The following is a 144179-nucleotide window of genomic DNA, read 5'->3' as shown; positions in this document are numbered from 1 at the left end:
AACAAAACATGCAATTCGTTACTAGATCAGCACATTTACAATTCGAGTATGACATTTCGCCGGTAATTACAACAAACCTCATGAGGCGACAGCCGTAGTTGTGGAGAAACGCTCCTGTTAAAAAAAAACCTCAAATGGATAATATTGGTTGTGAAATACTACGTGTTAAACTGAAATGCGTGAATATGCACGATGAAAACGAACCAGTGGTCAATGAGAATGGTGCACGTTGGGGCCGTGCGCTCTCCGGAGTGAGCCCCGTGCTCGGCACGCGCGCTCAGTGGACCTGAGCGCCCGCCCGTGTGATACGGCACCGGTACGTGGCTCCCTCGCTGTGGCGAACGGTAGCACAGTGTTTAGCGCGCACTCCTATGCACCAGGAGACCCGAGCTCGAATTGGACATCCCCTCAGTCCACTCGGCCTTAAATGAGTACCAGGTGCAGTGTATGAATATCAGCACCGGGGAGACAAAGGCGGCCAGGTGTGGTGCTGGCTACCCAACACCTCGTGTACCGTGCTGGCCTTCATAGGTGATCACGAATAGCACTTGCCGAAGCAGTCTCTTAAGAGTATATGTGGGAACTTTGTCGCTGCCCGGAGTCTTGTCTCTGTTGCACTCATGCTGATTGCCTTGTTCGTGCTATGCGGCTCCAGGGCTGCTCACGAGACCTGGTCAGGCTCCATTGGGGATCACTACTGCGTGGACGTGTCGCCCGCCATGAACAAGCTCGCCGACATGCTGCTCCGGGGTACGCCTGGAGCTCGCCAAGCCTCGCCAGCCTTGCTCCTGGCTGAGCTTGTGTCGCTCATCATTGCGACAGATCCATGAAACCCCAAACCTGAATTCAAAATTGGCCCAGCGGTAGCATTGTTCACCGCTTGTTGCAGAGGTTCGCTGTTCGAATCCGGCAGGCCACCCTGGTTACTACTGCGGGTGTAATAACCATAAGTACGGCCGCCTGCTTTACAGTCGACGTTAAAGAGCCCCCTGGTGTAATTGGAAACAAGTAAGCCATTGTTTATCCATCCAAATTTTCCCAAATAAAAAAATTACCCACAGATTACTCAATTGGCATGACACAGCAATCAACGCCCTCTACTGGCAGACACATGCCGACTTGCAGGCTGGGTGCTGAGTCACCTTGTACCATTCAGGGGTGCCTTTAACATTTTAAAAATGAGATGTGGTATAATTCAAAAAATGCGTGTAAAGCGCTCTGAGAAGTCCAGATGTAATGGACGCTTTATCAAAAACATGTCTTCATCATTATTAATGTGATCCTTCACATCCAAATTCTAATCTGACAAGATGTTAAGATGCCAATTTTAGTGCGTGGCCGAGTTTAAATGTCATGGGATTTATTTTGTATAACCTTTGGTGACCTTGCTGAGACCATCCACTCACTGCACACGAGAAGGCGGTTTGAAATGAGATGTGGTATAACTCAACAATCGCGTGTAAAGCGCTCTGAGAAGTCCCGATGTAATGGACGCTTTATCATGTCTTCATCATTATTGATGTGATCTTTCACATCCAAATTGTAATCTGACAAGATGTTAAGATGTATGTATTGGGATTTCTTTTGTGTAACCTTTGTTGACCGTGCTGAATCCATCCACTCGCTGCACACGAGAAGCCGGTTTAATCTCAGGCAGCAGATGCTGACACCTGGGTTCGAACGCGGGATTTCAGCGCTGCCCGCTGAGCGCTCCGACCTCTGCATGATCCGGCCGCCACTTGTTTGCTCAAAACTTAATCTGTTGCTTTTCCACGTCTCTGCTGATCAGAAGGACAAGAAAATGCGACGTCAGTTATTGAGAGGGTCTACTTTCGCCAATTTCTACCTCCATCAAAGGTGATTTGTTACAGTTCAATACAACATCAGTCTCAGGTTTCACTAATAAGTTATCTGTTGCTTTTTAATTGTATTTTAATGTGTTTAGTTATTGGCCAAGCGTGGTGGTAAACACTTGAAATCAAGCTCCACGGGAGCTGAATCTGACTCCGCTCAACCGTGCGAGCTTTATTTTATAAATGGACCACATTTGTTTCTGAGTGTCAACCATTACATATAATTGCACAGCATTTAAAGAATATAAATATATATACAGTTCTTGTTGTGCCCACTGCAGTACGAAACGTACCATTGTGCTATCTGCAGGTACGATACGACGTTGTTGTGGCGGCGTTTTCGCTGAGCGAGCTGGGAAGCGCCACCGATCGTCTCAGCACCGTGCTGTCTCTGTGGCAGAGAACAAACTCTTTTCTGGTAAAAGGTTACATTCATTTCCAATATTTTAGATCGAAAAAAAATAATGTTTGGACACCTGCCGTTACGCGTTTTTTGCTATGTCAATTGACACCCTGGATCCCCCTTGCGCACGAGATGTTCCATCTGGAGGGATTTTGCAGGAGAAATATTTTTAAAATACATTTTTTAAAAAATAATACACGACACCCATGAAGGCAGTCTGCCGCCCCCCCATTGACATGACATTCTGCTCATACAGCATTGGAGCAAATATAAATCGGGAGCAAAAGCAATCAAAATATAAAGCGGGCCAAACACAACCACGTTACATCTGAAAAATATGAAACGGTGCCCAAACATCAACAATATTCAGTACAATTAATTGCGAGTAACAAAATTTGGCTCGACCAAATTACTATGAAAAACACTTTCTCGTCAAGTCAAGGTACAGAAACATTCATGTAGTGTTGAGTGACTATTGCACGGGTGTGTAAAAGAGGGGTGGTGTTTGGTGTCGATGTCCTATTTCTGTCGTTCGTTGCCTGTGGTCAGGTACTGATTGAGAATGGAACTCTCAGTGGATATACCATTCTGATGCAGGCAAGGGATGCACTTCTGCAGGTAAAGGGCTGCGCCTAGCATACCATCACTGTCTCCATACATTTTTCTACTCGCCCATACCGGCCAGCAGAGAAAGCGCATCGCAATAATATTGCGAGTTCAAATCCTGGTTTGGGGTTGACAGGCCATCGTCTCACCGAGGTCGATAAAATAAGTACCACTTTGTGGGGAAATCAACAGTGCTTGCCCAGTGGATAGACTCGCCCGTGCCATATGAATGTGCAATTGACAAAACTGACAAGATAAGCACCACCTCCACGCTCACTTGAGAATTGAGGTGTTGGATGGTGGAGGGAGACTGGAGGGAAGTGAATCCACGTGGCTGACAATTCACGAAGTCTTCTTACGTACGGTCATTTCAGAACTCATAACAACAGCCAAGCAAATTGGCAGCGTTCTTCAAAATGATCTTATTCCAGTCTCCATAGTTTCAGCTTCATCAGCTATGGGCTATCCTTTGCTGAATGAAGGCCTCCCATCCGTCATGTTGCTGTGATGCCACAAAAATCCATCTTGTGCCTGCTCATGCATGGATCTCATCACTCCATCTATTTGATGGCCATCCTCTCAAGCACGTTCTCTCCTGTCTCTGATAAATATTGACAAATACACGTAGAACTGAACTCATGACAATCTTAAAAATGGCCCTGTATCATGGCTAAAACTCAGGTATGTTGATTTAAACCCCACCACTGAATGGCAGATGAAATACCCCTGATTTTTGGTGTGTGTAAACAGGAAACTGATGAGCAGAATAAAGAAAATCAAGGGCATGTCTTTGCACCTGTAAGTATGGCAGCCACCGTGTCCTGCGGGCGTGGCTGCCGACCTCGCCATTTTGATGAGCATCGAGATTTATTTTTTCATTGCCTGCCTGACGGTCGCTGGGAAATTCCTAGTGAGCAATGCACAAGCAGCTCGTGATGCGGTAGTGGGTGGGGGGGGGGTTCACTTTAGCTCCACTGAAGATTATCTTTGCATCCAAGTCTTATAAGACAAATCCACTGGCGTCCTCACAGGACAGAGAATCCCGGACCCCCACTATCCCAGAGATAGCAGGAGTTGAGGATGAAGGGGATATGGATAGAGGAGGCGTTGTGCTTGATGTCCATGCCAAGGAAATAGTGATGTCCCAATGTAGAAGCGCCAGCCGGAGAGAACGTCTTCCCGCTGTGTAGATTGGCAGTCTTGTAGGTCAGATCCAGTCGTTGGTGATCACCTCAGAGATCTTAGAAGTCCCAACCTTGACAGTGGCCTTAAACAATTACATCAAGGCCTTGTGCAGCAAGATCACGAGAATATCACGGCCACCGTCCTTGATGCCATCGTGCCCCCCCATCACTCTCCACCACGGTTGCAGACCGGCATAGCGAGAGGTCGGCTATAGGGACCCCGCTGGCTCTGAGCCACCACCATGGAGCTCACAAAACCAGAAACCCACCCCATCACGTGTGGTGGAGATGAGTTTCGTGATTGGTTTTCACAAAATAACCATTGGGGTACGTTTGGCGTTGCGGCAGGTGACGCAGCGTGGAGCCACGTCCCGTAGACCTATTACGCACAGTGAAGCTTCTCTTATCTGAAACTCCCCATATTCGTGGCCTCATTCTTCATTGCAGATAACAAGTGTAGCATTACATTGCTGGATTGATTCATGTTGATTTTTTTGGGTTGGACTACTTAATGGTCCAGCCACTGTTTGGTTGTGAAAGGCTACACTACCTGACATAGCCAAACAAATGATATTGTCTCGTGTATAGGCATTGAATGCGCTAGTTTTATTGTTTCAGCTCACCAGTAAGAAACAAAAATAATTGGTGGATGTTCTCGCAACGGACATTTGACCAGGTCGTGATGTGGCCTAACCCAATTGCATCACCTTAACAATGAACATTGTCAAAGCTTAAATTATCACGGGAAGCAATTGCAGCTGACTGAATGTGCTCCCTCAGTGTTCACATGGTCTGCAGTGCCCACGGACGCTGGCGAGGAAGCTCATTCCATGCAACTTCACTCAGAACTACCAGCCGTTTGACTTTGAATCCGTAAGTGATTGCAAAATGTGACAAATCACTTCATTTAAATGTCTTCACCTGTCAGCGTTAGGTTGATTGACGATCCGGCACTCACCGATTAATTACAGTTACTCGCTCACCAGCGGTCAGTCACATTTGTATCACTCTTCTCTGGCTACCACCATGGATACGGTTCCTGTGAACTTCACTCATTGATTCCTCCCTCCACGTCGAAAACTTGGTTCTATCGGACCGTTTCATCCCAACCACTTATTGTTCAACCACTACACCAGCCAGGTGCAGAGTGTAGACTCCTCAATGCTGATACTAATATGAACACCCTTGAAAATGAGATGTTTCAGCTCAAGGGATTTTCCTGGAAAAATATTTTAATCATCAGCCATAATCCACCGCTGAATGAAGGCCTTCCCAAGCCACGCTACCTCTTCTGATCCTACTATGCAACGATCCATCCAGCACCTGTACATGAATCGAACGCATCGCTCCATCTCCTTGGTGGAAATCATCTTAGACGCATTCTATTCCTTGACTGCCAATTTATCATTTTTTTTACAATTCATCGTAGCCATGATTTGTCCCACCCAACCCTTTTTTCTTCATAGTTTGGACAGTCATTAACCTGTGTATCTTCTTTAGTCCATGTGTTCCTTTGTCTTTCAATGTAATTCCAAGAATGCATAAAAATCAAAGATATCTTCAAATACAGTATTACATTCACTGATAAGTAACGATCGGTAACAGCAAAATAATTAGTACTTCAGCGAGAGGTTGCATATTGACGTTTGCCGTTGCTCTTGCGTTACAGAAACTACATCCTTCCAGAACAGAGAAGTTCTCGTACCTGATTTTTCGCCGCGGTGAGGAAAACGCTGAGCAGGTGTGGCCGAGGATCTTGCAGCCGGTGAAGTGCAGGACGCGCCATGCGCACTGCCACATGTGCTGCTCCAACGGAGCCATCGAGCACATCGTGTTTACACGCCAGAGGCACGGCAGGTAAACACCGCAGCCCAGACACCATTAATCCATCATTGATTTCTGGGTTGGGCCGTGTAATCTGGTCAAATATGTGTTGCAAAACCCTCCACCAACTGACAGTCAAATAAAATTGTCACGTGGTATTCAAACATACCAATTATATGAATTCAGTGGTAAGTTTAATAGCAATAAAATCTTGAATTAAAGCTTTCGTGACTGCAGGAATTCATATTCTTTGGGTCTTTCGGTAAAGCCATGTAGATAGAAGAAATAATCAAGTGTTTTTATTTTTATTATATTACTTTATTATTTGTTCTATCTACATGGCTTTACCGAAAGACCTAATTAATAGCAATTCTCAAACAAATGTAGTGATCAGATATGACGTTTTGATGGAAACTGCAAGCATCCTCAGGACAGAACCAGGAAAGCAGAATAATTATCACCCAACACTGCCTAAGAAGAATAGGGAAGTCAGCTTTAGGTTGTTGGAATTATTGTTATTGTATAGCTCACACAGATTAACTTAAACAAATTGATGGATGTGGATGCTCGGGATTGTATGAAATATGTTCAGCAACTTGGATCATGGCAGGAAAGAAAGTAGGCACAATCAGAAGGGTGTGGTTGTGTGGTATGTGTGCAGGAAAACAATTGTCAGTGAGTCCACCCACACAAGATATTCACCACCCAAGTGCATCTGGAATCCCTTCAATGAGATGTTTTTTTCTATAAACAATGGGTAGTGCTTGTTTATACTCTATAAAGACTATCCTGCCAGTCAAGTGCAATGTTTAGTACTCAACTGGAATATGATGAAGTTACAACCTACTAAAGCAATTTTATATCATTAGATTGTCATTCGGACAAGCAGCTGTTGCAAATGCCTGTGTTTGTTGTGTGTCCTAGAGATCTGTACAGGAGCATTCGTCACTGCAAGGTGGGAGATAGGGTGCCTACAGACCAGCTGGACTTTAAGGAGAAGTCCAACCATGAATCATATGATGAGTCACAATGATGTGTGTTTTTTACGCTGACTGTTAAAAAATACAAGTTTAAACTATTAACTTTGACAGTCTTATTGTCCTGCGAACATTTTGGATTATGTGAAGACCACTGCATAATTCAAGGCCTCTGGAAAGGGAATTACTGTACATATGTTCAACAAATAATTATGAAATGAGATTCACTTTTCAAAATGTTGTTTTTTGAGAAAAAACATACGAACCAGAATACATGTTTTGCAAATAAATGTACGTCCAGACTGAAAATATCTTGGCACATCCTGCGTTTAAGCATGTTTGAACAAGATCCAGCAGGTGGCATCTCTCTCCTTCAAAAAGGATTTAAAATTAAATGGTCGCCCTGTGGTGACTGTGAAGTGCAATCTGTTCATCTCGTAAGCGACGACTGCTCACTACCGCGCTTACACCGACGCACGGAAGCAATACAACCCAACAACTCCTGATGCCCATGGATGGATTACTACACTCGCAGTTATGTTTTGCCAGTTGCTTTTCAAATGCTGTACGAAAGGGGGAGCGTATCCTTCACCGGCTCATGTAACCGAATCTGCCATTGGCACATGGCAGATGACTTTGAATGACCATGAGTATCATGTATCGTTTTCAAGAGGGTCCTGGCAAGTTTTTGTAGCAGGTGATGATTGGTGTTTATTCCAAATGAGTCATTTGCGGGCAATTTGTAATGTCGACTACGACCCGGGCACGCAATGGCCTACCCTTGCAAATAACTTCACAGAATCTTTAATACTCTTTGGTTCTTTCGGTAAAGTCACGTAGATATAAAATAAATAACGACGTTTCGGGCGCAACACAAGCATCCATCATCAGATGGTAAAGCGTGGTCTGCTGCTGAGGCAGACATCATGCTAATCTCTCACATTAACAGCCACTTCCGTGCCCTCGTCTAAGAGGCCGCTCTCCTAGCTTTTACATGCTAATTTCTCACATTAACATCATGCTAATCCCTCACATTAACATCATGCTAATCCCTCACATTAACATAGCCACTTCCGTGCCCTCGTTTAGGCCGCTCTCCTATCTTACAGTTACATGCTAATCTCTCACATAAACATCACTAGCCCCGGTCACTTCTTTATAACCCTTGAGCAACGCCCATTTCAAACCTTTTAAAACAGTCTGCCTCAGCAGCAGACCATGCTTTCTCACCTGATGGACGCTTGTGTTGCACCCGAAACGTGAATTATTTTATACCTACATGACTTATCGAAAGAACCAAAGAGTATGGATTCCTACAGTCACGAAAGCTTCAAATCAAGATAGAATCTTTAATGTCCAGTCAGGCAGATGGTGAATCTTTTTCCAGTTACTACACCCGCAGTATTAATCAGGGCAGCTGCTGGATTCCAACTGTGAACCTCTGCAATAAGCAGATAACACGCTACAGCTGGGTCATGTGATTGCCCCCCTAAATACCATCGTACCATAATCCATAACAGTGCGGTATATACGGTACACTAAACAAATGGCAATGCTTTAATAAAAAATTTAATGATTTAATACTGTAAAACTTAAACCAAAAACATAATTTGAATAAAACAATACATGTAAATGTATAGCGGACAGATGCGTAAACATGTTCAAACAGTAAATTCAACTGTGAATTCAGCTTATTAATATTTTTAAGACATTATTGCAACCTGTTTATTCACTAAATATGGAACATCAGGTACAAATCACACAAGCATTACAGTCGACTGTGTGCGGTGTATCCGATTTGCGGTTTAACCACGCACCTTAGAATTTGACAAATTAACAACTCATGGATTTTCCCTCAAACCCAAATTAATAATCTAAACACAGTTATACATTGTTATTCTTGGAAATGTTTACTACAAGTCACGTGCTTAAACCGAACAAATATGTGCTCTGGTTAATCCGAAATCCACGTGAACACCTACAGTACAGTAGCATACCTTTACGACAGTGGGAAGAGTTTGATTTTGATTGGTGTGGTCCTGCTACCCACTTGGTGAACTAACTCTTACTCGTTGGTTCTTTTTAAAATAAAGTACATTTATTTTATTTTGTATACCCACGTGACTTTACCGAAAGAACCAAAGAGTATGAATCCCTGCAGTCAAATCTAGATTGAGATAACTCTTCTGCGCGGGAGCAGGAGAGAGTTATCCACGGAGCACCCGCATTGATCGTTAGTTTTCGTTCCAAATCGAAAGAGTTAACAATCAAAATCGTCAGTTGTCTCATTTTGAGTGATCTATCCGATCAATAATTTTTTTAGTTTTAATCCATGAAACTGCCACTTAAACATAATTTATGCCTATAGTGTTTTTGGGCATAGAGATCCACAGAAAATAGATATTTTTGGATTATCCGGAGCCATCATCCCTGTCATTAGCGCGGAAAATCGAGTCTACTGTATGTACATCACACAAACGCTGTACGTCGTCATGTCGACATTCCCACGTGGGTGTCTTCCACGGTGGTTGTCGCTGTGTCTGTCTGGTTCTGTGTGTGGCCTTCTCCAACAACATCTTTATCTCCAGCTTCTCCAGGAAAATTGTCAAACCTATCGCTCTGTTTTTGGGGAAAATAACACGTAGATTATTATTACATTTAACAAGAGGTAAAATGGCGACAAATGAAAATATTTTAAAATAAACAAATGAAACAAACAATTTAAACTGAAAAACAAAAATGACTGTGTCCAAAACAAAATGACCATTTCTGTCAGCCTCGGGTTGTAAATCTAGTTCTGTAGTAAGATTCTGATCTTATAACCATATGGAATTCCCTCTAGATAGTTCTAACAATGTGGTGCTTTATTGACTTGGTTCCACACAAGGAGACAATCACGCGTAAATATTTTGTAAACTTGCTCTATCGACTGCAAGAGCTGGAGCATTGCTTCTGTAAGACAATGCCCCCAGCTCACACGGCAGAGGGAGATGCCCAGGCCGGTGCTGTCAAGGATTTCCATTTGGAGGAGCTCCTGCATCTTCTCCAGGCCTGGCACCCAGATTGAAGGAGCATCTAAAAACTTAACTTGATAAGGGAAGCAACACCAACGTGCCTAAGGAAGAACGTAATTTATGCAGATTTATCATGGGCAAACCAAAGCTAACAATGTAGTGCTTTGCTACGATGGCCAATGCCATTAAATATACTTACTCGAGAGAGAATTAATTTGGGGAGGCACTCTTGAGGAAGAGGATAGTCTGAAAACAATACACAAACCTATTTATGTTTGCATGTTAATGAATTTAAACATCCCAATGATGAAAACATACATGCAAATTGCTCCATTGGAATTCCACACAGCAACGTGACCCCTTACTGCGAAAACTTTACAGTACCCTCTAGAAATTTGAGACTTATTCTAGGGTAAGCAAGCGTAATAACAAAAATAATTTTAGGATTTCTTGACTCCGTAGCCATGTTATTCAATAATTCTAATTGGCTTCATAAATCAGCTGCAATGATACTTAAGTCTTCAAGGGTTATACAATCTCACCTACAATACCCAGTTTGCCTTTGCATACTATTATTAACATGCTTCCTGCTAAAAGGGGAAAAGTATTGTACTGCTAAAGTTAGGTAATAGTACAAATGATAATTATCCATTAAAATGGTAATTTAAGAAGCAGTAACAGGTGATGACAACACTGCATTGTTAGTGTCGGTTATGAATTCAAACATTTATTAACAGTGCAGGCCTTAAAGGCCCTAAATGTCACAACCACCAATAAACGTCGCTATCCAATTTCGTAATAGATTCTTGGGGACAATGTGTTACAAAAACCTAAGTGTTAAATTCACTTTCAAAGTTGCACTGGATAACATGTTTATAATTAATTGAGCAAGGTTATTATAGGAGCTTGGGGAAAATGAACGATGGGAGGGAAAAAGCACAAAGAGACCGAGTCCTCAACGTGGGTGAAAGAAGTGAGGTTCAGGGGGAACAGTAATCATGGGAGTAGCCATATAGCAGTGATAAGGCACAGACACATCAACTATACAACGCAATGAGTTGAAAACATTTACAACTTCTTACAATAAAGTTACATTTTATATTTGAATGTCATCACAAGGAGATACACTTCATGTCTACTTAGGATAAAAAAAACTCACTTTGAGAGCGGAAATGTATTGCTTTGCATTCCTGGTCGTGGCACTTCTGGTAGAAAATCCCCTGATGTAGGTCCACAAAGTAGCTGCATGAGCAGAGAATTCGGTAACATTTAATTTTACTTGTCTGAATTTATGAAATTAAAATCTTGGCTCATTACCCTAACAGAGGACCATGTTGCCAATCGTGTCAAACAAGCCAGGTGGTGGTGGCTATACACGTGGGCTGTAATCCAGCAGTGCGGAGGCGAGGGTTTGCGGATAGCACAAATCTGAAACTTCCTTCCCGTGGGTGTGAAGGTGCCAATACCCTGGCTCCTCAGAAGGCAGTACAGCAAGTGGCCTAATCTCCATCTGTTTCCATCTGTACGTGGATAAAGTGTTGCTTCCTCACGTGTGTGGGATTTCTCTGGGTGCCAGGGTTTCCTCCTACTTGTATACTCATTAATTGGCTGAATGCACCTTAAAATAAAAACCCAATGTAGGACTCAACTGAAAGAGTCCAACGACTCAGTGTGGCTTTCCTGAATAAGCAAATTATTATCAACAGTATTTCGTTTTAACTGGTGTCCACATGTTGTGATGCGGTTCGTTTCCATCAATCAATGTGGCTGAGGGATTGGAGGAGGGCAATTGACCTCTACCAGTGACGGTGAACACTGGTATCACAACATGTGTGGTAATGGTTGACCATACACCATGACATGCCTAATGTGCAGTAGAATATACTTGTGTACACAATATGGAATGGAATAAGCAAGCAGACAATATGCCTCCTTCCAATATCTGTCCTTACATGTAAAAAGTAAAAGTTTATTTAAGATGCCCCACAGCCACACAGCCTCCTGGCAGTACATAATTTCAGCAGCATTGGTTCAACACAAGCAAATGCTGGATTGGTTATCTATTTCGTATCTCATCAGCAGAGTTAGGTTTTCCTGAACCAATGCTGTATGTTGAAATTCTTTTGCACCGTACATGGATTTTCTGTTTGCAGTCACATAGTCACTTTAAGATGTTTTCTTGTTCGTGTTTTTGTTTGTTGTGGTTGCACCTGATTCAAGAGCCGAATGGCTCACAGGGCTATACCAAAAAAAAATAAAGAAACTGAAACATAGCCAACCGTGCTAATCGTAGGTGCAGGGGAAGGACAATAAATTAAACACAAAGTAGTTGTAAAGAAATTTGTTTTAGATTTAAAATGGTTGTGAAATGCAAGATGTTAGATATGGATCCGAGTTCGACACGAAACTATATACCACGTAATTATAATAATAGCGTCATTGTGCAGAATATAAGTAACAATATAAATATGCAGACAATACACCTGCTTCACATTTGGAATGGGCTTGGTGGCTAGCAATGCTTACCAGGTGTTATTGCTGCGGTGAGCTCGTCCCACATTCTCACACCACCGGTTCTTGGTTGCCTCGTAAACAAGCAGTCCGGTGCCTTCATAAAACTTCCAGCAACGTATATCTGGTAACAGCCAGAAGGCAATATCCAAAAAATAGCGATTGCAGAGCACCAGGGTTACCGTTTGGTGGATCCACCCAAGATGAGCTCTTGTGTTTTGCATACAAATCTCACGCATGACATAGCTCTGAGTGTTTCAAGCATTCCCACCTCCTTGGACTCCTCCCTTGTTGAGCTGTGACCGTATGTACGCATCAATTTCTGGGAATGGAGACGCCTGGTATCCAGTAACCACTGAGCAAAAAAAAATGTCAGCGAAATATGGGACGCATTAAAAACAATCATGGAAAACAATGACATTGTAAATGTACAATGTTTTTTTCTTGAGATTGTTTTAATTCATAAACCAACTGCATTTACATTGTGCTGTTGCCATTGTAATATTCATAATTTAAATGTGAAACTCTAAGCTATCGCATCACCAAACTGAGAAAAAACCCCACAATAAAACGCAGCTCATTACACCGCAGATTCAGATATACAGCATGCAAGTCTTGTCCCTCGAAAATATCTCCTGCCTCCCCTCTCCATTGGTCATGAAGCAGACAGCCATCGACACCCACCCCCTGGCCCTCTTAAGTCCCTTGGTTGCGTGCGCCGTTGGGTAAACAGACGCGGAGGCACACAACAACAACAACACAACAACCGCCATTCGCCACTAAGTGGCGGTGATGTCACCACGACGCTTGTGCCAGGCTATGTGCACCTTGAGGCCACGTGAAGTGTCGAACGCCCACTGGCAGGTCACGGGGCAGACCCAGATGCCACGGGTTCACTAACTGAGACAAGTGGCTGATGCACCACTTGTGCCCCCTGTGCCAACTTGCTGTGCTTTAGCCACCCGGCGCTCCGCTCGTTGTGAGCGTCGCTCCTCCGCCCTCCGTTGTTGTTGGAGGGCGACTGCCTCCAACTTCCCAGTAGCGTCCTTCACGAGCATCCTCCACAAAGGCCGTTCTTGACACCGCTGGTACCAGTCATCGGCAAGTCAACTCAGCTCCACGTCCTCCTGTACCACGTCCTCCTGTACCACATCACTCCATCTCTTCTCTAGCCCGTGCCGCGCCTGTTTAGCCCCCTCGATCCGGCCGAACAAAAGCTGTTTAGGCATGCGGTGGCTGGGCATGCGGGCTACATGACCCAGCGAACGCAGCCTTGCCTGCCAGAGGAGCTCACCGATGGGACTTTGTCCACATCTTTCAAGGATTTGTGAGCTCGCACAATCCAGCCTGGTTACACCCAGGATGGATCGTAGGCAGGCCAGCCAAAATGTTTTTTACCGGCGAAGATGTTCCATTAGGGGGGTCCACGTTTCGCAAGCGTAGAGAAGGGAGGGAATGACCATGGCCGAGAAGACCTGAAGCTTCGTGCGAAGTGATAGGCCAGGTATCTTCCACGCAGCGTTTTGCAACCGACTGATTCGGAGTGAGACCTCTGCTGTTAAACCGGAGCCGGTCATGAGCACACTGCCAAGGTATGGGAAACTCTCCACTCTCTCCACAACTGCCCTATCACCAATTGGAAGTTGTGGGGGTGGAGTGTCCGATGGTACAATATACCCAGGCAGGTGCTTAGTTTTGGTGGGGCTGATGGTAAGGCCCCACCTCTTGGTGGCAAGCTCCAAGTTCAGCAGCAGCGCCTCCAACTCCTCTGAGTGAGCAGCAATTACCAGATCATTGGCATACATAACGTGGTTGAGCAATAGGGAGCCATCCCTTGACCGCACCCGGGCATCGATCAGCCTCCCATTGTATCTGTACCAAATGGAAATTCCTCCGGTACAGCTATTGAAGGCTTCACAAACTACGTGGTCAAAATAGATGTTAAATAATGTGGGAGCCAGAGGACATCCCTGTCGCACCCCAAGGTGTACAGGGAATGGCTCTGACTCCCGGCCATGAAGTTTTACCCAAGCTCGCTCACCATCATGAAAGTCCTTAATGAGCGTGAGCCGAGGGTCAGGGACTCCGAAAGCATGAAGAACAACCCAGAGCCCAGGCCTACTGATGGTATCATAGGCCTTGACCAGGTCAATAAAGCAGAGATGTAGGTCTTGTTGGAATTCCCTACACCTCTGCTGTAGCAGACAGACAGAAAATATGGCATATGTGCAGGACCCCCTTTTCTGAAACCGCATTGGGGCTCCGCAAGCCTCTCCTCAGCGTGCCTAGCAAGGCGATGTTGAATAATCCTTGCCAGGACCTTTCCCGGCACACTGAGGAGTGAGATGCCCCTGTAGTTGTTACAGTCTGTGCGGTCCCCCTTCTTAAAGAGGGGGACCACCAGGGCATCCTTCCAATCCTGCGAAACCTGTCCAGTGGTCCAGACTGTTGTTATGATGTCATGTAGGGCAGTCTGCGCACAAATGCCACTCTCCCTCAGCATTTCACTTGGGAGATCATCTCTGCCCGGTGCCTTTCCTGGTCTCAGACTCTGGATCGCCTTCAGTACTTCCTCAACTAGATGGCACCTCAGCCAGCCACTCACAGGGGGTGACTTCCTCCTCCAATATTTGAGGCACCGCAGCCTCAGCAGGGTCATCCCCACTTTGTCCCATGGTGTTTTCCAGGCTGAGGGATTTCCCCTCCCCCAGGACCTCACAGAAATGCTCAGCAAATCTGCAAACCTGTTCCTGGGGGTCGGAGATTGGATCACCGTTCTTTCCCCTAATGATGGTAATAGGTGTGGCGCTGCAGGTTACTTTTTAGATGGAATTAAAGAGCGATTTATGATCGCGGGCCACTGAGGCAGACTCCATCTCCTCAGCAACCCGCGACCACCACCCATCCTTGCAGCACCTCACGACTCTCCAAACCTCCGAGTGAAGGCTCCGGTAAGCCTCCTCATTCTCTGACGTGGGATGCTGTAGCCGATGAGAGTTGGCCTGTCGCTTCTTCTCAGCCAGCTTGAACACCTCCTCTGTCAGCCAGGGTCTCTGGGGAGGTCTGGACCGTGGACCCAAAGCAGCCATTGCAGCTGCATGAGCCACAGTCCTAAACCTTGCCCATTTCCCCTCAACATCAGGAGGAGAGGGGGGACGATGCCAACCCCAGCTGTAAGTGATGATGAAATTCTCGCTTGCAATTTTCATCAGCTAGCTGAGACCATGCCACTAAGGGTTTGAATGGGGTCCTGGGTGTACACCCACCACCGGAGTAGAAGAATGACAGGCGCATCTTACAGATGACAAGTCGATGGTCAGTGGGCAGATCAGCTCCACGGTAGGTCCTGGCCCGCATCCGCTGTTCCGTCACTATGTAGTCCAGCAGATGTTCTTGCTTGGACCAGGCATGCATCCATGATGCGGTGTGGATGCGCTGATGCCGGAACAGCGTGTTGGTAATTACACGCCCATGGGCTACACAAAAATCTAGCAGCCTTCTGCCGTTGCTATTGAACTGATCTGGCCCATGCCTTCCAATTACTCCAGACCAGGTGCCAGCATCATGAACTCAGGCATTGAAGTCACCCAACAAGATGACTCTATCCCGAGGGGCCACTTTAGCTAGCACCTGTGACAGGTCATAGAAGGCATCTGACTAATCGGGCTTGCCTGCATCCCTCCACGGATGTTTGTCTTCAGTGGGGGCATAAGTAACCACGACCACCACTCCTCAACTCTGGTTGATGGGAAGACAAGCCCAAAGTAGCCTGGGGCCTACAGCTTCCCACACCTCACTGCCACGCTCCCACGCCCCCTTCATTATTTTATTCATAAGAAGAGCCACACCCTGTTGTTTAGGAGTCTCCTGCCCCGAGTAGAGGACTGTCCACCCCTCATGGTGGCAGGAGCCAGAGACGGTTCACCGGACGTCCTGAATACCACAGAGATCCAGGCAGTACCGATCCAGCTCCCGACATAGGAGTGGCAGCCTCTCTTCCGCAGTGAGCGTTTGAACATTCCACGTGGCCACACGTAGTGGTTTTCTGTTGTTTCTGGAGGAGCCCCAAGGGTAAGGATTCAGTCTCCCGGCTCCGCCAAATGGGGTTTGGCCAGGAGACGTCATAGACACCTGTCCCCCTGGGGCCTCCGGCACAAGTTTATTTATTACATTTTGTGGTCATGGTTTAGTGGTAATTAATTGAAGGCGGAGGTGTTATCAGCCCCTCGCACCCATCCAGAGCCGCCATTTAGCCACTGTGGTGGTTACAAATGCAATGAGGGGAAAGGCCAATCGGAATTGGCCCACCCCCCACGGCACTGCCCATGACAGCGTTGCCCATCCGGCACCACAAGGAGGTAGGGGGTTGTTTTTCCGGACCAGACACAACAACAACAAACAACCGCCATTCGCCACTAAGTGGCGGTGACGTCACCACGACGCTTGTGCCAGGCCATGTGCACCTTGAGGCCAGACGCACACACAGTGACACAGACACGTATTTTACATGATAATGCGAGTAGTCTATAACACGGCTATTATTCATGCCCCCCATTGCCCACGTTATATTGGGATTTTACTGTATATATAAAAACACACTTTGCTCAATAATGAATATATATACTGGCTCTGTGGCCCCTATGTATCCCATGAAGGTACTTGGGACACCTAAGGTGAAATTACTGATACCAACAGGAAGCGCAGAAGTACACGCTGCTGGAAAACACAATTATGTTTAGATATCCATTGTCTTATCTGCAAATTCACTTGTCTAATGATGGTCCACTATACAACACAGTTAAGACTTCTTGTGGATTATTAATAAAGACAATAGTAATAATTTAACATGCAGGCTTTCACAACCAATTTTCATTCATATTTGATTTTTTGGTTCAGGTCAGGTAAATAAAGTGTGTGTTATAAACCCTCGTTCACCAGACACAACCAATGACTGAAGTTGCCATGTGAACAATTTATAACAATGGTACGACTATCCCTTGTGACAATGAGGCAGAATGGCAGAAAGGCATTAATACGGGCTTAATCAAAATCAGACACACGTTCTGATACTTTGTGCCCAGCCACTAACTAGCAAATCAGTATTTTCAGAATCGTACTATAAAGCAAAAGGTACACTGGGATATCAGCTCAAAGAGTTTAACTCACGTTTCGCGTCACCGTGAGCATTGTTTGCAGCGAAGGTGTTTGTCCTGTGAGTGTCCATGGGAGAGCCGAGGCAGCTCAGTAAGCGAAGGCCTGGGGCTCGTCTATCGCATTCACATGCAAAGGTTCGCACACGCACATACATGAGGTAATGTGGCCCAGCGTGTTCGCCGTATGTTGCAGAGGTTTTCTGGTCAATTTCGGCAGACTGCCCACAGTGGACGTTAGAGAACGCGTAACATAATTCAAAACAAATAGGCCATTGTTCTTGCGGCATCACGGTCCGAATTCGAGATACAATTACCTGAAAATTACTCAAATAGGATTACACACAGTAATCATGGCCCCCTACTGACAAACTTATGCCCGGTGCCGAGATCCTTTGTGCCAGGACAGCTGGCACTTGGGGTGTCTATCGGATTGTTTCAGATGAGATATGATGTAAAGCACTTTGCATTGCTGAGGCATTTAAGCAACACCATATACATGAACAAAAATTATTCTTACACAATTCAGATACAGATAACATGGATGTTTATACGCAACAATAATGCACACAAATATCAAAACGTATCTATTCAGAATAACACTGGAACAAAGCTGCATATACAGTGAGGGAAAAAGTATTTGATCCCCTACTGATTTTGTACGTTTGCCCACTGACAAAGAAATTATCAGTCTATAATTTTAATGGTAGGTTTATTTGAACAGTGAGAGACAGAATAACAACAAAATCCAGAAGAACGCATGTCAAAAATGTTATAAATTGATTTGCATTTTAATGAGGGAAATAAGTATTTGACCCCCTCTCAATCAGAAAGATTTCTGGCTCCCAGGTGTTTTTTATACAGGTAACGAGCTGAGATTAGGAGCACACTTTTAAAGGGAGTGCTCCTCATCTCAGCTTGTTACCTGTATAAAAGACAACTGTCCACAGAAGCAATCAATCAATCAGATTCCAAACTCTCCACCATGGCCAAGACCAAAGAGCTCTCCAAGGATGTCAGGGACAAGATTGTAGACCTACACAAGGCTGGAATGGGCTACAAAACCATTGACAAGCAGCTTGGTGAGAAGGTGACAACAGTTGGTGCGATTATTCGCAAATGGAAGAAACACAAAAGAACTGTCAATCTCCCTCGGCCTGGGGCTCCATGCAAGATCTCACCTCGTGGAGTTGCAATGATCATGAGAACGGTGAGGAATCAGCCTAGAACTACACAGGAGGATCTTGTCAATGATCTCAAGGCAGCTGGGACCATAGTCACCAAGAAAACAATTGGTAACACACTATGCCGCGAAGGACTGAAATCCTGCAGCGCCCGCAAGGTCCCCCTGCTCAAGAAAGCACATATACATGCCCGTCTGAAGTTTGCCAATGAACATCTGAATGATTCAGAGGACAACTGGGTGAAAGTGTTGTGGTCAGATGAGACCAAAATGGAGCTCTTTGGCATCAACTCAACTCGCCGTGTTTGGAGGAGGAGGAATGCTGCCTATGACCCCAAGAAGACCATCCCCACCGTCAAACATGGAGGTGGAAACATTATGCTTTGGGGGTGTTTTTCTGCTAAGGGGACAGGACAATTTCACCGCATCAAAGGGACGATGGACGGGGCCATGTACCGTCAAATCTTGGGTGAGAACCTCCTTCCCTCAGCCAGGGCATTGAAAATGGGTCGTGGATGGGTATTCCAGCATGACAATGACCCAAAACACACGGCCAAGGCAACAAAGGAGTGGCTCAAGAAGAAGCACATTAAGGTCCTGGAGTGGCCTAGCCAGTCTCCAGACCTTAATCCCATGAAAAAATCTGTGGAGGGAGCTGAAGGTTCGAGTTTGCCAAACGTCAGCCTCAAAACCTTAATGACTTGGAGAAGATCTGTAAAGAGGAGTGGGACAAAATCCTTCCTGAGATGTGTGCAAACCTGGTGGCCAACTACAAGAAACGTCTGACCTCTGTGATTGCCAACAAGGGTTTTGCCACCAAGTACTAAGTCATGTTTTGCAGAGGGGTCAAATACTTATTTCCCTCATTAAAATGCAAATCAATTTATAACATTTTTGACATGCGTCTTTCTGGATTTTGTTGTTGTTATTCTCTCTCACTGTTCAAATAAACCTGCCATTAAAATTATAGACTGATCATTTCTTTGTCAGTGGGCAAACGTACAAAATCAGCAGGGGATCAAATACTTTTTCCCTCACTGTCGAGAACAATAATACATTAATACAACATAGAGAATGACCGTGCATCTCTGTGCTCTACTGAACACAAGGCAGTGCTCTACTGAACACAAGGCAGTGCTCATCTGCATTGGTGGCCCTGAGCCGGTGATGGATATTACACATTCTTACAGAAGCATCAAAAGCAGCAGAACTATTTACTAAACATTGATACAGAAATTAAATCTCAATTGAAAAATGATCCCTCCATTTTTTCTTAATTTTTTTAGACAAAGCTCAATTCAGAATGAGAGACCCATTAGCCTATTACCACACACGTTTATGAAGAGCCCGGAGTATCGAAAAGACAGTTAGAGGCCAACCAGCCATGTGAGTCAACTGGATTTAGAAAATAAGTTTTCTACCATTGACTACATACATACTATCACTCAGATTCAAGAAGATACAAATGAATATCTAATACCACGATTGAATGTTTTTTTGTAGATTGAAACCGATCCAGTCATCCAAGGTCTTACAAACCAAGGCCTTCATAAAAAATATATGTAGCTATTATCAAAGCCATTTATAAAGATAGCCCAGCTAAACTGAGATTGTGTGAACTAATTAAAAAAACACTCTAATATAGGCAGACAATTGTGTAGTCAGCATGTAATAACCAGAAATATAAATTTAGATATTTTAAAGGATTACTTTTTGAAATAAACTTTCATTTAAAATAACCATTATTTTAAGGAATATCTAATTAGCAGCATATTAAAAGTCTTTATTTAAAGAGGAGAATAAAAATACAATCAGGCAACCTATACATCCACACCCGCTGCACCCACTGGTCATATGTTAAGATGTCAGACTCACTCTACATTGGTGATAAGTGAAGCCAAAAAAATCTTCTCCTGCAGCCTCACGTGTTTCTTGGCCTCTGAGGAGCAGGCAGGCCTTTCGGAAGCTCTGGTTGTCCCTGTGGACGGCATTGTCTCTCTGGCTCTGTGGATCCCCCATGCAGGGAGTCTTTGAGCTACATAACTGTCATCTGGAGCCAGTCGCAGTGGGACAAGCACTCCTGCCTTTGATGAGCCATACAATCGGAAGTTCCTGTTCTTGGTGTATACACCTGTATGGAGAGGGCACATGCCTTTGTATAAGACTTCACACTACATTCTGTACAATATATCATATGGAACAAGGCAAACAGCTCTTCTAGACAAAGATGAAAGTTAAATAAACCGATGCACCAAATGTATTTTATAATGGGATAAAAATGTGGTTGATGGGATGTGTAAAATAAACTTTTATTTTATATTTCGAGGGACAGATATGTAAATTAGGCATACTATAAATATTTATTTTGTAACTTATAGTCCTGTAGTGAGTCCAACTGAGTCGCAGACGTTGTTCTTTAGAGGCAACACATTTATTTGTAACATAAACACGTAACACTTAGGGGTAACGCTGCCCCTTCACCAGATACAGCCTAGGGTGGTGGCCACCCAGCTAACTACCCTAAACGGAGGAGTTACAGCTACGAAGGGTCTGACCCTCACTCGGGTCCTGACCACGTTTTGATGCCTGTAGAGCTTCCAGCTTGCAGTGACCCCGGTTCCTCTCAGGGAACCCACCACCTTATATCCCCCTGGATCGGGGCTGCTCTGCCCTTGGCCTCGCCTGCCTTTGAGCGTTCCAGCTCTCTCTCAATCCCTCTCGAGAGCTCTCCCCGGACACGTGATGGCCCCCTAGCCACCCCACCTGGGGGCCTCTCTGTGGACACTCCGGATCATGTGTCTACGGGCTCAACCAGTGCCATGGCCCGGGGCAACCCTGTCCCTGGACTGACACTCTCCCACTTACCCTTGTGGGAGCCCGCATTACACGCTATGCAAGGTGAACACGCTAACCCAGCGCACACCAAGCCCCGCTAGGGCTGGTACCACACCGCTTGTGGGGTGTACGCGATGACAGTGCATCGCGCACCACAGCCTTCTCGGGTCAGCACCATACATCCCTGATGTCACTACAGTCCTGCCCAAACACTACTGATCATTTTGTGTTATATATTATGAAATTTCGTGTCAAACTAGGGCCCATAGAGAATAAAAAGGGTCCTTGCCTATAAAAATCCAGCAGTTTATCAGAATTGGCTCGAGAAAGCCTGACTTGGCTGATGAGACACTGCATGTTAAAGCTGATCCAGAGTTTGCTGGTGTTTAACCAATACTACTGAAACTATGCGCTCCTAGAAGGCCATGTGACTGTTGGAACCTATAAAAATGTATTTTATATATCATCCGATGGGTAATTTTGCTGGACATTGGTCTGAAAAGGTCATAGTTGAATGGATGAAATATATATTTTATGAGACAGATTAATTAACAGACTGTTTATTTCAATAATCTCACCAGATGGCTCGGCAGTAAACCGAGCGGCTCTCAATCGGAATGTTACGATACAATGAGTACTGTACCATCTTGTGAGGAAGTCAATAGTAGTTGTCCTATGGATAGACTCTCTCCAATCATAGGAATATGGACTTTCATCCACTGGCTCAGGGCTGTAAACAGCAAATGAGCACTCACTTTATCCTCATTTGAGCAGGAAATCACTTTCATTTTTTATTTCACAACTGTAGAATAAAATCGAGTTCACTCAGGCTTCTTACCTAGGTCAACAGCCAGGGTGAGTTGTCCGGTTTTGTCCTTCACAATCAAAGCCTCCAGAAAATGTTGCCAGGTTGCTCTGTAATCCAAGATATCCCACAGTGACCTTTTCTCAGGTCCTGATGTCCCCTGATCTTGAGGGTAATACCATGTTTCAGAACAGTCCAGGGTCATCTCTCCTGCCTTGGTGAACTGTGTGTTTGTGTGATCATGCAGGGTTCCTGTGCACTCTCCATTGCTTTTCGACTCCTGATCATTTTCAGAACCACAGCGTGAAGACTCTAGGTCGAACTCCCTCTTCCAGTTCTCAATCCATGAATCATTAGAGTCGGCATCATCCCACAGTGTTTTGTGAGATTCTAGGATATCCAATGGTTCTTTGATCTTAAACTCTCCCTGAAGCATCTGGGATAATGTGGATTCTGCAATATGTGGCACTGCTGGACTTTCAGTCGGACACACAGAATGGGCTTCTGGGACACCTTGCAGTTTAATGTTGCAAATTTTCTCAGCAAGCGGCTTGAATATTTTTCGGACAAAGTTTCCTGAATGTTCGGTCAAGGGTTATGAAAGATATGTTAAAATACAAACACATGATGCTTTAAACATATATTGTATACATATCCTAGAACAAGGACATTGAATAGCTTGTGCCTTGGTCATAGGGTGATTTTGTTGAACAAATGGAAGTAGCTCGTGTGTAGCAACTAGTATGTGTGGCAACAGCACATGTAAGGACATTATTATTGTACCATCTTCCCCCCAGTTAAATTACAGGATTGGGGTTTTCCTCACCTGCTTGTGACAGTAGTTATTCTTTTGTGTTCATAATTAAATCTGTTTTTTATTTTCTAGAGCTTTGGGTGATGTTTTTTTGTGAAAGGCATTCATAAAATAATCATTCTAACGGCAGGACACAGAGTTCATTCTAATTTTTACTTGAGGATGTGGCTCAGTAACTTCCAATATGTAAGGGGTTTCAAAAACCATGCTAAATGCAGGACAGGTTATATCCAGTCACATGTTTTCAGCAAAATACTGCATTGGACAATGGGTATCATAAACAAACAGTTTTGCCTCATTCACATTCTGTTCCGTCACGACACAGCAGGTAAAATTTCTTCTCTTTACGCACGAATATGCCAAATTATTTAGTTTTTATTGTATAGTTAAAAATGTACATAATATCAACACGATATGTATATCTAAAGAAATTATTATGAAACATAATATTAATTGTGAAAGCCTATGAAAAAAAATCTTCAAAGAAATATCTGTATTTTTACAATGAAGATTGTGTCTGGTACTTTTGGCTACGGCACTGTGTGACTCAGCAGTGTGTACGTGCCGGCTTGCAGGTTGTCCTGAAAAGCTGCACCAGGGATGTGGAACAGCAAGTGCCGGCTGAACTTGCTGGCTGAGCTTGAGTCCAGAGAAAGCACATCTCCCGTCGTGCAAGCCAGCCCGTAGCACGCTTGAATACATGCACAGACATACTGCCCACAAGCACACGTGTCAACATGGGTGGTGATATAGCCCAGCAGGAGATTTATTGCAAGGCCAAACCTTTACCTTTTTCACCTGCTGCTTTAACCACAGCCATGTGGAATTCACACTGGTCCTGAGACAGGCATCATCTCGTGAGACCCTGACCCCTCATGCACCTTCAATCCCTCAATCCGTGAAGGGTGCAGACCTATGGGCTACTCACCTTAATGAGAGTGGCTGTTAAGCTACCCCCATCCAGGTCAGGGTTGCTCTCCCGTGAGAACTCCACATCAAAATACAAGTGACACGTGCTGCCCTCTGGGATCACCTCGTAGTAATGCGCCTGGTGTGATGCCCTACAGGAACACGCCACCAATCACAATCACTCCCAGTCAATATAATTGCTCAATAAAGGTCTCTCCGTGTTGGCGAGAGGGAACGCGGTGCGATTCGTCTCTAATCAAGGTAATGACTGCATCTGCGCCATCATTAATCTGTCAACTCCCTGCCCTTTTTCAAGTTCAGGCTCAAGACCTTCCTCTTCTGTCTATGGCCATCATTTTCTTCCCTCAGAAAGAAATATAGCATACCAATTTAGGATACAGAATGTAAGTCGTGCATACCTGTGCAAAATAGCATACATTTCTATTTTGGGTTTTGAAAGAGTGCATGTAAAAAATAAAGCGTTGTCGTCCTGCTTTTTAAACATCATGCACAGTGGAAATTAAATCTAGGAAGTGCCAATTGGTAGTATGATTGGAGAGTTGTCTGCTAAAAGTGTCTACAAGATAACATATCTGGTGCAGTTCATAGCAAGTACTGTGCAACACATAGTGTACACCGAGGGCATTCGTACCTTCCACTGCAGTACACATGATAGTAATGCCAAAACTCGGAGTAGGATGTGACCAGGAAGGCTCTTGTACCTGTGGGCGCTTGGTTAGGACGCTCAAATGCGAACGTGTGTACCTCCTGGACACACACACACACACAATGCGACCCATACTCATATGTACCGGATTTCAAAATATATTTCATTTCAAAAAGGTAAAGCAGAAAAGCTGACAACAAATGGTTACATTTGCACGTAAACACCAAAAGCAATTTCGGTTGAATCCAGATAACTAAACCATGGGGAAACTCTCCTGGGTGTCTCTGGCTGCGCGCGTTGAAACACAAAAAACGGGCGTCGTGAGGGGCTCGTGTCGCCGCTCCTTACCTGAGCTGGGGCGGCGCTGCGCGCCAACTGCAGCGCGTCCGCCTGTCGGTGGAAGAGGCGCCACATGTGCGGGGGTTGGTCTGGCGTTGACAGGCGGGGCCGGTAAGGGGCGGTGGCGAGGGGCAGCTTGCTGAAGATACGCGCCCGTAGTGACACGCGCTCTTGCAGCTGGGCCCAGCGCGCCCGGCCCTTGCTGTCACTCATCTGCTTGACACTCAGCGAGTCTGCAGCCCCCTCGCAGCAGCAGTAGCGCCACTGGGGAATGAACAGCGATATGTGTATTTACCGTATACATGTGCGCAGACATTACGGATTTAACGCCGGTTATTCGGCGACACTGACATTGGCAGTGGTGCCACAAAGCACAAAAAACTGAACACATTAATCAATAACAATGCCCTAAAAGGAAAAATAAAAAAAATAAGCAATGCTTCCGGCAATCACCCTTCTGCATAGCATGCAATATATGTGCTATGAAGCCTTGTTGGCAATTAGAAACAGAACTCTTGGAAACAGTTCAAAATCACTTGTGACCGTGATAAGGGCACCGCACTGTCCCTGAACTCTGCACGAATGAAACATGAGGAAGACGTCACTGCAGATTTAAGACTGCACTCACTATGGCTGTAATGCCTGGCAACTCCTCTGGAACCTAGGTGCCTCAAAACCAACAGACTGCCAAAAACCACAGCGAATCAGAATATTTATTTATACTGAAGGAATCCGATGAGCTATAAATCTCGTTTTCACAGATGTGCACCCATAGAATGCTGACAGCATCACGTACCTCCTGGCTTTGACATTCCTGCTCCAAGACACCTGTTTAACAACTCACCGCATCAGAACTTCAACAGGCCGATGCGTACGTCTCCATGAATGGAAAAGTAAAGACAAGCCACACTAGTTCGACTGTGATCATGCGACTCAAATTATGTACCACATAATAAACCACTGTAGTAGTGTGTTGCTCTTACAAAGGAACAGCACGACACGAATGCTCTCCTGAAACCCTCTCGTGGCCAACAGACCTCATGACGGCACTCTTAGCTCCTGGGAATATTGCAATATATCAACCCCTTATCAGTCCTACCTTTATTGATGTAGTTTATACTTAGTTATTTCACGTCGGTTTATTGTATAATAGTTGGGTAGTTGCAGTTATTTAGCGTCAATATACTAAATGCCTCTGTTGACATGTAAACTCTGACTTTAACATAGCTACTTCCGTGACCAGTTACATGCAAAATTCTGACCTTAAAATCCTGCTAATCTCTCACATTAACACAGCTACTTCAATGCTAAATTCTTCTGTTGATATGTAAACTCCTTTGTCAAGGCGCTCTGCTCCTCCCACCCAGCTTAAAATATGCTGCCAAGCTTAGCAGTGTTCATTGGAGCGCTGTCTTTCCGACAGTTCTGTTTCTTCACCTGAGGAAGGCTACTTGTGTTGTGGCCGAAACGTCGTGATAATTTTATTTGTTTTAGAATTTTTATTATTTCATTATTTCCCTTCTACGTGACTTTACCTTATTACAAATTCAGACCTCATTGGTCACTCCGTGTCACTATAAATCTCAACGTTCACCCTACAAAGCCCCGTATTGTAGCGGCTGTACGCCGTTTGGACCTGAAAACGAAATTTCCCTGTACAGGAGGAATACGGGTAAAACGTATGGGTTGACAGGTATGGTGGAATCGTGCTATGAAGATGGGTCATTGTCCGAACGGTCGCCTATTATATATTTTCCTTTCAAGGCAGTCTCACGCGAGTGGTACAAGCCATGATTTTGTCGATGAAGATTGACGGAAGCAATAACAAAACGTTGAGGTTGGTGCAGTGTACGGTCAGGGGCGCAACTATGGGGTTCGTGGCAGCGTTATGCGACGCCGGCCAACAGATAAACAAGCAAAACGTCTTAAGGAATTTGATTTAAAAATGTTACCTACGGTCTACCATGGACCAGTACCGATTAACGCATCTGGCGATATCAATCGATCAGCATAAAGTAGCCCGATCCACGACCTCCTTTTGACGAAATCCTTGACCGATTGGCCGTAATGAAAGCACAACGCGTGCTAACTTGAGTACTGTATCATTAAATATATTTTATTATTAACGCTGTCACTGCGAGACTGTCTTCCTCAAAACACAATACACGGTGCAACTAGAATAGTACGGTTAGAGTCCACATTATTCAAAAACTAGTTTTTAAAATCTTGACTTAAAAGTTTTCGTGACTGTAGGAATTCATATTCTTTGGGGGGTCTTTCGGTAAAGTCACGCAGAAAACAACTAAAAATTATTTTTTTTAAACTACGACGTTTCGATCGCAACACAAGCAATCCTGATGACGATTGCTTGTGTTGCGATCGAAACGTCGTAGTTTTTTGTAAAAAAGAAAAATGTTTCTACGCGACTTTACCGAAAGACCCAAAGAATATAGTTTAAAAAAAATCCGTAGATGTTTCAGTAGTGAGTCAGGGGGAGCGGGGAGTAAAGAGGGGGCCAATAGTCGCATCTTGCATAGCCCCACCAAATTGAAATATGTAGTTGCGTCGAAAGATGTTCAACATAAGAGTACATCCACGCAATCCTTTCGATTACAGCAGAAACACAGAGCATCGGCAGTGATGTTGATTTACGCAAACCCGCACTTCAAGTAGTAAACGCAAGACAAAATAGCCGCCTCAGCACACCGATCACTCCCTCACCACGTCTCACAAACACTCTTTAACCACACACAGACACACACACATCACCAACCACGCCTCAGCATCACACCTCCTCGCCCGTCACTCACTCTGCAACACACCGCTACACCTCGTCATTACCTTCACCACCACCACTCCGCCTGCCGCGTTACGGCGGAGGGACCGTGCGGAGAGAGACTGTGGAAGAGAACAAGAGGGAGAGAGAGAAGCGATGTGGAGACAACAGAGACGGTGAAAGAGAACAAGAGGGAGCCTTCAGAGAGAGAGAGGCGATGTGGTGACAACAGAGACTGTAGAAGAGAACAAGAGGGTGAGAGAGAAGCGATGTGGTGACAAGAGACTGTTGAAGAGAACAAGAGGGAGCCTCCAGAGAGAGAGACGATGTGGAGACAACAGAGACTGTGGAAGAGAACAAGAGGGAGCCTCCAGAGAGAGAGACGATGTGGAGACAACAGAGACTGTGGAAGAGAACAAGAGGGAGCCTGCAGAGAGAGAAGCGATGTGGAGACAACAGAGACTGTGGAAGAGAACAAGAGGGAGCCTCCAGAGAGAGAAGCGATGTGGAGACAACAGAGACTGTGGAAGAGAACAAGAGGGAGAGAGAGGCGATGTGGAGACAACAGAGACTGTGGAAGAGAACAAGAGGGAGGCGATGTGTGACAACAGAGACCGCGGAGTGATCGTACACAAATTCGCGCTCTGCGCCGTTTCCCGCGCGTTTCTCTCGTCACGTGACCGGCGTGACCCCCCCCCCGAATCGATTCCACGGTTTGCGCCGCGGAGTCGAATCGCTTGCGAGAACTGCACGGGCGGGAGACGCAGTGCAGAGACGATGGTGACCCAGGGGTTGATGTAGGTGTAACATATGACGAAACCGTGAACGAAACCCTCGTTTTCCCATTTCCCTTCTCAGTTTACGAATCGCGGACTTGCCGATTGCAGCTATTGTCAAGAACGTAACCCCCTGCGATGTTCAAGGCTTCGGTGTATTACAATATTTGAATGCCACCTGTTGCACATTTTGGACCTGTGCTTTGGCAACCGTTTTAAAATATCAGCACAAGCAGTGCCAATGAAATGGTACGAGATATATATATAACACACGGCTCCGAGTGGTGCCGACTCCCATATCAAGAGATGAGGCCCATGCAGACAGGCTGGTTGACAGACACGCATGGATTCACAAAGTCGCCACGGTCATCAATTTCGCTATTTATAGGCCCTCCACCCCCATTCCACCAGGAAAATCGTGCCGGGATTGGGCCCGGGGAATGACCACTTCGTAGGGTGCCACCCTTCCCGAATTGCGGGGAAATCGTTACGTTTGGTTCAAGCACAAGTCCTGTGCTCTGGTGACTCAGGGCTGCAGAACGTCTGAGTCTCGCGCTCGGCGGCGTGTGAACCATAAACAAATGTGTCAATTGAAACATTTGCAACGACTAATATCAGTGCTGCAAATGAGGAATATAAACTGATTTAGATATAAATAAAAATCCAGACACCGATAATAAAATAAATTTTATTTCAATCGAATCAAAAAGAGTAAGAAAAACATTGTTCAATACAAAAAAAACAAACTCGTTTTAAACTTTTTTTGTCCTATAATTACGAAGCGCTTCTCTTGGTGGTGGGTGTTTGTGCGTCGCGTTCGGGAGCGCCGTGCTGGCTGGATCTCTGCTGAAGCTGCTGGTCCATCCGCTTGTGGCGCAGCATGTCGGACAGCACCTTGTCCAGACGAGCCTCGCGCTTCGGTATCCGCCCTCCGCTTCCTGTGAGCCAATGTCACAAACGTCAACTTGGAATAAACAAAAGGTATTTACGTGTGTAATTACCACTTAAAACAGCCATTCCTTATGGAGCCAATGTGAAAAACCACGAAGAATCCTTGCGCTCCGCAGTTGTACAGAAAACGTAACAAAAAAATTAAACGTTCTTCAACACCAAAGGACTTTCGTTTTTGAACCATGACCTCTCGAGGATTTGGTCAAGCCAAAGTACTATTGCCGCATCCTCACTGTCCATTTACATTATTTGCTGATAAAACCTTTATGTAAAATTTAGTGTTCATCACTCCATTAATGTATGGCAATGACTGTAAAATTGTAAACTGGTTACAATTATTGCCCATGCACAACAGTGGCAATTGGAATATGAACCCACCCTGAGTCTCCTATTTGTTAATTTGATTTAAAATGGGTTACTTGGTCATTCCACATGGTCATACACTTGCTGATATTTGGGGAACTGCAAAATACAGGCTGAGAAGTTTCTTGCAAAGTTTCTCGATCTGCCTCTGAATCCAGTGGTCACAATCGCACCTTTCGTTGTCTAGAAACCAACTTTTGAGCACCCTTTTGTTTTCAGCCTGCATGCATGCACTTCTCTGTCTGATGAGTCAACATTTGCAGAAAGTGTTCGAATTGGAGGATTAATTGCTGGATTAAGTGGTTTGCTCAATTACGCGGTGCCGTAATTTATCTGGTGTGCTTGCATAACTAAACACATCCAGGTTCTGTCGGGCTCAACCTATGAAGCCCCAGGCACAGATGAGCTCCTTGTCTACCCGCTGTCTCTTGGCTTCGCGAGCTCAAAGAGAAGCCTGAGTTTCCTGTTACGACGTCACATTAGTAATCCCCGTTGGCCGGCTCCTGAAATGCCATGGGTTGGTGACTGATACTAGATTAATCCACGTAAACTAAATATTACTGATAGAGGTTCGGCAAGTCTACGTCATTACTATCAATTATTCTCAGGTGATATTCATATTTAAATGAACGCACTATTTATTCACCCTGTATCATGGCACATGCATGGCTCGGCATGGAGCGACGTGCCTGCAGTTCTTGTAATGGCTTGAGGATCATTTTAAATGATCTCCTCATATAGAAACCCATTCCCCCACTTCACTGCAGCCAAGTGTTACCATACAAAAGTAGAACACTCTGATTACCTGGAGTCCTACGTGGACTGAATAGCTTCTTGTCGTTGGTTTTCTTTGGAGTCAGTTCCTCGTTAAAATCAAATTCTGATGGGGTGTCACACCTGCACATTCACACATGACACAAATAGAAGAGTGTATTTTCAAAAAAAATGAGAAAAATTAGTCATTAAACAATCGCTAAGCTTCCATTGCATGTGTTTATCCAGTAAATTTTGTGAATAAAAGAATTGTGACAGTGGAAACAGGCATAGCGCATATCCATTTCCTGTTGTGAGAAGCCCACTCAGTATTTAATTGTTATATAAAAATGTATTACTCAATGTGTAAACATTTTTATTTGAGGATGATGTTAGTAAAGCCATGATAGGTAAATGGGAGTATGACATTTGTGAGTATTGAGGCGGCATCAATATGGGACGTGCGGGAGCGTGGTTTTTCAAGCGCACCCCACAAATTGCAATTGTTTTAGTCACAGATATTTGACTGAGGCCAAAGCTTAGCGGCTTTACAGAGGTCGCATTCAAAATCGTATTCAATACGTCTCTGGATTATTCCAGGAAAATTTGGCATTCACTGGGCCAATTTGGCTGACAGACATGCAGTTACCATTTTTTAAAATGTAATTCCTGCTTAAACTCGCTTTGAGGCACTGGTAATCATGACCTGTTTACAGCCCTGAGCCAGTAGTGGAAATTCGACATTCCTAAGGGGGGAGCAAATATATCCATAGGGCAACCACTTTTGACTTGCCCACACGGTGGTACTTATTTTATCAACCCTGGAAAACTAATGCGCTAACTAAACCCCCAGCCAAGATTTGAACTCTCAACCTTCCGATTGCGAGCCACTCGCTCTATGGCTCAGCCACCTTGCCGGGTTTTACAGATGACCGTGAGACTTACTTTCCGTCCAGTGTTTCACTCTTTTGCCCATCAGGCTGCTCTGTTCGGCCTTCTTCTTCCGGTTCATCCGGACATTGAGGTTCCGGGGTGGGTGGTCGCCGAGGCAAATGTGTCATTTTTAGTGGAAGTGAACCCTTAACACAGAGTGTACATTGAAAAGATATTACTTTTAATGGTAAAGTCCCAAAGAGACTATCCATATCTCTTGAGTTCTCACCAGCTTAAAACAAAATAAACCTGAACATGATATTCTTTTAATGGTATTCACTTATTCATTTGCTTAGAATGCCTTTTAAATTAGAGACTCAAATCGTGTCATGACAGATGCCATAATTCAATGCCAAGAGGTATGTCGGCAGCTACATTTGTGAAAAAGAGTGAGATAGGTATTCCCTGCCATCTATCCAAATGCAATTTATATTACAATGATTTTAATAATGCTTAAGTCACGTGATATAAGAGGGTTTTAAGCTATTGCAGAACATGAAACTTGTCTGCAAACAGATGAACACAGCATTAAAGCCAATTCATTTGGATCCTTTGCATTCTCAATTAGCTGCCTCACCACAAAAACCCAAACGCTACAATCCTTCCCTGCTCTAATCACACTGGTCTTCCCTTAAATTAACTTACATCTGTGGAACTTAAAACGTAGGTTTTCATATACAAACAGGCTAAACTCGGATGTGGGGCTATGTGATGGGCAGCAGAGGACAGTGCAGCAAACCCCACTGTTGTACTACTGTACTTCTATGCTCCCACAGCTATGCTCCCTACTATCATTGACCCACACTGACCAGTGGACAAAAAAACCCCATGACCCACACAGCGGGGGGGGGGGCAGCTGCTCTTATCTACAAATCTAGACCTTATCTACATCGTTTGGCATGTGAGCAGCAGTTGTTTATTCGAATGGACTCGGCTCATGCACCCATGAAGAAGAGCCAGTCCACATTGGTCCAGGGGTTCAATGGACTGATTAAAAAAAACACATCATTTTATACATAATGTTGATATTTTGTGTATATTAATTATGTATTCGTTGAACATTATCTTCCATGAAGGTGTGTATTGAGTGTTAGGAGTAAAACTACTGTGATTGATTCACAAAACTTACTTCCTTAGCGATACACTCAAACAGAGTACGAATCTGTTCTGGGCTGGGCATCCAGTCTGGGCACCCAGGCTTGATTTCCTCATCATCACTGCTGCCCATCCACCAATCACTGTCACCTAGAGAAGATGTATAAATGACATATACATTGGTAAGCAGAAATATCACCGAATCGTAATAACATTTTTGGGTTAGGCCATTTCGAGATCCGGTGGAAATTTTTGCCAAAATGCCGATCTAATTGCTACATTTATTTGTGAGAATTGTTTTTTCTAATTACAAGTGAACTGAAACAATAATTTGAAGAGTGGAGATGCCAACTTTGTCAACAGTTGGGGGATTAAGCAGAGGGAAAGGACCATAGAAATCTCTTAACCTTGAATTTAATATAATTGATGACCATACATTTCAAGCAATACAGGATAGGATGTAAAACAGTGAATGCAGGGTATATTTATAGATGCCGAGGCTATACACTACAGCATGGCCCCTGATGGTATGAGATTTAAAGTTTTATTCTAATTAGCCATGGAATTTTTTTTTTATCTTACAGCTTATAAATAATCGTCTCTGAATACCGATTACGTGTTTATTATTTATTATTATTTATCCGGGCGGTGGTGGCGTACGCTTGTAATCCAGAACTGTGGAGGTGTGGATTAGTGGATCGCACAAATGTTATGACACTCTCTTCCCGTGGGCATTGAGGTGCCCTGCTATGCTTGCCAGGAGAAGGTGGAACAGCAAAATGTGGACTCATCTTTGATCCATCTGTATGGGATAGAGATATTGCCCCATCGCGTACGAGGGTTTCCTCTGAGTGCTCCAGTTTCCTCCCACATTTAATAACACTCGCAGATTGGCTGAAAGCATCTTAATATATAGAGGGCCACAGAGTTTGGGAAATTGTTGGAAGCACCGGCTCACCGCCTGGCTACTGCCTTCCTGCTTGTCTGCAATTCCCCACGCCTCCGAGTTGTTCTCTCTCATCGAAAGCGAGTGAATACTGGATACGGTACAAGGCGACTTTTGTTATTATTTGAGGCCAACACAGTGGTCAAGATAACTCACCCGCTGCTTTTTCACCCTCGCCGACGTTTTCTTGGGGTTGTTGAGCCTGTTCACCATCGTCATGTCCAGTGTTCATGCACGACAGTTCGCTCGCTACGGTCTCAACCGCAGTCTCCATGATACTGACGTTACCTGCACATAACACCGGGGATGGTGAACACATCAAAGAGCGGAAGGAATGAACATTCCCAACACATTTATTACTTAAGGTTCTCAATGTGGATTTTTTAAAAAGTTGTAATGCAAAATAAGATGGATATTATACATTCCATTTGTTTTACTCTTAAAGGGCGGAATAACAATAAAAACATTCCATTTCAAATTAAAAGTTTTAATTAGCCTCCTAAAAATAGCATATTAGAATTTTCACATTGAGAATATCTTACATACATATATAGTATTTATACTTTTTTTAATCAGACGTTTGTGGAACTAGTAAATCGGGTCATTGTAGTTTGCTAAAAATTATATTTTCTAAGCACCTCCGATGAGCACGGTTGGCTATGTACGGTGCGAAAGAAGTTCAACATACATACATACATAAGCAACAGAGCAGTAATCTGGCAACGCAGTGGCCTCCATGCTGCTGGGATCCAGGCCATACGAGAATAAATCAACACTGCTCTTACCGAACTCCAATTAATTTGATGACATTTTGTGCAATTGTAGTCTTGACGAACGGCCAAACCAAATTTCAGCACTCTTGTCACGTAACCTTTCAAATATGATTTAAAACAGCACATCAGGTATAGTTGATCAAACATGTGACCTCTGACCCACTGTACCTAGAGTTGAGAGTATACTTAAATCGCCTGCAACTAGTTTCCACATATGGCTGATGGTTTGTTTGCACGAAAAGATGCACTCGCAAGCCATGTGCGCTCGCTGCACCTCGTGTAAACAAACAAACCATCAGCCAGCCCACATGGCTTGTGAGTGCATCTTGGCAGCAATGGTTCAATCACAGTAAACTCTGGAATTGTATTATGGTTTGGTTTGATATGAAAAGCCACTATTCACCTGTGCGCCAGCGTACCAAAAACAGACCATGGAGAACAAATCAGGCCTACAAAGTACAGCGTTTAAGGTCAGTGGTTTTGGCTATGGTTTAAGGTGAGCAGGGTATGTGTATGTAGGGTGAGCAGGGTGTGTGTATGTAGGGTGAGCAGGGTATGTGTATGTAGGGTGAGCAGGGTGTGTGTATGTAGGGTGAGCAGGGTGTGTGTATGTAGGGTGAGCAGGGTGTGTGTATGTAGGGTGAGCAGAGTGTGTGTATGTAGGGTGAGCAGGGTGTGTGTATGTAGGGTGAGTAGGGTGTGTGTATGTAGGGTGAGTAGGGTGTGTGTATGTAGGGTGAGCAGGGTGTGTGTATGTAGGGTGAGCAGGGTGTGTGTATGTAGGGTGAGCAGGTGTGTGTGTATGTAGGGTGAGTAGGGTGTGTGTAGGGTGAGCAGGGTGTGTGTATGTAGGGTGAGCAGGGTATGTGTATGTAGAGTGAGCAGGGTGTGTGTATGTAGGGTGAGCAGGGTGTGTGTATGTAGGGTTAGCAGGGTGTGTGTATGTAGGGTGAGTACGGTGTGTGTATGTAGGGTGAGCAGGGTGTGTATGTAGGGTGAGCAGGGTGTGTGTATGTAGGGTGAGCAGGGTGTGTGTATGTAGGGTGAGCAGGGTGTGTGTATGTAGGGTGAGTAGGGTGTGTGTAGGGTGAGCAGGGTGTGTGTATGTAGGGTGAGCAGGGTATGTGTATGTAGGGTGAGCAGGGTGTGTGTATGTAGGGTGAGCAGGGTGTGTGTATGTAGGGTGAGCAGGGTGTGTGTATGTAGGGTGAGTACGGTGTATGTTGGGTGAGCAGGGTGTGTGTATGTAGGATGAGAAGGGTGTGTGTATGTAGGGTGAGCAGGGTGTGTGTATGTAGGGTGAGTAGGGTGTGTGTATGTAGGGTGAGCAGGGTGTGTGTATGTAGGGTGAGTAGGGTGTGTGTATGTAGGGTGAGTAGGGTGTGTGTATGTAGGGTGAGCAGGGTGTGTGTATGTAGGGTGAGCAGGGTGTGTGTATGTAGGGTGAGCAGGGTGTGTGTATGTAGGGTGAGCAAGGTGTGTGTATGTAGGGTGAGTACGGTGTATGTTGGGTGAGCAGGGTGTGTGTATGTAGGGTGAGCAGGGTGTGTGTATGTAGGGTGAGTAGGGTGTGTGTATGTAGGGTGAGTAGGGTGTGTGTATGTAGGGTGAGTAGGGTGTGTATATGTAGGGTGAGCAGGGTGTGTGTATGTAGGGTGAGCAGGGTGTGTGTATGTAGGGTGAGCAGGGTGTGTGTATGTAGGGTGAGTAGGGTGTGTGTATGTAGGGTGAGCAGGGTGTGTATGTAGGGTGAGCAGGGTGTGTGTATGTAGGGTGAGCAGGGTGTGTGTATGTAGGGTGAGCAGGGTGTGTGTATGTAGGGTGAGCAGGGTGTGTGTATGTAGGGTGAGCAGGGTGTGTGTATGTAGGGTGAGTAGGGTGTGTGTATGTAGGGTGAGTAGGGTGTGTGTATGTAGGGTGAGCAGGGTGTGTGTATGTAGGGTGAGCAGGGTGTGTGTATGTAGGGTGAGCAGGGTGTGTGTATGTAGGGTGAGCAGGGTGTGTGTATGTAGGGTGAGTAGGGTGTGTGTATGTAGGGTGAGTAGGGTGTGTGTATGTAGGGTGAGCAGGGTGTATGTAGGGTGAGCAGGGTGTGTGTATATGTAGGGTGAGTAGGGTGTGTGTATGTAGGGTGAGTAGGGTGTGTGTATGTAGGGTGAGTAGGGTGTGTATGTAGGGTGAGTAGAGTGTGTGTATGCAAGGTGAGTAGGGTGTGTGTATGTAGGGTGAGTAGGGTGTATGTAGGGTGAGGAGGGTGTGTGTATGTAGGGTGAGCAGGGTGTGTGTATGTAGGGTGAGCAGGGTGTGTGTATGTAGGGTGAGTAGGGTGTGTGTATGTAAGGTGAGTAGGGTGTGTGTATGTAGGGTGAGTAGGGTGTGTGTATGTAGGGTGAGCAGGGTGTGTGTATGTAGGGTGATTAGGGTGTGTGTATGTAGGGTGAGCAGGGTGTGTGTATGTAGGGTGAGTAGGGTGTGTGTATGTAGGGTGAGTAGGGTGTGTGTATGTAGGGTGAGCAGGGTGTATGTAGGGTGAGCAGGGTGTGTGTATATGTAGGGTGAGTAGGGTGTGTGTATGTAGGGTGAGTAGGGTGTGTGTATGTAGGGTGAGTAGGGTGTGTATGTAGGGTGAGTAGGGTGTGTGTATGCAAGGTGAGTAGGGTGTGTGTATGTAGGGTGAGTAGGGTGTGTGTATGTAGGGTGAGGAGGGTGTGTGTATGTAGGGTGAGCAGGGTGTGTGTATGTAGGGTGAGCAGGGTGTGTGTATGTAGGGTGAGTAGGGTGTGTGTATGTAAGGTGAGTAGGGTGTGTGTATGTAGGGTGAGTAGGGTGTGTGTATGTAGGGTGAGCAGGGTGTGTGTTTGTAGGGTGATTAGGGTGTGTGTATGTAGGGTGATTACGGCTTTCGCCGGGCTGCACCTCGAGTCGCTTCGTCCGCCGGGCCGCGGGTTTCTCCTGAACACGAAGCGCCGAGACTAGCGGCTACGAACTAACGCCCCCACTATCGCTACGAACTAACACCCCCACTATCACTACGAACTAACGCCCCCACTAAGGCTACGAACTAAAGCCCCCACTATCACTACGAACTAACGCCCTCACTAACGCTATGAACTAACGCCCCCACTATCACTACGAACTAACGCCCCCACTATCACTACGAACTAACGCCCCCACTATCACTACGAACTAACCCCCTCACTATCACTACGAACTAACGCCCCCACTATCACTACGAACTAACGCCCCCACTATCACTACGAACTAACGCCCCCACTATCACTACGAACTAACCCCCTCACTATCACTACGAACTAACGCCCCCACTATTACTACGAACTAACGCCCTCACTATCACTACGAACTAACGCCCTCACTATCGCTACGAACTAACGCCCCCACTATCACTACGAACTAACACCCTCACTATCACTACGAACTAACGCCCCCACTATCACTACGAACTAACGCCCCCACTATCACTACGAACTAACGCCCTCACTATCACTACGAACTAACGCCCCCACTATCACTACGAACTAACGCTACGAACTAACGCCCCCACTATCACTACGAACTAACGCCCCCACTATCACTACGAACTAACGCCCCCACTACCGCTACGAACTAACACCCCCACTAACACCCTCACTATCACTACGAACTAACGCTACGAACTAACGCCCCCACTATCACTACGAACTAACGCCCCCACTATCACTACGAACTAACGCCCCCACTACCGCTACGAACTAACACCCCCACTAACACCCTCACTATCGCTACGAACTAACGCTCCGCTACGAACTAACGCCACGGATCCAGCGCCTCGCCTAGCGCCGTCTCCGCGATGTTGACCCGGGCCAGGCCGCGGAGCGCTCGCGGCGCCTTGCGGATCGATTCCGCGCGCGAAAAATTACGCGCCGAGAATCGCCTCTATCGATTCCTACACTCGGCGGTGGGAATTCACGTGGTTATGCTGTGTGCTTCAAAATAAAAAAAATGTTTTTAACGCTTCTGAAAAATTGCAACAATTCCACAAGCAATGTTGTGCCTCCGGGCTCTGGGGACCACCTGGAGAAGATTCCAGGCATGCGTTGACAATGATGGCGAACAAGTTGAGACTTTCTGAAGCTGTTAACATACATCATGATGGTCCCATGTCAGTCCCATCATCACAAGGGAGAAACACAAACAAACAGACCAAACAATGTTTTGCCCGTATTGAAACGGCGGCTGCATGCCGTATAGAGCTGAACGTTCTATTTCCATGTACAAGATCACGGGGTAAATCGTATGGGTTGACACGGTATGTAATCGTTATTACAATAACAGCAATTAAACCAGTCTGATCACAGCGCCCAATGCCGCTGTGGGTTCAACGCCAGCGATACAAGTTCCCTCTTTAAGCCCGGCTCCTATTTCGAGACAAAACTCGAAACGGTAATCAATACAGTATTATTTCTACCTCCCCGAGTCTCAAGGCTCATTTTCAGGAGGGTCCTGCCAGGTTTTTGTTGCAGTAGGGGAAGCCCTACTGGCTCCAAATTTTCCTGTAGTGGTCCTACACGAGCCTCCTCCGTAAGGGTCTGTCTTAACACCGCTGGTATCGGTAATGGACAAGTTCACTCGGCTCCTCGACATCTTCATGTAACCGCATCAGCTTCATCTCCTCTCCAGCCCGTGTCGTGCACGTTTAGCCCCCTATATACGGCCACACAGAAGCTGCTTGGGTGTCCGTTGGCTGGGCACGCAGGCTTAGGGTTTAGTGTAGAATTACATCTGCCATAACAATGTGGAATTTTCGCCACTGACTCAGGGCTGTGAACAGATATGCACCGCCCCCAAATAATCATATGAACGAACAAAAAATAACTTTGAATTTTGTTTAACATTGACCATCTGTCCCCCACCTCTGAATTTTTGCACCAAATAATCTGTCTAAAAAGCTGTGCTAATTGCTCGCCGATTGCTCTTCTGAATTCAGACTACACCAATGCATTGCCAAGGCCTCGCCACAAGGTTTAGAACGGGTGCTCCTAGAGATTACTGTCTACACGAAGGTGAGACAGGGTTCATAACATTTATTATAATAGTCGAGGAGTATCAAGTCTCTCATTGACTCTATTGACATTGCCCAAGGGAGCAAGTGATGAGAAGGCATTTGGCACTGTGTTCAAAAGGCACACGCCAGGGTGGAATGGCTTTTCGCGACCACAACCATCATGCAAATGTGAATGGGTATCCATTGTAATATCCATTGTAATTTGTATGCATACATTACACCCCGCCCCCCTCTCTGTCCACCGCATTTGATTGGCTCACAAGTGACGAGATCGCATTTATCTCCTCTATTTAAGGAACGAAACAGGAGGATTTTTCCACGACTCTGGCTGTCGCCTGATAATGCTAGTTGATATTAACTGGCGAAATGTCGTACTCGAATGGTAAATGTTGCGGGTTTACTCTCCAACACACCGGTGTCCTGTACTCGCAACTAATTGGCATGTTTTGTTTCCCTGACAAACCTTACTAATTGGCTATGTCGGGTGGCGGCGGATTTAACGACACATTTATATTTACGCGATCTAACCCAAAGACCTCTATTATGGATATTATGAGGCGTGGGATATTGCACTCAGGTCTGTGATATTCTTTACCACAGGCCTCAAGCTGCTATTACCACGAGCTTTGTTTCCTGTCGTGCATGGCCCTATCATACAGGCACGGTGCTTGTACATCCTACATCGTGACCACAACACCACCCGACTACCCCTTACACTCACACACACCAAACTCTAGTCACAAGCACACACTTGGCGAAACTCTTGCAGTCTTAAATTTTGATTTAAAGCTTTCGTGACTGCAGGGATTCATATTCTTGGTTCTTTCGGTAAAGTCACGTAGAAGGGAAACAATACAATAATAAAAATATAAAACAATAAAATTCTCACGACGTTTTGACTTCAACACAAGCAATCATCATCAGGTGTGAAAACCACAGCAAGACAATTTGAAAAAAGTGGCGGTTTTTTTAAACGTTAGCACCACGGAGAGCGATTTGGCAGTTATTCAGATGGACGAGTCCATCTATGTTCGGAAAAGAGGAGGGAGAGACGAAAATAATGGATGTGGTCTGAAAGCCACTGTAAGCGTAAACAATCAATTAAAACCCGAAATGGTTTATCAAATCCTTCCAATGATTGCTAAGCCAGAATCCATCTTCTCGGTTGAAATTGTCTCTGTGTTTGTATATGTGGATAGCCTCATGAACGAATCTCTCATGGTAGCCAGATGGCTTGCAGAGAACCTCTGTCTTGGAGAAGTCAATGTCATGTGAGCCTACTGAATTATAACAGTGATCTGTCACGGCCGAGGTGTTGGTCCTACCGTGTTTAAGGTCTGCTTTGTGTTCACGAATGCGGTCCGAGACATGTCGTTTGGTTTCTCCAATTTAACTACTACCACAGAGGCAACTTTGTTTGTAGACGCCAGGGTACTGTATGTCCGGAATCACATCTTTTACAGACGGAACCAGATCACGGATTTTATGTAATATGTTGAATCGGACCTGGATCTTGTGTTTATTTAAGATTTTGGAGATCTTTTTATGTGATCCCCGCAATGTAGGGTAAAGTGATGGTTTTGAAAGGCTCCTCAAGAGGGTCCTTCTTCATGATTGGAGTGATAGCTTTGCATCAAACTCACCCATTCACAACAAGCACAAATCTCGAACGGTCACACACGCTTACATTTCCAGCAGCTCATTTATTATTTGACGTTATGATCATTGTCACATCAGCATAAAAATCTGACACGGTTGTTATTGCGCATTGATATCCATGCATTTGTTTCCCCGAACTCATTGTCATGAAAGAAATCAAACGTCACTGTAAACAACTTGGCGAGAGCATTGACTTTGTGTATGTTGGTACTTTCTCTATGTAATATCAGTGTGGTTCTGTTTTTACATGTTTTTTATTAGTATTTAAAAATAGATATTACGTATTCAGGCACTGGGTTTTGAGAGCTTGAATGCTTCTTCCTAGTCTACAGAGGCACGTCGCAATGATATCGACATGCATTGGGTTTTTCCAGAATCTGTTGAATATAGTCTGCAAGTTATCAATGGTAGAGAAACCTTTCCTAAAACCGGTTTGTTCCCGAAGTTGGTTGGCCTCTACATTTGTCGTTATTGTCCCCAATGATCTCGAACGATTTACGTTTTGCGCGGCAAGGGATAACCATGATTCATTACGCAGTTCCCTACGTTAAACATTCACATAGCTCAGGAATCTCAGGTTCTTTTTTCGGTTAATTATGCGATTCGAAAAGGGTTGTAAAAACGACTTGAAGAGCTACACCAGTTTTGTCACAAGCACAACGCATGTTCATGTAGCATGAGGATAAGAGTGCTTTGGGATGATGATTTAACAAACGGTGATTTGCTGTAAGTTTCACGGCCGGATATTTTCACATTTTAATGAAACGCGATTGTCTGCTTGACTAAACGAATATTGTTTGGTGTGCTCATGCGTTTACTTTATTGGGGTAATAATAATAATCATACAGGGAAGCTTTGAAAATATAACAGTGGCCAAGTCATCGTGTAAACACTGTACCAGGAGACAAGTAAAACTCTTGAAAACGTTGTTGGAAACAAACACTTTTACTTAGAGATGTTACACATCGCTAGATCTCAAGTCACTGCACTTCACGTGAGAGGAGGGACACACGCGCGTGTGGGTCATGATTCACTGCTTTAGCAGAGGAGTCACTGGCAAACACCAGAACTGGCGAAATGTATATATATATTTTTTTTAAATCTGCATTCGTCTCGCTGTATGTTTCCTCTAGAGACAACACCAGGGAGCGGGGAGGGGGAACCACCGGACACGGTCGTGAGCAGTAAACGTTGCTCGTCTTTTTGAACGAGGGCATATAACATTCTGTGGAGTAAAAGCACCAAAAACGAGCAGGGCCCGGTTTTTTGCCGGATGAATCTCACACTGCTCCAAGTCTGTCCCTCGAGCACGGGACACAAGCCTTGCACCGAACGCACCCCCAAATGAATTGCATCTCTCATGAACGAAGTGTTGCTTTCATTAATGTGAATACCATTTCATTCAGTATGTACAATTCTAAATGTCATCGACATGCGTTCATTAAAAAAAAATCACACGTTTAATAAATTTGAATTTTAAAAATGTTTGCATCATACACGATCACACGTTTTGTGTAACATAGCACCTTTCAGCATTGAAAGCCGAACTACCTTCATGAGAGACTCGCACAATAGTTTGCTTGACTTAACGCATGTGTGTGTGTAACATCGAGATAGTGTTCAAGACATACACCCACAACGTTTCCGACAACACTCGTGACGCAAGAAATAAACTCAGCTGGAGAGGTGTGCATCACTTCGCTGTAAGCCATCAGTTTGCATGGCACTGATACTTACACTGAAGGACGTAACTGAAGGGGTAGGTAAAGCAAAGCGCCAATCCTCACTGTTTGTAGAATTTTAAAACTACACAGACGGACACAAAGCCACGACGCTGTACACAGCGCCAAACGGCAGCTTTCACAATGGTTGCTCCCACACAGCACCTGGGATTATGAGGAGAGTTCTAGCGCAAGATCTTCAGAAGTGTAATCGGTTGCGGTGATCTGGGCCAGGATGGATTCTCCAGCGGCAATGAACGTTTGCGTTGTACGCATTACCGTTGTCGCTTTGCAAATTGTGATTTAATCTTCTGTTGCAGCGTTATGCACATTAATGTGACGAGTTTGTTGAACTAAAGTGTTGTCAAAACATGACGAGAGACTTGTGAGCCTAGCAACATTCCCGACTGTCAAGACACGAGGGATTTGTAGGAGTTGTAACGCAGGGCCTGTAACCGGTCCATAAAAATAAAACGGGTTGGCACAATCTGGGTGCTAATTTTAACAATCCTGATTGCATTATCTACCCGAAGCCATTCGAGCTGAACACGATAGGCCCATACTATGTCGTAGAGACTATGGTAATTAAAGCATATAAATAAAAAAAAGAATACAAATTTACCAAAATATGAACCTTATGGCAGGACCCCGGAGTCCCATCAGCCCCCGGCACTCACATAAACTGCGTTGCGATGTCATTTAATGTCTGTTGAAGGCGAACGATACGGCGATCTGTTCCTCTTGACGAGCTCTACGCGATGCGCCAATCAAAGTTTCAATTTTTTGTTTCTTCTGCGCATTCGTCCTCGCTGCTGTGCTTGGACGACACGACACGACAACAGAACGATCCGCGCCAGGCGGGTCGCGGCGTTTATGTGCGCGGTGGGGACGGAGTCGCCGAAAATAAATTAATTCATTACGATTTGACTTCCATTTATTCGGGACCCCGAGGTACCGCCATAAGGTGCATTATTGTCTAATTACTTTTCATGTTCTCGAAAAATCAAATAATTTGTTTGATTTCAGGCTTTTGTTATGTATAGATATTAAACTGAAAATATCTAAAAATATAAATCTGCAGGATAGTGCTGTGCTACTGACTCTGTCATTTGCGTGAGAAGACGTGCATGGGGTTTTATCGATGGAGAACACTACACATCTAAAGGGTTTGTTGTGCACATGCTGCTGGGATTGAAGACTGCCTTCAAGTATCAAATAAAGTATCATTTTGTTTTAAATGCGTACAATTGCTCATTGGCTTGTGGCAAGAATGCTTCTGGGAATTTACCCAGGAGCATTCATGGCTGAAATAAACGATCAAGCAATGCCAAGTTATATTTACCTTAATTTAAACACCGCAGCACTGTTCAAAATGCAGTTGATGTGTCACTGTGTGTGTGTTTATCTTTCGCAGTGAAACCGTTCAGACTACACTTCTGCTCAATGTGATTATGCGAATATTGTTACACGTGAAATATGCGAATCTGTCATGCCGTGTCCACTAGCCCTTGTACTGCTTACTCTTTCCGTAACCAGCCCCACCAGGCCCATAACCCAAGCCGTGGCCGGCACCGAGGGCTGGCTTGGCACCGACACTAGCCTCTGGCCCGTAACCTGCCTCAGCAGGTCCCGCCCCATAACCATTCCCATTCCCATTGGCGTGGCCGTTGTTATGTCCATTTGCTTGGCCATTCGAATATCCAGCTCCATTTCCATTCCCATTAGCATTCCCATTTGTGTGTCCTTTTTCTCCATTTTTGTAACCGTTTGCATATCCATTAACCTGAATAATAGCCTGAGCATTGGAATATTCCTCTGCATCTCCATTATCATATCCGTTGTTGTGGCCATTTCCTTGTCCATTGCCGTATCCATTGCCACCACCATAGGATGTTTTAGCTGCCTTCACGCCCGCGTCTGCCCCTGGGCCTGCCCCTAGGCCTGCCCCTGGGCCTGCCCCTGGGCCTGCCCCTGGGCCTGCCCCTATCCCTGGACCTGCACCGACAGGAGAACTCAAGCCTTGGCCTTTGCCCTGACCGGGCCCTGCCCCTGCCCCTCCGGCGATTGCCGGGCGACTCCCAGCCTTAGCTCCGAAGTAATCTCCCGGCACTGCTCTTGAGCCTCCTCCCAGGACTGCTGCTGCCGGCGTCGACTGAGGTCCTCCATCTGCCAAAAAGTTAAACGGTTTGAGGAACAGAGAAGATAGCCTGAGGGTGTGGTCAAAGTGTCAGGTAGCATGATTAAAAGACAGACATGCAGACAAAAATCTACAAAGGAAATATGTTGCAAGACACATTTAGTGACTATTCGAAGATGTTTGTTTATCTTGGCCAGACGTTTTTCCCTGGTGGCTTTGCAAAGGACTTGTTGACCTATGTGAGCGGAGTCTGAGTAGTCGTTCATCACATACACGGGGCTTCTCTGGTTTGCTCACACACGCAGAGATACAAGTAGATTGTGGAAACGTCCCAAGCGAGATCATTCTAAAAACACAAAATTAGTTACGACGCTGAAAGAAGCTTCGCTGGGTCAACAATGACTGTAAATTATCATCATCATCCATGGCCAATCTACTAGCCTCTGCTAATATGGAACAGAATCAAACGGCTGTACCTCAATGGTAACGCACTCACACAGAACCACCAAGACCCTCCATGTACACCTGAGCGTTGCTGCGTTTAACACAGGTTTACATTTTTTTAAGTTTGTGTTCAGTATGGTTAACTGTGTGAGCATAATAGTTTATTCTGGGTGTGGTATTAAATCATCGAAATTGAGGTGGCTTCATGGAGGTCTCAGGGTGCTGAGTGCTAGTAGTTTCAGGGCACCTCAAAGTACCCTTTGAATTTCTGAAACTAAATTTCTACACACAAATGCTGCTTACGTGTGTCCTTAATTAGGTATACTTAACGCGTAGATACCCGAAGTCAACAATATATGCATACCAACTATGGAGCTCATGTATGTTAAAGTGTACAAAGTGCCGTGTTAGAGAAGCACATAAGCACGTGTACGATGACTGTGAGTGCTCATTGCCGTGTTCGCGGTTGGTTCGAAGCGGAGCGCTTACAAGGTTTCGCCCCGTTGGCTCCAGCACCATTGCCTGCAACGAAATCGCACACGGAAACCACGCGGTCCTCAAACTGAACTGACACGACGCAGCGTCCACACGGACGTTCACACGCGCGCCTCCAGCCTGACCCACGTGTTACCAGAACTGGACACATTCAACCGGATCCACCCTGGCGACTTGCGTGGAGCCCGTTGGGGGCAATGCAGGAGAGAGGCCCAAGTTATGCAACGGAATACATGAAACAAGTGAACGGGTTTGATGTTATAGTACGATGGCACGCGTGTGCACACGCGTGCCATCGTGTATAATTGTGGATTACGTCGTGTTACTACTGCGACAGTTCACCCGGAAAGCCTCAATGAATCTCAAGACTCTTATACTCAATTGAGTAATTTGCAGTGTAATATTTTCAGCATTGCGAGGCCTGGCCAATACTGGGGGGGGGGGGGGGGGGGTAGCTATGGTAGGAAAATGGAGAATCCGTAGGAAACCCATGCAGAAAAGGGGGAGAAACAATAAAAAACTCTACACCGAAAAAGGCACCCGAGTGGGGAATTGAACCCAGACTCGTGTTGCTGTGAGGGGCGAGTTACTGCTGCGGCCCTGATCCACACGTACCGTTGGAGCGGCCACCACCGTTGCCGCCGTACCCACCGTTGCCATTGGCCACTGCTAGACAGAGTGGGCGACAGGGTCGGTGAAGAGACACAAATGAGCGTTTATCGAGGATACGGGGATGGACACAGAAATACACGAACGTATACTGTCACGCACAGGTTGCGAATTAAATATTTTAACGAGTACCACATTAAAAAATGTCTAATTCCTAGTGCTCAAACAGGCAATTGGCCTGCACCCTTTAGAGTGAGAAGAGCATCGCATTGAGATGCCTGTACGGTGGCGTCATGAGGCTGCAGATCATCACGACGCCACCGTCGCCCGTAGGCGGCCGAACAGAACGAATTTGGAAGTGGGAGCAACCAAGTGCGGAAGAGGGAAGGGCAATGGGCAAGAGCAGATGGGGCAGTGGATAGAGCAGATGGGCAGTGGGTAGAGCAGATGGGGCAGTGGGTAGAGCAGAGCAGGGCAGGTGGCAGACTACGGCAGGCATTGGGCCTGAATTTCTATTGCGCATCAGAAGTCAACACGAATGCCACACACTCACAGCCACTCACAAGACGCGCGTCTCACGCACTCTTACCGAGCTGTCTCCTTTGGGAACACTTAGAGGAGAGCTTCATGTAGAACTGTGAGCGAGCTCCGGCTGCGGGCGCGTATCCTCCTCCTCCAGCCCCAGGTCCGTACCCACCAGCACCACCTGCCTTCTGGCCACCTGCTGGTTTCTGGTCACCTGGGGCAGGTCCTCCAGCTCCTCCTGAACTTGGACCATATCCAGGTCTCCCTGCCGCCGGTCCATATCCGTTTTGCCTCCCTACCGCTGGGGCATAGCCATTTGGCCTCCTCGCAGCTGGAGCATAACCACCAGGTCCCCCTGCCCTTGGGGCATAGCCAGATGCCTTTTGTCCATATCCACCAGCTCCTGCTCCTGGATAAGATCCAGGTCCCCCTGACCCTGGACCAAATGCGCTAGGCCTTGGTGCAAAGCCAGGTTGGCCACCGGCTGCTGGGGCATGTCCGTTAGGCTTACCTCCAGCCCCATTCCCGCCTGGTCCTCCTGCCCCTGGACCAGACTGTCCAGGTCCTCCTGCTGCTGGTGCATAACCGCCAGGTCCTCCTGCCGCTTTACTAGCCCCAGGGCCATATACATTAGCCCCTCCTGCTGCTGGACCATAACCGCCAGGTCCTCCTGCTGCCGGTGCATAGCCACCAGGTCCTCCTGCTGCCGGTGCATAGCCACCAGGTCCTCCTGCTGCCGGTGCATAGCCACCAGGTCCTCCAGCCCCTGGACCATAACCACCGGCTTTGCTTGCTGCTGGGCCAAAACCACCAGCTCCTCCTGCTGCTGGTGCATAGCCACCAGGCCCTCCTGCTGCTGGTGCATAGCCTCCAGGTCCTCCTGCTGCTGGTGCATAGCCACCAGGCCCTCCTGCTGCTGGTGCATAGCCACCAGGCCCTCCTGCTGCTGGTGCATAACCACCAGGTCCCCCAGCTCCTGGACCATAACCACCAGCTTTACTTGCGGCCGGGCCAAAACCACCAGGTCCTCCTGCTGCTGGTGCATAGCCACCAGGTCCTCCTGCTGCTGGGGCATAGCCACCAGGTCCTCCTGCTGCTGGTGCATAGCCACCAGGCCCTCCTGCTGCTGGTGCATAGCCACCAGGCCCTCCTGCTGCTGGTGCATAGCCACCAGGCCCTCCTGCTGCTGGTGCATAGCCACCAGGTCTTCCAGCTCCTGGACCATAACCCCCAGGTCCCCCAGCTCCTGGACCACCAGCTTTGCTTCCGCCTGGACCATATCCATTCGCTCTACTTGGCGCAGCAACGTATACACTTGGCCTTGCCCTGGGTACAAATGCGCCTGGCCCTCCGATCGCTGGACCGTATCCATTGGGCCTGCCTGCGCCTGCACCATTACCGACCTTTGCTCCCCCTGGACCGTAACCTCCTGCCCCTGGGCCGTACCCCCCAGGTCCACCGCCCCCCTGACCGTACCCCCCAGGGCCAGCTGTTCTTGAAGGAAGCGCAGCTCCTGCCCCTTGGCCATATCCTGATGAAACGAGATAGAAGGTTAGCAGGTGTGCAATCACATGTATCACGTTTAGACATTGCGACCTGATTTACACATTTCAAGATTCTGATTTCCTAAAAAGAAAAGCCTCGCAGAGTCTCAATACTACGTTTTAGGAGAGTCATGTCAACTTCTTTTGCAGTAGGGGGGCGTTGTTGCCGCTGTGTGCAATCCCAATTAAATAATTTGCAGTGTCATTTTTTCAGCATTGGGCTATTTGCCCAATATCAGTTCCATTCTAACAGAAAGGCGGCCAAGTCGGGAATTGAACGCAGGACCCTTCTTGCCGCAAGGCACCAGTGTTACCACTGCACTGTCGCCTTGCCGCCCTATTTATTTATATCTTGGCAACTAGATCAGTATGCTTGATTACCCCAGGACACCCTTGCAAATGAGATGTTCAATCTGAAGGCTTGTTCCAGGTGAAATTTTGTAGTGAATAAACACGATGCATAAAATTGTAATTTAACGCTGAATTTACCTCCAGCCTTCAATGCATGTGGGTTTGGTGGGCCACCGTAACCTGGAGAACACATGCAACATACCCACACTTAGACAAGCGTGCACACACACACACGTACAAGCATGGCCCAATTACACGTCAGCGCTTTTCAGTGTTAATCTCAAAGTGTCATGCCAAAGCTCTGCCAATGAATGATAAATCTAGGGAGCTGTGGGATGAGGTTCAGGAATTGTAATGTGACAATGTCCTATGCAGAGACTTGCCCCCCGCCACAAGAATGTGGAAATTCCACCACTGGCTCTGCAGGGCTGTAAACGGGAGATGAGCACCAATGCCCTCAATGGCCGTGTGAGCTGCAGGAGATCACTCTCCGGCTCTGGATGTGACAATGGACGAGCACCATCGCACCAACCAACGGTGGCCACAAAGAGGTGCTGCCGGACGGGCGAGTGGCACGGCAAATGGAGCGTTGTCGCCGTGCTCGGTCGTGTGGAGCGCGTGGCGTCCAAGCAGCAGCAGCAGGCGTTCTGCCGCTACGAGTCGGGTTCTAAAGTTCACGTGGGCACAGACGGTAGTGCGCGGAAGATACACGTGCTGGGCAGGCGTGGGAGAGGACGAGAAAACGCAAGATGGAACTGGGGGGGCTGTTTGAATTGGCCGGTGGCAGCAATCGGCTGCTGCCAAGAGGGGGGCTCTGGTGATTGATCCAAGGTGGGGGGGGGGGGCGAAGCGATGTGGGCGGTTGCCCGCCTCACCTCCACTCATGGAGACCTCGAACGTTCGTATTTGATGATTATTTATTCTAGGAAAATAGTCTCATTTTTAATTTTAATAAAAATATTACAGATGTAGGGCCCTATTTAAAAGCTTGAAAGTAGAGCCCCACCCACCCTCCCACCACTTCCCCTTTGAGAAATTTGAACGTGGAGAGAAGAGATTAATCAGAAGCAAAACTGTTACATGCAACGTTCGGCCACTCTGGCACGTTGGAGAAATCAGCCGCGTGTACTTCGAGCGGAATGTGAGCGGTCAGAGCTGTCAGATGCAAATGACCAAACACCGCCCTGCTGACTGATTTTTTTACAGCACCGACCAAAGCACGCGCGACCTTCCTCCGACGAGCAGTCCCGTTGCATTCACGACGGTCAAAGCGTAACGATGCCGGAGAGACGCAGCCAGCCCTCTCCCTCGCAACGCGGGCGACGTCTGCGCGTTCGACTCACCATTGCCACCACCGCCGTTGCCGTACTGCGCTCCTCCTGCGCACGCGAAACACGGCGGTGAGTGCGCGCTGAGACCTCGGCGCGAGGCGCGGAGTAACGCGAAGCCAACCGCCCTAAAACGCCCAACCCTGGCACCGACGAATGCGGGCCACAACGCAGTTAAAAACAGTCACAACCGCTAACTTATGTCTCGGTGAAATATTGACTTAAAGCTTTCGTGACTCGAGGAATTCGTCTTCTTTGGGCCTTTCGGTGAAGTCACGTAGATAGTTTGAAAGAAAATAACAAAATAGACGATAACAACAAAAATATTTATTTTTATTTTTTATTTTCTTTCAACTTATTTACGTGGCTTTACCCAAAGAATGTCTCGTTTGTTTCGTGTTTTTGTTTGTTTGTTTTAACCTCTCTCCAATTTGCACAGTTTTGCTCTGCCCAATACCCTAAATGGAACATCAAGCGGATCATCTGCACGGATGGGAAACGTCGATTTCGTATTCTTACACGCGCGATGTGACGCGCGTGTTGTGACCCTTAAGAATCCGCGTTAAATCGATCAATTTGATGCGTTGTTGCGCACATTGCCAGTCTTGCCGTTATCCCTTAGAAGCCGCATCACATGGCCTCGGCATTGCGTGGGCACACGGAGAGGTGCTATGTTAACACGGCACTTGCGGCTGTTGTCAGCACCCCTAGCAGCGGAAAATGATTCCGTAGACGGATTCAGAGGTGGAGTGAGTTGTGGCCATTATAAAGATCGTGATTGAAACACTCACCTCCTCCGAACGCAGGTCGAAACGGACCTCCTACTCCTGAAACGACAAGACACGATACAGTGACATTATTAGTACGCTTGCTTACACAGGAAAGTCTCACCGAGTCTCAAGACTCTTCTTTAGGAGGGTCCTGCCAGGTTTTCGCGGCAAGGAGGAGACGCTGCTGCCGTGTGTAATCTCAATTGAGTAATTTGCAGGTCAATTCTCAGAATGGGATGTGTTTTGGCCAATATAAGTTACATTATATGTGTGTGTGTTTTAGCTGTGGGAGAAACGCGGAGAACTCGGAGAAAATCCATGCATTCCAGGGGGAGAGAGAACGTACGCTCACGTACACCCACTCACACTTACTCAATCACTCACGTACACTCGCTCACGTACACTCACACTCACTCAATCACTCACTACACTCACTCTCACTCACTCACACTCACTCACGTACACTTACTCACACTCACTCACGTACACTCACTCAAACTCACTCACACTCACTCACGTACACTCACTCACACTCACTCACGTAAACTCACTCACACTCACGTAAACTCACACCCACTTACGTAAACTCACTCACACTCACTCACGTACATTCACTCACACTCACGTACACTCACATTCACTCACACTCACTCACACTCCGCGCGCAATACTCGTGTGTCTATCACCCTTAGCCCAGCACACGTACCTGTGTGTATAAGCCTTAAACCTGAACGCATACCTGGTATGTATCAGCCTTAACCCACCACGCGTACCAATGCGTATCAGCCTTAACCTACCACGCGTACCAATGCGTATCAGCCTTAACCCACCACGTGTACCAATGCGTATCAGCCTTAACCTACCACGCGTACCAATGCGTATCAGCCTTAACCCACCACGCGTACCTATTAGTATCCGCCTTAGCCCTACACGAGTACCTGTGTGTGTATCAACCTTAACCCAGCACGCGTACCTGTGTGTATTAGTCTTCGCCCTGCAAGCCTACCTATATCAGCCTTAGCCCTACACAGGTACCTGTGTGTGTATCTACCTTAACCCAGCACACGTACCTGTGTGTATTAGTCTTCGCCCTGCAAGCCTACCTATATCAGCCTTAGCCCTACACGAGTACCTGTGTGTGTATCAACCTTAACCCAGCACGCGTACCTGTGTGTATCAGTCTTCGCCCTGCAAGCCTACCTATATCAGCCTTAGCCCTACACAGGTACCTGTGTGTGTATCTACCTTAACCCAGCACACGTACCTGTGTGTATTAGTCTTCGCCCTGCAAGCCTACCTATATCAGCCTTAGCCCTACACGAGTACCTGTGTGTGTATCAACCCTAACCCAGCACACGTACCTGTGTGTATTAGTCTTCGCCCTGCAAGCCTACCTATATCAGCCTTAGCCCTACACAGGTACCTGTGTGTGTATCAACCTTAACCCAGCACACGTACCTGTGTGTGCATCAACCTTAGTCCAGCACACGTACCTGTGTGTGTCGGCCTTAGCCCTGCACGAGTACCTCTATGTGTGTGTATCAGTCTTAACCCAGCACGCGTACCTGTGTATCAGCCTTAATCCTGCACACGTACCTGTGTGTGTATCAGTCTTAACCCAGCACGCGTACCTGTGTATCAACCTTAATCCAGCACGCGTGCCTGTGTGTGTGTATCAGTCTTAGCCCAGCACGCGTACCTCTATGTGTGTATCGGGCCCGGCACTACCACCACACGTACCTTTCTGCAAGGAAGACTGCAGGCAGGTAGAGACCAAGAGGATGACTCCTATCGCACGTGCCATGGCGCACGCAACGCTGAGACAGCCCCGAGTGTGATGTGCGAGCTGAGTGTGTGTGTGGATTGTGCGAGGGGGGCTGCAAGCACCGGAGGAGTCGACGTCTCACCGGGTGAGCCGCGCGCTTTTAAAGGCACCGCCGCTGCGCCCTCCCCCCCTCCCCCCCACCTGGGTCACCCGGCCCCTGTCAACCTCCCGGCGCGCCACGTGCCAAGCGCGCGCCCACCACCACCACCACCACCCTCATTGGCACTGAGGGCGCGCGCGTGTGTGTTGTGTGCGTTCGCGTGTGTTGTGTCTGTGTGTCTCTCTGTGAGTGATAGTTTGGTGATTAGCGCGACGAGATCGACTCAACGGTGGTGCAGCAGTTAGCGCGCTGCGCTACGAACCCGGAGACCCGAGTTCGGATCACGCTCATAGCCAACACCGGTGACGATTGTCTGAACCGGTCCTGGGCTTCCCTTGGGTCGACTCAGCCTCAAATGAGTACCTGGTGCGGTGTGTAAACATCGCCACTAGGGAGACAAAGGCGGCCGGGAATGGTGTTGGCCACCCGCCCCCTCGTGTACCGTGCCGGCCTTCATAGGTGCTCGCTAACAGCACTTGCCCCCTACAGTCTGTTCAGGCTATAACGGGGGATCTTTGTCTTTTTGATAGTGTCGTGATTAGCGCACTGCGCTACGAACCCGGCGAACCGAGTTCGGTTTCACTCAGAGCCAACATCTGAATGATTAATATTTGAACCGGTGCTGGACCTCCCCTATGCGGACTCGGCCATAAATAAGTAGCTGGTGCGCGGTCTAAAGATCAGCATTGGGGAGACAAAGGCGGCCGGGCATGGTGCAAAGCCACCCACAGCCCGTTCGTGTGCCGCGTTGGCGTTCTTCATAGGTGCTCGCCAACAGCACTTGCCCCAACGGCATTCGAACGCTACACGGGGGATCTTTGTCTTTTTTTGCACGCAGCGGGGTGTGGTGCACGCGTTGGCGAGTGTCGCGCGCGCACACCGTGAGTCACGGGACCGGCAGCCGCCCGGGTCGCTTTGTGTCGTCACCGCTGAGTGGTGGCGGAATTCTGCGCCCAACAAGAGGAGCGATATTCACGACGTGTTCGTTTCCTCATATCGTCGCGTCGTACGCAATTCGTGCAACATGTACATCTCTCACGATCGCCGACGATGCACAGACGAGCGGGAATGACGCAGGAGTCAGGCGGTGAGCTGGCGCTACCAAGAACTGCCCAAGCTCTGGGATCCTACACTAAGATGCGTTCAGCCAATCTACAAGCGTTCATAGGTAGAAACCGCGGCGCCAGGAGAAATCCCCACGTGCGAGGGGGCCGACATCTCTATCGCACACACAACGGAACACATGGGGACTCGTCCGCGTTTTGCTGTGCCGTCTTCTCCAGGCGAGCCAGAATGAGGTATCCTCCTCAATGCCCTCGGGGAGGAAGTTTCCCGACATCATGCGGAGATCTACCAATCCTCGCTGTTGCCTCCACAGTGCTGGGTCACGGCAGCCACGTGCAGCGCAGCCTCCACGTGCAACGCAGTGCCGCACGACCGCTACACCCCGCAGACTCGCTCCTCCAGACTCGTCTGGCCACCATCGCGTTTTTTAACGAGTCGATATTAATTTCACGATATAGCGATTATCGCGATATCAGTATCCCATAATTTTGCTTTTCACATTTGCATCGGCTGGTGTTTGTGCTTGGATGCGATTCCTGAAGGAACAGAGCTCGATTCAATACGTTTCTAGTGATTTCCTGCTCGAATTATCATTGGAAATGCCACATTTCTATGGCGGGGGTAAGTCTATCCAGAGAACAACCACCGGAGTCTATTGAATGGACCCCAGATGGAGGGATGATGAGTTGAGTCAACCCCCCAAGCAGGTTGTGAACTCGCAATGAAGGTGAACTACAAGCGACTAAATTTTGATTTAAAGCTTTCGTGACTGCAGTAATTCATATTCTTAGTTTTTTCGGTAAAATCACGTTGAAGGGAAACAACAAAATAATAAAATATATATAAAACAACAAAACATTCTCACGACGTTTCGACCATAACTCAAACACCTGAAGACGACCGTTTGAGTTATGGTCGAAACGTCGTGAGAATTTTTTATTGTTTTATATATATTTTATTATTTTGTTGTTTCCCTTCAACGTGACATTACCGAAAAAACTAAGAATACAAGCGACTACTGAAGATCTCGATGAAGAGATCCGCGAACGTTGGACTAGCATACCACGAGCTGAGCCAAGGCTCGGCGTGCAGCAGCGTCTGCCGAACGGAACAGAGGGACTGTTGGAGAGACGCAGCTTCAAGTCGCATTCATGCTCTGGATTGTGTTGAAGTGGAAGGCAGGATTGCCCGAAGCAATGCCCGTGAATTGCCAGATGTTTATAAGCAACGATCCCCCCCTGTTAGATATGGCTCCTAATTCAAAGCAAAACTACGGAATACGCAGCACAGAATACTTGTCGTCGTGCAGAATATAAGTAACATAATGAAACATTTTCTAATCATATATTTGTGAAGAAGAGAGGTGAGGTTTTTTTTTTAACCTGGCACAAGGCCTCAGTGTGAGCCACGTGACACTGCGTTTGACACATGCACCACGCACCTCCATTCCCTGCCACTGCGTCCCAGTTGAACCGCAAGCTACGTTACCTGCACGCATGGACGAGGCTACGGATGTCCTTGGTTGATCGTGAGGATTTGGAATACCCACGTTAACGCACATAGGAGCATATTATGCGCGTTAATTCATGACTGTCGTAATGAGTAATTTATGACCGCTCAAAAATATTTTATAAAAATGATTATACCTGGGTGTGGCGAGCGTGGATATTTCTGTGCACGGTATTCATGCGGGTCTGTGTTCTTTGTGCAATTGCTGGCTTTGAGCAATTCCTGTTTCTGCCAAGCAGTGTTAGACATCTGGAGAAACACACGCGTAGTGACGGCCACACACGCGTGCGCAGACTCACAGTCACACACTGCAACAAAGACAAACATTCCACTTGTAGCCCTCACAGACTTTTTGGGGCGAGATCCTGTTATCGTGCACTTATGGAGGCCGACACGACCAGCACCACGCCCGACCGCCTTTGTCTCCCGAGTGGCGATGTTTACACACCGCACCAGGTGCTCGTTTGAGGCTGAGTCGATATAAGGGAGGCCCGGGACCGGTTCAGACAATCGTCACTGGTGTTGGCCGTGAGCGGGATTCGATTTCGGGCCACCGGGTTTGTACTACTGCGCCACCACTCACGACGCACGCCGCGACTCAGAGATTCACACGCGGCTCACACAATCGGACTAAGCAGGAATGCTTGAGAGTGGACACGGCACGCACATCCACACACAGAGAGAGAGGCGCATTCTGCTGCGTCGTTGCAGCTAAAGTGGGGGCTACGGGATTATGAAAGCAGAATGTTTTACCTAAACTTGACGCTCACAAATAAGCTCATTCTTGGATGAAGTATTTTAGGGAGAATTTACTTAGCCTACCCCCCCCCCTCTCCCCACCTTGCCCTCCTAAAATAAATATTTAAAAAACTCCACGGCCCATGTTTACAGCAAGATGGTGCCGAGCCCCAGTGCGTTCGTGCGGCTGCACTGCCACAGCACGGCAGACGCCCCCGCAGACAGAGGGGCCTCGTGGTTTGCCGTCAGCGTTTCTCACGCGAGACACAGCGGTGGACGCAGAGGCATGCGAACTCAGGGTCACCCCCTTTCCACTTACAGAGCAAAATCCGGGCGAATTTCTCGGCCAGCCTGGCTCTATCATTAAAAATGCATGTGCAGTTGGCCGCAATAAAGTTAAACGCAGCAACATCAGCACCAGGTCTGAGAAATTCTGGACTGTCCGGGTCGATTTTACATTTGTCCCGGAGCGAACCCGAACAGGTGGCAACACTGCACAGACTGCAAAAGTACCGTTTACGTTGGTTGCGCATCAAAGTGATAACGCCACTGCGGTAGTAGCCGGTGTTTCCTTTGGCACCATTGTGGTGACCGCTTCGCCTGTGGTGAGTGTCCAAGAAGCACCCAGCCTCCAAGACACCCACAGCTCTCCACCACATGCCCCGTGCGCACAAAGAGTCCGTTTAGAGCGGGATGAGGAATTGGGATCTACTCGGGCCAACTCAAGCTGTGAAAACACAAAAAAAGTTAAGTAATTACGGAGGAAAATGTTTAAATAATATACGGTTACAGTGAAATCCCTTCTCGTCCGTGATGGTGGCGGGCGTGATTGCAGCAAAGGAGGCCCCCGTGGCTCGGATAATTTTTTGCCGCGTCGGTGGTGAGGATGTGGTCACCCGAAACGGGATGAGTTCAAATCCCGGTCGAGCGTCAACTCATCACAACATCTCTCCAGGATAGGAGAGGGCCAATTTGGAAAATCAAAAGTGGTCATCCTATGAATATACTGAACTCGCCATGGGCATGTAGAATTGCCACCACTAGCCAGGGCCACCAAGAGAGAGAGAGAAATATGTGCCCACGTATGGCGCGTATGAGCAGGGATAGACGCTGGCTCTGACCTACAAATAAACAAGTGACGATTTTTTTTAATTATCTCTGACACAAAGGTGCGCTCACAAACACCAGGAAGGCACAGCTCCCCATCATGCCTTGCATGTCATGTGACCACCACATTGTGTGCACAATGCTCTCGGCCTTGTCAAAGCCACCAGCTCGATAGAACTGAGCGCGTGGCCGCATTATTGTTGTTCATGCCACCAGCTCAAGCGCAGGCGAGCACGTGTCGGTCCCGACAGGGAGTGGTAACGGGGCTGATGGGGGTTTTCACCACTTGCACAATGAGCCACGTTTGTGTCATCTGTGATATTGTTGATAACAGTATGAAGTACACACCCAAATAATTAATTTAAAATATATATTTAAAAACATGCGTTCTGCTAATATCATGTGCACGCACGTGTGTGTGTATCATTCCACCGGCAGTGAGCTGTGACGAATACCGCTCATCGCATTGTGAGAAGTTGCCAGTATGGCCACCATAATGGCATACCCTGTGGAATTCCTAATGGAATACTGCATGGAATGCCTCATGGATCTCCTAATGGAAACCCCATGGAATGCCTCATGGATTTCCTCATGTAATTCCGAATTGCAAACCTCGTGGATTTCCTCATGGAATTCCTTATAGAAAAACTCATGGAATGCCTCATAGATTTCCTCATGGAATTCCTAATTGCAAACCTCATGGAATGCCTCGTGGATTTCCTCATGGAATTCCTCATGGAAAACCTCATAGAATGCCTCGTGGATTTCCTCATGGAATTCCTCATGGAAAACCTCATAGAATGCCTCATGGATTTCCTCATGGAATTCTGAATGAAAGAAAAAAAACCCTAAATGGAACAGCGGTGCATTCCGACACATTCCACAACTTGGTCTTCATCAGGCGAGCTTCACCCGCGAGACGCGATGCCGCGGGGGGGGAGAGGGCCTGGGTGCAGTGACAGCCACCCGCTGCCCGTGCCAGCTCTGCATTAACACCCTCGTCGTATTTCGCTGGAGCGGACTCACATCCCTCATCCCTCATCCCCTCCCCCGCCCACCGCCAACGCCTCATGCCCGTGGACGCTGTCGCCCAGTGGCCTAAATCATGAACGCACGTGAGACATTTATCACGTCATAAAGTTCACACATTAGCATCTGGGCACACTTTACGAAGGTGTACGTCTGAATCGCATTCATTTGTATCGCTCACTGCTACGATTGGGTTTTTGTTTTCCTGTCACGGTTATATTGTCATGCTCAAGGGCACGCGCGCAGAAGCGGTGCCGCAACGCGGCCGGAACGCCTTGCGCCTCGGGGCGCGCGTGCCAAGGAGGCGATGCTGCTCCACACGTCTCCATGGGGTTCTTCCTTCTGCTGGAAAGACAAAGGAGAAAGCAGCAACAACATCGACAACATAAACAACATCAACAACGTCGGCAGCATCGACAACATCAAGATAATGGGAACGCAGTGGTGCGAGATCACGGTGCGCAACTCTGCAACCCATCCGTGATCGTACAACGCGAACTGCATCACCGTCTACACCTCGGACAAGAGATGATGACGATAGAGGGAGGGGATCCCAAAGTGGAGCAGTGCCAGGAAATGAGCAAGAAGAGAAGTGACCTGCAGTGTGGTGAGTGTGTTGGTGAGTGTGTGGGTGAGTTGTTGTCACCTGCAGCGAGGTGCTGGTTGAACAGTGCGTCAGGAACACCGAGTCCTCAAGGTGGGTGGAGGCGAAGTCAGCGAGTGACGTTAGTCGTGCTGTAGTCGTAGCGAGAGTGGACACAGTGACCTCTGCGGCCACTACACGGGCCGGGTGACAGCATGGGAGACGCGTGCGGGTCACGGGTGACAGCACGGGAGACGCGTGCGGGTCACGAGTGGCAACACGGGAGACAGCACGGGAGACGCATGTGGGTTACGGGTGACAGCACATGTGACAGCACGGGAGACGCGTGTGGGTTACGAGTGACAGGACGGGTGACGCATGCGGGTCACGGGTGACAGCACAGGTGACAGGACGGGTGACGCATGCGGGTCACGGGTGACAGGACGGGTGACGCGTGCGGGTCACGGCGAGCGGAGCCTGGCAGGGAGACCGGCGTCCCTCTGCGCCCTGCGCGCCGTACAATCCCCCCACTTGTGCGACAATTGGCTCATTTATGGCGCGGATTTTAAAGGCCAAATAAAAATGTTGCATGGAACTAGTGACGCGCCGGGTGTAATTACACGAATCACATTGAATCAAATTTCTAATCTTGTCTCATGCATCCTGGACCCGCGCACGCACACCAATTGACGCATCCAATGCGATCTTTAAGAGGGAAACCTGAACATTCATTCATTCACTCAAATGGCAAACACGTGTTCGCCACCGCAAATAGTCGAGGCTGCGTTGGCCAAGCACTTGTAGCCATTAACTTAATTGCGTTTTTAAGTGTTGCAAACAGGTCCGTGTCTATGCCACTCCAGCTCTGAGTAATGCAATGGAGCTGCCAAAGCAAGCGCGCGCGCACAGGAGGTCCTTACAAACGCGAGTCAGAGCGACGTACACAGAGCATCGCACTTACAACCAAACACAGATCCGCTTTCTCTGGTTTATGAACGAGTTAACACCAAACTACATCAGCACAACATCCACACACACACAGATGAAAAAGCAAATGCGGCCACGCAGCATCTACACACGTGATTAAACATTACAAAACTCGCAAATTACACCCAATCATTTTTTTTTCGCCGCGATTTTGAAAGACCCACACTCAAGGGCAGTTCAACAGACGCGCGCTTCATTGCCAAAAGGGAGTCGCGCACGAACCGTGACATCTCCACGTTGTCCGGTCACTTTGTTGGCCCAGGGGACCGGTGTCAGTTGTCCAGCGAACTGTGGTGGGGTGGGGGGAGAGGCGGCTCCCTCTGTCCGCGGCAGACGGACGGACGGGCGGTTTTGCTCGTGTGGACGCAACGTCGGTCGGTGCTTGCCTCTCTTGTTTCTGACGGGGAGACTTCGTTGCCCGTGTGAGAAACGTGCGTTTAGAGTGATTCGGTTGCTGCTGCTGCTATAAATTTAGACGCGATGATAAGCCAACGCTTCGTTGAGCTGCTTTCATTTGTGGCCAGGTCGCTTCTGACAAAAATAAGGAGCTGTGTCGTGCAGTGGGCCTTACCTGGGTAAAATAAAATAAAATTGTAAATAGTGAAATAGGTATCAAAGTGATGAAAAAAGAAAAGGCAATCATCCATGACGTTTTAAGATGTTCAAACACCAAATATACACCCATAATTGCAAGGCATTATAAAATCTGCATTAACAACACACGCGTGTGGTAAAACATGCAAACATGCTTTGATAATAATGCACGCAGTGTCTTTGACATTGATTTGTGCTGCTTGCCCGTTGGCGTCTGTTCTCTGGCCTCTGGTGGAGGCCACGTGCCGGTGCTGGGAGCATTTTCGCATCGCAGGGCCGTGAGAGGTGGCGGGTTCGGGAAGCCTTCATCCAGCAGCGGATTGAGCACGGCTGCTGCTGGTGATAGTCCAGCGAAAAGTTGAATTCATCCAGTGGCGTAACTGCCCAGTGTGCAGGCGGTGCAACTGCACTGGAGCTTCCAGGCCAGAGAGACCGAGGATTTAGACTGTTAAGATGCCCACTAGACTCAACCTGCCCACTAGACTCACCCTGCCCACTAGTCTCACCCTGCCCACTACTCACCCTGCCCACTAGACTCACCCTGCCCACTACTCACCCTGCCCACTAGACTCACCCTGCCCACTACTCACCCTGCCCACTAGACTCACCCTGCCCACTAGACTCACCCTGCCCACTAGACTCACCCTGCCCACGAGACTCACCCTGCCCACTAGACTCACCCTGCCCACTACTCACCCTGCCCACGAGACTCACCCTGCCCAACAGACTCACCCTGCCCACTACTCACCCTGCCCACTAGACTCACCCTGCCCACTAGACTCACCCTGCCCACTAGACTCACCCTGCCCACTACTCACCCTGCCCACGAGACTCACCCTGCCCACTAGACTCACCCTGCCCACTACTCACCCTGCCCACGAGACTCACCCTGCCCACTAGACTCACCCTGCCCACAAGACTCACCCTGCCCACTAGACTCACCCTGCCCACTAGACTCACCCTGCCCACTAGACTCACCCTGCCCACTAGACTCACCCTGCCCACTAGACTCACCCTGCCCACTACTCACCCTGCCCACTACTCACCCTGCCCACTAGACTCACCCTACCCACGAGACTCACCCTGCCCACTAGACTCACCCTGCCCACTAGACTCACCCTGCCCACTAGACTCACCCTGCCCACTAGACTCACCCTGCCCACGAAACTCACCCTGCCCACTAGACTCACCCTGCCCACTAGACTCACCCTGCCCACTAGACTCACCCTGCCCACTAGACTCACCCTGCCCACTAGACTCACCCTGCCCACTACTCACCCTGCCCACGAGACTCACCCTGCCCACTAGACTCACCCTGCCCACTAGACTCACCCTGCCCACTACTCACCCTGCCCACGAGACTCACCCTGCCCACTAGACTCACCCTGCCCACTAGACTCACCCTGCCCACTACTCACCCTGCCCACTACTCACCCTGCCCACTAGACTCACCCTGCCCACTAGACTCACCCTGCCCACTAGACTCACCCTGCCCACTAGACTCACCCTGCTCACTAGACTCACCCTGCCCACTAGACTCACCCTGCCCACGAGACTCACCCTGCCCACTAGACTCACCCTGCCCACTAGACTCACCCTGCCCACTACTCACCCTGCCCACTAGACTCACCCTGCCCACTAGACTCACCCTGCCCACTAGACTCACCCTGCCCACTACTCACCCTGCCCACGAGACTCACCCTGCCCACTAGACTCACCCTGCCCACTAGACTCACCCTGCCCACTACTCACCCTGCCCACTACTCACCCTGCCCACTAGACTCACCCTGCCCACTAGACTCACCCTGCCCACTAGACTCACCCTGCCCACTAGACTCACCCTGCCCACACTGACATCGAACACGCTCTGCTCAACACTCCACAATTCCAGTGCCGGTGTTTGTAGCTGCCCTGAGGTCACTCACTCATTTTACCCACCTCACCCATCTCCGTATGAACTACACAGCATCAGAGAATGCACGCGACACAGACACGCATAAGGGTCACCAGTTTAATGCGACTGCCACACCATCGCTCCCGGCAAACACAAGACGTACTCGTAATGCGCGTATAGCTTATTGTTCTCTTTGCATCCTACGTATTCAGTGACCCTACTATTTTAATTAATTATATTTTCCACTCCACCTAATTGCATGCACAAAATTGTACCCAAATTGTCGTAATCAATGTTTACCCAAACACAGCAATCAATCGCACCAATATTTCATCATCCTAACGGTATATACCTCTACACCCGGGAACAGTATATGAAACCATCATGCACGTTTATAGATAGTGCTTACATGTAGTGCATTTGTTTTTATCACGGCACTTGTGAAATGTAATTTCCATTTGAGGTCATTTTTTTACCAAACCCGCGAACACGGAAGTTGCGTTTAGAAGAAAGCGTCATGCAGACGGAGGAAGTAAACTTGTCCCAGGGAATCTCCACACACGACGACCTCGTGACCTCCGCAGGCCACGGTCCTCATGCAGGTGACGGGCCCGCTGCACACGAACACGCCCAGCTGCACAAACACGGCGACGGCGCAAGGAGGGACAGAACAGTCGCAGCGATCACTGAACACGGTCGCTGAGACCTGCACAAAGCGTCAAGCGGCCAGCAGCGAACAGCACTACCGAAGCTGCAACAGATAAGAGCGAAGAACAACGCTTCCGAAATCGGATAAGGTCGTGATAATAACACTGCGGTCAAAACACTTCTAAATGATCGTCGCTCATTCACTTTCCAAACGTTGCCTCCTCGACTATTCCTGGCTCTGTCCACCCAGATAGCCTTTTACCTGGCGGAGGTCAGGCAGAGACCAGAGCTTGACGCTGTGGTCCAGGGAAGCTGTTGCCAGCACGGAGCCTACGACGTAGACCCCGGTCACATCGGCACCGTGCACCTGCAGGCGACATTTGCGGCGGCGTCAGTCACGGAGGGCGGCGCTTCACGACGTTAAACGGACAAACGCAGCCGAGGCCGTGATCTGACAAAATACAAAACGGCACGAATTTGAACACACCGGCAGACTACACAACGCACGCCGGTGTGCAGCACTGCGTGTACACAAACCTCTCAGCCTCGTCCAGACCACGAGCTCAAACGGAACTGAATGTATGTGATGATGTGGCCGCGGCGGTCTAATGACGAAATGCCCGAGCGTTGAGTTCTTTTGAGCTGGTGGTCTGGATAAGGCTGGAAGCGTTCTGTACATGCAATCCTGCACACCTTTGTTGTTATATATATATAATTTCTTCCAGCCTTCGTTCATTTGTCCATTGTGATGTGGTTTTTGTTAAATCATAATTAACAGATTTGAATTCAAATACAGTGAAACATTGGAATGCAAGTAACTTGGTCTGCGAGTGTTTTGCAAGACGAGAATTTTTTTTAAATAAATAAGAATTTGATAAACGAGTGATGTCTTGCAATACGAGCAGCAAGTGCACAGTATACGCTTTGTCTGCCGAGCATCACGTGATCACAACTGAGCCAATGGTTCTTCTCTTTCTCTCTCTCGCTGCGGGATTGTGGGTAATCATCTCCCATGCTCGGTCTCAGTCGGCGTGCCTCACTCGTATAGTCAACATCCGTGCGAGCGTATACTGTTTACTATAGTACTATAGTGTTGTGACCACGTGTATACTGTTTACTACAGTATAGTGTTGTGACCACGTGTATACTGTTTACTATAGTACTATAGTGTTGTGACCACGTGTATACTGTTTACTACAGTACTATAGTGTTGTGACCACGTGTGTACTGTTTACTAGAGTACTATAGTGTTGTGACCACGTGTGTGTGCATAAAGCATTTTATTTATTTTGTGTCCAAGTGTAGTGACTGTTCTTTAGTAACTGTACTGCAAGTGAAAGTCGTCCTACACAATAACCCTCCTCCTCCTCTCTATCGTCTCCCTCACACCAGCCACGATTAAATGTAATTAATAAATTTGATTACTTTATATTAAATAAAAATAATACAAATATAAAAAGGTATTTTGTATTAATAATTTTTATTTGAATACAGTATTTTTGAGTTGTGGAACGAATCACCTGAGTTTCCATGCGCTTTGATGTACGAGTGCTTTGGATTACGAGCACGTTTCCGGGACGAATTATGCTCGCAAATCCAAGGTTTCACTGTATTCCACAGAAAATGTAAAACTCCACACAAGTGGAGGCTGCGATTGACAATTAAAATGCACAAGGAGCCACACGCGCGTTACGAGAGCGGCCTCGAACCTCACGCAACCAGGAACTCACCCGCTGCGTCCGGGAGACAAAGCCAGCAGCACTCCCACCACCACCACCATGCGGACCGGCAACCACCCGGGCAGCCGACCACAGCTCCAGGTTTCCCCGGGAATCCCCACAAGCCCAGTGGGGACCTTGAACAAAGGAGAGAAGCGCCGCTAATAACCCGGCTCAACACGCTGATGAACGCAGCTCAACACGCCGATTAACAAAGCTCCATGCACTAATCCGGCCATCTGGCTCGGTGGTAGAGCGAGCAGCTGACATTCGGGAGGTTGTGAGTTCAAACCTTGGTTGGGTGTCGGCTTAGCACATCATCACTCAAAGTACCTGCCACAAATGAACCACAACACCTTGCTCTCGTTAAGGAGCATAAACCATCACGTGAACTCCGGTCAGCCTCGCAGCGACTTTTGGCTGGGCCATCGAAGAGAGACGGTTACCGCATCGCGCGCTTTCGGATGCGCTTCTGCGGCCGTCTGGAACGCTCTTCCTTCCGATATTAGGAAGCCACTGGAGCTGTGCACTTTAAAATAATCTAGATTTAAAACGAATTTCTTTAAGAAAGTGTTTAGTTTGTGGTCCTAATACCTCTGCACCTCCAATTAGCACAATTGGCTACGTACGGTACGAAAGAAGTTCAACATACATGGGACACGTAAAATATGTCCCAGATTAATGTAGGAAGCCAGTACTAGCCGTTGTCCAATACAGACACGAAACCCCACCAAAGCATTGGTGACGTGTTACTGGCGCTGACTCGTTTAATGTGGAAATTTGAAGTTGTCAGCTAAAATGTAATTTTAAATACAAATCGCGTAACGAGACCTCATTCACATCACATCCCTCGCACGGTAATGGCAATGAAGATGATGCTCATAGCTGGAACACGTGGAGCGTGCGCGTGCACACGTGCCTCCCTGCAGCTGCACGAAGCCGGCGTGGGAGAGCCACGCGCCAGGTTCCCCAGCAGGCAGGGAACGGGTGTGCGACTCCACGAGCTTCAGGGAATTCTGGGTAGCTCTCTGTTCACAAAAGTAGACAAATCAACCCCACGCAATCATTCATACATTTGGCGTTTGTACCACGAGGGTATCACGAAGGCGAAGCTAGATTCTGCCAACAGGGGACGATGGTTGTGATGTGTTTTTTCCCCTGATTAAGTAATTTGTTGCAGGTAACGTTCAATCTTGGTAAATTTGAAGTGTGACGCCACCACGCAATAACCTACCCTAGTCTTGAACGACGTCACAGGAACGTTAACGTCCGCTGTGAAGCACACGGCACGTGGTGTTTACAGTTAACGCACTCACAGTATTAACCAGGGCGGATGCTGGGCTCGAACCACGAACCTCTGCAACAGTGCAGATATGTGTGTGTTACCAGTGTAGATATGTGTGTGTGTGTTACCAGTGGAGAGATGTGTGTGTGTGTGTGTTACCAGTGTAGATATGTGTGTGTGTGTGTGTTACCAGTGGAGAGATGTGTGTGTGTCACCAGTGTAGAGATGTGTGTGTGTGTTACCAGTGGAGAGATGTGTGTGTGTGTTACCAGTGTAGAGATGTGTGTGTGTGTTACCAGTGGAGAGATGTGTGTGTGTGTTACCAGTGGAGAGATGTGTGTGTGCTACTAGTGTAGAGATTTGTGTTAACAGTGAGTGTAGTGATGTGTGTGAAACCAGTGTGTGTGTGTCTTACCAGTGTATAGATGATGAATTCTTCTGGGCCAGCCACTCCGCACACCTGCCACAGGTCTGGACCACTTGGAGATATTCCCACAATCCATTGCGCGGAACTGTAATTGTGTCAACAAGCACACACACGCAAGCACTCACAGAGACACAGAGACACGCACACACGCACAAAGACAAACACAAACCAACAAATCCGCATGTGCACGGGCACATACACACACATGTACACACACACGTGTTCAGACACCCGCTCACACATGTACACAAAGACAAAGATCCTCCGTACAGCCTGGTTTGTTAGCGAGCACCTATGAAGGCCGGCACGGCACACGAGGGGGTGGGTGGCAAGCACCACGTTCGGCAGCCTTTGTCTCCCCAGTTGTGATGTTTACACACCGCACCAGGTACTAATTTGAGGCCGAGTTGACTTAGGGGAGGACTAGTACAGATAATAGGCACCGGTGTTAGCCATGAGCGGGAATCGAACTCGGGTCGCCGAGTTCGTAGCGCAGCGTGCCAATTGCCACACTACCGCTCCGCAAAGACACACAAAGAGAGATATATACACGAAACAAGTTAGCATTTGAGTTGAATGATTTAACAAGACTAAATGTGGATACGTGCTTACAAAACTTAGAGGTTATTTTAAATGGCCCTAAGATCAATAAATGCACGTTGTAATTTAAATATGTGAGAGTCGGTGAGCTCATTATTTATTTTGGAAGGTGGACGGGAGGGGGGGATAGAACTGCGCAAACTGGCAGCAGCAGCAGGTTAACGTGTTCATGCGGAGCGGTGCCACCGTTCAGCAGCAGCAGCAGGTTAACGTGTTCATGCGGAGCGGTGCCACCGTTCAGCAGCAGCAGGTTAACGTGTTCATGCGGAGCGGTGCCACCGTTCAGCAGCAGCAGGTTAACGTGTTCATGCGGAGCGGTGCCACCGTTCAGCAGCAGCAGGTTAACGTGTTCATGCGGAGCGGTGCCACCGTTCAGCAGCAGCAGGTTAACGTGTTCATGCGGAGCGGTGGCACCGTTCAGCAGCAGCAGCAGGTTAACGTGTTCATGCGGAGCGGTGCCACCGTTCAGCAGCAGCAGCAGCAGCAGGTTAACGTGTTCATGTGGAGCGGTGCCACCGTTCAGCAGCAGCAGGTTAACGTGTTCATGCGGAGCGGTGCCACCGTTCAGCAGCAGCAGGTTAACGTGTTCATGCGGAGCGGTGCCACCGTTCAGCAGCAGCAAAAGCAGCAGCAGCATCACCTCCACCACCCGAGGGTGGACTCACTTTGGCACTCTACAAACATCGGTCAGCATGACAGGCAATGGGCAGGGAACCGGCTGACGCTCCTGGCTGGCGCTCCTGGCTGGCGCTCCCGGCTGCTGGGTGGCTGCTGCCCTTACGGTCGACCGGCTTCTCGTAGAGACGTGAATGAGGCCAATTGTCTTCTCACTTATTTTGTGACTTGTATTCAAAGACGGATTCTCCACTATGGCGTAAATTATTATTCTGCTAGGACCTTTTTATATAATGGGGGAGGGTCATTGCCTATAAACATTTGGGCCGTTGCTTGATAAGGCTGGCTGTCATCACCGGCGAAACGTCGTACTCGAATTGTAAATGTTGCGGGTTCACTCTCCAACACAACGGTGTGCTGTACCAGTAACTAATTGGCATGTTTCGTTTCCATGACAACCCTTACTAATTGGCTGTGTCAGGTGGTGGCGGGTTTAACGACACATTCATAGTTGCGTGATCTACTTATGTACAACGGGCGGCTCATGGTCTCTTATTGAGCACCATTGAATGTACCAAAAACGGAAACTGAGCATGGCCAACAATTCTGTAGGATGGCGAGTGTCGCGTGGTGGCTGGAGGAGCGATGAAGCGGGGAAACGTCAGGGGTTGTCCATGGGCCGGAGCAGGCTCGGGTAGCACATTGCAACATCAAACCAGAGACACGAACACCACTGAGACACAACACGCGTACGGTGCAGGGTACGGGGTGAACACAACGTGAGCCAGGCAGGGCGACAGCTAACGCTCGCGCTGCCGACATCGGAGGAAGTCCATGGCCCGACCGCACAGGGGTCGACGGGAGGATGCCGCAACTCCTTGCTGCAGCCCCGAGTCCCCTCCCAGGAGGAGGCAGCAGTCACACGCGGACCCCTACGAGCGCCACAGACCTGCCAGATCGCGGGCACAGTGGACTCTTACCCCCTCACCGCACCTCACGCCGTGCCGAGCCAAAGTCAAATACTGAGTGAGCACGGGGACTGTCCCAGAGCCACATGAGGACTCCCAGCTCTTGCCACCGGCCGAAACAAGCGTCCCCAGGTGGTGCCTTGGCTGCAAAAACTCGGCGGAGCGCTCGGTGTGGTAAAGTTAACTACCTCGCCTGGTATGCAGGAGGTCGTGGCATTGATTTCGACCCTGACGCCTGCTGTCTCTTTCCCCGTGGTTACGAGGAATTTTCTCCGGGTCCTCCGGTTTTTCCCCTCTACATTTATAAACACGCTTTTAATAGTATTTGCTTGCTATAAATTCCCACGTGATAAGCCACTTCGTTGAGATATCTCTTGTGGCCAGGTCACTTTTGAAAAAGAGCTAGATAGCTCAGTGGGGCCTTATCTGGTAAAATAAAAAAAAATATTTTAAGCAGTAGGCCCCCACCGTGTGGTCCTCCTGGCGGTGATGGAGAGGGGCCTGGAGCTGAGCAGCAGCGCCTGGCCCGCGGCGTCTCCTGCCAGGACGGCGCCGCCGTCGCCACCCCCTCCCTCGCCGCAAGCCTCCCACGTGGCGGCCATCGACACGAGCGGAACCTCGACTTCCAAGCTGTGCAAGCTGGGTTCCAGCGCAGAGAGGAGAGGAGCCACAGCCGTTACCGCTCCGCCGCAACAAATTGACCGATTAGATGCACAACGTTTCGCTTGAAACTACGCCAAGCACCGCCGGGACAAGATCCAGAAAGACTTACAGCGAACGCTTACAGAGCACGCTCGCTTACCGGCATAACACCTCCACACGGTCCCCTGGCAGTATCCTCCAGCAGCACACCTGTCGGTCCATTCCTGCCGTCAGGAATGTTTCATCCGTCCGCTCCGGGAAGCACACGCAGCTCACTGCTCCGTCGTGAGCCTGCGGGCACCGGCGCACACAGCCACCACCGCCACCACGATCACCACTACTCGCTCCCGGTTTGCAACATTCTAAAAGTTCTCATAATGATGCACAGCTGGCCTGGAGCAAACTGTCCACGAAAGGAAATTCCTGCCCTCTCATCGTCCTCCTCTTAACTGCCGCTACGCAGTTAAGATTTCTGTCTCTACCAACTGTCTTCACTTCAAGGTCTGTGCGTCTGTATATTTGCCTTGTGTTGATGTCTGCGTGCCCATGTGTGTTGTTAATTATTGTATTTCACTGACCGCGGGTCGCGCGGATGCTCCCCGCAAGCCCTCACCTGCACCGCTGCGCTTGGGGCGAGCGCGGGGCCCGAGCAGCGGCTCCACAGCAGCACGTGGCCGTCCTCAGCCCCCGACACCACGTGACGCCCCCCCGGGGACGCCTGCACTGCCGTCACCGCGCGCTGGTGCCTGCAGGGCAGCGTGCTGGCGGCGGCTACAACAGCAACAATGCGCCATGCAACACGTACATGCACAGGCACACGCGCACGCAAACGCACGCGCACACGCCCGTGACTCGTCAAGTCTCCACGAATGAAAATGGCCGTTAAACCCGGAATCCGGTCAGGAGGCAGAGCGAGAGCCCCACAATCAGAAGGTTGCGAGTTCAACTCCTGGCTGGGGGTTTGCTCAGCCCATTATTCCTCCAACTCTGAGGTTGCTAAGGTGAGGAACACTTTGTGGGGAAGTCAACAATGGTTTTCCTATGGATGAACGCACCCCCGTCAGAGGAATGTGGAATTTCCACCACCGGCTCCAAGATCTGAACGTAGATGACCGCCGCCTCAATCCTCACTCAAGAAGGAAATCACTTTCACGACTTTATTTTGAATGCATTTCTAAATTACCGGCAGGTATTTGGCCAAAGCCAATTTACAACCTCTAAAATACATCAACGGAATTCGGTGTTTTGTACACCTTTAAAGCACAACGGTATATCTAGACACTGGAATGTCGACCAGAAATGCTATTCGAATTGCCTACATGGTGTCACCTGTGCAATAGCCATGTGATTTGGCACAAGGAAGGAAGAGACGGCAAGATAAAGAGGTTATCAATTCTAGGTTCACTCCAACGCTGTCCTCTGGACAGTCCGGTCCCTTCACCTGATGAAGGCCACTTGTGTTGTGGCCGAAACGTCGTGAATTTTTTTGTTGTTTTATTTTTTACCTACGTGACTTTACCGAATAAAACCAAAGAGTAAAGATAAAGAGGCATCAACAACACTGACCCACAATACCGTGAATGCTGTGCACGCACGATTCACGGTGGCGGTGATGCAACGTGGGGTCCCCGTTCACCACCCGGCCTCCATGATCGCGATGAACAACTGTCGGAATGCCCAACCCTGACCAACCAGGGTGGGGTGGATGGGGAATGCCCGCGTCTCACCGGGCAGAATACGGAGTTGCCACATCTTGACGGAGCCATCCTTGGAGGCAGAGAGGGCGTAATTGGAGAGTGCTGTTACAGCCAGAGCCTGCACTGGGCCTGAGTGTTCGCTCAGAGACGCCAGCTCGCTGCCCTGAGGCCGGACAAACATCCGGTGGGAGGGGGGAGCGTGGTTACAGCCTCAGTGCACACAATATCGCTGACACGTTCTCCTCTCTGCCAGATCGCGCTGCAGCTGCATTGGAGATTCGCAGCGGCCTCCGAGATCTGCCCTGATGGTCCCCCAGCGTCTGCTCTCAGGTCTGCTGTGCCATTGAATGGGCACGAGAAGGCGTTCTCGAACACAGCGTGATGCACTGCTCGCTACAGAGTTCTGCGACGCTACTGCGTGTGAGTAGACAAGCGCGCCACGGCCAGGCAGGGCGAGCGACGCGTGGCCAGGCAGGGCGAGCGACGCTTGGCCAGGCAGGGCGAGCGACGCGTGGCCAGGCAGGGCGAGCGACGCGCGGCCAGGCAGGGCGAGCGACGCTTGGCCAGGCAGGGCGAGCGACGCTTGGCCAGGCAGGGCGAGCGACGCGTGGCCAGGCAGGGCGAGCGACGCTTGGCCAGGCAGGGCGAGCGACGCGTGGCCAGGCAGGGCGAGCGGCGCTTGGCCAGGCAGGGCGAGCGACGCTTGGCAAGGCAGGGCGAGCGACGCGCGGCCAGGCAGGGCGAGCGACGCACCATGAGTGGGGCCCAGATCCGCACGGTGCCGTCGTCGCTGGCGGAGGCCGCACGCAGTGCCTCGGAGAGCGCCTCCCCCGGCCGCTTCCCTGTGAGGCACCGCGGTATCGAGCACGGTCAACAACTTGGCGGGAAAAAAAAACATCGCAAAAAGTTTACGTTTGACAATAGAAATTCGGCTCAATTGAGCAGTGAGGCAGTGCTCATTTCCCCTTTACAGCCCTGACCAAATGGTGGAAATTCCAACGTACTGTTGACTTCTCCACAAAGTGGAACTTATTTTATCAACCGCAGAGGGATGACAGAGTGAGTTAACCCCCAATCAGGATTTGAACTTGCAGCTTTCCACTTGCAAGCCACTCGCTTTACCAAACAGATTTTTTTTAAACTCCTTTCAATATCCCACGAGATGAAACCGAGTGAGGTAATTCCAGAGCAACCTCGTGTGGTGTTAACGGCCCCCAACGTGGTCCAATCGGTGCCACAGTAGTCACCACTATCAACCATGAGCCACAAGGGCCATGTGTTTGTTAATAAGGAAAATAACAATAATAATAATTTAGAATAATTTTTCAATCCACTAGTGGATGAAGGCCTCCCCACTACTTTCATGTCACGGGGTTGTTTTTATTATACTGCACCATGCTGGGCATTGCAGTTTGGCGAAGAGGAGGCGGGCCGAGCACTGGTTCAAACGTCGGTGATCGGGTTCGTAGAGAAGTGCGCTAACTGATGTGTCAATACTCCTCTCCTTGTGCTTAGTTGTGGGGAGCAGGTAGGGCAGCGGTTAGCGCTGCGGTACGAATCCAGTGACCCGAGTTCGATTCCCGCTCACGGCCAACACCAGCGATGATTATCTGAACCGTTCCTAGGCCTCTCCTAGGCCGACTCGGTCCCAAATGAGTACCTGGTGCGGTGTTAAACATTCAACAACTAGGAAAACAAATGTGACCGGGTGTGGTGCTGTCCATCCACCCCCTCGTGTGCCGTGTCGGCCTTCATAGGTGCTACTCGCTAACAGAACTTGCCCCTATAGTTTGTAAAGCCTATACAAAGGGATATTTGTCTTCGTTATTTTTGGCTGAGATGTAAGAAACAGATTGCATACGGTGCACATGGCACACAATGCACACGTGCACCGTATGAACACAACACTGTCAGCCTTGACACATGATGTAAACCACCAGTTACTGAAGAAAATGCACTGTCGTTATATTCTCTTAAATTACCAACAATAAATTGAGTGAATGTGATTAATGAACAGGAACCAGTGAGACAGAGACAACTGTAGACTGGTTTCGTCCTTATTGGGATTCATCGGGAGAGTACACTGATGAGATGGGTTTGCTCGAGATGGGTTTTCTCGTCATTCACAAATTCGAACAAAATACGCAGCGGTAGCAGCGGCAGCAGCGGCAGCAGCAGCAGCAGCAGCGCGAAGTTCGGCGTTGGGCCCGGGTGCTGCCCACCTGCACCCTGCTGCTGCTGCTGCAGCCAGACCCAGGCGCCGTTGATGCGCTGCGCGTGTGCGGGGATGCACGCCACCTCCTGGCCCGAGCAGCGCCACGCACGGAGCTCCCCATCGGAGCTTCCCGAGAGAATCACCCCGTCCTGGAAAGGAGGAGGACAACTTCAGAATGAGAACAACCAGACTCGATCCAACGGGAGAAACATCTCGACTAACGGCAGAATCTCTCCCCGTGTGCCCGTCAGGTCCTTGAGTGATCACCAGGGATGCCCAGATCTTGTTGCCAACGATTGCTTCCTGGTTGCAAGATTTGTGACAATTGCTCTTCAACTTGCCGGTGAGTGAGCGGAGACAATAACAATTGGTGCATTAAACGCTCGTACACCATGTGACAATTTTATTTGTTTGGCCATGTTGCGTGGTGGAGGGTTGTATGGAATACCCAAACACACCATCCGTCGTAGTACTGGCAAAGGATGTCTCATAATACACCATCCATCGTCACATCCGCACCACGTTCAACCACCACACTGCAGTTCACCAGCAGACTTGCGTTTTCCTTCGCACTGCTCCACTTTGGACTTCCCTCCCAACTTCTCTTTTCGCCAAGCTCGTACGATAACGTTGCTCAATTCCAGAGATGCTTTGGTCCTTCGGGGGCCTGGGCTCAGCTTACTCACCGTGACGCTCACGCAGTTAACAGAGCTCTGGTGGCCCCTCAATTCTCGCTGCAGGTGGCCCGTGCTGGCATCCCACACCTTCACGGTGCAGTCGTTTGAGCAGGACACCTGGAAAACGAGAGGGGGAACCACGCGGCGACACAAAGGCGACGCCTCGAGCTGACAACAACAACACGGCGCTTCCAGAGCTTCCCCTGGAAATGCCTCCAAGGCCACCGATAATTATATTGATGATAATAAAAAAATATATTATTATTTCATCTCAAACGTGTGAGGGTGGCACGCTCACAAACAGCGGGCGAATGCACGGCTCCCATCGGGCCACAGTGTTCTCAGCCAGGGCGCTGTGCGCGCAACGCAGTGGGTCACATGACACGCGAGGCAACGCGTGGGAGCGGTGCATTCCTGCCGAAAGCGGAACGGCGCCATCGCGCGTCGTTAATTCCAAACGACGCAGGCGGCAGACTCGCGCTGAGGACTTACCACGGTTTCCCCGTCGCGGTCCCAGTGCACGCCCGTCACCCAGTCGCCGTGGGAGCTGGGCACACGCAGCCGGGCCCGGGAGGCTTGCACCTCCCAGAAGACCAGGCTCTGCGTCCCACACGCAGCCACACGGTCACATGGCCACACGGTCACATGGCCGCACAGCCACGGCCGCACGGCCGCACGGCCACACTTTGACTTCTAATGACACGGCCACACGGCCATGCACTGCTCGCGGCTGCGCTGGGATTGCGATTATTCCATACCCGGTCCTTGCTGCCCGTGAGCAACTGAGAGCCGTCGGGACTGAAGCAGCAGCAGGTGACGGCTCCCTCATGACCCCACAGCACGCCGCTCGGGGCGCTCGTCGCCTCACCCTGGCCGCCGAGGGCCTCCCCGATCGGCCACAGCACCACCATGGCGTCGTCTGCGGAACGATGCGCAGAGCGCGAGGCAACGGCGCCGTTTCTACGGTACGTGTGTGTAGTATTTGTGTCCGGTATATTTTCCATATGCATTATACTCATTGGAAAAAAAAATTGTAATACATATGGAACTATTGGGGATCATATTCTTTGGGTCTTTCGGTAAAGTCACGTAGATAGGTTCAAAGAAAATAACAAACTACGGTCGTCATCAGGAAAAGGGACCCATTTTCCTGATGACGACCGCTTGTGTTGCAACCGAAACGTTGCAGCTTTTAGTTATTTACTTTCTTTGAACCTATCTACGTGACTTTACCGAAAGACACAAATAATATGATTTCCTGCAGTCACAAAAGCTTTAAGTCAAGATCTAACTATTGGGGATTTAGAAGCGGTAGTCTGTACATAGACAGGACGCGTGCATTTCACATGTAGGTACCCCACCCAAGTTCATACAGCGCGGGCTCCGATCGACGTTCTGGAAAACGGCTCAGGGCCGTGAACGGGAGATGAGCACCGCATCAGCACTCAACTGGGCAGGGAATCACTTTGGCTTCTACTGGCAACGTAAAGCGCACGGGAGTCACGTGACTGCGGGACCTCAACCGACGTTGGCGCCCGGGGCGGCGCGAGGGGTGGACGCAAGAGGAACGCGCACCGGAGGCGGCGGCGAGGAAGCGGTCGGAGCAGGCGAGGGCGCGCACGGCGCCGCTGAGGCCCTGCAGCGTCCGGTTCAGGGTCAGGGCCGCCGCGTCGCCCAGGGCCTCCTCGCCGCTGAGCCGCCACACCTTCACGGAGCCGCCCTCCGAGCCGGACGCCAGCGCCGTGCCGCCAGCGTCCAGCAGCCACACGACGCAGTGCACCGCGTGCGGGTGGGCCTGCACCTCCACGGTGATGCCTAGCAAAGACAATAGGTCCCCCGTGGAGCCTTTAACACACTGAGGGGGCAAGTGCTGTTCACGAGCACCTGTTAAGGCTGGCGAGGCGCACGAGGGGGTGGGTGGCTAGCACCAGACCCGCCTTTCTTTGTCTCCCCAGTAGCGATGTTTAAACATCTTACCAGGTACTCAATTAAGGCTGAGTCAAGCTAGGGAAGGCCCAGGACCGGTTCAAATATTGGCCAATGTTATTCGATATGAGCAGGATCGAACACTGGTCGCAGGGTTTGCAGCACAGTGCGCTAACCACTGCACCATCGCTCTCCACAACAAACCAAACAAAGATCCCCCATAGAGCCTTAACAAACACATTGCGAGGTCATGCACAATCAGTGTTCACTTTCATTAGATCATTGCGTGGCCTAACCCAAAATCTATAATGAGTACGATGGATATTATTCTGATTATTTACTGTGGATCTGACGATGGGGGTGTGCTCTATACGTTAAATGAACACTGAAGTCAAATTTCAGCAGCTACAGCTCAGAAAGAGTGAGAGCAAAATACTGGTGAGGCTAAGTCAACGAGCCATCCTGCACAAAGGCGACGATGCAACTACAACTGCCGAGTGTTCGATGACCTTGTTTGTGATGAATGCATCTGCCTTGTGTCTGGAACAGCAGCAAGGGGTAGAGACGACCCCAGAAGTCCTACATCACTACTTCGAGACAATACGTCAACTGGAAAAATAAACCAATGCAACTTACACTGTCGTTAACTTTCACTGAATGAGATCTCATTGAATGAACGTAAGTTTAAAATCTAATTGATATATGCTGTGGTTTTGTTCGTGACATTGTTCAGTGATCTGTCGTTGGAATTTTGAAATATAAACATTGGAATAAAAACTGTAAGGAAGCACGTGGGGCAGTGACACGGCCCAGCGTGTCACAGCATTTGCCGCTTGTCGCAGAGGTTTGTGGTTCGAATCCAACAGGCCAACCTGGTAAATAATGTGAGTGAAATAACCGTAAAATACTACGCTCCGTCTACCACACAGTGGACGTCAAAGATCCGACATGTCATTCAAAACGAATGGCCGCTGTGTTCTGGTGTCATTGTCCAAACTTGCCAAAATTGTAAAAAAAAAATCCGCAAAGTATTAATTTAGGATTATACACAGCTATCATCGGCCAGTGCCCGCTTCCAGGCCTAGCGCCCACAGAGACAGCTGCCCCTGAGGGGGTGGGAACTTTTAATCATGGAGACGAGGTGTGACGTAAGCCGCCTGGGAGTTTCTGACTCGCGGAAAGCGTGCGCGCCATCTTCACGCACGAAGGTTACAATTCGCGACCTCGGGCCGCGTGCGCGCCCTGCTGCGGCGCTTGCGGGGGGCGGGAGGCGGGGGGGGGGGGCGTTCACCCGAGTGGACGCCGTGCACGCGCACGCCGCCGCTGTGCAGCCCCACGGCGAGCTGGGAGCCGTCCGGGCTCCCTGACACACAGAGCGCCGCCACCACCGCCACCGGCACCGCGTCCCGTCCCGGGCCACCCAGTACCGCCACCGGCCGGCCGAGCCCCCCCGTCCACACCCGCACCTGCAGACAAGGTTTCAGTTTTTCAGTTTTCAGTTTCTTTATGTTGGTATAGCCCCGTGAGCCATTTGGCTCTTGAATCGGGTGCAACCGCAACAAACAAAAAAACAAAAACACGAACAAGAAAAACATCTTAAGCTCGTGGCCTCGCGGAACAAAAAAATAAAACGCCTGGGTTCGATTCACGACGTGGGCGTCTCTCTGTGCGAAGTCATGTGTCCTCCGCCTGTTCTGCATGCGCTTCGCCCGGGTTCTCCCATAGCCAAGACACACGCACGCCGCCACGTACCTTTACTCACATACCCGTATTTACCTTGTTGTCATCGCCTCCGGTTAGCAGATAGCGACCATCTGGGGTGAACTGGACACAGTTCACCGGGCCTTTGTGGCCCAGGTAGGTGCCCAGGACGGTGCCCGACTCAGACGACCACAATATGACCTCGCCATCCAGGGCAGCCGAGGCCAGGTACTTGCCGGACGGGCTGTAGGCCACCGCGCGGACTGCTGCACCATGGCCACGCAGAGTCTAGGCGCGGCACGCGGAGCAATCGCAAAGGGCAAACGGCGCGCATCACACGGTCAAGGACAACGGTCATCACAGCCATTGATTGCTACCACACCTCGCTATCGCTTCCTTCCTTTTGCTAGCTTTTCACTGCTGTTGCACAATTTTGGGGGCGCTGACAATACATAGCCAAACGTTTATTCGGTGCAACATTCCCAGACTTTGAAAACCAAGCATTTAAATGACTCGCTGCCTATAGTGGCTCGCACCGACTGGTACCAATTCAACTCACGGCAGAGTCCGTGGCACGGGCTGGTGGACGCCTGCGTGAGCGTGCGGATACGCGCGCGTGCACGAGTTTGTGCGTGCAGCTCTTGACCAAACATCCCAATATGGGACCACAGAGCTTGGGCGATTGTTGACGTCGGTTCTGGCCACCTTCCCCGCTCGTCTGCGGCTTTCTGCGCGGGCCACCATGCGGGAGGAACCGTGGTGTGGTGTCGCAAATGTGCGCCAACGACGCCGCGTACGCACCGAACGTCGCTAGCGTCACTGTTGCGCGCACGGCGTCGTGCGAACAGAGGCGCGGGAGGGGAGGGCGCTCACGGAAACGCGCCGGAGGTGGAAGACGTCCCACGTGACGAGCGCCGAGTCCCAGCTGCCGGTGACCGCGAGCGCACCCAGGGGGTGAACGGCGACGCAGGAGAGCGGCCGGCTGGAACTCAGCTCGGCGACGCAACGCCCCTCGGTCACGCTCCAAATCTACACCGCGCGCAGAGACGAAGATCCCCCGTGTAGCCTTGCCGACTGTCTGGGTGCGAGTGCGGTGATGTTTACACACCGCACCAGGTACTCATCTGAGGCTGAGTCGACCTAGGTGGAGACTCAGGACCTGTGCAGATAATTGTCAATGGTGTTGGCCGTGAGCGAGAATCGAACTCGGGTCGCTGGGTTTGTAGCGCAGTGCACTAACCGCTGCTCTACAGAACACATGCACACACAGCCCGCACTCCAAACCTTCACACAACCAACCATGAACTAAATCAGTTTTATAAAAATTGAACGCCTTCAGAAAATGTATTCTGCACATCACACGGTAGAATGTTGTAGTTCTTGGGCGACCTCTGTAAATCCACGTACGAATGTTGGTGAATGTGCGTGCGCATGAGGCACAGGTGGTGCATCTGCCAGTCATCTCGGTAATTTAACCTATAACACCTGGGTCTGTCCCGTGACCTTTTGCCACTTTACGCGACGGCCTCAAAGTGCACCGAGCCTGGGACACAAGCGCCGTGGTAACATCACCGCCACGTAGTGGCGAACGGCGGCCGCCGCTGCCGTTGCCGGGTAATGGTGGGAGCGGCGGTTTGCGTTGGGCACCTTGAGTGAACAGTCCCATGACACCGTCAGCACCTGCCTGCCGCAGGTGCTGGGAGCACAGCCAGACACGCGCAGCCTGTGCGCCTGCACACTCAGCACCCTGCGCACGCACGCACACACGCACGCACACGGGGAGAGAACCTCAGCGCTAACAGCAGAGCTCCACCGACACCGTCTCTCACGCAGCACAGGGTTACGGAAATCCACGTTTCTCCACACCGAGCTGCCAGGCTGGAGGAGCCGCGTGAGGTCCCCAAAGCGACGCGGGGGCGTTGTGTTTGCAGTCCGTTGCATAATGCTACCTGTATCCCTCCCGGATGTTCCACGTGGACATCTGTCCATTACTCGTGCCCAGGCAGATGAGGTTTTCGGACAGAAAGCAGCATGCGGAGATGCCTTCGCTGTGTGCGGACACGCTCTGCAGCTCCTTGGAGAAGAAAGATATTCGTAAAGAAAATCGACAAAATATTCACGTAAAGAATAAACTATTTTAATGCCAGTGTTAAAATAAACGAAATAACCCTATGTGTCCTGACTTTTGCGCCACCCTGTATAGAAATATAAAACAATGAAACACTGTACTCTTTGGTTCTATTCGGTAAAGTCACATAGGTAAAAATAAAATAATATAACAAAAATCACGACGTTTCGGCCACAACACAAGTGGCCTTCATCAGGTGAAGGGACCGGACTGACCAGAGGACTGTCCAGAGGACAGTCCGGTCCCTACACCTGATGAAGGCCGCTTGTGTTGTGGCCGAAACGTCGTGATTTTTGTTGTTTTATTTTTTACCTACGTGACTTTACCGAATAGAACCAAAGAGTATGGATCATTGCGGTCACGAAAGCTTCAAATCTAGAAATGAAACACTGCTTTATTCTTTTAAATGAACGTGTTGCTGAATCGGGCACAACTTGTTACGTTGTTGGTCAAAGATCGCTTCTGCTGCCCGCCTTGCGCTCAGGATCAAGGGGGTGGGATGGTTTATGAGTGTCCCCAGTAATTCATCACTCCCTACTGCCAGACTAATGCCCGACTGTCACCCAGTTGTCACGCACTGTGTTATTCCAAGTGAGCAATTTGCAGGTAATGTTTCAATTTTCGCAAAGGTGGGACCACAAAGCCGTCTCCTCATCTATATATATAAAAGGGAAATTTGTGAATGTCTGTTCGAACATGCAACAAACTTTAAATTTGGCATGTGCGTAGCTTCCAGACTGTACACAATGCAAAAAGTATAAAAATTTGACTTTTGTATTTTGGGGGGGGGGGGGGGGGGGTGGGGGGGCGCAATAATGGATGTATTATATTGCACGGCAAGTGAGCGGTGACGTCACATCTGTCATGTCACCCGCATGCGGAAGCGTTACGCAGTGTGCCTGCTGACGTCACGCACCCCACCCCCCCCCCACCCTCCCGTAGGCCGTGTATTAATCCAAGACAAGAATCCAAGCCTCGGGTGAAGCCGGGTAGTAAAGCTAGTTGCGTATAATTCTCATCTCCTACAACTCTGACGGTGCGGTTTGTTGCTGGCCGCTTAACGTCTTGGGCCTTTGAGCCCTGCGTGCTAAGCGGCGGCTGCGTCCGGAGCAAATCACGGGGAGAGGCGGCGGCGGCGCTTGCCTTGCCCGTGTCGATGTGCAGCAGCTGCACGTGCCCCAGGCCGGTTGCCACGATGACCGCGTCGCTGCGCACGCACGTCGCCAGGCACCACGGCTCCCCCGTGAAGCCTCCCGTCGTCCTGGAGGCGCGGAAGCAAGCGGAGAAACCCTCGTCGCTTCACTGATCAAACTCTGGTCAAAACACCGATCAATCAACAGGAGAAACTCTCGTCGCTCCACTGATCAATCAAACTCTTGTCGCTCCACCGTTCCATCAAGAGGACAAATCCTCTTCGCTCCACCGATCAATCAACAAGAGAAACCCTCGTCGCTCCACTGATTAACTCATCCCCCCGTACCGCAGGGCAGCTGGGGCAGCATGGTGCCTGTTGACCCACTCGACGACGAAGCCCGGCCGCGGGCTCGTGACTCCTCGCGTGGCCCAGGAGGCCTCCACCGCCAGCGACACGGCCTGCACGCTGGCAGGAGACCCGGGGGCCGAGTTGATGGCCTGCTGCCACATCAGCCTTGGGCTCCGACGCAGGATGTGCTGGTTCTGGCTCACAAACTCTCGCAACCCTTCCACGTCCGGGCAAGGGGCGAGCCCCTGCTGGGCAACGGAAGTCGCTGAAAACAACGCACACGATGCGCACACGCGATCACCTCTTCCGTGGGATTCAGTCTATTAAATGTAAAATCGTGTTAACATTTTATGTCGTTAGCTTTTGTCTGTGTCAGCTGAAGTTTAGGTTTCTCTGCGCTATCCGCGCTTCAGTCTCACGCGTGTTACCGACTTTGGTGTAAACCATTGCAAACCTTGTAATGATTCATAATAGAGGTTTGTTTGGGGTTAGATGGCGTAAATATCTAAATGTGTCCATAAAACCCGCCACAACCCGACACAGCCAACTAGTAAGGGTTGCCACGTAAACAGAACGTGGCCAATTCGTCACTAGTACAGCACACCGGTGTGTTGGAGAGCCAAGCCACAATATTTACAATCTGAGTACGACGTTTCGCCAGTAATTACAACTAGCTTCATCAGGCGACAGCCAGATTTGTGGAGAAATCCACCTGTTTCGTTCCTTATATAGAGGCGTAGATGTGGTGACCACGCTTCTGCGCTCTTGCGCAAAGTCCTGGCTGACGACCACAACATCATCAGTGCACGATGCTTGCGAGAAACTCTCCCACTTGGGTATAGGGAGGAGAAAACCCGGGCTACCGTAGAGGTCGAAGTCTTCCAGAAGTTGGGGGACGGTGCGGTTGGCAATTTTGAGGTAGAGGAATCGGAGGTCGGCCAGCAGGTGACCCAGTTTCACCGCCAGCCCCGCATGGACCTGCAATCGCCAAGTCACTAGTCAAGTGCAGTAGTGTAGGTGCCGGGATCACAACGAGAGCCAGCGACACGCGATGCGCTGCCGGTGTCGTCCACGACTGTGCCAAAGCAGCTCTGACACAAGAACGGCAGAGCGCGCAAAACACGCCAACAACTCGTGAAATGTTTGTGTGCAGGAAATGTTCCGGCACATTTTCAGCTGAAAAGTTGAGCTACACAATTGGGTGGTAGTCAGGTGAGCAGGAAGGGGCAGGTGGGCGGGGCCCAGTAAACATGCATCGTCGGGCCAACGTTAGTACAACGATACCAACCACGCGCAACGTTGACCCAACGTTGCGTGTTTACTGGGAGGGTAGATAGGCAGGTGGGTAGGAGGGTAGGTGGGTAGACAAGCAGGAGGGTGGGTGGATGAGACGACCACAGAGGCCTGACGTACCAGGTGGTAAGGCAGCTCAGCCAGGACGTCTGGGTCCACGCGTGGCACGCGTCCATCCTGCCACGGCTTCAACTTCTTGAGCAGATGCACTGTGGGGCAAAGCATGGGAAGGGTCAATTGGGCTGGTGGATCGCACGCGCTTACGAAACTCCCTCCCCACCCAGGCGGCCCAAGGTCGCCATCTCCCGACTTGCCAACGTATGGCAGCAGTACAGCAAGTGGGTTAACTTTCGTCTGTACGGGGATTGAGCGTTACCCCCCCTCCGCCCCCAACCTCGGACGCGTGGGTTTTCTCTCACACGTTTAAACGCTCAATAGTGGAGTTGGACACAGAGCGTGGGCAATCGTTGGCAGTGCCGGTTCCTCGTGCAGGCAAGACTCTGGTGGGCAGACACTCACACGGAGATGTCGCACTCAGGAGTAGTAACGCTCACGCCGCTCGGTCGTAGGGGAGGAAGCCGTGCTGAGCGGGGGCACCGGGAGGAGAGCGGACATGGAGCGCAGGGGAGCTGACGCCACCAGGGAGACGGCAGTCGCCACGCTGCGTTGACAGCAGCGCAGTGGCACGGAAGCAACCGGCAGTGTGTTGCAACCCATACGAAAATTTGCCCACCGCGTGATGAGCCCGGCATTCGTAGGCGCTCGCTAACAGCACTTGCCCCAACAGCCTGCGAAGGCTACACGGGGCATCTTTTTGTTTCGTATGATGCCACGCGCATTACGGACCTGCAATAGCCGTGTGAGCGAGGCTTTCCGAGTCGCCCCGATGCAGGTATCGCGAGCGCACCGCCAACAGCGCCGGCTCCTGGGACAGCAGTTGCAGGTGCCCGGTCGCCGAGCCCTCGCTGCTGCACGATCCGCCGGCAAAGCTACGGAACAAACACGCGGCCAGGGAGCGGCACAAACTCGCGGCCTCACACCACCAGGGAGAGGCACAAACACGCGGCCTCACATCACCAGAGAGCGGCACAAACTCGCGGCCTCGGACCAGCAGGGAGGGGCACAAACTCGCGGCCTCGCAGCACCAGGGAGTGGGTCACTTGCAGGAGCTTCTTCAGGAGGTTGCTGCCAAGTTTTCAAAGAAGGAGGGAAATATTGCTGCTGGGTGTAATCCCTATTGAGTCATTTGCAGATAATTTTTCATCAATGGGACGTTTGACCAATACCCGTAAAACAAATTCTTAGCTGATAAATGCATGTAATCAATGCGCGTCTATTTCTGAACACAACACCGAGCGTTCACCGTGCGCGACACATCTTCAAGGTCGCCGCCGTGCCGTGTTTGCGGCGAGTGCGCGGCACGAGCGTCACTTTAACGCGTAGGCCACAAGCGTCAATCGGCGGGTTGCAGCCAACGGACCTCCTGAGCTCACGGATTAGGTGACTGAAGCGGGCCATGGGCAGGGCGTTGCAGGGCGACATCGGCAGCGCGTCGAGCTTCTCCCAGAACTCCAAGGGATCGTGCACGGTCTTGGCCGCCTTGCGTTTGCCTGGAGCTCCGGGCTCCGTCGCCCACAGCCCAGCGGCCAGGCACAGGCTCACGACCTGTCGCAGGTCCTCGTCGGCCAGGCCTGCGATCACAAACACCACGCGATGACACGGAGCGCGGCGCTGGCCACCAGGAGGCTTGGGGGCAGGGGGCAGCGGGCAGCGGGCAGCGGGCAGCGGGTTGACTGAGCCAAACCTCCGGTTTGGGGTTGATCAAATGTATGCATACCACTTTGTGGGGAAGTCAATCGTGGTTGTTCTATGGAGAGACTCGACCCCACAATTTCCACCACTGAACAGATGAGCGCCTGCCTCGATGCTCGGGGAATCACTTTGACGAGCAGCAGATCACTGGCGAGGAGCATGCAGATAGAGTAGTCAGGGCGGTTTCCTCCTCATACCCAAATATTCACCCAGCTTCGTGATCGGCTCAGTTTCAGAGGCTCGATCACCTGAGCCCCTTCTCCCGCGTGGGCGAGTGCGACGTCGCGTCCACCCTGCGAGTCGCCACGTGCCTGCCGAGCGGTAGGGACCACGCAGCCAGAGGGTCTGCGGTGCACGACAACGCGGCGCTCGACTCAAGAACAAGGTGGCAATTTCAGGACCGCGGCCGGGGCCACCGCGGCAAAAACCCCCGGCAGGAGCTGAGCGCGCCACGTCGTGCGGGACGCGCCCAGGGCGCCACGTCGTGCGGGACACGCGAGCGAGGGCATCACGTCGTGCGGGACACGCCCAGGGCGCCACGTCGTGCGGGACACGCCCAGGGCGCCACGTCGTGCGGCACACGCCCAGGGCGCCACGTCGTGCGGGACACGCCCAGGGCGCCACGTCGTGCGGGACGCGTGAGCGAGGGCACCACCTGTGCGGCTGCAGCAGAGCGAGGCGAGGGCGGCCCGCACGGTGGGGGCGCCGTGGTCGTCCTCCAGGCGTGCGAGCACCTCCTGTAGCAGGCCGCTCACCGTCTGCGGCATTTGCTTGATCCTCTCGCTCACCTACAGTGGGCGGCAGAACGGTCCCCGCCGACTCTTCAATACGCCGCGGGTTTCCGTAGCCAACGTTACAATTCGTAATTGACCCTTGGTTGAGGCCACTTCATGATCTGGCCACACTTGTGTTGTTAAGACCCTCCACCACCCGACATAGGCAAACAATTTAAAATTGTCTCGTGTGCAAATGGTGATAAAAAACTCTCACAAGCACATTTAGCAATCAGATGCATGGCAATTTGTTTAAAACAGCATCAAGCACGCTCAGGACAACATTATCTCAGCTCGTGTGCCACAGCAGTTGGCTCAGCAGCAGAGCGAGCGGCTCGCGATCAGAAGGTTGTGAGTTTGGCCGATCACGATGAAGCATTCCGCATGGCCTCGCGTTGGTAGAAAGGCACCCAGGTGTGAAGGACAAGGGCGGCGGTGACGACGCCATCACCTTGCTGAAGAGCCCGAATGCACGCAGCTCCCGGCAGGCGATGGCGAGGAACAGAGGGCAGCGAGACTCCCGCTTGGCGAGCAGCAGTGACATCTGTGCACGCGATACACGCGACGCACACGCTCGTTTACAAACAAATTGAATGCATTTATAGATTTGAAGCTTTTGTGACTGCAAGGATCCATACTCTTTGGTTCTATTCGGTAAAGTCACGTAGGTAAAAAATAAAACAACAAAAATCACGACGTTTCGGCCACAACACAAGTGGCCTTCATCAGGTGAAGGGACCGTGCTGTCACGAACACTGTCTTCGTGACAGCACGGTCCCTTCACCTGATGAAGGCCACTTGTGTTGTGGCCGAAACGTCGTGATTTTTGTTGTTTTATTTTTTACCTACGTGACTTTACCGAAAAGAACCAAATTGAATGCACTCAAGGGATAGCATTGAGGAAGTAGCGAGTCCCGCGTTCCCTCCTGAACACACGGAGGCTTGGAGCGCACCGCGCCACACTCGAGTACCCCGCAACGGCACCGTCCGCACGAGCTGCGCAGGGTAACGGTCAGCGCGCTGGACTCGTGATGCAGAGGTCAAGGTTCGATTCCATCTTCCGGAGCGACGGCCGAAACAATGGAACGAGGTGCTAAAATCCAACCCCCCCCCCCCCCCTCCGCCTCATAGTGAACACCGGAATTAGTCTAAAATCGGCGGGTCACGTGCGGTGGGATAAAATGTGGGTACTCCCACCTCTTCCAAGGTGTCCAGTCAACGTGAAAAAGTGGTTGACACAGAATCAGAATCTTCATTTAGACTGGAGGAATCCGATGAGCTACGCAATCTCTTCATCACAGACGCCCAAGCAGCGGCGGGTGACGTCCAGGCTTCCTGCTCAGCCGGGGTGGATGGAGCGCGCGCCGAGTGAGCGACCCACCTGATTGTTGGAGTGCGACTCATCCAATTTCTTGTGGTGGGAGGCCAGGGTGCGGCGCACCAAGTCGGCCTTCTCCTGCCGCTCGAGTGGCCCCACGCAGACCTGGGCCACCGAGCAAACCCTCAGCAGGGCCTTGTCCAGGCTCGAGCCCAGTGTAGCGCTCACCACCAGCCGCACCCCCTACATGCAGCCAAGTCGGTGCGCAACGTCAACACGTCACACCGGTCCGCACGCCCCCTCGCATCGACAGCCTTCCGCTACGAGCAACAACAACTCCTTCTCAATGTCCATTGCTACAGTGAGCCAACAAAGTGTCTACACACAGCGACCGGCGCCTCCTGCTGGCAGAGCAATGCCCGTTTGTAGGCCGAGTCACCTTCTGCCACACAGGGGCAGCTGTCACTGGGGGTGCCCTTCGAATGTTGAGATAAGATGTGTTGCTGAGGAATGAAGCACGTGTAAGTTCAAAGATTACTTTTTGTAACTGTTACGCCATGAAGCAAACATATTACTACGTCCAGAGCCAGATTTAAATTAAAACGCAGATAAAATTTTCCGATGGGCTCCACGTTGTAGAACCAAACCGCGTCGCGCAGGCCTCACGAGCCATCTGAATCCGACTCGGAGCCAAGCAGGGCCAGGGGCGGGCGGGGATAACGACGCCGCCATTGTGTGACGTCGATGAGTACGCCGCGAGAACACGGCATCGCAGTGGCACGGCTCGGGGCGCCTCGTGAGCCGCGGAACTCCGGCGCGGTCACGCGGTGGGGGAGAGGCGGCGTGCGCGGGCGACTCACGGGCGGGATGGGGATGGGCAGCCAGTCGGCGGAGCGTCCGAGCTGGCCGTCCAGTCCGTCCACGAGCACGGTGAGGATGAGCCCAGGCTTGCGGCAACGCCGGGCCGCGGCTTCGCCGACGAAGTCCGGCCGCCCGCGCCGCGCTCCCGCGCCGGCGACCGGCACCCTCTCGGCGCCAGTTCCTCCGGCCTGCATGAGCAGGCTCTTAAAAAGCGACGCCAATGCCCTGCGCACAGCCGGCACCAACAAATCCGTGCAAAACGCCGCGTGACAGAGCAGCCAACAGAATCCATAAACAGATGGATTTTTAAAAGTGGCATTTTACAAGGCTTGATGTTTATCACGCAGTTGAAGAGATACATTGATTACTTATGTAAATAAGAAACTAGAAACCAATCCGCGATATAAATTCAAGTAAGTTGAGATAAGGATTCCTTGCCCAGAATTGTTGTTTTTTACTAAGATGAGCAGTAAATTTGCAAGCAGGTTAAAGAAACACGTGTCAGGAGAAGCACTCCACCAGCTTGCAGCTGCTCCCCACCGACACGGGAGATGGCGCTTCTCTGTTGCCTCTCGTGGAGCTCAAGGAGTTTCGATTGCTCAGTGCTGGAGCAAGCGGCTCGCAATTAGAAGGGCGCGAGAATTAAAATCCTGGTTGGGGGTTGACTCAGCCCATCATTCCGACCGCTAAAAAATAGATGCTATTTTGTGGGCAAGTCCAGTGGTTGTCCTATGGATAGAATTACTCCTGCCATAGGAATATGGAATTTCCACCACTGGCTCAGGGCTGTAAACGGTAGGTGAGCACCGCCTCAATTCTCACCGAGCAGTAGGATCTCACTGTGACTTTCTAACTGCATGCACGTGAACTTACGGCTGAGAGGTGGGAATGGAGCCCGACAGCCCAAGCCTGGCCCGCAGGCCTGTGCAGAGGTACGAGAGGGCGGAGGAGGCGGATGGCTGCTCGCCGCACGCATCGCTAAAGAAAGGCAGCACGTCGCTGGGCGCGCAGGGCCCGTGGGCTTCCTCGCTGCTCCTCCCCTGAGCCAGGAGGTCCGCCAGCTGTGCCTGTACCACACAACGCAAGACACAAACACGTAAAAAAAATCACTCGCAAATTACTCCACGTACGCACTCCCAATCGAGCAAAACCTGCGGTGTAATTGTTTTAATCTTTGGGCCACAACATCGGTGCGCATGGCCTACTCGTTTACAATGATGCCAGGGGATATTTAATGACCACAGTGAAGCAGATGGTGCGTATTTATGGTGAATACACACCAAAGTAATAACCAGGGCGGCTTGCCAGATTCAAGAAGCATCCCATGGTGATGGCTGCTGCTGCTGCTGCCCGCACCCGAGACTCAACTGCAGTGCGCTCACCACGCGCACGGCTCGCGGAGCACGCCGGCTCCTCTCACCATGAGCACGGTCTTGCCGCTGGCGCTGGCTCCCCGCACGAGCACCGCGCCGCCGGCCTCGGTGGCGCGCAGCCCCGCCGCGGCCTCCTGCAGCGGGCCCCTGCGGGCGCTCGCCCGGCTGGCCTGCATCGCCACGAACGCGGCCTGCCGCTCGTGCTCTGAGACGGCGCCGCCCTCTCCGTCGTCGTCGCCGCGGCCCTGCACGCGCACCGCAGCCTCCCGTCAAGCCCCGCGCGTGGTCGCACGCGCTCTCGATGGGCTGGGCGCGGATCAAGCCCATCGAGAGCGCCCTGCGCGGCAGTGCGGCGCGCGGCCACGCGGCAGAGCTCTCGATTGGCTGCCTGCGGGGCAAGCCGAGCCATTATAAGGAGGAGTCGGGGGCTTTGCTGAGATGTTTCAAGTTTGCTGAACCGGGCGAGAGCTCGCGACACCAGGGATGAGTGACCTGCGTGCTCGCGGACTGGGCGTTGTACGTGCATGCCGTCTTCTAGCTTCATGAAAATAAATAATATACCCGGACGTATTTTTTTTTTTACTCTGACAAAACAAAACACAGCAGTTTGAAAAACCAACGGACCCTCTCTGCCGCCTCCTTGCTGATGGCGGTCCACAGGTCGTGCAGCACGGCCTTCCCAAACTCCTCAAGGCCCGCCACGCCTGGCATGCCGCCCGCCACGCCGCCCCACACACACGGGTACCTGGAGGGAGCACGCGCGCACATCGCGTTCACCAATCATGCAAACTCACGTGACGATGGAACTGAAGGACTTCCCTTAAGTCCTTAAGTTCAGCATGTCAGAACATGCTCCCTGGACAGAAGCTCCCTTTCACTCTGCTGTCCGGATATGGAACTGCGTCCCGTAACACATTGTCGGCAAAATGACTGATTCTGGGGTCTTACAGGCCTTCAAATGCCGAGCACATGGACATCTTCTAACTTCACCACATGCCTTGAAGGAGTGAGTCTTTGAGCTGCAGTGAACCAATGAGTATGCCGATTAGATGTACTTATGTGTGATATGGCTATTGTTCACAATTGCACCCAAAAAAAAACTTTGTAGGTTTTCGCAGCCAATATTAAGGTAGATTTTTGGGTTAGGTCCACGTAAAAATCTGGCCACATTTATGTCCTAACACCCTCCACCGCCTAACGTAGCCCATTATGTTTGGCAGTGTCGGGTGGCGGAGGCTCTTATGACAGACATTTGGGTGCCTACATTTTCCAGAGACACGAGTAACCCCCAGCGATCCGAATGAACCCCGATTGCTCCCTGCAGCGGTGCTGTGAAATAAATTTACTAAAAATGTGTTCACTGATGGCCGTGATTCACCCATAAGTGCAGTCTCCTCGCACCCATGCTCGACAGCTGCCTCTCTTTGATCGCAGAAAGCCCTAACTCGCCGGCTATGTGGTGGTGTGGAACCACCCGGTACCCACCGCTCCATGACGGGCAGGCCGCTCTCCATGATGCGCCGCTTCAGGTCCTCTTGGCGTGCCATGGCCTCGTCGGACTCGGCCGCGAAATCTGCAACCCACTCCGTGGGGACGGAGCTGCGGGTGTCCGCCAGTGAACGCGCGCGTGGACACGCGTGTCCACATTCAGATACACATTAAGACATGCACAGACACGCGAGGACACGTGCAGACAGACACATGCACAGACACATGTACAGACAAGCGAGGACACGTGCAGACAGACACATGCACACAGACATATGCAGACACAGACACGCGAGGACACGGACACATGCAGACACAGACACATGCACAGACACATGCACAGACACAAGACACATGCGCAGACATGCACAGACACCCGAGGACACAGACACGCGAGGACACGCTCGTGCGCTCGTACACATGTACATATTGACAAAGACAAAGACATATGCATGTTCGCACACACCCACATTCACACATATAACTGAATTGCAAAAAACAAACTGTAATCATTTGTAAAAAAATGCTAAACTAACATACACTCCACTTTTTCAAATAACTATGCCGAGCGCCATCGTACAAATATGCACAAAGCACACGTCATACCAACTGTAGGAGCGGGATTTCAGTTCTCAGCAGCAAAGTAGGAAAATAAAGAATTCACTAAAACCAGGGGTGGGAATGGAGCGGAACGAGCCAGAGCAGAGCGGAACGCCGTAGCGGCGGTGGTGGTGGTGGGAGTGAGAATTTGAAACCGGACTTCGTCGTTCCGGAAGGAACCAGCGACAAATGTGGTAGCGGTGAGTACTCAGTATGAATCTCTCGATGTAATTCGCTGGTGCCCGTCCGTCACGCTCTGGATCTCCCAAATGGTACATGGAGGAAACCGTACGAATAATTGTGTAAAAGGTCTGCGAATGTACTTTAGAGAGATATAGTTAGCATTGCCTTATTAAAATAAACTAAATGAACATGCTGGATCAGGCAAAAACATTTGTCATCGATTCGTCAATGCTCGTGACTGCCTCACCCCACGCACTCAGGCGCAGTTGGTACGGCCCGCCTCGCGATGCCTTCCCATCTCCCAGCCCCGCACAGAATTCCTCCTCCGTGATGTGACGGACGCGACACTCAGGACAGGATCGCAGTGATGTTCAAGAGTCGCGATGCCATCCGTATAACGGCGGGCAAGGGGCAATGGAGGTGCGTGGCGCACGCGCCAACGCGCCTCCTCTGGCAGTGGGGACGTCGTACCTGATGAAGGAGCTGTCGCGGAAGTAGAAGAACGCTCTGCCGGGGTCGTGCAAGGTACACTGGGAAATCTCGAGCTCGGTCACCGAGCGCCCGCGCGGGTACATCGTCACCTGCTCACACCCACGCACGCACACCCACGCACGCACACGCACGCACACCCACGCACGCACACCCACGCACACACACCCACGCACGCACACCCACGCATGCACACCCACGCACGCACACCCACGCACGCACACGCACGCGCCGATGAACAAAGACAAAGTTCCCCCGTGGAGGCTTTAACGCACTGTTGGGGCAAGTGCTGTTAGCGAGCACCTATGAAGGCCGGCACAGGACACACGAAGGGGTGGGTGGCCAAAACCACACCCGGCCGCCATTGTCTCCCCACTGACAATGTTTACACACTGCATCAGGTACTAATTTGAGGCTGAGTCGACCTTGAGGATGACCAGGACCGGTTAAGATAATCGTTACTGGTGTTGGCCATGAGCAGGAATCGAACTCGGGTCGCCGGGTTCACAGTGGACCGTGTTAACCGCTACACTACCGCACACCCACACACACACCCACGCACCCACCCACACACGCACGCATGCACACACCCCCACACCCATCCATGCACACACCCAGGCAGCGTGTGAGTGATTCACACACAGTGAGAGAGCGATCTACAGGCAGCGTGTGAGTGATTCACACGCAGTGAGAGAGCGGACTACAGGCAGCGTGTGAGTGATTCACACGCAGTGAGAGAGTGGTCTACAGGCAGCGTGTGAGTGATTCACACGCAGTGAGAGAGCGGTCTACAGGCAGCATGTGAGTGATTCACACGCAATGAGAGAGCGGTCTACAGGCAGCGTGTGAGTGATTCACACGCAGTGAGAGAGCGATCTACAGGCAGCGTGTGAGTGATTCACACGCAGTGAGAGAGCGGTCAACAGGCAGCGTGTGAGTGATCCACACGCAGTGAGAGAGCGGTCTACAGGCAGCGTGTGAGTGATCCACACATAGTGAGAGAGCGATCTACAGGCAGCGTGTGAGTGATTCACACACAGTGAGAGAGCGGTCTACAGGCAGCGTGTGAGTGATTCACACGCAGTGAGAGAGCGGTCTACAGGCAGCGTGTGAGTGATTCACACGCAGTGAGAGAGCGGTCTACAGGCAGCGTGTGAGTGATTCACACGCAGTGAGAGAGCGGTCTACAGGCAGCGTGTGAGTGATTCACACGCAGTGAGAGAGCGGTCTACAGGCAGCGTGTGAGTGATTCACACACAGTGAGAGAGCGGTCTACAGGCAGCGTGTGAGTGATTCCCACGCAGTGAGAGAGCGGTCAACAGGCAGCGTGTGAGTGATTCCCACGCAGTGAGAGAGCGGTCAACAGGCAGCGTGTGAGTGATTCCCACGCAGTGAGAGGGCGGTCTACAGGCCGCGTGTGAGTGATTCACACGCAGTGAGAGGGCGGTCTACAGGCAGCGTGTGAGTGATTCCCACGCAGTGAGAGAGCGGTCTACAGGCAGCGTGTGAGTGATTCACACGCATTGAGAGAGCGGTCTACAGGCCGCGTGTGAGTGATTCACACGCAGTGAGAGAGCGGTCTACAGGCAGCGTGTGAGTGATTCACACGCAGTGAGAGAGCGATCTACAGGCAGCGTGTGAGCGATTCACACGCAGTGAGAGAGCGGTCTACAGGCCGCGTGTGAGTGATTCCCACGCAGTAAGAGAGCGGTCTACAGGCAGCGTGTGAGTGATTCACACGCAGTGAGACAGCGGTCTACAGGCCGCGTGTGAGTGATTCACACGCAGTGAGAGAGCGGTCTACAGGCAGCGTGTGAGTGATTCACACGCAGTGAAAGAGCGGTCTACAGGCAGCGTGTGAGTGATTCACACGCAGTGAGAGAGCGGTCTACAGGCAGCGTGTGAGTGATTCACACGCAGTGAGAGGGCGGTCAACAGGCAGCGTGTGAGTGATCCACACGCAGTAAGAGAGCGGTCTACAGGCCGCGTGTGAGTGATGCACACACAGTGAGAGAGCGGTCTACAGGCAGCGTGTGAGTGATTCCCACGCAGTAAGAGAGCGGTCTACAGGCCGCGTGTGAGTGATGCACACGCAGTGAGAGAGCGGTCTACAGGCAGCGCGTGAGTGATTCACACGCAGTGAGAGAGCGGTCTACAGGCAGCGTGTGAGTGATTCACACGCAGTGAGAGAGCAGTCTACAGGCAGCGCGTGAGTGATTCACACGCAGTGAGAGAGCGGTCTACAGGCAGCGTGTGAGTGATTCACACGCAGTGAGAGAGTGGTCTACAGGCCGCGTGTGAGTGATCCACACGCAGTGAGAGAGCGGTCTACAGGCAGCGTGTGAGTGATTCACACGCAGTGAGAGAGTGGTCTACAGGCAGCGTGTGAGTGATCCACACGCAGTGAGAGAGTGGTCTACAGGCAGCGTGTGAGTGATTCACACGCAGTGAGAGAGTGGTCTACAGGCAGCGTGTGAGTGATTCTCACGCAGTAAGAGAGCGGTCTACAGGCAGCGTGTGAGTGATTCCCACGCAGTAAGAGAGCGGTCTACAGGCAGCGTGTGAGTGATTCCCACGCAGTAAGAGAGCGGTCTACAGGCCGCGTGTGAGTGATTCACACACAGTGAGAGAGCGGTCTACAGGCAGCGTGAGTGATTCCCACGCAGTAAGAGAGCGGTCTACAGGCAGCGTGTGATCTGCTGGCTCACCCATTGGAAGTGCGGCTCATCAGGGACGAGATATTCCTGCAGCACGGTGCCGTAGCGCTGCCCCAGGAGCCCCAAAAAGTAGTCGCAGCGATGTACCTCCGCCAGGCACAGCTCGAGCTGCCTGCTCACAGTGACAGAGAGAGAGAGAGACAAAGAGACACAAAGAAACAGAGAGAGACAGAGAGATATAGAGGGACAGAGAGAGAGAGACAGAGAGACACAAAGAGACAGAGAGACAGAGAGAGAGATATAGAGGAACAGAGAGAGAGAGACAGAGAGACACAAAGAGACAGAGAGAGAGAGACAGAAAGACAGAGAGAGATATGTATAGAGAGAGAGACAAAGAGACACAAAGAGACAGAGAGAGAGACAGAAAGACAGATATATATAGAGAGAGAGACAGAGAGACACAAAGAGACAGAGAGAGAGACAGAGAGATATAGAGGGACAGAGAGAGAGACAGAGAGACAAAAAGAGACAAAGAGAGAGAGAGAGGGACAGAGAGAGAGAGAGAGAGAGGGACAGAGAGAGAGAGACAGAGAGAGACACAAAGAGACAGAGAGAGAGACAGAAAGACAGAGAGATACAGATAGACACATAGAGACAGAGAGAGAGACAGAAAGATATAGAGGGACAGAGAGAGAGACAGAGAGACACAAAGAGACAGAGAGAGAGACAGAGAGAGAGATATAGAAGGACAGAGAGAGAGAGACAGAGAGAGACAAAGAGACAGAGAGATATAGAGGGACAGAGAGAGAGAGAGACAGAGAGAGACACAAAGAGACAGAGAGACCGGTGTGACAAAGGGAACGTTTCACTTCATTCCACAGCGACCGCCTCCCAGAAAACACGTGCTCTGAATTAAACGACAAAACGCTCGAATACAAACACCCCACACACACGCACACTGCGAAGAATACTCAAAAGTGGTACAGTAATTATACCACAATCATAGTGATAATAATTATATTTGCATGTATGTGGCGCGTGCTTAAATGCCTCAGCAACTCTTGGCGCCTTACACACCAACATCTCAATCATTCCCAGGGTAGTAGTATAGAGGGACAGAGGGAGAAAAACAGAGAGAGACAATGGAGTAATTTTGTGGTGTAATTTTTCAACATTTGCCAATTTTTGAACCATTACGCCAGTGCACAAAATCTGTAACGTCCACCGTGAAACAAGCGGCGGAGTGCTTTATGGTTAGAGCGTTCACAGTATTAACCTGGGCGGTCTGCCGGATTTGAACCACGAACCTCCGCAACGAGCAGGGAACGCACGGACGCTGGACCACGCGCGGGCATGGCCCAGCTTTCCTAACAACAGCAATCTCTAGAGAGGAGACGGGGCGAGAGTGGGGGGTCTGGAGTGACGAACGCAGCAGGTGACCGGACAGACTCAGCTGATGAGACAAATGGAAGAAGGGGTAGATATTCTGAACGGTGACGGCTACGCGCGGGAATTTTTGGAGGAGGTGGCGAACTCGGGACGCATCCAGGAGGGTCTCGAGATGACGACGAAGAGGATTGTGGGTGGGAGAGTAGACAGGAAGTGGGGAAGTGAAAAGGAAATGGATTGGCTGGTGTGACAGTGAGACGGTTAGCGGTACAGTGTGAGCCAGCCCGGCCGCGACCTCCCCATGGTAGACGTTGACAACGGCGAACGACAGAGAGGGTCCTGTCGCGGGCATCAACCCCAATCCCCGACGCTTGGGAAGTTTCCGCCTCCGGCGCCGGACGGCGAGAATCGCGCGGTGCCGGCGCCGTTGGTGGCGGCTCACCGGTTGTGCCGCGACTCCTCCTCCGTGACCCCCCAGCGCAGATCGACTTCCACGAGGTGCAGCAGCAGCGCGGCGGCTCGCGCCCGCAGCTTGGGCAGCACAACGCGGCACAGCAGGTCGCGCTCGCCGTGCATGTCGCGGAACGTGGACGAGATGAAGACGCGCACGGTGCGCCACCTGCCCGCACGCGCAGACGCAAAGGCAGAGATCGCAAAGTTGTAGCTTTAACAGACAATCGGGGCGCGGCGATGTTAGCGGGCACCTACGAAGGCCGAGATGGCAAACGAGGGGGTGGGTGGCCAGCACCAGGCCCCGCCACCTTCGTCTCACCAGCAGCGATGTCTAAACATCGCACCAGGTACCGCTTTGAGGCCGAGTCGACCCAGGAGATGTCCGGGACCGGCTCAGACAATTCGTCACTGGTGTTGGTGATTGTGTGCAGGAATCGAACTCGGGTCGCCGGGTTCGAAGCGCAGCGCGCTAACCGCAGCGCCACCGCTCCCCACCGTACACGCACACACACGCGTCGATCAATCTAAATGCGCCACACACGGCACAGTAGGTACACATTGTTTATTTACGTATGTAGAGTTTCATGTTTTTTCAAGCGATTATGTGCATCGTTTCACGTAAAAAAAACGAAAATAAAGCCTACAGAAAATACAAAGGTGTGGTGGGAAATCCCCCGTACCTGGGGAGCCCGAGAGCGACACCCCCTGGGGGCATCAGAGTCTCGCGAGGTTAGTGGGAACTGAGATCGCTGTGGCCACGTGTGGGTAGATACCCGCGCGACCTTCGCCCCCTCGGGGTTGCCGGGAGCGTTTGACTCGCGCCGCGCCGGCACGCGGATGAAGCTCGCCGTCCCGGAGACCTGGGAGACGCAGGTGTCTCTGCGGGGAAACCGAGCGGAGGTCTGGGAGGAACTCATCCGCGGGAGCTTGCCACGAAGCCACTTTGCACTTCGCAACTCAGTCGGTCGACTTCGCTCGCCTCCGTCAATCACCGGGAGCGCGCTCCGTTCCCTCGCGGTGGGCGATGGGCGATATCGAGACTAGGCCCCTGCAGGACAGGTGGCAACTGCAAATTCCTAGAAACGTAGAGGAAAGGAGAAGACCGCGACACTTGCCTGACCGCGGGAGGCAGCGGCACGGGGGCCTCCGCTGGGATGACGGCGCTCTCCCCGGCATCGGCGTCGGGCGGGGCCGGCACGCCGTAGAGGGCGTCCACGTGCTCCACGTGCCGCAGCATGCGCTCCCCACCGCGCTCCGACAAGAACCTGCACAGCGCGAGCGACACCGCCGCCGTGATACTCGCGACGGCGAGGATTGCGCGACGCGGCGGAGCATGGAGGCTCCGGCGAGCACGACGCGCCGTCGCCGCCTACGCGGCCTGACAGTGACGGTTCGTGGTGGAGGGCGGATCGAGAAACTTCCCAAGTTGGGGGGAGGTGGTCCTGAAACGTCGGGGTTTTTTTAACAGGGCCCGAAGTTATTAAAAAAAAAAATTGCAATTATCAATAAAATACAAGTTTTCCTGTCACAAGGGTAAACCGTCATCCCTGGAAAGAAGTTAAACATTATCATACAGGCAGGGCATAGTATGTATGTATGTTTGTTTAACTAGTTTCGTGCCGTACATAGCCACCCGTGCTAATCCAAGGAAAACGTAAAACATAACCATTACAATTAGTTCATTATAATCTGCACCGGTCTCACAGTAGAGGTTTGGAACCCACCTGAGGATCTGCTCGCTGTAGCCCGAGGCAAACACGTCGCTCTCGTGGTACCCCTCTGCAGGGTCGCCAACCCTACAGCAGCAAGAAACATCCACGCAGCACGCACTTAATAATACACAGCCTTCGGCTCCTACAAAATGTGAGAACGAAATACCGCAAATACATTTCCTTTCAACTGAGTAATCAATGAAAATATCGCGATTCGTGCAGATACCACCACATCGTTGCTTATTTTAATGCGGACTGCGAATGCTCGGGAGAGTGAGAAGCATAGCAAATCAGAGAGGCTTGGCGGGCGAGCGAGAGGGAGGGAGAGGGCAGGGAGAGTAGCAGAGCAGGAGAATCAGACCGCATGGCACACAGGGCAGCAGCAAGTAGCGCTCCCTGAGCCCAACTTTCATTTCCCCGAATTCGCAAACCGCTGAGAATCAGGGGCCGTTCGGGCGGGTGCCGCGTTGGACTGTTCAGCGCGTGACTTCTCGGGGAGCATCACCGCAGTAGGGGCCGTGCCCAGCACGGACGATCACGAGGCTGACCCCCTAACCCTCGACCCCCGGGAGGCCTGCGACGCACCCCGTGCTCGTGGCCGCCAGGTTGCAGTGCAGGAAGAGGAGGCCTGGGTTGACCGAGTGGCGGTAACGCACGAGGAAGCGTCGCACGCTCGGTGGGAGCTTCACGCGCCAGTCCAGCACCACCAGCGCGGTCACCTGGCAGCCGCACGCAACACCAGGAAACCGCGTCGCACCGCCGGTGTGCTTGTTCACAACCAGACAGCCACGCAGGGGGCCTGCTACGTTGGGACGTTTGTATCCGGCACCAACGACATTGCGTGCGCTTGGGGGACGCTGAAAAGTTATCACTTTGGAAGGAGAAAATTATTCGTAAAGACTCGGTTTCATTCCGGAAGGCAAACAGGCTCCAGGATAACAACTGCGTTTGCAGGCCTCGTGCCACGAGGTGGCACGCACCCCCACCATGAACCGTAACCTAAGGAGAGGGGGAGAAGAAGTCACGTGACTTGAAGAGTCACAATCGACCGTCGGTGTGTTTGGAGCGAACTGTGGAGGGTCTCGCGGAGGTCGCCGCGTGGGGGACGACGATCCGTCGGCAGCGCCACCAATACCTGCTTCTTCTGCAGGAGCAGGGTGGACAGCAGCTCCTCAGGTAAGCCCGTGTCATCCTCATCGTCGCTGTCCACCCCAGCCTCGCTGTCGTCGCTGTCCTCCTCTTCCTCCTCCCGCCTCTGCTCCTCCTGCACGAGCGGTGTTCATGAGAAGTGGCTCTGGAGGATTCTCCATTGCATTTTACCTTCCACGATCCACACACTCCACGCGCCACACCGATAACCATCACTTTACATTTTCTGTTCGACTTGTAAAGTACTGGCATTATTGCACACTCGATCGTCAACATCAGTTAGAGACGAAAGCTGTCAAAGCCCCCTCGAACGACCCTGTCGCAGTGACTTGTCAAACCACAAGCATCGCGTTCGCAGCCGCGCGTCCGTCACCTCCCGCAGCAGCTGCTCCAGATTCTCGAGCACGGTTCCGTCCGCGAGCTGCACGTGCCGAGCGGAGCCCCGGCCCCACAGCACCAGCTCCGCGTGCTCGCTCGCAAACTTCACCATGAGCCCCAGCAGCAGGGCCACCTCCAGCACCTGCGGTGTCACAGCGCGGGCGCCATCACAAAACCACGCGGGGCCACGGCGTCGGCGCAGGCGCAGGAGCGGCACACTTGGTGGTGAGCAATTTGTGCGAGAATCCGTTGGGCTTCACGGGCGGGCGCACCCCCGAGGCTTCATAGGGAAACGGCCGACTTGCCGAGTCCTCGTAGCGATGTGACGACGTCGCTACTCACGGTTGATTTTTTTTAAGAGGTGCGACGCAAACCATTTGAGCACAATCATAACACCTTTTTTTTATTTTAATTTAAAGCTTTCGTGACTGCAGGGATTCATATTCTTGGTTCTTTCGGTAAAGTCATTTTTATTATTTTATTGTTTCCCTTCAACGTGACTTTACCGAAAGAACAAAGAATAATCATAACATCGTTCAGGATGTCCACCCACCCCCCCCCCCCCCCCCCGTGATTGGTTGCACGAAAAAGCTTAAGTGATATATATATATACGATGAAAATATACGACGGGGAAATCTCACGAGCCCAGACGAGATGTTCCGCTTGGCGCTATCACCTGTGGTGGCATCACCTTATAGCTGCCAGTTGATGTCACAAAAGTTGGCCGGGACGAATCACTTTTACGAACCAAATTCATGGTAAAAGAATGTTAGAGGCCGTGCTGGGTGGGGCATATGTATGCGATAGTGGAGGCCCCGTTGCCGAGACAGGCATTGGCGTGGTCTCCATGAGTCCGGTGACCAAGGGGAAGAGACCGAGGGCCAGACGGTGTGAGACCGTCGGGGCAGATCTAGGAGGTGGTGCATCTAGGATGCAGCAGCAGCAGCTGTGGCCTTGATGTTGCTGTCGAAGCGGTGGCGGGCCGCACGTACCGTGCGCGACTTCCCCAAGCCGCGGCCTGTGCTGCAGGGCTTGTTCATGGCCGCCGAGGTGTTGCACAGCACGAGCGTTCGGCCCGGCAGCGGGGCGACGTTGTGCGACGTGGAGATCCTCACGGCGTGGTCCAGCGCTTCCTTGTACCGGCCCAGCAGCTCCGCATCACACCCGGCAGCCATTCTGTTCACAATGGTTCGCACAGCAACACACACAGAATGCACAACGATACACACAGCAACACACACCCAACACGTAATGATACACACAGCAACACACACAGCAACACACGATACACACAGAATACACAACGATACGCACAGCAACACACACAGAATACACAACGATACACACAGCAACACACACCCAACACATGATACACACAGCAACACACACAACAACACAAAACGATACACAGAATACACAACGATACACACAGCAACACACACAGAATACACAACGATACACACAGCAACACACACCCAACACATATTGATACACACAGCAACACAAAACGATACACACAGAATACACAACGATACACACAGCAACACACACAGAATACACAACGATACACACAGCAACACACACCCAACACATATTGATACACACAGCAACACACACAGCAACACAAAACGATACACACAGAATACACAACGATACACACAGAATACACAATGATACACACAGCAACACACACAGAATACACAACGATACACACAGCAACACACACCCAACACGTAATGATACACACAGCAACACACACAGCAACACACAACGATACACACAGACTACACAACGATACACACAGCAACACACACAGAATACACAACGATACACACAGCAACACACACCCAACACATATTGATACACGCAGCAACACACACAGCAACACACAACGATACACACAGACTACACAACGATACACACAGCAACACACACAGAATACACAACGATACACACAGCAACACACACCCAACACATGATACACACAGCAACACACAACGATACACACAGAATACACAACGATACACACAGCAACACACACAGAATACACAACGATACACACAGCAACACACACAGAATACACAACGATATACACAGCAACACACACCCAACACATATTGATACACACAGCAACACACACAGAATACACAACGATACACACAGCAACACACACCCAACACATATTGATACACACAGCAACACACGATACACACAGCAACACACACAGCAACACACAACGATACACAGAGCAACGCACACAGAACTCCCGGCAGCCAGTGTGTGCACAACAACACACACCTAACAATCTTCCCAGCGGCTAAGCATCACACTGAGGATCCACGTGCCGTAGCTGTGATCTCACAATAAACGAAGCCTTCTTCTCGAAGCACACCGGTTATGCTTTCAGCCACCGCGGAGTTGAAAGGGGCAAGAATTCCTGAGAGACTCGCTCAGGATTGGGGTTCGTTATTGCAACGGGAGATGGTAGCGCGAGGCCAGCAAGCCACGGTTGGTTGGTGGCGAGGGAGTCTGTACACGGAGGGGGCAACAATGAATGTGGGACGACAGCGATGCTGAACGCGACGCGGAATCGTTACGAGACGTGCCAGCATCGGGGAAATGGCTACTCATCAAAAGGCGGAATACAGTCAAGAGCTGAAGAATGAACCCCAGCCGAGACGGAATCAATGGACTAAGCGCGAGTAACCGTCCACGCGTTTTTTGCACGGATATGTTCACCTGTGCGCTGCAAAAGATGCCTGAAGAAGAGCGGTGGCGTAGCGGTCAACTCTGCGCTACGAACCCGGCCACCCGAGTTTGATTGCCGCTCACAGCCAACACGGATCATCTGAACCGGTCCTGGGCCTTCCCTAGGTCGACTCAGCCTCAAATAAGTACCTGGTACAGTATGCTAACATGGCCACTCGGGAGACAAAGGTGGCTGGATGCGGTGCTGGCCACCCATCCTCTCGTGTGCCGTGCCGGCCTTCATAGGTGCTCGCTAACACCACTTGCTCCCGACAGTCTGTTAAGGCTATACGGTAGATCTTTGTCTTTGATAAAGATGGAGCGACCTGTCTTCAGTTCCCAGGTCGCCCCTTGCAAAAGAGGCAACGTCGCGTGACGAATCTCAACACGCTCGTGTGCGTTTCATTTCCTGACTCACGGCTCCGGCCACAACGACGAGTCGCCGCGCACGTGTGCGCGCTCACAGCCGCACGCACCGTCGGCGGGCACGTGACTGTGCGTACGTCCAATGCTGGCTGCGAGACAACCAAAGGCCATGTTCGTGTTCCAGCAGCAGCGCGCACGAGACATCGGCGCTTTCCTCCATCGGGTGCACGCGCCGTGCCTACCTTTTTTTGAGGAGGCGTTTTCGTGCCCTCTTACAAACGGCGTACAGATCCGCGTCGAACTTTCCTCTCGCGGGCGAGGCCGAGGCTGGGTTCCTTCGAGACTTGATCCTTAACTTCTTCAGAATGGCGTTCTTCATCATCACGCGCAAGCTTGGCACGTCCTCCTCTGGCGAAACGAAAGCCACGGTGTGCGCGCAGTCACGGTCAGACGCGTTCAACCTGAACCTCACAGAGCCTCAAACTGAAAAGGCTTCACTGTCTCACGATTCATTCAGCAAAGAAACGTGGCTATTGCAATCATTGCAATGGCCTTATTAGCATCACATATGTTTACACCAGACACACTTATAGCATTGTATCACTATTTCTACTCAAGTTTACAATTGCAGTGCCAAGACAGCCCCCACGTGATGGTGATGTTTACCTGCAGTAATATTTTGATGGTGAAACAACACTAGATTAATTATAATTCTCTTTAGAATCTGATGCTCCATCTCTGCGTTTGGTTGGGTGTTGTCGCTGTAACTCTCAGCTGGCTGCTGCCCTCCGGAGCTCCCCCTGGGTGTGGAAGCCACATCACAAATAACAACCACAGCACCAGCACCAGCAGCACCAGCAGCACCGGTACCAGCAGCAGCACCAGCACCACCAGCAGCACTAGCAGTACCAGCAGCAGCAGTACCAGCAGCAGCACCAGCAGCAGCACCAGCACCACCAGCAACACCAGAAGCAGCACCAGCAGCAGTACTAGCAGCACCAGCAGCAGCACCAGTAGCACCAGCAGCAGCACCAGCAGCACCAGCAGCACCAGCACCAGCAGCACCAGCACCAGCAGCAGCACCAGCAGCAGCACCAGCAGCAGCACCAGCAGCACCAGCAGCAGCACCAGCAGCACCAGCAGCAGCACCAACAGCACCACCAGCAGCACCAGCAGCACCAGCAGCACCAGCAGCAGCACCAGCAGCAGCCCTCGCGACTGGGTGACGAGCGGGATGCGGAGCCTCGGGAGTGGAACTCTGCTCAAACAACAACAACGGTCTACCTCCAACCTCAGTCTTGTTGTCCTTCCCCCTGCACCTCCGATGAGCATGGTTGGCTACATAGAGTGTGAAAGAAGTTCAACGTACATACGTACAAACCTCCTTTTTGTATCCGGGCCTCCAACTCGGAGAGGACCTCGTAGGCGGAGAAAAACCGAAAGGGGAACTGTTTGCTGCGCACCACTGAATCCTGCAGATACAGACACACACATACAAAGACAAAGATCCCCCGCATAGCCTGAACAGATTTTTGGGGCAAGTGCTGTAGCGAGCACCTATGAAGGCCGGCACAGTACACGAGGTGGGTGGCCAGCACCACACGTTGTGGCAATATTTGCACACTGCACCAGGTACTCATTTGAGGCTGAGTCCACCTAGTGGAGGCCCAGGACCGGTTCAGATATTCATCACCGCTTTTAGCCAGGAGTGGAAATCAAATTCGGGTTGGTGGGTTCGTGGCGCAGCGCGCTACACACACACACACACACCCACATCCAATTTCTTGAAGTCCTCTTGTGGCCAGCAGACCTTGACATTTAGCTCCTGAAACAGATCTCCATACGCAAGAAGAGAATTTCTTTCGACATTTCCAAAATTGCACAAGCCGTTCTGTACTCGGGGGCCCTGACCGGGGAGCCGGGGAGCGCCACCGACGCACCCCGAGACAACTCCGCTACCTTGCTCGTGAGTGTGCGCAGGACGACGGCGTGGTGTGCGGGGCTTATCCCGGCACAGATGAGGTTGCTCAGATTCCGCAGCATGGCCATGAAGGGCAGCTTCTTGTGATCTACGGACACAGGGCGCGGTGAGCACCGGGTCAGTTGTGGGAAGCCGGCAGGGGCCCGCGGGTTTGGCGCGGCTGCCTCCGTGCTCGGGCGCCGACGGCTCCGCTGCCTGAGCACCGTGACCCAGCAGCACCATGGAGGCGGCCAGGGCAGGTGGATCGAACTCCCTCCCTACCCGTGAGCGTGGAGGTCGCCATCGCCTGGCTTGACAGGGCACGGTAGTACGGCAAGAGGAATCATCTCAATTTGTTTCCGTGTGTTAAAGGGATTGAGAGTTACCCCACTTGCACGAAAATATCTGAATCAGTCCTGGGCCTCCCCTTTAAATTAGTACCGGGTGCAGTGTGTAAACATCAGCATTGTGGAGACTAAAGCGGCCGGGCATGGTGCTAGCCATCCTCGCTCACGTGCCCTAGTGCGCCGTGTTTGTGTGCTAACAGCACTCACCCCAACAGTCTGATAATGGCTACAGGAGGATCTTTGTCTGTGGGTGTATTTGTGAATGCGTTTACTACGTCGTTGCTCGTTTTTTATGTACGTATCAATTGCCACCGTGATTCAAACGCGATGTCTCGTCACAGGGCATTTTACACGTTAAAGATTATTTTGGGGGTAAAAAAAACCCCCCAGAAGTACAAAGTGGCTTCATAGCAAGCGCGCGTATCCCGGCGTGCAGCTCCCACCGATGAGTTCCTCCCAGACCTCCGCTCGGTTTCCCCGCAGAGACACCTGCGTCTCCCAGGTCTCCGGGACGGCGAGCTTCATCCGAGTGCCGGCGCGGCGCGAGTCAAACGCTCCCGGCAACCCCGAGCGGGCGAACGTCGCCAGGTCGCCCGGGTATCTGCCCACACGTGGCCGCGCGCGCTCTCAGTTCCCACGAACATCGCGAGACTCCGATGCCCCCAGGGGTGCGTCAGAGCAACGGAACGTAACAGTCCAATAACACGACGTTTATGAAATGTATTTCAACAGTTCTCACGGTCTCTTGGCATTGTGCCAATGCGGTGATGGACTCTGTGGAGGTGGTGAGGTTCGGCCTACGAGTCTGTGCTCTCTAAGGAAACCGCGAGGTATTCACAAAGCGTCGCACTCCTGTGTAGGCCAGCAGAAAGGCGCTATCTGGAGTGACAAATACACAGTGTTTTTTTATGTAATACCAGTTGTTTAATGGTTGAATTGCAAGAAAAAATACTGACTAAGGCAATGGCATGAAAAGCAAGGAATGCCCTGATAGACAACTCTCTCACTTTCGTGACTGCATGGATTCATATTCTTGGTTCTTTCGGTAAAGTCACGTAGAAGGGAAACAATAAAATAATAAAAATATAAAACAATAAAATTCTCACGACGTTTCGACTGCAACACAAGCAATCATCATCACACCTGATGATCATCATCACACCTGATGATGATTGCTTGTGTTGCAGTCGAAACGTCGTGAGAATTTTATTGTTTTATATTTTTATTATTTCATTGTTTCCCTTCTACGTGACTTTACCGAAAGAACCAAGAATATAACTCTCTCACTGTGTCTGAACCGCAGCAAGAGAAGTGAACTGGCCCTAACCCGTAGCTCTGATCAGCGTGGTTTGCTACGTACAGTGCAAAAGAAGTTCAACACACATTCACACAACCCACCTCTTTCCCAGCAGGCTCATGACGGAATGCACCGGCTTGGAGATGTGCAGGTTACGAATCATGTATTTCAACGAATACTTGTAGTGCTTCTCCGCCTAAAGCACACATTGCGTCCAGGGAGACACCGAGCACACGCAAAGCGGAGTCAGAGTGCCACACAGAGGCGCCGTCCCCCCGCGACAACCTCGAACCATATTTGCAAACATAAAAGTGATCCACAAAAAGGTTTTTGGGTTCGATCGCGAAATTTATGAACGTGTCGCTAAACCCGCCACCACCCGACACATCCAATGAGTAAGGTTTGTCGCGCAAACAAAACATGGCAATTAATTACTGCTACAGCACACCGGTGTGTTGGAGAGTAAACCCACAACATTTACAATTCGAGTATGACGTTTCGCCAATAATTACAACCAGCATCATCAGGCGACAGCCAGAGTTGTGGAGGGATAAATGTGATGTCGTCACTTGTGAGCCAATCAGATGCAAAGGCTGGGGGGGGGGGGTGGTTAATGTATGCATACAAATTAGCAGTTGGGTTATTGGTCGATGAAAGCCTCTATTATGGATATTGGTCACGAAAGCCTACGTGTTAAACTGAAAGCCTACGTGTTATACTACATAAAAGTGACTTTAAACACGAGGCATATGCAGAAAATCACCCTCCACACGACTCCACAATTCGTCGAAGTCAGAAGGATCAGCATGCGACTCAAGAATCAATCATAATTTTTGTCTCATTCGTTCCGTCCAGCATTGCCCCTCTAGCTCTGGCCTGTGTCCGACCGACCCTTCCTGCCAAAAAACACTCCAACAATTGTCATGCAGCAGCTTATCTCGTCACATCGCCACACGCAACCCTCTACATCCGAACCAATCCGGCTTCCACATCAAACGCCCCAAATACGGCAAACAGACTCTGCACTACGGGACATGAATAACGCCACATCCACTGCAGCAGCAGCATCATCAGCTCCCTGCTAACATACACAGCAATACACAACCAAGCTCCTGTAACTTACATCAGAAACCTCATGCAGATCACTTTGCTCCACAACCTAAACACTCCTCCCGCTGACCACCAACAACCAAACACACAAAAAAAACACGCAGTTGGACAGATCTTTCTCATTTGCAGCACCACAGCCTCTGGAACAAGCTCCCCGAGGTAATTTACGTACACTCGACTCCATCGCTGCATTCACAGTCAAACTCAACAACACAGCTCTCTTGGACTAGCATGCAAAAATACAGCCACAACTTGCTTTTATTTTTATATTATAAACTACAGTAAAACCTTGGATTGCGAGCATAATTCGTTCTGGAAACGTGTTTGTAATCCAAACACTCGTATATCAAAGCACCTGTACATCAGTTGTGATCACGTGACGCTCGGCAGACAAAGCGTATACGTACACTACCCGTATTGCAAGACCTCGCTCGTTTGTCAAATTTATATTTATTTTAAAAATGTGCTCGTCTTGCAAAACACTCGCAGACCAAGTTACTCGCAATCCAAGGTTTTACTGTAAAGTTTTTTTTAATCTCTCATTGTAAAGAATGGCCTACGTTTATATCTGAGTATTAATGTGATGATGGCGCTTTGGATGAAAGATGTGCCAAAAAGTCACCACAATAATAACATTTACTTGACTAACAGCCTTGCTTTGTAAACCTCAACATAACATCCAACCTACGTGGCTTTGTAAACAATTGCATCGTGCACGAATGGTGCATGTGCCATGAATGTAAGAACCCATTTTAACTGGAGCTACCATGCGGTAAGGATCCGTGTGAGGACCGCTGATTCCGCTGAAGAGATGCAAATCCACAGCCAGAGAGGGGGGAACCGCTCACCTCTCCCGGTGGAGCCTCCTTGCGCAGGCCCCGCTTCTGTCCTTCCTTGTTGTACTTGGCAAGCTGATGCTCGTTAAATGCGGGGAACTTCTCCACCAGCGCACGGCGCAGGCACGCCGGCAACGACAGGCGCTCCCGCGTGCCCAACAGCGACTGCCGCGCGCGTCACCAGGCAGCGAGAACGCAGAGCCCACGATGCGACAAGGCAGACGGGGGCATCGCACGCACGGCAACCAGAATCGTGCACACGCAAACGCCTTATGGCACGGGTTTGGCGCACAGAAACAAAATCTTCAATCATTAAATGTAGCAAATCTGATGGCGGTGCACGTCACGTTGCGAGCAGGTCACAGAGAGCACCGGCTCAAGGAGAGATAAACTATTCGTAGCCATGCCCACAAACGTGGCTCTCGAGCAGGGGCCAAGGCGAACGGTGCCGTGGGGTTCAGGGGTCATAATGAGAGGCTGTGCCATTTGAGGGCGACTGCAACGTCGTGGTTTTTACCGAGACAGCGGTGATTGCCGAGAGCACTGCAAGGTTACATTATGTAAATGTGGATTATTATTTTGGAAACAGGTGCTCAACACAGGCCCAAAGACCACAACATCAAACGACTAGCAACAAGCAGCACTTGCAAAGTTGTAATAGGAAAGGTTTAACACGTGTCCTGCATTGAGTTAGGTTATGTTTGTAAGAGTTTGGGGGGGAAAGAGACGATGGGAGGGAATTCCGAAGAGGAGAGGTGCGCAGGAAGTAGCAGAGAGAGAAGTGTTGTCACCTGGAGTGTGGTGAGTGAGTGAGAGGGTGAATGAGTTAGAGCATGCATATGTGAGTCAGTGAGTGCGAGCGGGTGGGCTGGGTGCATTGTTGTGATGAACACAGAGACGTGGGTGAGCGGCGTACCTTGTAGGTGGTGGCCACATCCAGCCAATCGGAAGGCAGCACGACCGCCGCGGAGAAGTAACGCACGAGATGGGGGCGGCAGGGAGGCAGCTCCGCCGCCAGGGCCAGCAGGACGTTTGACGTCTTCCTGATGCCCAGCTCTCGGCGGGAATAAAGCGCCACCTGCACCAGCGCACGGACAACCGACAGCGCTCAGCAGTGATGTTGCTGCTCTGCGTAGTAGCGTGCAGAAAACAGATCCGCCGCACGTCGATATATTAAACATTTATATGCAATTTGTGTTATTTAATAGTTAGAAGGCAGTTCGTGAATGTGACATACTTTATAAAATTATAGCTGAAGTGATTTACTGCTCAAACGAGCATTGAGGCATTGGTCATCTCCTGTTTACAGGCCTGGACCAGAGGTGGAAATTCCACATTCCTGTGGTAGGGGCAAGGCCATCCACAGATCAACCCCTGCTGCCTTCCCAACAAAATGGTACTCAACCCGTGACCAGGATTTGAACTCGCACACTTCAGGTTGTGAGCCGCTCGCTCTTCCGCTGAGCGACCTGGCCGGGCGTGGTGCTTGCGAGGTCACGGTGCATCCCACCACTTGTGGTGGATGCGCCGCAGGCACGGCTGAGATCAATAAGCAAGGAGATCGATTCCCGGGTAGGCTCTCAAACACGGCGGATTTGCCCTGAAACAGCGCAACGGGACAGCGCGAGAGAGAGCTTCACGCACCATACCTCACCTTGAGGACAAACTCGGGGTCGGTCTGGGCCAGCTCCTTCATGATAGAAAAGAGCGTCGCACAAGTAGAGCCCTCCGTGAGGTCAGGGGTCAGCCCTCCCACCAGCGACACGCTCACGACGCTCAGCAAGCCCTTCTGCAGAGCACACGCCGAATGCGCGCAACGCGTTAGGAAGGAGCGGGTAACACCACGGCAACCGCCCCGTGGCCCGGACCACCATACGACAACTACAACAATAACGCTTCAGCCAAAATCAGCCCATGGGTCACGTGCGCCGATGTTTTTGAGCAAACGAAAATGCTCATAAATGCATTACCATGGTTATTATTCAACAATTCAGCGTCATAATAATAAGCAGCAGCGATATAACATAGTACTGCACTAGATGACGTTGATGAGGATTATGACATCTTAGATCAAACCTTCTACAACTGAGCACAATAAATGTACTCAAAACAAAAACGTCAGCCCTTGGTAAAATTCAAGTTCAAGGTGCTCCTCCTTAACTTCTCCTCAAGCTGAATCTCTGGCATCATCGTCGTCATCGTCATCGTCGTCATCATCATCATCATCGTCGTCGTCGTCGTTGTTCACAGGCTCTGCTTCCCACACATCTCGCAACTGAGCTCCCACCTCGACTTTCTGACATCTCCAGCACCTGACCCGTTGTCTCCCGCCACTTCTGAACCCCTCGTTCTTGCCCCCAGCATCCCAACTCCATTCCGTGGCCGCCGTATCCACGACCATCTGCTCAGTTGGAGGATTCTGCTCCTCCTTTGCTGCCACCAAGACCAGTTCACATCCAGGCTCAACTTTCCCTCTTTGCCTCTCACCACGACCGACCGACTCTCTTATTTGTTCCATAATTGTAGGGTTAAGCCATGTAATGATCTGGCCAAATCTCTGTTGTGAGACCTTCCTCTACTCAACACAGACAAAACAAATGTTAATCGTCGCTCAGTACAAGGGTTAACGTGCCAATTCTAATCGTTTCAGCTTGCTTGTGAGTTTAAAAACAATTACACAACCAAATTTAACAAACAGATTCGAGACATTTTTCCTTCTTCAGGCAAAGCTTAGAAGTCAGAATGATGTCCAGGAAGTAAAAATAGCCGTATTACCTGACCTCACAGGAATAACCAATCCGATTTAAACTAGATTTTAACCATTACAGTTTAACGTATTAAAATATATTGTCATTTATCTAGCTGGAAAAACCCATGTGTTAATTATTTTATTTGAATAATTCCCATTTCCTCATCACACTACCCACCCGACCCCTGCCCTCATAGTCCCCTTCCTTGTGCAGTGCCCCTCGAGATCGCCTCTCGACTCATTCATTGCAAGGGGAAAGGCTTTGCCTTCTGTGGCAGAGTGATGTCCACAGGTTGAGCAGGTGTCAGAAGTGGCGCCCACTCATCCTCGCCGGGCGACCCTTCCTCCCGCTTGTCCTCCTCGCCCCAACCTTCCAGGGCCAGCGTGAAGCTCTGTTCCATCCACGTGTGGCCCTGAGCATGCGCCACACACACATACATACACACGTGGCATGTGTCATATAATCAAAATCATCACGCTCGTGAAAAAAAACTATCGGGTGAAACGCCCGCAGCCCACTGCACGTGTCAACAACACACACACACGCACGGGGCAACTCCTGCTCACTGCGATCACATTCCTTATATAGTCCACTGAGCAGGTGATGCGCTTTCAGTTTCCTGCTCAGTGGTAAAACTCAACTCCAGCCACTCAATCCACCACTGCATGCAGGCCTCCACACGGCACGTCGGTCATGGGAGGATTTTGACCATACTTCACCATGCTGGTCAGTGTGGATTGGGGGGGGGGGCAGCAAACGGTTTTGATATCATTTGCCACTGATGTTAGCCGTGACTGGGAATCGAACTTTGCTTGCCAGGTTCCTATAACACAGTGCGCCACCACTCCACAACTTTCAAGACGCCCTCGGTGGCCAGAGAGAGAGGCTGGCAGCGATAGAGCCCTGCCCCACCGGTTGGGTGGCACCAGAGTCTGCCGTGTGGCCCGGTGGCCATGGTGCCCACGGCCTCCAATCACCGTCTCGCATCTGATCAGATCCACATTTGATCCCAAGCCGATCGAATTTGCATTTCGAAGATAGCACGACATTTAAATATCACTCTTTGGGTCTTTCAGTAAAAAAAATATAAACCATTGGACATTCCAAGACGAATGTTTAAAGCAGAGCCAAAGCCTACATCAACTTTGACCTTTTCGAGTCTCAACTTGCAGGGTGGTGTATGCCGCCCAACTGACAAAAGACACTCGGATTCTATGGCGTCATCGGTCAGGAGCCTCCACAAGCATCGCAGTGGTACAAAATAATTATCCCCGCCGATTGGTCCCATCACATCAGGTGTTGCAACCAAAGACAGCGCACACAGAGTCGCTTGCCAGGTTTTACTCTGTGCGCCCTCGCTGCCAGAATGAAACCCCAAAAGGCGCGGGCGTTCCCCACGGCTCCTAGAACGCCTCCGATCGTTTGTCATGGGCGGTGCAGAGTACTGTACGACGTGCTGTAGGGCCATTTGGACGGCCCACGTCCGTGACCGAGACCCGGGCACTGTCACGAGCCCGGGCCCTCCTTGTCACAACCGCTGCTGAGATGACGAGGGGGGCGTCGCGCTCACGGCCCAGGGACGTGCGGTCAGGGGAGGCAGGGGAGGCGGGGGAGGCTGAGCCTCACCTGTCATACTCCAATGAAAATAGCTGTTACGAAAAGTAAAAAAAAAGAATCAATTCAAAGAAAGATTTTTTCCACTGATCTGTGTTATAAAAGTCATTTCTGTTCGATTCCAATCATTTTTATAGTCAAAATCGCCAAATTTGCGGAGCTCCGCTGCAAATACAGGAAGAGACGAGAGGTGAGGCAGCGACGAGCTCAGCCTCCCCTCTGATTGCGCAACCCCTCAGTAACTGGATGCAGCGCGGACAATAAGCGCGTGCCTGTTACTATCTCAGTATGTCACCAATGTAATGTTTGTAGACCCCTTCATTTCACGTCCTTGCCTTCCATACTCCAGGTAACTTATTTCACGTATGTGTATAAAGATATTTAGGCTCGCTGGTCTCGTCATGAAACTGCAATGAAAAAGCACCAGGGGAGGCAGCTATCGCGTCTGCCTCACTGAGGGGGGACGTGTCTAACACGCCCCCCTCAGTGAGGACACGCCCCCTCCGTGAGGCCACGCCCCCCTCAGTGTGTGAATCTGGTTCTGACACTAACCAGTGAGCCTCCCCAGCCATTGACCTCACCGCACGTCACTGTCACGGCCAGGGCGCACGTCGCACTCACGGCTAGGGGTGCGACGTCGTCGGTGTTCTCGCTGGAGCCAACGCCGGCCAGGTCCTGCGCGATGCCCTCTTGAGGAACTTGCCACGGCATTCCAGCTGAGCTGGGCGCCTTCTGCTTTGTCAAACTCAAAGCTCCCGATGGGAACGTTGATGTGGCCATGCCTTTGCTGCTCCCGCTTGTAATTTGATGCCCAGCGTAGCGGAGAAGAATTGTATTATTCCGGTCTTCACCGGAAGTTTCACGAACCATTTTGAGACTCTTCAGGGCCTTGCTATCTTCATATTCCTTCAGTATCTTGTTCTCTATATTGACGGCGGGATAGCGCGTCTGAGGCTGCAGCAGTGCCGACGGCCGGTGGGAACGGGCGGCCGTGTCGGTGGCACAGAGAGACAGGCGCACCGTGGCAGCGGTTGCCTCAACCAGGATGCGGTTGTGTTCTGTTTGAATGGAGCTTTGCCACAGGCTACCATGCTGCTGCTGCTGGCTGTTTGTGCGCCCACTGCCCGGGGCTGTGATGCTGTGGCCGAGTGTGGACAGAAGGCTGCAGCTGTCCAGTGCCATCCTCGAGGCTTGCGCGTTGGCGGCCGCGGTGGTGTGCGAGGCGTCCTTATCCTTGCCCATGGTTCACGGAGGTCACCTGCGGGGCACACAGCAGCAAGACAAGTGAAGAACCACGCTTACGCCCGGGCACTGCACTGCAACATCTCCCAACGGCACAGGAGGGTAGAACAGAAGACAATGTATGGACGTCACCGCTCACATTGCCACCGCTTGCTGTGTCACTGCTGTGCATCACTGCTCACTGTGTCACTGCTGTGAGTCCCTGCTCACTGTGCCACTGCCGTGTGTCACTGCTCACTGTATCGCTGCTCACTGTATCACTGCTCACTGTATCACTGCACTGTATCACTGCTCACTGTGTCACTGCTCACTGTGTCACTGCTCACTGTGTCACTGCCGTGTATCACTGCTCACTGTCACTGCTATGTATCACTGCTCACTGTGTCACTGCTTACTGTATCACTGCTTACTGTATCACTGCTCACTGTGTCACTGCTCACTGTGTCACTGCTCACTGTCACTGCTCACTGTGTCACTGCTCACTGTATCACTGCTCACTGTGTCACTGCTCACTGTGTCACTGCTCACTGTATCACTGCTCACTGTGTCACTGCTCACTGTGTCACTGCTCACTGTGTTATTGCTCACTGTGTCACTGCTCACTGTGTCACTGCTCACTGTATCACTGCTTACTGTATCACTGCTTACTGTATCACTGCTTACTGTCACTGCTATGTATCACTGCTCACTGTGTCACTGCTTACTGTATCACTGCTTACTGTATCACTGCTTACTGTATCACTGCTCACTGTATCACTGCTCACTGTCACTGCTATGTATCACTGCTCACTGTGTCACTGCTCACTGTGTCACTGCTCACTGTGTCACTGCTCACTGTCACTGCTCACTGTATCACTGCTCACTGTGTCACTGCTCACTGTGTCACTGCTCACTGTGTCACTGCACTGTATCACTGCTCACTGTATCACTGCACTGTATCACTGCACTGTATCACTGCTCACTGTATCGCTGCTCACTGTGTCACTGCTCACTGTGTCACTGCTCACTGTGTCACTGCTCACTGTGTCACTGCTCACTGTATCGCTGCTCACTGTCACTGCTCACTGTATCACTGCTCACTGTGTCACTGCTCACTGTCACTGCTCACTGTATCACTGCTCACTGTATCACTACTCACTGTGTCACTGCTCACTGTGTCACTGCTCACTGTATCACTGCTCACTGTATCACTGCCGTGTATCACTGCTCACTGTGTCACTGCTCACTGTGCCACTGCTCACTGTATCACTGCTTACTGTATCACTGCCGTGTATCACTGCTCTCTGTCACTGCTCACTGTATCACTGTGTCACTGTGTTACTGCTCACTGTATCACTGTGTCACTGTATCACTGCTCACTGTATCACCGCTCACTGTGTCACTGCTCACTGTATCACTGTGTCACTGTGTTACTGCTCACTGTATCACTGTGTCACTGTATCACTGTGTCACTGTATCACTGCTCACTGTGTCCCTGCTCACTGTATCACTGCTCACTGTGTCACTGCTCACTGTGTCACTGCTCACTGTATCACCGTTCACTGTGTCACCGCTCACTGTATCACCACTCACTGTATCACCGCTCACTGTGCCACTGCTCACTGTATCACTGCTCACTGTGTCACTGCTCACTGTGTCACTATTCACTGTATCACTGCTCACTGTATCACTGCCCACTGTGTCACTGTTCACTGTATCACTGCCCACTGTGTCACTGCTCACTGTATCACCGCTCACTGTGTCACCGCTCACTGTGTTACTGCTCACTGTCACTGCTCACTGTATCACTGCTCACTGTATCACTGCTCACTGTATCACTGTATCACTGCTCACTGTATCACTGCTCACTGTGCCACTGCTCACTGTATCACTGCTCACTGTGTCACTGCTCACTGTATCACTGCTCACTGTGACACTGTTCACTGCTCACTGTATCACTGCTCACTGTGTCACTGCTCACTGTATCACTGCTCACTGTATCACTGCTCACTGTATCACTGCTCACTGTCACTGCTCACTGTATCACTGCTCACTGTGTCACTGCTCACTGTGACACTGTTCACTGTGACACTGTTCACTGCTCACTGTCACTGCTCACTGTATCACTGCTCACTGTGTCACTGCTCACTGTCACTGCTCACTGTGTCACTGCTCACTGTATCACTGCTCACTGTATCACTGTTCACTGTGTCACTGCTCACTGTGTCACTGCTCACTGTATCATTGCTCACTGTCACTACTCACTGTATCACTACTCACTGTATCACTGCTCACTATGTCCCTGCTCAGTGTCACTGCTCACTGTATTATTGCTCACTGTATCACTGCTCACTGTGTCACTGCTCACTGTGTCACTGCTCACTGTATTATTGCTCACTGTATCACTGCTCACTGCATCACTGCTCACTGTGTCACCGCTCACTGTGTCACCGCTCACTGTGTTATTGCTCACTGTGTCACTGCTCACTGTATTATTGCTCACTGTGTCACTGCTCACTGTATCACTGCTCACTGTATCACTGTGTCACTGTGTTACTGCTCACTGTATCACTGCTCACTGTGTCTCTGCTCAGTGTCACTGCTCACTGTATTATTGCTCACTGTATCACTGCTCACTGTATCACTGCTCACTGTATCACCGCTCACTGTGTCACCACTCACTGTATCACTGCTCACTGTATCACTGCTCACTGTATCACCGCTCACTGTGTCACTGTGTCACTGTATCACTGCTCACTGTGTCACCGCTCACTGTGTCACCGCTCACTGTGTCACCGCTCACTGTGTCACCGCTCACTGTATCACTGTGTCACTGTATCACCGCTCACTGTGTCACCACTCACTGTATCACTGCTCACTGTATCACTGCATCACCGCTCACTGTATCACTGTGTCACTGTATCACTGCTCACTGTGTCACTGTGTCACTGTATCACCGCTCACTGTGTCACCACTCACTGTATTATTGCTCACTGTATCACTGTCACTGCTCACTGTGTCACTGCTCACTGTGTCACTGCTCACTGTATCACTGCTCACTGTGTCACTGCTCACTGTGTCACTGTGTCACTGTATCACCGCTCACTGTATCACTGCTCACTGTATTATTGCTCACTGTGTCACTGCTCACTGTGTCACTGCTAACTGTGTCACTGCTCACTGTGTCACTGTGTCACTGTATCACCGCTCACTGTATCACTGCTCACTGTATTATTGCTCACTGGGTCACTGCTCACTGTATCACTGCTCACTGTGTCACTGCCGTGTGTCACTACTCACTGTGTCACTGTATCACTGCTCACTGTATCACTGCTCACTGTATCACTGCTCACTGTGTCACCGCTCACTGTGTCACTGCTCACTGTATCACTGCACTGTCACTGCTAACTGTATCACTGCTCACTGTATCACTGCTCACTGTGTCACTGCTAACTGTATCACTACTCACTGTGTCACCGCTCACTGTGTCACCGCTCACTGTATCACTGCTCACTGTATCGCTGCTCACTGTCACTGCTCACTGTATCACTGCTCACTGTGTCACCGCTCACTGTGTCACCGCTCACTGTATCACTGCTCACTGTATCACTGCTCACTGGGTCACTGCTCACTGTATCACTGCTCACTGTATCACTGCTCACTGTATTATTGCTCACTGTATCACTGCTCACTGTGTCACCGCTCACTGGGTCACTGCTCACTGTGTCACTGCTCACTGTGTCACAGCTCACTGTATCACTGCTCACTGTGTCACTGCTCACTGTGTCACAGCTCACTGTATCACTGCTCACTGTGTCCCTGCTCAGTGTCACTGCTCACTGTATTATTGCTCACTGTATCACTGCTCACTGTATCACTGCTCACTGTATCACTGCTCACTGTATCACTGCTCACTGTGTCACTGTTCACTGTATCACTGCTCACTGTATCACTGTGTCACCACTCACGGGGACTTTGGGCTTCTGCTGCGGAGGCAGCACCGCTTCCGTCTCGAGACGCGGGCGAGAAGCCCCGCCCCCAGCCCCATGCCCCCGCCCTCGTCCTGTGGCCCCGCCCTTATAATGCGGCCCCGCCCTCATCATGCGGCCCCGCCCTCATCATGCGGCCCCGCCCTCATCATGCGGCCCCGCCCTCATCATGCGGCCCCGCCCCCCCGCGGCCCCGCCCCCTGACCCCTCTCCTATCACAGAATCAGAATATTTAGATTTCGACTTGTGGAGGAATCCGATGAGCTCAGAAGCTCTTTTTCACATAAGTCCATTAGGGGGCGGGTGTCAGCGAGTGACATCAACAACAACAACGACAAAAAATAAGAAAAAACAATAGGAGTGCAAAATCGAGAAAGGATAAGCAAGTTCACTAGAATAAATGAAGTGTATTATAGGCTATAAGTAGACATTGCATAAGCACTGTTGCATAAACGCACGTACACACTGCTCATACATTACCCCGGAGTATCACTGTGCACCCCGCCTCCGCCACCTGGAGGCGTGAGCCGGGGGACTTTACCCGATGGGCAAGGTCAGGTTCCACCTCTCCACCCTGATTGTGGATCTGCCACCCACCAAGAGCCGTGAACAGGCGCTGGGCACTGCCTCTGCGCTCATTCGAGCAGGATACCCCAGAGAGCGTGGTCTATAGACCGTAATTATAATATTAAAATGTGCTCAAATGTCCACCCCCGCCCCCCCCCCCTAATATATTTCTATAAAATAGATTTCTGTTTATATGATTGTGGTTATGGTTGTACTTTATTAATCCTTAATCTCTGCCATTACATACAATGAAACAAGAAATGGTTAAAAAAAATCAAAACAGAGCAATGTAATACAATACACTATTAGACATTATTGTAAAAAAATAACTAAAAAGTCCATTCCACGTGATTTTTGTTTATACTTTAGGCAGGAAATTCGTTTTCAAATGTAGATATTTTTTCTGGGTTGGGACCCCCAGACCGCCTGGAAGATTTGGTCCCCCCCAATGTTGACTCCATGGCTACGGTCTTGCTATAGACAGAGGAGACTCCGGCATCTTCACTCTGCAAGCGCGGTGATTGCACCTGGGTGCTGGCCGAGTGTCACCTGCAGCTGTTGAACACACAGGAGGCAAATACACAAAGGCACACGCCTCGTGTGTCGGAGTGAATACTCAAACAATGGCAAATGTACGTCAACTTTCCAGAATGTGCCCTTCGACCCTATGGGGCCGTCCATAAATGACGTCACGCGATTTTGGACGATTTTTGACCCCCCCCCCCTCGTCACACCGCGTCACAAAAAGTCAGACCCCCCTTCAAATATGACGTCACATAGCTCTGACCCCCCCCCCCCCCCCCCAGAAAATTAAACAAGCTTCAAATGGCTTTAAACTATTGTCATTGTAGTGCGTATTTAATGTGGCGCTGCACTCTGATGTTGTAGGAGACATTTATTAAAAAAGTCAATTTAATTAAGTAGAACATGTTGTCTATATTTATTTAAAGTTGCGCATTTTTACGTGACGTCACATTTCTCACCCCCCCCCCCCCACCTAGGTGCGTGACGTCATTTATGGACGACCCCTATCTCCAATCGCTAAATTTGTCAACCACCGTTGGGAAAGGGAGCATTTTTTTCCCTCTCCATCGAACAGATTTTTTAAAAGTTGTCCAATTTGTTTTTGCAGCGTGAACAACAGAACATTAAAATCAAAACTGTACAGGAATGTGTGTTGGTGTTATCGAAAGGGATCAACATCGATGTGCCTGAATCAAAACTTAGACGTTAAAGATGCATCGACGTTTTTTCTTTCTTTCCCATCCATACCATCCAAGCAACCGACGAGCACCACTGCAATGGTTGAGATCAAACAGGAGACTTAACGAAGCTTTATTCACATGTAAACTTTGATGCAAAAGTCTCAACGCACCGGCAAGCATAAGCGTGCCTTCACATAAGCACATTCCTGCGGAGGGCAGCTGGTAGGAACGTTGGGTTGCTCGGTCAATGACAAGGGTCAACGGCGGAACCACGTGGTGTATTCCGCTTTGATCGGGCAGGGCCCCCTGAGCTGTATACGATTCCGAAGTGACCTTGCCTCGAATGATGGCTCAACGAATTGGCGGCTTATAATGTAGAGATTGAGAGCAGCCGCATAGTCCGAACGCATGTTGTTGATTCTCCACGTGGAGGGAAAAATGTCGTGAAGATGGCCGGACGTGGTTGGTGGCCACCCACCCCCTCGTGTGTGACGTGGCCTCCCTCCCCACCCAGCCCCTCCCTCCCCACCCAGCCCCTCCCTCCCCACCCAGCCCCTCCCCACTCAGCCCCACCCCTCCCATTTTTGGATGCACGACGGACGGACGGACACAATAATCCCCTGTGGGCTGGAGGAACCAGGAGGTTCCTACCAGTATTAATAGCACTGCCCTCACTTTTGCTTGGGGGCCGTCCATAAATGACGTCACGCGATTTTTGACCCCCCCCCCTCGTCACATGGCGTCACAAAAAGTCAGACCCACTCTCAAATATGACGTCACAAAGCTCTGCCCCCCCCCCAAATATATAAAACATGCTTCAAATCACTTTAAACTATTGTCATTGTAGTGCGTATTTAATGTGGCGCTGCACTCTGATGTTGTAGGAGAAAACATTTATTTTAAAAAGTCTATTTAATTAAGTAGAACGTGTCTATATTTATTTGAAATTACGCATTTTCATGTGACGTCACATTTCTCAAATCCCCCCCCCCTCGTCACAAATGTCTGACCCCCCCCCAGGTGTGTGACGTCATTTATGGACGGCCCTTTGGGATACACGCCCAGGCTTGAGCGGAGTCGTGATGTTGGCACCAACCCGGCTGGCTCAATGCTGTGGGACGCGGGCGACGTCGTCATCACCGCGTCGTTAAACCCTGTTAGGTGACGTCACTGCGACGAGGCTGTAGGCGTGGCTTAAGGGACTATGACGCAATTCGTTTAACATCGGATTTACATATACATCGATGGAGAGGCCATCTTTTCCGGAAGATTTTGACTCCCGTTAGTTTGTATCTGATGGCATTTTTCTAAATTTGTTAATTATAAAAGGTAGCAATTTTGTGGGAATGTCCTCAGCAAGGGAAACAGTTTTGTTTTCATGTTTTTTTCGTACACCTAACATACCTGTCAACCCCTTATCAGTGCCAACCTTATTACAAACCAATTCGGACCTTATTGGTCACCCCATGCCCTTATAAATCTCAACGGTCATCCTACAAAAAACACAAACAAATAGACGTTTTTGGTTGCTGGTATTTAAACAGCTATATGCGCTTTGTTTCCTCTCACACAGCTTAAAGGTCGTGATCTGAACGTGGCTCTTTCACTCCAGCGCTGTCCTACCAGACAGTCTCGTCCCTTCACCTGATGAAGGCCGCTTGTGTTGTGGCCGAAACGTCGTGAGAATATTATTGTGTTATTTTATTTTATCAATTTAGCCCAGAGCGACAGTCAGCAAGAGGTGGGTGCCATGCCCACTAAGCGTGGCAAGAAAAGATTTAGGTAAGCATTCATCATTTAAGATCCAATAATATTCAAATATTATTGTGACATGTGACGTTTCGGCCAATGACCCTTCCTCATGAAGAATTGTGCTTGTTTACCACTGCCAATGCAGCATCACCAATTCATGTTTTATTGTGACATGGGGCAGTGACGTAACCGAGCGGTGGTGTATTCGCCACTTGCTGCAGTCGTTCACTGTTTGACAATACGCACCATGGGCGACGCAGTCGATCCCGTTAAAGATCCCGTCATGTAGTTCACAACAATAAGTAGGTGCGAGCGTAAGTCCACGCGAGCCGTCCTACTAAGGGAACTCTCTCGTTCCAACAACACCGACACGAGTACTTGTCGGGCATGAATGTGGTTGTTGACCTTTTTCTTCCCCAGAGACCTGAGCCTTTCACTCCCGCCCCATGATATACTCTCTCTCCTCCTCTCCTCTATCCCGCCAATATGTATCCCTTTGGGTTTTCCCCCAACCCCCTATTCCCAGTTTTGTAACTTCCTTGCCTGCACCCTTCTCTAAATATTTCTATGGACATGGCCCTGTTGTATATGGCCCTTTTTCCACAATTAATATCAATAATATTTGGCGATAATTTTTGTTAATAGTAACCGAAATAATGAATGAAGACACGCAAACCAGACTCTCAGCAAACAGCATATGGAGGTCATGGAAAGGCCATTAAATGAAAATTAAATGAATAATGAACTCCCGGGGTGAAGGAAAGGTTACGTTATCTGCGAATCTCCAGATTGCCAAGGGACGATTTACCATGACCTGCTGACATAATTTTGACAGTTCACAAACATGCCCAGGGTCAGAGGGCACAGACCCGAACACTGGATATGCAGACAGCAGGATTGACGTAACGCAGCGCCCGGGGTCACCAAGAGTTCGCCACTGCAGCCGCAGACACAGCCAAGCCAACCGCTAAACCATTTTTTCTCTTCATTGCTATTAAAGTAACGTTAAAGTTCAGAATCCAATAACAGGAATAAGCTAAAATTATCGATCCTCACGCTCACTCCAATTAAAAACCAGGCCTCAAGCTACATACATGAACCATTACCCATCTATTAATAAAATACGAATGTTATTTAATTATTTATGAAGCGGATGGCAATCAGAATTTTTCCTAAGTCAAAACGAATTCTCTAACCTCAGGACATAAGCAAATAATAATGCATTGTTAACTCAAGGGTTAGAGAGAGAAAGAGAAAAAGAGACCCCGGCCGCCTTTGTCTTCCCGCAGCGCGAGAGAGCAAAGATAACACCAGAAGGCAAGGCATTATCGCAGGCTATCTGTTTTCACGGGAGATCTAAACCTAATAAACAACACACACACCACACGTGCAAACATAGAGGGATAGAGGAATGCGCAGCGTGCATCAGCAAAACCTCAGGCGAGCAAGTTTTAAGTTAAAGAAAAGAATATGAATACATAATATCACACAGAACATTAATGCTAACATGGTTCACCGTAAAATATATTCAGCTTATATAACCTTGCAAACACTAAAGAGTACAAAATTCCAACAACCAAGAGGTTATCTTTTGGCTTAGGATGTCGGAAATAAAATGATAAATGATAAGCTTACACACTGAATGACGAAATTAATAAAACTGAGGAAGGGCCAAGATAATGGGGTGAATCACAACCTTGTGGAATATGAAACAAATGATATTTGACCGATGGTAAACCGAGGGCAACGGAGAGAGCCCTCCGGCCGTCTTTGTCTTCCCGCAGCACGTGATAAGAATATGCATACGCTCAAGAGAGCACCTTCCCTTGAAATAAAATCAAACACCACGATGGAAACTAACACAACAGACCTTGAGTCACGTACAGAATCATAACTGTAAATGGTACGATACCAAACGATGATGGAATAAAATGTTAACTTAAAAACCTTAACCCAATCTTTGTGCGTCAGAAAAGGTCATACAGGGGGGAACTCGCTCCTCCCTCTCGCACAGGCAGACAGAGAGAAGAGACGCCTTCGAGACGATTTGTAACATATCGTTTTTTAAAGGTTTATGGAAAGAGGACGGCGAAAAGAACCAGGCCGTAAATGACACACACACTGACACACATACGGACACACATACGGACACACACACTCCAGACCACGACGCACAGCCGAATCAGTAGGAGCTCCGCCTTGTGGGGAGGAGCCAAGGGGAGAGATTTTGGCATAAAAACAGAGCGCTCCAGGGTTGAAACTCAACTCATCAGCTGGCGGACAAGCTCATCAGCCAGCGGACCAGCTCAACTCATCCCTGCAGAAGAAGATCCACCATCAGAAGATCAACCACCACCGACGCAGAAGAAGTCTCTCTACAGCTCGCCAGAATGGCGAGACTCGCTGTTTAGCAACAGGCTGAGCGGTGCGAGTCAGCAACATCAAAAGGAGCATCGTGACGAACGTGTATCGCCAGCGCCAGATAGCGTAACCAGTGACCATCACGTCAACGACATAACCTTAAGTCAGCCACCACGCCAACGGCGATCACCGAGACAGCTGTTACGGGCTAGCTGTGAGCGCCATCTACTGACGACCATTGCAACTACAACAACGTGTCAACTCGCCAACCCACGCCAACAGCGATCACCGAGACAGCTGTTACGGGCTAGCTGTGAGCGCCATCTACCGACGACCATCGCAACTACAACAACGTGTCAACTCGCCAACCTACGTCAGCCGAACCCGACTCGACCACTGCGAGAGAAGAATCAACTGATACGTATGACGCACACTGCTCCTCACCACACGACAAACCAGGTGTCTGCTTGACGCAAAGAATCAATTCCGAACACTGACTACTCAACACAATCCATATCCCTCACCCATACACGAGTCAGGAACAAAAGCCTAATCCTCAAAACGTGAACCATCAGGGGCCGTGAAAGCATTGCGACAGATCTTGGGTTGTACTTCTAATCACATAAATTACCAACAGATCCATCAATACGAATTAACCCTTGACACCTTCACCACGGAGCTACGCTCACGGGGGAGGGGGGGGAATAGCGTGTCCAACCAGGTTTCGTTCAGGCAACTTGGTCCACAATTAATTAAAAGTTGGCCCAAGATAAGGATCTCAGGGGAAAGCGCGCACCCCATCGCACACCCTCACTCCAAGCCATTTCTGTAATCCTATAATCTTGCCGATGGATCTATTGATTTATTTGTGCCTTTGGGAATAATAACTTGTTTTTTTGTCTTTTCGTTTGAATATGATCGTATAATCTTTAAGTACCTTTCGTTCATAATTGCCGCACGTACTCGAGTTACGCTGCATAATCATTAATTGCTCTGATATCCAAAGTGAAACAACGTGATAAGAATTGACTTGAAGGTCTATGAATGAATGCGGTACTGTGTGGGCAATTTTCAAGTATACGAATTTGCATATTTTAAAGTTAAGAATGCATGTTTTTAACGACTCTCACCAACTGAGCTCGCGTTACGCGGGGGAAGGAATCACATGTGCTGTTATCAAAGTGAAACAACGCAGTCGTGATGATACTGTGTTGATACTGTGTTGGAATTCCAAGCCGAGAGTTGCATCTTCTAGATTTAAGGTTTAGTTAAAAAAAAAGATTAATGCAGAAGTTGTTGTGTGTTCTTTCCTGAAATGTATGCATAAGAACTCTATTCTGCGTTGAGATATGAATCTGGAGACCTAAAATAAGCACACTAATACATACTCCATAAATGTTAAAGCGAGAATAATTGTATTATACTGATCGATAATGCGAAGCTAAACAGCGAAGCCGAGTTTAATCTGGCATGCTCACAGTACCTGCATAACTGCATACGATTAATTGCATTATCCCGATTGATAACCGACCCTCGTCAACGAGGCGGGGCCTAATTATCATAACGGCTCGCATCAGCATAATCACACACACTTACATAAATTAACACGATTATCTCTCTAATTAGCATAATTAATATAATTTCATAATTTCGGATAATTATGCAAATTTCAAATTTCATTTACTTTTTATTATTTTCATCAAAATTTTCATAACCTACATATAAAACAGCCCCCCTGTCCTTTGTGTGACCTGCACACTCTAGCCTAACCGTGTCCATGCATTAAATCTACAGATTTCATAATAATTATAGTCCCCTATCAGTGCTTGAGCATCACAGCCGTTGCAGTCATTGCGGCTATAAATACAAGCGCGGACACCACACACAGAGTTACAGGCAGGGTGAGAGGGCAGGACTGCACAACGTCTTCTCCAGTGGAAGCATTGGTATGACATTCCCATGTAGCCTGCGTCGCCTGCGTCGCCTTCGTCGCCTTCGTCGCCTGCGTCGCCTTCGTCGCCTGCGTCGCCTGCGTCGTCTGCAGCATCACACGTGCACACAACAACCAGACGTTACTGGAGGCGGAAGCTGCCTCCTACAAGGTAAAATCAATCGCTATCTCCACGGTGTCCAACTGATCGCGACAATGCGATGGTGCATCACTGGAACCTTCAAATCGACCCCCAACTTTTGCCTCCCCGTGTTGTCGCATGTTGCTTCCCCATCTACTTGCCGCAATCCCGCAACCCCCTGGGAAGTCCAGCAAATCGTGGAAAACGTGCGTCTCCCCATCCAACAGGATCTCAACGATGTCCTCGAGATGCGGGCGAGGAGCCCTGCCCCATATGCCCCCCCCCACCGCCCCCAGTCCTGTGGCCCTGCCCGCAGCCCAGTGGCCTAATCCCCAACCCCGTGGCCCCCTCGTCCTGTTTTGGATCCACGTGGTTAACCAACAATGCAACGTCAACCCTGATGATGATGAAGCTTGTAACACCAAATGGAGTTTACAAGAAGTCACAAATACCTCCTCATGCAAGAGCCGATGACGCAAAACTTCTGGGCAAACGGCCCCGAAGATGCATCCACTGCACAAACCACGGCAGCAGATTCGGACACTCGATGCATACGTGGAAAATGTTAAACTCTCCGGCAGTGTACGGTGACCGTGGTCACCATCCAAAACAGAACTGTGGAGCATGTAGCCTAGAGTCAATGCCCGATTCCCAAACACGAAGGAGGCGGGCATCATCACAGCGGTTTGCATCGCTACTCCTTGCACAATCAGCTGGCTTGCCTAGCTCAATGTATAATTGTAGTTGTTGCTCAACATTGGCCAGACGAAGGAGGAGATCTCGTAGACCTGTGCCAGCTGCCGAGCGCCGAACTACGTGCGCCAATTGTCTCGCTGGGGGACCACGCCAAATATGCTCTTTAGCATTAACATCACTAAAATTCAAACGGTGAGACTGGCCAAGTGATCATGGTCCATTTTATCTGGTTTAACACCTAGGCTTTCGCGATCAATATCATCCATATTACAGGTTAGATCGCGTAAATATATAAATGTGTCGTTAAACCCCACCACCACCTGACATTTGATGACGCCAAAAAGCGTTTGATGACGCCAAAAGGCGTTTTGGCCAAAACGCCTTTTGGCGTCATCTGGTCGAGCACCAATTGGGTCGAGGCTCAAAAGAAAGCCGTCCCTTGGTGTGGACCAATCAGTTTCAAGGACAATGCATATATTATGATAGTATGTTTTTTGTTTGCATTTTGACTGCAGGTATTGTGGTTAATGCAGATATGAATCCTTGTAAAAAAGTTTCAGTTTTGTTGCCAGAGAAAAGGGGAAAACCCCTATTATTATATTTTGGTACTGGCAAAGGAGGTCTAATAATCTGGCTAGTTTATCAGTTGTTCCCGCAACATACGGTATTTTTTTATCGTTTGAATTACTTGGTCAGTTTCAATGCTCGTGTTATTTGATTTGGTTTTGGCATTCAAAGCCCTATTAATTTGTGCATCATTGTAACCGTTCAATTGCAGTGCTTTAACATCTTTAATTTCACTTCTCAAATTATCACCATTTGACAATTTCTTAGCCCGATGTATGAACGTCTTCCTGAGAGGATTTCTGTGCAGGGTGACGGTGTGACTCTGCATTAAGATAGGCATCAGTGTGTGTTTCATTTTGGTAAATGCTGTGTGTTATTTTACCATTTTGACCGCGCCTGAGCAAAATATACATAAATGGGAGAATTGTCAGCTTCCACTTCCATGGTGGATGGGTTTTGTGAGTTGAGATGATTTATAAATTAATTATATGTATCTTTTCCATGTGGCCAGACCACCAATGTGTAATCCACATCTAAACCAAGCAGAAGGTTTGTGTGCTTGAAGGTATTGCTATTGTTTCAAAATCTTCCATGTACAAAATCGCTATCACAGGAGACAAAGGAGAGCCCATTTCTGCTCCTTCCTTTTGTTTATAGAAGTCACCTTTCCACACGAAGTAGGTGTTCTTTGGAAAGTATGCGGGTAGTCATGGGATATCTTTAGCTAAACCACATCAACACTTACCAGAATATCATTAGGCCACAACGTTTCGATCGCAACACAAGCAACCGTCATTAGGTGTGAAACAAACACAACAGGAGGACTGCTGACGTAGGAGGTGACGTAGGAGGTCAGCAGTCCTCCTGCTGTGTTTGTTTCACACCTGATGACGGTTGCTTGTGTTGCAATCGAAACGTCGTGATCTATTATTTTTTTCTACCGACGTAACTTTACCGAAAGAACCAAAGAGTATGGATTCCTGCAGTCACGAAAGCTTCAATCAAGAATAATATCTATTTAAAGCTTTCGTGACTGCAATGATTCATCTTCTTTGGTTCTTTCGGTAAAGTCACGTAGAATGAGAATAAAATAATAAATTGATAAAATAACATAACACAATAATATTCTCAGTGAGAATATAAGAATAATATCGTTAGGGTTACGCTTAAAATCTTTAATTATATTTACGAGATGTTCAGAGTTTTTAATGACCAAAGAGCTACTACCGATGTCGGGCTGCATTTGTTTAACGACACATTTATATATTTAGGTGATCTAACCCCAAAAAAACCCTGTTATGGACATTTTATCTGTTAACACTTCAGCTACATAGAGCATTTTTTTTCTAAACTTGTTAAAACCAGTTACCAAATCCTTTTTTGATAAGCAGTAAACAGGTTCTGATTCATGAAAATAAGCGGTCAACTCCAGTTCTGGTTTTTGGTTCAGCTCTCTGGTTAAGTCTGATCTTTTTGGCTAATTCACCGATTTTGGTCTCACTTGGCATGCTCATGTAGCAGGGCATTTGCAAAATACACGTACCGTTGTGGTTGCACTTCTCCTTGTGGGTATATTTCCACCTGGTGCAGAAGAGGAACACAGCCCTTGTTGAGGACAGATCTTTACCACCGATTCACTGCATTGTGGCATCTCCACGTGCATTGATGTGTAGTGGGTTTGTAAGGAGACGGAGTCTTCGTAGGAGGCAACAAGTATTTAATATAACAACTGTAGCAATAAATCTAAGTCCATAACACGAAGGGGTAATGGCCCCTTCCACCCACAACCTAGGGAGGTACGGCCTCCGGGCTATCGTGCCCTAACCACCGGGCTAACCACTCCTAAGCCCTCCGGCTACTGGGACCTAGGGTAGGCTGACCCGACCCAGCCAAGGTCCTCGGGTCTCGAGCGCTGGCCCACACAGACCCGGCCCTGAGAAGGGCGTCGGGTCGGCGGATCCTCAGGGTCCTAGCCTATTGACCACTGGCCTCACTGAGCCCCGGCCCTTATAAGGACGGCGGGGCTTGGGGTCTAGGGTCCTATCTTCAGGTGGCTTCTGGTTCTTCAGCTTGAGGCGAACTGCCTCAGCCGCACTGGGGTCCGGCTTTTATGGGGCTCCCAGGGTCACCCCGTCCCTGGCCACGCCCACCATCTGGAACCTTCTCGAGAGACCTGGATTGTTGCGCAATCCTCCCCAGCCCCCTACCCGGGACCCTGGGGTGTCCCCCTCGGGTTCCCAAACGTCCCCCCCCCCCCGGGATGCCTGACCCACGAGTCCTGCTTGGCACAGGCTGGACTCGCTGTTGCCCCTGTTGAGCCCTGACAGGAAGTACCAGCTCAACCAAAGTGGTGGCGGTGTATTACGCCCAACAATTACCGACCACAGATGTAGGGGTGAGTTCAGTACTCTTCAAGGGTACAAGATGTCATTTTTCATATCGAATCTAAACAATGAAAGCAGTGCCAGTGATATTACATTAATCTCCATATCCTATACCTTTGATTAGCGGGGTTGGCTATATACGGTGCGAAAGAAGTTCAACATACGTACATACATATAACTTGTTAATTTTATCCAGGAGCTACTTTGTTTTTGAACATCTTCACACCTATATTCTTGGTTCTTTCGGTAAAGTCACGTAGAAGGGAAACAATAAAATAATAAAAATATAAAACAAGAAAATTCTCGCGACGTTTCGTCTGCAATACAAGCAATCATCACCAGGTGTGAAAACCACAGCAAGAAAATTTGAAAAAAGTGGCGTTTTTTTTACATTAGCACCACGGAGAGCGATTTGACAGTTTGTTCAGATGGACGAGTCCATCTATGTTCGGTCTGAAAGCCACCGTAAGCGTGAACAATCAAGACCCGAAATGGTTTATCAAATCCTTCCAATGATTGCTAAGCCAGAATCCATCTTCTCGGTTGAAAATGTCGCTGTGTTTGTATATGTGGAGATCCTCATGCACGAATCTCTCATGGTAGCAAGATGGCTTGCAGAGAACCACTCTCTTGGAGAAGTCAATGTCGTGTGAGCCTACTGAATTATAACAGTGATCTGCCACAGCCGAGGTGTTGGTCCTACCATGTTTAGGTCTGCTTTGTGTTCACAAATGCGGTCCGAGACATGTCGTTTGGTTTCTCCAATGTAACTACTACCACAGAGGCCACTTAGTTTGTAGACGCCAGGGTACTATATGTCCGGAATCACATCTTTTACAGATGGAACCAGATCACGGATTTTATGTAATGTGGTTTTCACACCTGATAATGATTGCTTGTGTTGTAGTCGAAACGTCGTGAGAATTTTATTGTTTTACATTTTTATTATTTTATTGTTTCCCTTCTACGTGAATTTACCGAAAAACCAAGAATATGAATCCCTGCAGTCACGAAAGCTTTAAATCAATATCTTCACACCTGTATTTATTCCAGAAACAATAAAGCCTTTTCATAATAAGATATCTTGATACTGGCGAATGGGTCCCCTCATCGTTAGCCTCTGACAAATTTGTCAAATTAGGCCACTCTAAATACTTGTGCTAGAATCTAAAATAATCATGAAATCAGAATTGGCAAACAATAAAAAACAATGGATGGATATCGATATTAATCAAAATGTTTAATAAAATGTATGAAATTAACACAATTATGCAATTGTACAATGTCTGGATTTAGCAAAACGCTTTCATCGATGTCGCGTTTGTGCCATGATAGACGCGGTGTAGCGTTACTGTCATCGCCGTGGGAGTAGAAGCGTACCATTAAGCACCGTCATCCGCACGCTCGCGCTGTCTTGCCGAGTGGGACTCCAGAGGCAGCAGAAGAAGACGCCTTCATCCGACGGCAAAACCTTCCAGATCATCAGCGAGAAGTCACCGCTCTCAAACGCATGCAGATTCATGGTGATGCGATGTTTAAAGTGCGTCTTGTGCACGGCGGGCAAGCCGTACTCAGAGGCCTTCAAGGTAATGAGCTCTTTCTTTCTTCCGCTCGAGGTTCCCCGTGGCGACCACAACCACCTAGCGACCCGCTTGTCGTTCTCCCGCTCGCCATCTGGTGACTCGATCCAAACCGCGTTCGAAAAGTGGCACGACAGAGAGATGTTCCATCCGACTTTCACCTTCTTGTCCAACACCTCTGTGAAAGTGAATCGTGGCATGTAGTGAGGTTTGTGGCAATATTTTCCCACAGCTCTAATTGTGTCTGTGTACAACTATTGTGTGTATGTATAAGGGTAAATTAAATATATCTTAAAATGACCTTCGACAGGGGAAATATCAAGGTTGCCACCTGGACTGGATCGACCAGGTAGTCTGGAAATTGGTATCCGTATTCGGGTGGCAGGAATTGATTTTAACCCAAGATCTGGTACCAGTATTGCTGTGTTCAACTTTATTCTAGGGGACTACACAGTGACCACATATGCTGAGAATATCATAAAGCCAACAATGTTACATGCTCATTGTGAACATTTTTACAGCATTTCTGCTTAGTGATATATGCTATTCATACTTTTAATGCTAATATACTAATATACTTCACCTAATGAAGGCCGCTTGTGTTGTGGCCGAAACGTCGTGATTTTTGTTGTTTTATTTTTTTACCTACGTGACTTTACCGAATAGAACCAATGAGTATGGATCCTAGCAGTCACGAAAGCTTTAAATCTAGAATTGATCACCTCTACGGGGAGGGCTTTCACCTATCTGTTAGAGCTTTTAACAGACAACGGGACAAGAAGTCACAGCTCATCGAGACGCTGACCTTCCTCAAAAGATGCCGCGATCACAAGGTAATACCCATCGCTTTCACACTCACTTCTGCTGCTGTATCTTCTCCGAATTCTAAACAGATTCTGTTTAAGGCCAGCCTATCTTTAATCTCAGAGAGGATAAGGCTACTCCGATTTGAACTCGATACTTTAGACAGGAGTCTCCTACAAGCTCATTTAATGTTAACACAAAAAATGTCACCTTCTGATTGGAATCACGTGGACAACATGACTGCTTCTTCTGCTGATTCACTGTCAGTCAAATGTAAAGCTAACCTGATTTCTAAATTCAACCACCTATCAAAGAAGAACCCAGTTCCACATATAACAAAACTAGACGTCAACAAAATCGTCATTAATCAGATGTAGCCCTCAAAGGCGTAGAACACATCCAAGCAGACGTTGCGAGAGCTGAAATAGCCACTATTCTTAAGAATGCTAAGAAACCCATTAGTAAAATCAGCAAAAATGAACGCTCTGAACTCGCGAATAAAAAAAAACAGAAGTGATATAGTCATCCTCTCAGCCGATAAAGGCAACGCTACTGTAATCATGGATAAAGATTCATACAACAACAAAATCCAGAATCTGCTCAACGATGGAAGTTACTCAAAAATAAAAAATGACCCTACCAATAGCCTAGCGATAAAAACCAACAAGATAATCACAAGTTCGACCTCCCTAATCGACCCAACTAAATGTCCCTCCCTAAAACCTTCTGCTGCAAGACCCCCTAGATTCTATGGTCTTCCCAAGATTCATAAAGAAGGCACCCCACTACAACCCATCGTATCCACGATCAACTCCCCTACCTATAGACTAGCCCGTTTTCTGTAAGATACCTTGCTGCCTTTCACTGGCAAGACCGCCTCAGCAGTACTTAACTCAGCCCAATTGGTCTCTATGGTCAAAGACGTTGTACTGTCCCCTGACGATATCCTTGTCAGCTTCGATGTGGTCTCTTTGTTCACCAAGGTCCCAGTACCTGATACCATTGAAATAATTTAAAATTTGGTCCAACATGAACTAGACCCCGATACACCTGCACTGGTTAGGCACTGCCTCAACAATACCTACTTTACTTGGAATGGCTCCTTCTACAAACAAAATGAGGGTACCCCCATGGGATCCCCCTTGTCACCAGTGATAGCCAATATTTTCATGGAAAAAATTGAATCAGACGCCATCCAGACTTCCACCCTCAGACCTTCCCTGTGGAAGAGATATGTGGATGACACTTTCGTCATTTGGCCACATGACCTCCCAGCTCTCAACCTTTTCCTACACCACATCAATTCCAGACATCCTGCCATCAAATTCATCATGGAAGTGGAGAAAGATGGCAAGCTACCATTCTTAGATGTTCTGTTTGAGAGGAGACCTGATGGCTCATTGGGGAATTCTGTCTACAGGAAACCCACCGACACAGATTCCAACTTGATTCCCACCACCACCCAGCCCAAAATAATTATCTCATCAAAACTTTATACCATAGGGCTCATTGCATTTCGGACCAACACCACCTGACCAGTGAATTAAAACATGTACACCTGGCCCTCAAAAGGAATGGATACTCTGACCGTACCATCCGCCAAGCTGTTTCTCCCTCCATACAGAAACAACCACTTGATACTCCGGTCAAAACCATCACACTACCATATATAGCAGGTGTTACTAAAAAGATTTCCAAAATTCTAAACAAACACAAGATCCAGGTCCGGTTCAATACAGTACACAAAATTCGTGATCTGATCCCATCCGTGAAGGATGTCATTCCTGACTTACAGTACCCCGGGGTTTACAAATTGAGTTGTACCTGCGGTGATTGCTATATCGGGGAGACAAAGCGACATGTCTCTGACCGAATTCGCGAGCACAAATCAGATTTGAAACACGGCAGAACGAATTCTTCTGCCGTAGCTGATCACTGTTACAACGCTGTGGGTGATCACGATATAATTTTCTCCGATACCAAGGGTTTTTGCAAACCCACGGGTTTTTATCAGAGATTTGTTCACGAGGCAATTCAGATCTACAAACACAGACACAATTTCAACCGAGAAGATGGTTTCAAATTAAGCAACCCTTGGAAAGATGTTCTAAATCGAACCAAACATTAAACTAATTTTCAATGGTACAGTATATTTTTCAAGTAGTGGTACCCCAAACTTTCGCAGCTCTTAAAAAATCCCTTTTCACACCATCAATAGGTAAACTCCCCCTCCCCCCCTCGCCAACCGGCATGTTCACCCGCATGTACACCACCTCTACACCGTTCATCATGCTAAGTCGGCCAATCAAATGCTATTTTTTTATGCTAATTCCTTTGTCAAGGCACCTTGTTTCCTCGCACACAGCTTAAAGGTCGCGGTCTGAGCGTGGCTGTGTTTCACTCCAGCGCTGTCCTCGAGACAGTCTGGTCCCTTCACCTGATGAAGGCCGCTTGTGTTGTGGCCGAAACGTCGCGATTTTTGTTGTTTTATTTTTTACCTACGTGACTTTACCGAATAGAACCAAAGAGTATGCTAATATACTTTTTTTTATAAATGACTTATTCAAATACTTTTACTCATGCCAAATATGGTTTCACATATTTTTGGAATGAGGCAGCCGATTGCATTCGATTTCAGGTTACTAACATCAACCGATTCCCCACCGGACGAGTCACGCCGTTCGTCTGGTTTGAGCAAAGCGCCCATGTTTGGTGAGAAAGTGATACCAATCACTCCAGAATTTAGTTCAAAAAGATTGTTTTGCCAAAATTGAGAATGGAACCGCATGACTTTAATTTCGTTACAATAATACGTAAAACATATTGGTCTTGTTCGACAGATACTGCTATTAATCAACAGACAGTACACACGGGAAAATAAGAGAAGGCTGCATATTTAATAGCTGTTAAAATCTCTTACTTTGCATCCGAAGCATGGCTGGAAGTGCGCAAAGAACCAGCAGAACTTTCCAGAACGCCATGGTCTTGGTTGTGCTTCTAATCACAGCCTCACACTGCGATTGCCAAGGCATTCTGGCTTTAAGGAAGTTGTGATAATTTGAGTTTCAACACGGATAGACTTATGCAAGCCTGCCTCTGTTACACGTCTCATTGGATAAAAAAAACTCGACATCCAAGTTTCCCTTTTAGTAATATGTTTCGCTATTTTACTGCTCCCTCAATCTCCAAACTACTAAGACCGTCACTCTTATTTTGTTATCCTTCCCCCAAACCTCCGAATAGCTTGGCCATAACAACTTTCGAGAGTGGATTTATCCTGCGTTTCAATGAAGCCAGGAGAGCTTTACACATCGAGGAAAAAAGTGTTATTTAACCCATTTAAAACATCCTTCAATCTCAATTGTTTTGGTGAATTAATTTGCATTTCACCGTGTATAATTGATATGACCGTACGTGCCAATTAGTCACTTAATAATGCCATAAAAATAATCGTGATGACCGTGTGCCCACGACGAGTCGCTTCTTGTGCAAGACTGATGGTAGTCTGCTTTGTGGGCAAGCCACTTCCTTATTACTCATTAACCTTCTGGAGTTTATCTACTTCTGAGCTACGCATGTTTTAGTGGATACACAAACAGCTTTGAGTTTCTCCCATTCTGTACTTCAAAAGCAAGGACTCTTGTTTTGCTGTCTGTGTGTTTCTCTATGTACGTGTATATTGTGTCTGTGTGTATGTGTGGCGTAGGAGTAGAAACCCTGGAGTTCTCAGAAGTGCTGAGGAAGCAGCAGTTTGGGCTCCAGGATAGACAGGTTTCATGCTGAGACTTCTGCATTTGCATTTCAAGTTTCGCTCGCATGTATGCAGGTTGACAAGGCACATGAGGGCCATACCCAGCCGCTTTTGTAATGTGTACACACTGTACCAGGCAGTGATTAAGCGAGTGCGAAGCCTGTAGCATATATTATAGATGGGCCCTAAATAAAATAAAATATATACATTTTAAAACACAAATTTTTAACTTGCATAGTAAAGTAATTGTATTTTTTCATTTGCCATACAGCCAGATAATACGAAAAATCGCTAACCTTAAACACCCAGTCGTTCATAAAAGTTGAAGGCGGTGTAGTACTATAGTAATAGAGCAAGTGAGGAATCAATGAACCGGAATTGATCACTTGAAAGCATTTAGCGTGGGGCCCTTGAAAGTGCGGGGCCCGTAGCTACTCCATATGTAGCTACTTGTGCTGCTGGGATAATCCGGCACTGGCACCAGGTACTTGTTGAAGGCTAAGCCGACCTCCGGGATGCTCAGGACAAGGTGAAATATTCACCACTTCTGTTGGTCATGACCAGGATTCATAGCGCAGTGTACTAATCACTGCACCACCACTCCCCATCCTCTGAATATAGACACAAAGGTACACATACACACAGAGATACATGTACATAGAGATACACACTGAGAGCGTTCCAAACAACACATTCCTGCGGAGGGAGTGGGTAGGGACGTTGGGTTGCTCGGTCAATGGCCAGGGTCAACGGCGGCTTGGTGTATTCCGCAAATATTCCCGACTGTGATGGCGTGCACAAGCCGGCGTAAGTAGGTTAAACGTTGAGTTTTATAAGGGCACCACAGGGTGACCACCCACCCCTCCCACCTCCCACCCACCCCTCCCTCCCACCTCCCACCCACCCCTCCCTCCCACCTCCCACCCAGCCCCTCCCCGCCCACCCCTCCCACCTCTCACCCAGCCCCACCCCACCCACCCCTCCCACCTCCCACCCACCCAGCCCCACCCCACCCACCCCTCCCACCTCCCACCCAGCCCCACCCCACCCCTCCCACCACCCACCCAGCCCCACCCCACCCACCCCTCCCACCTCCCACCCCACCCCTCCTACCTCCAACGCAGCCCCACCCCACCCACCCCACCCACCCAGCTCCACCCCACCCCTCCCACCCAGCCCCACCCCACTACCCCTCCCACCCAGCCCCACACCACCCACCCCTCCCACCCCTCCCACCCAGCCCCACCCCACCCACTCCTCCCGCCCCTTCCACCCAGCCCCACCCCACCGACCCCTCCCTCCCACCCAGCCCCACCCCACCCACCCCTCCCACCCAGCCCCTCCAACCCCTCCAACCCCTCCCACCCAGCCCCACACCACCCCTCCCACACCTCCAAACCAGCCCCACCCCACCCCTCCCACCCAGCCCCACCCCACTACCCCACCCACCCCTCCAACCCAGCCCCACACCATCCACCCCTCCCACCCAGCCCCACCCCACCCACCCCTCCCACCCAGCCCCACCCCTTCCACCCAGCCCCACCCCACTCCTCCCACCCCTCCCACCCAGCCCCACCCCTCCCACCCCTCCCACCCCTCCCACCCAGCTCAACCCCACCCCTCCCACCCCTCCCACCCAGCCCCACCCCTCCCACCCCTCTGACCCAGCCACACCCCACCCCTCCCACCTCCCACCCAACCCTCCCACCCAGCCCCACTCCACAACCCCGCCCACCCCTCCCACCCAGCCCCACCCCACCCAACCCTCCAACTCAGCCCCACCCCTCCCACCCAGCCCCACCCCACCCCTCTTACCCCTCCCACTAGCCCTACCCCTCCCACCCCTCCCACCCCTCCCACCCAGCCCCACCCCTCCCACCCAGCCTCACCCCACGCCACACCTCCCACCCAGCCCCACCCCACCCCTCCCACCCAGCCCCACCCCACCCCTCCCACCCACCCCTCCCACCCAGCCCAACCATACCCACCCCACCCACCTCTCCCACCCAGCTCAACCCCACCCAACCCACCCAACCAGCCCAACCGCACCCCTCTCACTCATCCCCACCCCGCCCACCCCACCCATCCCAGCCAGCCCCACCCCTCCCAGCCAGCCCAACCCCTCCCAGCCAGCCCCACCCCACCCCTCCCAGCAAGCCCCACCCCACCCCTCCCACCCAGCCCGACCCCACCCATCCCACCCAGCCCCACCCCACCCCTCACACCCAGCCCCACCCCTCCCAACCACCCCTCCCACCCAGGCCAACCCCACCCACCCCTCCCACCCAGCCCAACCCCACCCACCCCTCCCACCCAGCCCAACCCCACCCACCCCACCCATCCAGCCCAACCCCACCTACCCCACCCACCCAGCCCAACCCCACCCCTCCCACCACTCCCACCCAGCTCCACCCCTCCCACCCAGCCCCACCCCACCACTCCCACCCCTCCCACCCAACCCCACCCCACCCCTCCCACCGAGCCCTACCCCACCCCTCCAGCCTAACCCCACCCCGCCCACCCAGCCCAACCCCACCCCTCCCACCCAGCCCAACCCTCACCCCTCCCACCCAGCCCAACCCCACCCATCCCACCCAGCCCAACCCCACCCCTCCCACCCAGCCCAACCCCACCCCTCCCACCCAGCCCAACCCCACCCCTCCCACCCAGCCCAACCCCACCCCTCCCACCCAGCCCAACCCCACCCGTCCCACCCAGCCCGACCCCAACCCTCCCACCCAGCCCGACCCCACCCCTCCCACCCAGCCCGACCCCACCCCTCCCACCCAGCCCGACCCCACTCCTCCCACCCAGCCCGACCCCACCCCTCCCACCCAGCCCGACCCCACCCCTCCCACCCAGCCCAACCCCACCCCTCCCACCCAGTCCGACCCCACCCCTCCCACCCAGCCCAACCCCACCCCTCCCACCCAGCCCAACCCCACCCACCCCACTCACCCACCCCCACCCCACCCACCCACCCACCCCCACCCCACCCACCCCCACCCCACCCGCCCCACCCACCCACCGCCACCTACCCCACCCACCCACCCCCACCCCACCGACCTCTCCCAACCCTCCTGCCCAGCCCCACCCACCCACCCCTCCCGCCCAACCCCACTCCTCCCACCCAGCCCCACCCCACCCCTCCCACCCAGCCCCACCCCACCCCTCCCACCCAGCCCCACCCCACCCCTCCTACTCAGCCCCACCCCACCCCTCCCACCCAGCCCCACCCCACCCCTCCCACCCAGCCCCACCCCACCCCTCCCACCCAGCCCCACCCCATCCCACCCCTCCCACCCAGCCCCACCTCACCCCTCCCACCCAGCCCCACCCCACCCCTCCCACCCAGCCCCACCCCTCCCACCCAGCCCCACCCCACCCCACCCCTCCCACCCAGCCCCACCCCACCCCTCCCACCCAGCCCCACCTCACCCCACCCCTCCCACCCAGCCCCTCCCCACCCCTCCCACCCAGCCCCACCCCACCCCACCCCTCCCACCCAGCCCCACCCCACCCCTCCCACTCAGCCCCACCCCACCCCTCCCACCCAGCCCCACCCCACCCCACCCCTCCCACCCAGCCCCACCCTACCCCAACCCTCCCACCCAGCCCCACCCTACCCCACCCCTCCCACCCAGCCCCACCCTACCCCACCCCTCCCACCCAGCCCCACCCCACCCCACCCCTCCTACCAAGCCCCACCCCACCCCTCCTACCAAGCCCCACCCCACCCCACCCCTCCCACCCAGCCCCACCCCACCCCACCCCTCCCACCCAGCCCCACCCCACCCCTCCCACCCAGCCCCACCGCACCCCACCCCTCCCACCCAGCCCCACCCCCCCCACCCCTCCCACCCAGCCCCACCCTACCCCACACCTCCCACCCAGCCCCACCCCACCCCACCCCTCCCACCCAGCCCCACCCCAACCCTCCTACTCAGCCCCACCCAACCCCACCCCTCCCTCCCAGCCCCACCCCACCCCTCCCACCCAGCCCACCCCCACCCCTCCCACCCAGCCCCACCCCACCCCTCCCACCCAGCCCCACCCCACCCCATTCCTCCCACCCCACCCCACCCCTACCACCCAGCCCCACCCCATCCCTCCCACCCAGCCCCACCCCACTCCTCCCACGCAGCCCCACCCCACCCCTCCCACCCAGCCCCACCCCTCCCACCAAGCCCCACCCCACCCCTCCCACCCAGCCCTACCCCACCCCTCCCACCCAGCCCCGCCCCACCCCACCCCTCCCACCCAGCCCCACCCCTCCCACCCAGCTCCACCCCACCCCTCCCACCCAGCCCCACCCCACCCCTCCCACCCCAACCACCCCTCCCACCCAGCCCCACCCCACCCCACCCCACCCCTCCCACCCAGCCCCACCCCAACCTTCCCACCCAGCCCCACCCCACCCCTCCCACCCTTCCCACCAAGCCCCACCCCACCCCTCCCACCCTTCCCACCCAGCCCCACCCCTCCCACCCAGCCCCACCCCTCCCCACCCCTCCCACCCAGCCCCACCCCACCCCTCCCACCCAGCCCCACCCCACCCCTCCCACCCAGCCCCACCCCACCCCTCCCACCCCTCCCACCCAGCCCCACCCCACCCCTCCCACCCCTCCCACCCAGCCCCACCCCACCCCTCCCACTCCTCCCACCCAGCCCCACCCCTCCCACCCCTCCCACCCAGCCCCACCCCACCCCTCCCACCCCTCCCACCCAGCCCCACCCCACCCCTCTCACCCCTCCCACCCCTCCCACCCAGCCCCACCCTACCCCACCCCTCCCACCCAGCCCCACCCTACCCCACCCCTCCCACCCAGCCCCACCCCAACCTTCCCACCCAGCCCCACCCCACCCCTCCCACCCTTCCCACCAAGCCCCACCCCACCCCTCCCACCCTTCCCACCCAGCCCCACCCCTCCTACCAAGCCCCACCCCAGCCCTCCTACCAAGCCCCACCCCACCCCACCCCTCCCACCCAGCCCCACCCCACCCCTCCCACCCAGCCCCATCCTACCCCACACCTCCCACCCAGCCCCACCCCACCCCACCCCTCCCACCCAGCCCCACCCCACCCCAACCCTCCTACCCAGCCCCACCCCACCCCACCCCTCCCTCCCAGCCCCACCACACCCCACCCCTCCCACCCAGCCCCACCCCACCCCATCCCTGCCACCCCACCCCACCCTCCCACCCAGCCCCACCCCACCCCTCCCACCCAGCCCCACCCCACCCCTCCCACCCAGCCCCACCCCACCCCTCCCCACCCCTCCCACCCAGCCCCACCCCACCCCTCCCACCCAGCCCCACCCCACCCCTCCCACCCAGCCCCACCCCACCCCTCCCACCCAGCCCCACCCCACCCCTCCCACCCAGCCCCACCCCACCCCTCCCACCCAGCCCCGCTCCACCCCACCCCTCCCACCCAGCCCCACCCCACCCTACCCCTCCCACCCAGCCCCACCCCACCCCACCCCTCCCACCCAGCCCCACCCCACCCCACCCCTCCCACCCAGCCCCACCCCACCCCTCCCACCCAGACCCACCCCTCCCACCCAGCCCCACCCCACCCCACCCCTCCCACCCAGCCCCACCCCAACCTTCCCACCCAGCCCCACCCCCACCCCTCCCACCCTTCCCACCCAGCCCCACCCCACCCCTCCCACCCTTCCCACCCAGCCCCACCCCACCCCTCCCACCCTTCCCACCCAGCCCCACCCTTCCCACCCAGCCCCACCCCACCCCTCCCACCCAGCCCCACCCCTCCCCACCCCTCCCACCCAGCCCCACCCCTCCCCACCCCTCCCACCCAGCCCCACCCCTCCCCACCCCTCCCACCCAGCCCCACCCCTCCCACCCAGCCCACCCCACCCCTCCCACCCAGCCCCACCCCACCCCTCCCACCCAGCCCCACCCCACCCCTCCCACCCAGCCCCACCCCACCTCTCCCACCCAGCCCCACCCCTCCCACCTAGCCCCACCCCACCCCTCCCACCCAGCCCCACCCCACCCCTCCCACCCAGCCCCACCCCACCCCTCCCACCCAGCCCCACCCCACCCCTCCCACCCAGCCCCACCCCTCCCACCCAGCCCCCACCCCACCCCTCCCACCCAGCCCCACCCCACCCCTCCCACCCAGCCCCACCCCACCCACCCCTCCCACCCAGCCCCACCCCACCCCTCCCACCCAGCCCCACCCCACCCCTCCCACCCCTCCCACCCAGCCCCACCCCACCCCTCCCACCCCTCCCACCCAGCCACACCCCACCCCTCCCACCCCTCCCACCCAGCCCCACCCCACCCCTCCCACCCCTCCCACCCAGCCCCACCCTCCCACCCAGCCCCACCCCACCCCTCCCACCCCTCCCACCCAGCCCCACCCCACCCCTCCCACCCCTCCCACCCAGCCCCACCCCACCCCTCCCACCCCTCCCACCCAGCCCCACCCCACCCCTCCCACCCCTACCACCCAGCCCCACCCCACCCCTCCCACCCAGCCCCACCCCACCCCTCCCACCCCTCCCACCCCTCCCACCCAGCCCCACCCCACCCCTCCCACCCCTCCCACCCAGCCCCACCCACCCCTCCCACCCCTCCCACCCAGCCCCACCCCACCCACCCCTCCACCCAGCCCCACCCCACCCCTCCCACCCCTCCCACCCAGCCCCACTCCACCCCTCCCACCCCTCCCACCCAGCCCCACTCCACCCCTCCCACCCCTCCCACCCAGCCCCACTCCACCCCTCCCACCCCTCCCACCCAGCCCCACCCCACCCCTCCCACCCCACCCCTCCTACCCAGCCCCATCCCACCCCACCCCTCCCACCCAGCCCCACCCCACCCCTCCCACCCAGCCCCACCCACCCTTCCCACCCCACCCCTCCCACCCAGCCCCACCCCACCCCTTCCACCCCTCCCCACCCCTCCCACCCCTCCCCACCCCTCCCACCCAGCCCCTCCCCACCCCTCCCACCCAGCCCCACCACACCCCTCCCACCCAGCCCCACCCCTCCCACCCAGCCCCACCCCACCCCTCCCACCCAGCCCCACCCCACCCCTCCCACCCAGCCCCACCCCACCCCTCCCACCCAGCCCCACCCCTCCCACACAGCCCCACCCCACCCCTCCCACCCAGCCCCACCCCACCCCTCCCACCCAGCCCCACCCCACACCTCCCCACCCCTCCCACCCAGCCCCACCCCACCTCTCCCACCCAGCCCCACTCCACCCCTCCCACCCAGCCCCACTCCACCCCTCCCACCCAGCCCCACCCCACCCCTCTCACCCCTCCCACCCCTCCCACCCAGCCCCACCCTACCCCACCCCTCCCACCCAGCCCCACCCTACCCCACCCCTCCCACCCAGCCCCACTCTACCCCACCCCTCCCACCCAGCCCCACCCCACCCCATCCCTCCTACCAAGCCCCACCCCACCCCTCCTACCAAGCCCCACCCCACCCCACCCCTCCCACCCAGCCCCACCCCACCCCTTCCACCCAGCCCCATCCTACCCCACACCTCCCACCCAGCCCCACCCCACCCCACCCCTCCCACCCAGCCCCACCCCACCCCAACCCTCCTACCCAGCCCCACCCCACCCCACCCCTCCCTCCCAGCCCCACCACACCCCACCCCTCCCACCCAGCCCCACCCCACCCCATCCCTCCCACCCCACCCCACCCCTCCACCCAGCCCCACCCCACCCCTCCCACCCAGCCCCACCCCACCCCTCCCACCCAGCCCCACCCCACCCCTCCCCACCCTCCCACAGCCCACCCCCCACTCCCCCACCCCAGCCCCACCCCACCCTCCCACCCAGCCCCACCCCACCCCTCCCACCCAGCCCCACCCCACCCCTCCCACCCAGCCCCACCCCACCCCTCCCACCCAGCCCCACCCCACCCCTCCCACCCAGCCCCGCTCCACCCCACCCCTCCCACCCAGCCCCCACCCCACCCTACCCCTCCCACCCAGCCCCACCCCACCCCACCCCTCCCACCCAGCCCCACCCCACCCCACCCCTCCCACCCAGCCCCACCCCACCCCTCCCACCCAGACCCACCCCACCCCTCCCACCCAGCCCCCACCCCACCCCTCCCACCCCACCCCACCCCTCCCACCCAGCCCCACCCCACCCCACCCCTCCCACCCAGCCCCACCCTAACCTTCCCACCCAGCCCCACCCAACCCCTCCCACCCTTCCCACCCAGCCCCACCCCACCCCTCCCACCCTTCCCACCCAGCCCCACCCCACCCCTCCCACCCTTCCCACCCAGCCCCACCCCACCCCTCCCACCCTTCCCACCCAGCCCCACCCCACCCCTCCCACCCTTCCCACCCAGCCCAACCCCACCCTTCCCACCCAGCCCCACCCCACCCCTCCCACCCAGCCCCACCCCTCCCCACCCCTCCCACCCAGCCCCACCCCTCCCCACCCCTCCCACCCAGCCCCACCCCTCCCCACCCCTCCCACCCAGCCCCACCCCTCCCACCCAACCCCACCCCACCCCTCCCACCCAGCCCCACCCCACCCCTCCCACCCAGCCCCACCCCACCCCTCCCACCCAGCCCCACCCCACCTCTCCCACCCAGCCCCACCCCTCCCACCTAGCCCCCACCCCACCCCTCCCACCCAGCCCCACCCCACCCCTCCCACCCAGCCCCACCCCACCCCTCCCACCCAGCCCCACCCCTCCCACCCAGCCCCACCCCACCCCTCCCACCCAGCCCCACCCCACCCCTCCCCACCCAGCCCCACCCCACCCACCCCTCCCACCCAGCCCCACCCCACCCCTCCCACCCAGCCCCACCCCACCCCTCCCACCCCTCCCACCCAGCCCCCACCCCACCCCTCCCACCCCTCCCACCCAGCCACACCCCACCCCTCCCACCCCTCCCCACCCAGCCCCACCCCACCCCTCCCACCCCTCCCACCCAGCCCCACCCCACCCCTCCCACCCAGCCCCACCCCACCCCTCCCACCCCTCCCACCCAGCCCCACCCCACCCCTCCCACCCA

The 144179-nt window shown here is 51.2% G+C and overlaps 6 protein-coding genes across 10 annotated transcripts in view; 1 reads left to right on the top strand and 5 right to left on the bottom strand.

Annotated features, from left to right (window-relative positions):
• METTL17 (methyltransferase like 17) overlaps positions 1-8956 on the top strand; it is a 13466-nt gene extending 4510 nt beyond the window's left edge. The window contains exons 7-14 of one of the 2 annotated variants that reach the window (XM_076069686.1): positions 656-750; positions 1793-1857; positions 2164-2271; positions 2806-2874; positions 3613-3660; positions 4827-4919; positions 5716-5903; positions 6795-8956. In XM_076069686.1, the coding sequence (XP_075925801.1) occupies positions 656-750; positions 1793-1857; positions 2164-2271; positions 2806-2874; positions 3613-3660; positions 4827-4919; positions 5716-5903; positions 6795-6903 (775 nt within the window). In that variant the 3' untranslated portion in view covers positions 6904-8956. Of the gene's footprint in view, positions 1-655; positions 751-1789; positions 1858-2163; positions 2272-2805; positions 2875-3612; positions 3661-4826; positions 4920-5715; positions 5904-6794 lie in introns of both variants that reach the window. The other variant, XM_032960530.2, reaches the window with a different exon arrangement.
• PRIMPOL (primase and DNA directed polymerase) lies at positions 8399-28475 on the bottom strand. Its single transcript, XM_076069685.1, has 13 exons — positions 27916-28475; positions 25084-25338; positions 24721-24836; positions 24088-24220; positions 23725-23872; positions 22379-22921; positions 20581-20836; positions 17539-17639; positions 12644-12727; positions 12388-12496; positions 11021-11103; positions 10061-10107; positions 8399-9466 (listed from the first exon to the last, which is right to left on the bottom strand). Exons 2-13 carry the CDS (start codon positions 25285-25287, stop codon positions 9338-9340), a joined length of 1953 nt encoding a protein of 650 aa, XP_075925800.1. The 5' UTR covers positions 25288-25338; positions 27916-28475; the 3' UTR covers positions 8399-9337.
• Positions 28476-29300: 825 nt separating this feature from the next.
• PAGR1 (PAXIP1 associated glutamate rich protein 1) lies at positions 29301-38350 on the bottom strand. The gene is made up of 6 exons (XM_076069687.1): positions 37357-38350; positions 33824-33955; positions 32756-32871; positions 31639-31772; positions 30746-30837; positions 29301-29564 (listed from the first exon to the last, which is right to left on the bottom strand). The coding sequence occupies exons 2-6, from the start codon at positions 33939-33941 to the stop codon at positions 29401-29403; spliced, it is 624 nt and encodes a 207-aa protein (XP_075925802.1). The 5' UTR covers positions 33942-33955; positions 37357-38350; the 3' UTR covers positions 29301-29400.
• Positions 38351-44282: 5932 nt separating this feature from the next.
• On the bottom strand, positions 44283-52995 carry LOC116945887 (uncharacterized). 3 transcript variants are annotated; one of them, XM_076069684.1, is made up of 8 exons: positions 52826-52995; positions 51107-51142; positions 50331-50366; positions 49126-49167; positions 47157-48623; positions 46574-46624; positions 45953-45985; positions 44283-45048 (listed from the first exon to the last, which is right to left on the bottom strand). In XM_076069684.1, exons 1-8 carry the CDS (start codon positions 52887-52889, stop codon positions 44384-44386), a joined length of 2394 nt encoding a protein of 797 aa, XP_075925799.1. In that variant the 5' UTR covers positions 52890-52995; the 3' UTR covers positions 44283-44383. The 3 variants fall into 3 exon arrangements, with proteins under 3 accessions (XP_075925799.1, XP_075925798.1, XP_032816429.2); XM_076069683.1 differs by having other exon boundaries at positions 46574-46627; positions 52826-52994; XM_032960538.2 differs by lacking the exons at positions 44283-45048; positions 45953-45985; positions 46574-46624; positions 52826-52995 and having other exon boundaries at positions 47292-48623.
• A 9624-nt stretch (positions 52996-62619) lies between these two features.
• TEP1 (telomerase associated protein 1) lies at positions 62620-117478 on the bottom strand. 2 transcript variants are annotated; one of them, XM_076069682.1, is made up of 54 exons: positions 117393-117478; positions 112825-113461; positions 110855-111001; positions 109494-109628; positions 108756-108917; positions 107852-108004; positions 105995-106089; positions 105040-105197; positions 104249-104358; positions 103671-103761; positions 102532-102697; positions 100168-100351; positions 99170-99316; positions 98783-98911; positions 98233-98366; positions 97660-97731; positions 97051-97200; positions 95925-96101; positions 94145-94265; positions 91419-91528; positions 90162-90275; positions 89301-89421; positions 88724-88921; positions 88177-88370; positions 87303-87528; positions 86506-86685; positions 85576-85668; positions 85007-85139; positions 84020-84230; positions 83386-83528; positions 82660-82748; positions 82110-82224; positions 81244-81511; positions 80907-81024; positions 79585-79709; positions 79283-79382; positions 78509-78664; positions 77711-77923; positions 77226-77400; positions 75584-75823; positions 74767-74927; positions 74501-74608; positions 74018-74125; positions 73339-73480; positions 71870-71958; positions 71147-71279; positions 70033-70190; positions 69580-69710; positions 69246-69416; positions 66583-66679; positions 65802-65910; positions 64895-65019; positions 63427-63531; positions 62620-63150 (listed from the first exon to the last, which is right to left on the bottom strand). In XM_076069682.1, exons 2-54 carry the CDS (start codon positions 113443-113445, stop codon positions 63019-63021), a joined length of 8043 nt encoding a protein of 2680 aa, XP_075925797.1. In that variant the 5' UTR covers positions 113446-113461; positions 117393-117478; the 3' UTR covers positions 62620-63018. The 2 variants fall into 2 exon arrangements, 1 of the variants encoding a protein (XP_075925797.1); XR_012945308.1 differs by lacking the exons at positions 62620-63150; positions 63427-63531; positions 64895-65019 and having other exon boundaries at positions 65859-65910; positions 66583-68758.
• A 2281-nt stretch (positions 117479-119759) lies between these two features.
• LOC142929136 (uncharacterized) lies at positions 119760-135139 on the bottom strand. The gene is made up of 4 exons (XM_076069681.1): positions 134322-135139; positions 130398-130775; positions 128177-128214; positions 119760-125336 (listed from the first exon to the last, which is right to left on the bottom strand). The coding sequence occupies exons 1-4, from the start codon at positions 134431-134433 to the stop codon at positions 125118-125120; spliced, it is 747 nt and encodes a 248-aa protein (XP_075925796.1). The 5' UTR covers positions 134434-135139; the 3' UTR covers positions 119760-125117.
• Positions 135140-144179: the final 9040 nt, after the last annotated feature.

This window comes from Petromyzon marinus, chromosome 25 (assembly GCF_048934315.1).
Source record: "Petromyzon marinus isolate PM22_M1 ecotype Great Lakes invasive population chromosome 25, UKy_Petmar_22M1.pri1.0, whole genome shotgun sequence".
Classification (NCBI taxonomy): Eukaryota; Metazoa; Chordata; class Hyperoartia; order Petromyzontiformes; family Petromyzontidae; genus Petromyzon; species Petromyzon marinus.
The sequence above is the reverse complement of the archived record's forward strand: the minus strand, read 5'-3'. Positions and strand labels throughout refer to the sequence as shown.

Coding starts and splice junctions, on each gene's coding strand:
- PRIMPOL (XM_076069685.1), bottom strand. CDS start 25,287: ATGAGTGACAGCAAGGGCCGGGCGCGCTGGGCCCAGCTGCAAGAGCGC. Junction 12,497..12,643: donor CAAGGGAGGAGTCCAAGGAG/GTGGGAATGCTT, acceptor GGCTGTTACCAG/ATATACGTTGCTGGAAGTTT. Junction 9,467..10,060: donor CCAAATTAATTCTCTCTCGA/GTAAGTATATTT, acceptor CCCCAAAAACAG/AGCGATAGGTTTGACAATTT.
- PAGR1 (XM_076069687.1), bottom strand. CDS start 33,941: ATGGAGACTGCGGTTGAGACCGTAGCGAGCGAACTGTCGTGCATGAAC. Junction 31,773..32,755: donor TTGAGTGTATCGCTAAGGAA/GTAAGTTTTGTG, acceptor CTCTGTGTTAAG/GGTTCACTTCCACTAAAAAT. Junction 30,838..31,638: donor AGTGAAACACTGGACGGAAA/GTAAGTCTCACG, acceptor GTGAATGTGCAG/GTGTGACACCCCATCAGAAT.
- LOC116945887 (XM_076069683.1), bottom strand. CDS start 52,889: ATGGCACGTGCGATAGGAGTCATCCTCTTGGTCTCTACCTGCCTGCAG. Junction 51,143..52,825: donor GCAGTCTTCCTTGCAGAAAG/GTACGTGTGGTG, acceptor TTGTCGTTTCAG/GAGTAGGAGGTCCGTTTCGA. Junction 45,986..46,573: donor CGGTGGTGGCCGCTCCAACG/GTACGTGTGGAT, acceptor ATTTCGTTGCAG/GCAATGGTGCTGGAGCCAAC.
- TEP1 (XM_076069682.1), bottom strand. CDS start 113,445: ATGGGCAAGGATAAGGACGCCTCGCACACCACCGCGGCCGCCAACGCG. Junction 108,005..108,755: donor ATGTGGCCACCACCTACAAG/GTACGCCGCTCA, acceptor CGCGCGCGGCAG/TCGCTGTTGGGCACGCGGGA. Junction 87,529..88,176: donor TCCATTCCCACCTCTCAGCC/GTAAGTTCACGT, acceptor GGCTGTGCGCAG/GGCATTGGCGTCGCTTTTTA.
- LOC142929136 (XM_076069681.1), bottom strand. CDS start 134,433: ATGCCTTGGCAATCGCAGTGTGAGGCTGTGATTAGAAGCACAACCAAG. Junction 130,776..134,321: donor AGCCATGCTTCGGATGCAAA/GTAAGAGATTTT, acceptor TCACTTTCACAG/AGGTGTTGGACAAGAAGGTG. Junction 125,337..128,176: donor GGAGAAGTGCAACCACAACG/GTACGTGTATTT, acceptor GTGATGCTGCAG/ACGACGCAGGCGACGCAGGC.